Source organism: Miscanthus floridulus, chromosome 8 (genome assembly GCF_019320115.1).
Source record: "Miscanthus floridulus cultivar M001 chromosome 8, ASM1932011v1, whole genome shotgun sequence".
Taxonomy (NCBI): domain Eukaryota; kingdom Viridiplantae; phylum Streptophyta; class Magnoliopsida; order Poales; family Poaceae; genus Miscanthus; species Miscanthus floridulus.
Window position 1 is genome coordinate 94,745,970 of NC_089587.1, and position 137,335 is coordinate 94,883,304.

Consider the following 137,335-nt stretch of genomic DNA (forward strand, 5'->3'; position numbering starts at 1 on the left):
GGTCGACAGACACATTGACGGGTATTCGTTCACCTGGTTGTTGTGGAGATGAATGCTGGCATATCCCATTGGCACGCTCAGCTCTTACTTCCCAACCCGCTTCTTCAACAGGTTGACGACGAAGAGATACCACCACAGGTCAAAGTGGGGACTAATCCCTAGGAACCCCTCACATAGGGCGACGAATGCCGCAAAGTGCTAGACCCCATTGGGAGTAAGGTGCTGCAACTCCACCAGGTAGTAATCTAACAACCCCCAAAGGAACTTGTGAGTAGGTATGACGAATCCCCGCTCATGGAAGTGAGCGAAGGACATGACATACCCTTCGAGCGGTGACAACTCATCCTCATTGCCGGGCAGCCGCCACTCCTCGATGGCGGTCAGCGAGTGAAGGAGGCCACGGTGAACGAGGCCCTCCAGGCATTGAGGGGTGATGTTGGATCTGCACCATGGCTCCATTGAAATGATTGGGAAGGGGGTGGATGCGAGTTTAATGGTGGTTGTGATGCGGATGCGAGCTTGACGTCGGCTGCGATGCAAGTGCGGGAGGCTCAAGCGATTGGTAGTGGAGATTGTCAATGCGAAGGCGAGGATGCAAAGTATGGAACCCTGGGGGCGAACCCCTCGGTTTTATAGGGGCAACGGATGTGAGAAGAGCAACCGCCCGCCTAGGTCTCTGAGCCTGCCACGATACACCACCGCATCACGTCGCAGGATATGCGCTCGCGATCCCTATCCTTTCCCACCAAAATCGTGCTGGACATTTCGCCTTCCCTAGGCAGACCAGGACTCTTTTTCCCACAAAGGGGATATGGGTCAAAAAGCTTTTCTCTAGCCCACCAAGGCCTAGGAGTTCAAGGGCTAGCCCAATAATCTCGATGGCCATCCAACCGAGGGATGGGCCCATGAGCGACCAGAACTTAGGCACACAAGCCTCAAGGAGACCTCGATGAGCAATCAAGTCCCAACCAGGCTAACCCTGGATGAATCCCCACAAACGGGATACTAGGGTTCCCTTTAAACCGTCCAGTTGACAAAAACCAAATCTCATAGCCATACCCGCGAAGGGTCCAAAATTACCCCCTGGGCAATTCTATCTGAATCACCCAGGGGCTCAGGGGCTTCACCCGATGGTTGCGCTCGCGCGCACCCTCTGGCGAATCAAAATATCCCCCGATCGTTTCTGCCTGAATCACCCGGGGGCTCAGGGCTACACCTGTCGGGTGCGCTCGCGCGCACCCTCTAACAAGTCAAAATACCCCCCAGGCGATTCTATCTGAATCACCCGAGGACTACTGTCGGAGACCTAATACCGGAGTACCCAATGAGGTGGAATTAATAATCATAGAACGTTGATGCTTTCGGTCAGACAAGAACGCTACTACACTTCTTGCCCGAACGACGAAAGATTGGTTCCGCCTTGCCTGACCCCCAAGGGCTAAGACTCTGCCTCGCCCGACGTCTGAGGGCTAGCTCTGCCTCGCCCAACGGCTGGGGGCTAGCTCTGCCTCGCCTGATGTCTGAGGGCTAGCTTCACCTCGCCTGATGTTTGAGGGCAAGCTCCGCCTCGCTTGACGTCTAAGGGCAGGCCTCGCCTCGCCCGACGGCTAAGGGTAGGCCTCGCCTCGCCCGATGTCTAAGGGCAGACGTTTGAGGGCAGGCCCGCCTCGCCCGACGGCTAAGGGCAGGCCCCACCTCACCCGACAGCTGAGGGCTAGCTCCGCCTCGCCCGACGACTACACCCTGCTCCTTCATAAAGACAAGCACAGTGTATGATGGGACATTTGAGTCAACCGTAGTACCGAGGGCCATGCCATGCATGCCTGTAGGAAGGTACTATCAGGATATGACGGGACAGGTGCTTTATGCCCTTTCTGACCTGACAGAGCCTGAACAGTGTTGTAGGCATTGAGTTTTGTCCCACAGTGTTGTAGGCGCTGCCTTCAGCCCTCGGACGCCGATACTAACACAAGCATACAACAACCACTACGATCCAAGATAGAACTCACATCATCTATAGTGATAGACGTATGGTCATTTCCCCGTCTACTCCCCAAAGGGTCATAGCTCGGCTCTCTGGCACGTCGCACCGTCCACCAGTGTAGGATGGGACACACCCACTTGCCGAAAGAGGCCAGGGCACGACCCTATAAGGATCAGCAAACACGCCTTCCCTAACATGGTCTGCCATGTTAGCAGGGTAGGCACAAGGGAAAAGGAAGACCCAGCTCCCTCGAAGGACCTTCTCTACCATTGGTTTTTTCCTCTTTCTCCCCGTTTGTAACCCCTGCTCCCCCTTGGTCTATAAAAGGGAGGGCAGTGCACTCCACTAAGGGGACCGATCATTTTGAGATGCAAGATGATGAATCAATTTGACACAACACACAGCCAAGTAGCAACCGAGCTCTTGGTGTCCTTTCGACCTTTCCATCAGAGACTTGGGACATGTCCCTCTCTCGACCATTTGTACCCCCTACTACAAACCTTTCTCTGTACTAATAACATGAGCAGCAGTAAACTAGACGTAGGGACATTCTGCTCAAACCAGTATAAACCTTGTGTCCTTTAGTATACCATCCGAGCCTAACGCGCAATAATTATAAATTTACTAGTTGGTGTTTGTTTGAAACACCGACAAATAGTTATCAATAAAGCATTTGAATGGCACCATTTGAGGCTTTATATGGCAAGAAATGTAGAACACCTCTTAACTAGGTTGAAGTGGGTGATCATGGTTATTTTGGACCAGATTTTATCAAAGAAGCTCGAGAGCAAGTTAGTGTTATTCAGAGGTATTTGAAGGCAACTCAGAATCGTCAGAAAACTTATGCGGACAAGCGGAGAAGGCCCTTGTAGTTTGAAGTTGGTGACCATGTGTACCTAAAGGTATCCCTGATGAGAGGTGTGCATTGCTTTGGTGTCCGAGGAAAGCTAGCTCCTCGCTATGTTGGACCTTACAAGATTTTGGCATGGTGTGGTTTTGTTGCCTACCGTATCTAGCTCCTGTATATTTTGTCAACAGTACATAATGTCTTCCATATTTCCCAGTTAAAGAAATGTTTGTGGGTCCCCGATGAAGCTATGGAAATTTAAGGACTTTCCCTCTAGCCTGACTTGTCTTATATTGAGCATCCCATCAAGATCTTAGATGAAAAAGAAAGAGTGACTAGAAACAATGTGGTGAAGTTTTATAAAGTTCAATGGCAAAATCACTCGGAGGATGAAGCAATGTGGGAGCAAGAAAGCTATATTTTGAAGCATTATCCCCACCTTCTTTCTAGTTCACTGAGGTAATTGTTTAAATTAGAATGTATTCTTATCTCTTTTCCTACACTAGGCACTCACATAAAATCTCAGGGTGAGATTTTGTTTAAGCGGGTAGAATTGTAACACCCTCGGTGTTACATTGTAAATTATCTACTAAAACATGTCATGAGCATCATACTTGTGTGTTAATGGATGTGGTGAAGTGAGTGGATAATGCATTGCAACTAAAACGATCAATAAAAATGCGAAACAAAAGTTGCTCCACGATTTGTACAGTTAACAAGTAGGGGTGTAAACTAATTTTTATTAAACAAAAATGCTATAGAGCATGTATGTGACACTTAAATGAAGTTTGAAATGTGAACTTTGTGCTGTCTAGCACTGTGTGCGTGGTCACCACGCGTGGCTGACCCGCGTCGCAGTGCGGTTGTGCCATGCATGCACGCGTGGCCGTGCACCGGCTGGCCGTGGCCGTCGTGGCCTTACTGCGGCTTGGCTGCTCTGGCTGCATAGCTAGGCCGTCGGTCCACTCTACGTCCGACCACCCTTACCACCACGACTGCCATTGGTGCTGCTGCTGTCTCTGCGCCTGTGCTGTGACGACGCCACTGCTGCCACTGTCGTATCACCACGCTGCACGCCTGCAGCTGCGCTGCATCACTGGCCTACCTTAACGTTGTGCGCACGTGGCCGTATCACCGTCGCCTTGCCATTGATGGCACTACGGCGCGTGGGCCTTATCGATCACAAGCGTGCATGTTTGTTGACTAGTGCCTACCCACGGGCTGCACCGGTCACGCCAACCACGTCTCGCCATGGCACGCCCTTGTTGAGTCGCTGGCAGCCCCTCCCCCACCGCTCCCTCGCTCTCTCTCTCTCTGTTCTCATCTCACTGCTGCCATCGAATTGCACCGGTGCCACAGCTATGAGGGGTCACCTCTCATCAATCCCTCTTGTCCGCGCCTCTGCCTTCATGTCCCATCTCCAGCCCCCCACCCCGCTTTGATTGCGGCTCAGCAGAGCCTCAATTTTGGAGCTTCGCTCCGCCACCACGCTGTTAAGACCCATCACCGCCTGCGCCATGGCCACCCTCCACCACTTCACCCCACACAAATTCTTCTGCACCACTAGCTTGTCTTGACTCCCTCTCCACCGTGTGCACGCTAGTGGGAACACTACCACCTCCCGACCGTTGCTGACACGGCTGTGTCCGTCGTGGCATCGTCGTGGGTAAGGCTGGACGAAAAACTCGAAGCACGTTAGCTCGCTCAGCTCGTGGCTGGCTCGACTCGGCTCGGCTCAGCTCGTTATGATAACGAGCCGAGCCGAGCCAACATTTTAGCTCGTTAGCTATAACGAGCCAACTAGAGCCAACTTGCGAGCCTCTCGCGAGCTAAACGAGCCAAGCTTCTAGAAAAAAAGTATCAAAACTTATATTAGTTTTTGTATTACTTAATGTCTTGCACTTTATAATTGACTGGTAACTGGTCTAGATGCATTTCTTTTATATTATTATTATTCTCAAACTTTAGATAAATGCAAATATTATATTTTGTGTAATTTTTATACCTGCCTCGCGAGCTTAACAAGCCAACTCGAGCTTTTAACGAGCCGAGCCGAGCTGGCTTTCTGGCTCGTTAGGATAACGAGCCGAGCTGAGCTAGTTCGTTATCTTAACAAGCCAGAACGAGCTGAGTCGAGCCGAGCTAGCTCGTTATCCAGCCTTAGTCATGGGTGACCGTGCAGGGTGGCAGCTCGCTCTAGTGCGCCCTATTGCTCCGTATCACCGCTTAGGGTAGGCATTAGGGTCGTAGATGGGGTTCGGCTTGTTAGTTGGGTCGGTGCGAGCCTCGAGTGGCCGGCGTATCGCCTAGTGCCACCGCCCGCCGTGTCGACGAGCGCGGGGCATCTCGGGGACCTCTTCGGTGCGAAGGTGAAAAGATACGAGGGCTTCGTTGCAAAGTCGTTGTCTATAGAAATAGTACATGTAGTGTTCGTGCTATTGTCTGATAACGCGAGGGCATTTTTACAAGAGTGACAGCGCGCACGGGCTCCCCGCCGTGGGCCACCTCCGCACGTGGGCCACGCCCCGCATGGGCCTCGTTGGGCCGAAATCGGTTTATATTTTTTTATGGAAAATAGAAATAGCTTTTCATTTTAATTCTGAGTTGAATTTTGGTAATTAATATAAAATAATGTAGATATCCAAAAATTGTGAAACTAATTTTGTTAGGTTCCCAAAAACATTGTCTACCTATTAGTATAGTTAGTTCATAATATCTGTGTGGTTGCTAAGGAGCATTAAAATAGTTGAGATGCTTAGTATTATTTCGATTAATAATTGTTGGAATTTTTATGGTACATTGGTGATAGCAAAACCCTAAAATTTTGATAGTAGCTTCATTGTATCATTATGTGCTCACTATATTTTTATAGCCCTAGAATAGACTACTTAATATGGTAGCTAAATACCCATTAAGGCTAAAGGAATAATGTCATGATATTGGTTTATAAAAGTTAATCACTTGTAGGGTGAGCTTGAAATCTATTTGGTAGAGATAATGGTTAGCTTAGTATCTTAGTCATTAGAGCTAGCTTAGGAACTTAGCAGGTGTATTCTTATTTTAAGAGTTGCTGTTGCTAAAATACTAAGTGTTGCATCATCATTGCATGTATGTAGAGAACGAGTTGGTGGAGTTCGTGACCGCCGAAGAGCAGGAGTATGAGGAGGTGATCGAGGAGTACAAGGAGGAGGTCCTCGTACAGGAGGAAGCCCCACAGCCACCGACGACTGACGTAGCTGATAATCCGCCTACCTAAGGCAAGCCCCGATGCATAACTCTTATTTTGAATAATCATTGGATATACATATGTGATGTGTATTTATGTTATAGGATTTATATTGAAACTACATGCATAGATAAATCTACCTATGAGTCCTACTAGCATAGGTCGAGTAGCTGCTATGCTTAGGCTATCGGTAGCGTGAGTAACCTACCGTTACTCATAATAGGTGATTATTATTATTACTCTCATGATAAAATAGTGAAAGAAAATAGAGACCGGGTAGGGATATGGTACGGGTATTGGTGGGTGTAATAGGTTCTGTCCCACGGCCAACGAGGCAGAGCTTGGTTACACTATTTTCCCTGTCCGTGTCGATTAAGGACCGTCTGTTGCTGTGGATAGTAGTCAGGTCATAGAATTATTATCATGAGCACATACTTACTTATAGGAGTAGGAAGACTCGTTGCTCTCTTGTTGTGTGTTCTGGCTCTTTTCGGACCGACTGATTGGAGGCGGGGATGGTGAAGGTCTAAGCACCACACTGAGTCTGGGACTCAGGAGTGGGGGCTTGGAGTCCAAGTTTGGATGGGGACCTAGATCCCTTGATAGGAGAGTGGTGGGTTGGTCTTGCTTGTGCCTAGGGTATAAACGAGGCATGTGTTTCGGAGTACCCAGCTAGGATACATTGGTTCATGAATTGCTATGTGATACGGTATGACTTGGCTATAGTCTAGCACCGTAGTAAGAACTATAAGATGAAAGAGGATGAATGGATCTGATTGCTCAACTCTTGCTTTAAAGTAGAACATGTGCTTACATAGAATGATTAGCTAATGAACTAATCATGACTGCTAATAAAACACATACATAAGGATTCAGTACTAGTAATGCTTTTCGTAAAAAGGAAACCCAACAAACCATTAAGCTTATCATATCCTCTGGAGTCAGAAAATTATTCTCACTAGTCGGATAAGTCTTGCGAGTATATTGTGTACTCAGGGTTTATTTACCCCTATTGCAGGTGTAGCTTGAGGAGTGGCTATTGTGTGGAGGATTCTTCTGGTGGGCACAGACAGATCCTTGTATCTTATCGTTAGATGTTTATTTCAATTTCGCTATTTAAATTCCGCACTTTGAACTTGGTATTATAATAATATATTTTTGAGAACTCTTGTTGTATGAAATGGACTAAGTATTATAAACTCGTTCTCATTATTGGATCCTGGATGAAAAACGTGGATTGTTCGAGTTCTCCCTTGGGGTGTGCTCGATAGAACCGTCTTGTGTAGCTTACTTTTGGGGTGCTTAGTGTCTAGTGGAAGACAAGCGCCTCTGAAGGTGTGTTATTTTGGGTGATTCTTTCAAAAGAATGAAAGGAGGCAAAGCGATGGGCCCTGATGGTATCCCAATCAAGGTGTGGAGATATCTTGGGGATATAGCTATAGTATGGCTAACCAAGATGTTCAACAATATCTTTCGATTGAACAAGATGCTTGAGGAGTGGAGAAGAAGCATATTGATACCAATCTACAAGAACAAGGGAGATATCCAAAGTTGTACTAATTATCGAGAAATTAAGTTGATGAGCCACACTATAAAATTATGGGAGAGAGTCATCGAGCAGCGTCTGCGAAGAACGACGTAGATATCAACAAACCAATTTAGTTTCATGCCCGGAAGGTCAACCACAGAAGCAATCTTTTTAATAAGACATGTTATGGAGCGGTTTAGAGAGCAGAAGAAGAACCTCCACTTGGTTTTCATTGACTTAGAGAGGGCTTATGACAAGATACCAAGAAATGTTATGTGGTGGTCTTTGGACAAACATAAAGTCCCATCAAAGTACGTGACCCTCATCAAGGACATGTACAACAATGTTGTGACTAGTGTTCGAACAAACGATGGTAACACAGATTACTTCCTGATTAAAATTAGACTTCATCAAGGGTCGGCCTTAAGCCCGTATCTCTTTGTCTTGGTAATGGATGAGGTTACTAGGAACATATAAGGGGATATCCCTTGGTGTATGTTGTTTGCTGATGATGTAGTATTAGTGGACGAAAGCTAGGCAGGAGTAAATAGGAAACTAGAGTTACGATGACAGACCCTTGAGTCTAAAGGTTTTAGATTGGGCAGAACTAAAACCAAATACATGAGATGCGACTTTGGCGGAGTTATATAGGAGGAGGGAGATGTGAGTTTGAAAGGTCAAGTGGTGCCTAAGAAGGATACCTTTCGGTATCTGGGATCGATGCTACAGAGGGATGGAGATATTGATGCAGACGTTTGCCATAGAATCAAAGTAGGGTGGATCAAGTGGCGACAAGCTTCTGGCATTCTCTGTGACAAGAGGGTACCATAAAAACTAAAAGGCAGGTTCTATAGAACAGCGATTAGACCGGCTATGTTATATGGAGCAGAATGTTAGCCTACAAAGATTCGACATGTTGAACAACTGAGTATTGCAGAAATATATATGTTGTGATGGATTTGCGGTCACACAAGAATGGACCGAGTTCGGAACGATGATATACGTAATCTCCTAGAGGTAGCACCAATTGAAGAAAAGTTTGTCCAACATTGGTTGAGGTGGTTTAGCCATGTCCAAATGAGACCTCCAGAGGCAATAGTGCATTGTGGAGTCCTAAGTCAAGATAATAATAAGAGGAGAGGTAGATGAAGATCGAAATTGACACTAGAAGAGGCAATAAAAAGAGATTTGAAAGCTTGGGTCTAGAGATCTATGTTTGAATAGAAGTACTTGGAAAACAGTTATTGAAGTGCCTAAATCGTGACTTGAGGCTCTTAGTGGGTTTTAACTCTAGCCTACTCTAACTTGTTTGGAAGTGAAAGTTTATGTTGTTATTGTTGCTCTGCTTTATTTACCCACCCTGCCACATTGCCACCTGAATCCCCTGTAACATTCATCATGGAGCTAAGGTTAGTTATATATACACGGACAATCTTGCTAGTTATTATTGATTGAAACATGAGTACATGACTGTCTGTATTCATTCATTATTAAGACTTGGAAGCATAAGGGCAGTCCCAATGGTGTATTGATGATGGTTTCTATCCTCATTAAATGACTTGCCACGTAGGCAAAATATTGACATGGCAACGTAATTAATGAAGAAAGAGAGCAAAAATCCTAGAAATGGTTTCCTCATGAAGAAATCAGGTCTTCTCTTGACACAATGCACCAAGAAACCATAAAATCGCCATTGGGGAGAAACCACCAGTTTCCAGGGGGCTCGTGCCACACTCCCATCGGAGGAGGAAGATAGAGTTGGAAGAGAGAAAGAGAAAATAATTATTACACAAAGACACCTCCACTGTGGAAGATAGTTTCTATAGATGAGTTATTGTGCTATAGAAACCGCATCAGTTTTTTTTCATTGGGACTGCCCTAATTTTACGATTACTACTGCATATAAAATCGTGCCTGATTTTTTTCCCACCATCCCAGCCGTAAGCTTGGAAATCTCAGGATGGGCCGTGTTGGGCTGGTAATTGGGATGGGGCCGTGCTTTCAGAGTCCTCTCACTGCCCGGATTCCGGTGGCTTGTGCTTGTGCCAAGTGCCGAGCAGCGGCATCCAGTTCGGTTCGTCGTCCCCACCTGCGCTGCGCCATCGCGAATCCTCTCCTTCCCATCCGTCTCTTCTCCGGCCGATTCCTCCAGCCTCCACCCACCTTCAACTGCCGGCCCGCCGCAGGTGGTCCCGTCTCACCCCGAACCCCAGTGAAGAATCGAGGCGTCATCTCTCCAGCCCCGCCACCATCACCATGGAGGTACTCCGCTCCATCCTCTCTTGCTTCTCCTCCCGCTCCCGCACCCGCGCCCGCCCCGGCGCCCAATCCGTAAGTGTTGCTCAATCGCTTCAAATCGTCGGCCATGCTTCCCAGATTGCGTAACGATTGCCCTGTTGCGTTCCATCCTGCGACCGATAAGCCCTAACCCGACCTTAGTGACGGTACTTCTATTTCCGGGCAGATGCTTGTGTGGTTGTGTTCGTTCCCATTCCCGACCTCTTGCCAACCGCAATCGACCCGACCACAATTCTGCTGCGTATCTATTACAAGTCGTTCGATAGACATATGATTACACTCCAAAGATTTACGAGTCTGATATGCTGTGATTTTCATAATTCGGTCCACTTGTCCACTATAGAGTCTGTTTTGTTCATCCCATTTATTGCGTTGACGAGAAAGAATGCACAAGAGGGTCAATTTGATTTCGTTCCTCCTGCTACTCCTCTTGATGCAGCATCATGGCCTGTGGTCTAGCGGGGCCAGCGACAAGAACAAGTCCATGGTTGAGCAGCTCCAGAGGTACGGGGTCATCAGGTCGACCAAAGTCGCGGAGGTGATGGAGGCCATCGACAGGGGATTGTTCGTGCCACTTGGGGGCACGCCGTACCATGATAGCCCCATGCCGATTGGGTACAATGCCACCATATCAGCGCCACACATGCACGCGGCTTGCCTAGAGCTCCTGGAGAAGAACCTTCAGCCTGGAATGCGAGCTCTCGATGTTGGGTCAGGTAAATTATTGTGTATTCGTTCTAGTTTGACGACTATACATGGCTGGCTATTGCTGACTCCCGAATCTCAAGGCATTATTTTGTTTTCTTCCATGGCAGCTATGTTAAGACTCCCATAACCGTGGTCGAGACCGACTAGTTTTAGAGAATGCAGTCAATTCTAGTTGTATTTTGGCTCCTCAGCTGAGAGTTTTAATAACTTAGTTGCTCCTTGTTTCAATAAAAAATCCTAGTAATTTATTGGTTTCAGATTGTTACTTGCATCAGTAAATCTGACATCCTCCCTAATCTGGTCCAAAAGGTTCTAGGAAGTTGTCTTTCTACATGTCCTTCACAAATCACAACTTGCACACACTTTGAAGCTGGAAGATGCAGAGCTGTGTCAGCATATATGAGAGGCTATGTTACACGGATACGTCACTGGGAGCGCCTCTGATACGTATCCTCGGAGTATCCAATTTTTTTGTTTTTTTCGCGAATATTGGATACGGCAGTCGATACATATCTGGCTTGTGGATACGACCTGGCCCAATAACAGTCGACTCCCTTATCCCTCTGTCCCCGACGCCCTAGCCTCAGATGCCCGCACTTCCGCACGCCCGCGCCTTGCGCCGCATCCCCGCGCAGTGACGCTGCATCCCCTCTCGCCAGCCACCGGCCACCTGCGACGAGCCTCTGCTCGCCGGCGACGAGGCTTGCTCACCCGCACAGCGCGGTGCCAAGAGGCGGCCACCCGCTGCGCCCTGACGTCGGGAGAGATATACGAAGGGGAGGAGGGTGGGCGGCGTGGAGGCAGCGGCGTGGTGGGGGCGGCGGAGATGTCTAGGGACCTAGGTACGGGAGAAGCGTCTGGATTGGGAGGGAGGACGGGGGAGACGTGCGCTGTCGTTGGGAGGCTGGGAAGAGGATAAGACTGTCTCCAACAAGCCGGACCTAAAAACAAGAGGCATTCGATGGTTTGGGTACCGCACAGTGAAAGAATCCCGGACCCAAAACTACCCTTTTCCAACAGGCGACGCAAATGAGAAGCCGCGCGCCGCTCGCCTCGCCGCGCTCCTCCGCCCGCTCATACGAGCTCCACCAGAAGGGGCACGCCGTCTAGAACTCCGGCGGGTCGGGGGCGGGAGCGCCCGCGGCCGCGCCCGCGGCGGCATACCGGGAGAAGGAAGGGGTACCAGCGGCGCCCGGGTGCGGGTTGCGTTGCCCGAGGAGAAACGCGAGGCGGCGGAAGGCGCGGGAGACGGCGGCGTGGTCGGGGCTGGCCCTGGGCGGCAGCTGGAGGATGGCGAGCGGGTCTGGGTGGCCCGAGGGGCCCATGGACTGGGAGGCGAGGAGGACGTCGGCGACGGCGAGGAGCTCGTCAGCGCCGGGGAGGAGCGGGTCCGCCTCCACCGCCGCGCTTGCAACCGACGAGGTCGCGCGCCGCGAGGAGCTTCTCGGCGATCTCCAGCCAGCGCTCCGCCTACGCCCGAACGTCGCCGGGGCCTCCGCCTCCGCCGCCGCCTCCGCTCCCGCTCCCGCCGGCGGAGAAGTCCATGGTGGTTTGGGGGGAGGAAATGGTGCGTGTGGAGAACAGACGAGCTCCGGCAGCGTGGAGACGCAGAAGGACGGAGAGAAGACGCTTATTTGCGTCCCGTGTCGGCTCCCACTCAAAATGCGTCGCTGGTTTGCCAACTCAGTTGGAGAAGTGTTTTACGCGGATAAAACACTGTAGCCAACCCATTTTGGGTTTGGGTCACACTATGCGTGATCTGTTGGAGTTAGTCTAAGGTCGACGGCAGAGTGGGGCAACCAGGACACTTGTGATTTGAGAATTTGATGTCCTGTGCGGTTGTTCCTGTGGGGTGTGGGCCTGTGGCTGTACCTGCGCTCCTTTGTCCTCTTCCTCTCCTTTCTACTTCAGAGTTCAAGGTGATGTACTGAACTACTACTTGTGCTAATTAGTGGTTACTGAACTACTTCACAATTTTAATATGTGCCATTATTTATTAATTTAAAAAATAGTAAAACGTATCCGCGTATCGGGTTTTTTAGAAAATTGCCGTATCTGCGTATCCGTATCCTTCCGATACCCATGCACGTATCCGTATCCGTGCTGCATAGATGAGAGGAGAACTCCCCATTTTTTATCATTAGCCTCCCGTTTACCTTAACTTTGAATATTTAGATACAATGCATGGTTATATAACATATTCATTTATTCCAAACTGATATGTAGCTATAAGTGATTAATGTTAATGCTGCCAGCTTCATAGTGGATGAAAATACTCTTGGATTCTATGGGGTTGTGGCCTGGGCAGCGCCGGCTAGGCAGCTCCATTTAGCCCCAGGTGTCCAAAATCAGACTCCTGAGAGTGCTGCCTGCACCAGGCAGTTATCCCAGTCCACGAAGCAAGCAGGCCCTATATTATATGTTTGTTGTGTTGTTAATCTCAATGTGTCTGTTTGTTTCTGGTATTTTTTGCAGGCACTGGATACCTAACTGCTTGCTTTGCGCTGATGGTTGGACCAGAAGGGCGAGCAGTTGGTGTTGAACATATCCCAGAATTGGTTGCTACTTCTATTGAAAACATCAAGAAAAGCGCAGCAGCTCCACAGCTAAATGATGGATCCCTCAGTATACACGTTGCTGGTAAATATTAGCTTGTTTTGTGCTACCATAAACTCAGCCATGTTGAAGCAGCAAATTTCCAACAGGTTCAATGCTGACTTAGGTGTACATATAACAACTTAGTTATTGTTGGGCGTACCTAGTGCAGAGAGCTTCAGCTCTGTGCGGGGTCTGGGGAAGGGTGTTAGTGGCAAGCCTTACCCTGGCCTGTGCAATGCGAGGAGACCGCGACTCGAACCCGGGACCTTCCGGTCACAGACGGTAAGACTCTACCGCTTGCACCAGGACCGCTCTGTGAGCTGAGTTATTGTTCAGATGAAAATATCATTTCCATAGCACTTCTCCTTTTTTCTTTTATTGATTGAATAAAAGGACCATGAGGTTTCTGTGTGTCCTACTAGCAAGGTTTTGTTATATTGCTTATCATACCATGAGGATCTCCCCCATTTGTGAGGTTCTTGTCCTTGTATGAGGAATTTTGCAGTGGCTTTAATATTCCTTCGTCTGGCACTCTGGCCTCATGTGCATTCAGCATTGTTGGTTGTTCTATATACCCTTAACACCTGATGCACTAACAGATGTTTAAAATGGATGCAGATGGCAGGGAAGGTTGGCCAGAACTGGCACCCTATGACGCCATCCATGTTGGAGCTGCAGCACCGCAGATCCCAGAGGCGCTGATCCAGCAGCTGAAGCCCGGCGGCAGAATGGTGATCCCTGTTGGGACAGTCTTCCAGGAGCTGAAGGTTGTGGACAAGAAGTTGGATGGCACGGTCGGCCTAAGAGACGAAACGTCTGTGGAATATGTGCCGCTCACTAGCAAGGAATCCCAGTTGCACGCAAGATGATTGCCCTAGCATGTCAAGTGTTATCTTCACCCAGTTAGGGTGAGGCATTCAATCGAATCGCTACCGTTGTAAATATATGCGCTGGCTTGGAAATAATGTAAATGACACATCATGAAACGTTTGTTTCTGTTCAGCTGCACCCGTGCTCGTACTTGTGCAACTTGTTTCTTCAGAGCCACAGCTGCCATCCAAATTTTGTGATCTTAACAATTTGGTTGGAAATTCATCTGGACTCGAGCGACAATAGGTAGGACATTAGGATGCTGATGCTATATGATACAGCAGCCGTGGGGAGATGAATGTAAATGCTACACGCTTGGAACGGTTTTATACGGCTGATATAAATAATAATCTTGGTTTGCTCCTACGGTTTCACCAACAAAACCTTTTGCCACGATGAGATCTGATCAAGGCATATCTGGATAGAACATAGAAGCCTGCTTGGACAATTCAACTCGTGATGTCGACAAGAATAGTAAAACATTAAGTTCAGCTGCCAAGAGAAGCATCAAAAAGCTATGTGGCAAGAACCAAACATCAGGAAGCTAAGGGAGGGATCTAGCAACTTGTGACAGCATCAGCTTCCGCTAATTTGTACCATTGCTCCTCCGTTGTGTCTCCGTGCTCATTACAAACAAGCCGCCATCTCTCTTGTACCACCCGCATCAAAAGCCCCTTTGTGGTCGCTCTGCTGCAACATTGACTCTAAGAGGGCGACCGTCCAATTCCTACGGTGAATTTTAAAAGATAATTAACGTTAGTTCAGTGCTTCCATGTTTACCTTGTGCACTAGTATTTCACTGCTAAGAATTGAAACTATCCTCACCTGTCCATCCAGGGCAGAAATAGCATCATCGAGTTCCTCCTTTGACACCATTGTTACAAAACCGAATCCTCGTGAACGCCCAGATTCTCTATCGTAGACAACAGTAGCATTAACTACTTCTCCATGCTCGCTGAACAATTGCGTCAGCCTAGAGTCATCGACTTGCCATGGCAAGTTGCCAACATAAGCTCTGAAAGCAGGTGCAAATTGTCTTGGAGGTCTCTCCATGCGAGTGCCCCTAGGAGATGCCCTGTTTACATTCAGAAGCCTCCCGCTAATGTCCTATAGAAAAATAAGTTGGTTAGTAATCTATTCAGCACAATTTGTGACATATATGTGCTCTTCTACTAGGTGCAGAAATAGCGCTAAAGGTGTATTTTATTAAGCAGTCGATGATCAAATATGAGGATGCCTATAGTCTACAGGCTTTAAAGTGGTAGATATATGTGCCCCTTTGATCTAAGCCACCAGATAAAATGAGATGAGACTAACAGGACTGCCTCTTCTCCATGAGATGAGATGTATGGTCATCTCAAGTTCTGAACCTCTCAAGGCAGTTCAATTTCCATGTATAATAACAGCATAAGGGCAGACCCAGGGCCGGAGGATCCCACATGGGTGGGGTATGGGGAAAGGAAAAACCGAGGCAAGCCTTTCCCCCGCAAAATCTGCGGAGAGGCTGCTTCGAACTCGCGACCTGGTGACTCAGAACATCAAGGAATGCAGAGGATGAGAGCTTTGAGATTTAGTGGATTACAATTCTGTTTTAACTCTGGAGAAGAACAGAGAAACGAGAGGACAGAAACGAGCTTACATAGCGGTTGAACATCTCAATGGCTTTGTCAGCTTCCTCAATAGTGTTCATGGTAACAAAGCCAAACCCACGGCTCTGGCCAGTCTCTCTGTTGTAAATAACCTAAAATTGCACAAAACATTATCAAGCTTACAACCTCAATGGAAGAAATTTCACTAAAGGAATATTTTCTTAAAAACAAGAGTAGCCTAAAAGAATAATGCAATTTCTAGGAACATTTGACAACAAGTACCATAGACTAAGACGTATGAGTATATGACAGAATCAAACTGGGGAAACACCGCATTCTGCAGGCAACATGAATGTACAGTTGTGCACATAGCAAACAAGTTCATAACGAGTCCATAGACAGAATCAAACGTTTACTGAGCAGTATTTAGTTACAGGAAGCAACTGGAGATCATACTCACAATGAGCAGAGGCTATTACTGTAAATTCTAGGTTTCGTCAAGCACAACATAGCAATTATAACCAACTGAACATCGCACGTCAAAGTCAATAGGAAATTTAGGGGGTGAGGCGCGTCCGGCTCACCTCGGCGACCTCAACGACGCCGGCCTGGTCGAAGAGCTGCGCGAGTCCCTCGCTGTCCATGTCGTAGGGGAGGTTCCCAACGTAGACCTTGGCCTCCTCGGGCGGCTCGACCGCGGCGTACTCCCCCTCACCCTCGTCGCCTGAGGCCAGCACCTCCTCCTCAGCCTCCCCAGCCTCCTCGTCGAAGGCCTCTCCGGCCTCCTCTTCCTCCTCCTCCTCGTCAGCCCACTCGACGCCCGCCTCGACGGCGTCGGAGGAGGCCACGAGGGGCGCGAGCGGCAGGCAGCGGCTGGCGCGGAGGAGGAGCGGCGCGGCGTGGGTGGAGGAGGAGAGGAGCGGGAGGGAGACCGTGGGAAGGAGCTTGTGGGCGGGCGGGAGCGCGGTGTCGGCCATGGCCATGGCGAGGCAGCGGAGGGACATGGTTGCCATGGCGAAGGAAAGGAAGGAAGGGAGAGGACGGGGAGGGGATAAGGAAAGGATGGATTTGAGCTGGTGAGGTTTTTGCGAAGCCGATTTGATGCCGTTGTTGGTCCTCCATTTATATCCGCGTTTGGGCTTCTCATTTGGGCCGGCCTAAATGTTTTTTTTTTCTAGATTAGGTCCCTTGGCACTACATTTTTTTTTCAGTTCTACAAGCAACTTTACCGATAGCGCTAAAGCAGTTTTGTTAAATCGTTTGACAAAAATAATTAGAGTTTATTAAAATTCGGTCTCACGTAATCCTACGTGGAGACTCGCAGAGCGAGTTAAAGCCGGGAGAAGTAGTTATTTTCAACTTCGTCCCTGAGAGCACGCTTTAAAGAGCTTTGCATGTGAAGTTGTTCCAAAAATATCTGTTTGGCACAAAACCGCTTCAAACAACTCATGAGGCCTTAGAGTTATCTTTCAGAAAGAAGTTTTTCTAACCTTCCTGGACTATTAACATCGTCTGAAAAAATGGGTGCTTTAACTTTTGCAAAGATATCCAAGGAGGCTGGTCCGTTCGTCCTATTATGATATTCAGGACCAAGAGGTCCTGGATTCTCTTTCGGATAGGCCCTGAAACGAGAAGAGAAGCTGAAATACCAATGGACCTCTGTCTATTCTCTAATTCACCCGATTCGATAGTAACCGTTTTTGGAACGTCAAGTGCCAAAGTCACTGAATGGGTAAGCCACCAATCCAATCCCAACAATTATCGAAACATATTGTTATTGCTCCTTATGTCTATTTAATATGGTTGGTTTCTAGAAATATCGAGCTCTTCAACCTGGCTTTGCTGGCGTGTCAGGCTTGGCGAGTTCTACAATGATCCACATTCACTCAATGCGAGGGTCCTCAAGTCAATTTATTTATTTTTCCTACGGGGTAATCTATTGGAGACAGAGGTGGTGGGATCATCCCGTCCCGAGTTTTGAGGGCAATAGTCGAAGGCATTGAGGTGTTGCGATAAGGCTTGATATGCAGGACCTGGTCAGGCGCGTCAACTAGGATATGGAGGACACCTTGGCTGCCCAGGGACGACATGTTGCAGCCGTTGTGTGATTGTGCCCGGTGAAGGCCAATCCACCGCAATGGGTTAGTGAGCTTATTGATCAAACTACACGAAGGTGGGATAGGGGGTGTTCTTTGTTTGGTGGAGTTGACTCTTGGAGGCATGCTCTTTTTGGAATGCAACCTGGCCAAGTGCATTTGGGCCCTGGAGCGGGACGAGATCATAGAGTTCATATGCCTAAGTACAGAAGACAAGCAGTAATAGATGTGTCATTTTTGTGTTCATACAAGCAGAAGCAGGTACTCTGTAGGTTCTACGCGGAAGCTAGCTCATTGGAGGAGCTGAGTAGCATCTCCGTGCTGGCCATTCTGTCCGATCCAACGAGCCTCATCAGCCGGTCCGGGTACACCTCGACGTGGCCGAACGCGTCGGTGCCCGGCGGGCACTCGAGCGCGGCCTCCAGCGTGCGGTGGTGCACGCCGCGGTCGTCCACGGCGTACCCGCCCTTGTGGTCGTGCCCAGCGAGGCACGCGACGACGCATCCGCCGTGGCGGCGCACGACGTCCATCACCTCCTCGTAGTTCCACATGAGCCCCGTCGGGGACGCCGCGCCGGGGTGCACCGGCAGGTGGCTGCACACGACGGCCTTCTCCCCGCGCCGCGCCGCGCGGCGGAGGACGCCGTCCAGCCACCGGAGCTGCGCGTCGCCCACGCCGCCGTTGAACATCACGAACCGCCGGTCCGTGCCCGCCAGCCCGGTCGGGCTGTTCTTGTCGTGGTTCGGGTTCCGCTTCTCCAGGAACCGCCGCGCCGCAAAGGACACCGGGTGGTCGCGCGGCCACCCCACGGCGCTGAAGTCGTACGCGTCCAGCACCACGAACCGGTACCCGGGCCACGGCGAGAAGTCGTAGTACGCGCGCCCCGGCGACGCCGACGGCATCCGCAGCACGGACACCAGCTCGCTCCGGGGCAGGTTGTACAGGCAGTGGTTGCCGAGCATGTGGTACGCCGGCCCGCCGCGGAAGCCGTCGAACTCGCGCACCACCGCCTGCACGGCGGCCAGCGACCTGTCCTTGGGGCAGAAGCCGTCGACGATGTCGCCGAAGTTGATGCAGAACCTGACGCTCTTCTCGCCGTTCCACTTCTGGACCGCGCGCCGGAGGACGGCGATGCTGTGGCGGTAGTAGCGCGGCACGCCGAGGAAGGACCGCCCGTCCGGGATGTCGGCGTACTGCACGTCCGCGATGACGCCGAAGGAGAAGAGCGGCTCCTTGGCCGACGGCCGGACCACACCGTTCGGGTGCGCCAGCATGGATCGACCGAGCAACTGCGATTGCGGATTGAGGAGCAGAGGAGGATGGGACTTCGAGGCGCAAAAGAACTATCTGCCGCTCCCTTGCACCGGTGCACGGTGCGCCTCTCGTTTTTGGATTAAAAAAAGCGCCATAACAAGTGGGTGACAGATAGCACGTTCGACGGCTGGGATTAAAGCGCCGATTTTGTTTTCTTAATTAATTAATAATTCATTTATTAAACGAGGAACAATTCTGAAGGGAAATAAATAAACAACCTATTCATTTGGGCCTCTATGACAGCCGATCGTTTTGGGCCTCAAGGGCTAGAAGCAATCGCTTAGCAAGGGCCCACGTGGCCCGTCCGGAAGCCACGCACAAGGCGACCCCACGTGTCAGTGTGACGCCCCCCAAAGACCAGCACCCCGCCGGGTCCGAGGCGCATCGCGGCATCGGCATCGCCACAAACCATCTCACGCTCCCGCACCCTCTCCTCCTACCCCATTCCTTCCGCCTCCCTCCCCGCGCCGCCGCTCGTCGGAGCCCCGCGTCTCCGCCCGCGCCGCGCCCTGCAGGTAGCTGCTCCGTACCCATGATCCCTTTGGTTTCCGCTGGTTCGTCCCTTTCCCAGGCATCTGGGGTCTCTGATCTGGTGATCTGCTCTAGCCTCCGGTAGCTGCGGACGACTCCTGGGTCTGGTATTGGCCTCTTGGGGCCGTAGGAATCGGGCGGCTAGATCTGTGCGAATCATATCGTGGGCATCCGGCACTTCATCTCGCGTGCTTCACTGAAGTCGTCGTTGTCGTCCCTCTGCATTTCACTGGGCTGGAGATCCCTCCATTCCAACCTGAGTCGATTTCTGTTTGTTTCCTTTTGTTTTGCTTGTTACGACGCGCTAGGTTGCTAGTTGTGTTATGCAGAACCATTTCCTCGTTGTCTATGATCCCTAGAGTGCAAAATCTAGCCTTATTAATCTGTTGCGGGTTTGGGTATTATACTGAAGAAATTAGCAACAAAGCCTCCTGATTTTGTTCTCGTAATAATGTGATTCTGTTTCAAGTGAATTCACTAGATTGGTCGACTATTGTCACTTCGTCAGTGGGATTGAAACGTGCTCCTGGTAATTGTTGAATCAAAACCATTTGTTATGTAACTAAGTCATCATACTGGAATTTGCAGAATCCTCGATGGCTGCCGCAAGGGGCATTAACCAGCTTCTGAAGAGAACTCTCCACAACCAGTCTGCTGTAAGTATTTTGGTGAACTCTTTGTTTGTTTGCTAGTTTCTTTAAATTGCATCCATATTCAATCTTCTTATCATGTGATTTTTATTTCCACATATCCATCTTGGGTGCACCATCACAATATGGAATCTGACTGGAATCTATTGCTCATGCTTAAAAACAAATCATAGTAAACATGCTTAGCCTGTTGGAATCTACACTATCTCCATCAAGTGATGCTTAAAAACAAATCATAGTAAACATGCTTAGCCTGTTGGAATCTACACTATCTCCATCAAGTGATGATGATAAATCACTGCTGCATGTGTTTCTTGTATGGCTCTTGTTTCTCAGTTTTGTCTTCTCCTACTGTATAGATTTGAACCTGATAACATACATTATGGTACATTTTAAAGTTCTGTTGGCTGGACTTTGACTATTTATCCTGTTTTTACTGTCGCCCTCCATTCTGAATCAAAATTAGTACTTCCGGAAATCAATTTGTTATCTAGAAGAGCATGTTTTCGAGTTGGTTAGACAAGTACCATTTTTCTGTGGGTCTCGATTGTCTCTACATTGTTATCATGCTCTTCAGGGTTCATCGCTGCTTTCTTCATTTCGAGGAAAGCATGAAGAGTCCTCTGCTGGACTGAGAGCATTGGCTCTTCTTGGAGTTGGTGCCTCTGGTCTTTTTAGTTTTGCTACAATAGCATCTGCTGATGAAGCTGAGCATGGCTTGGCAGCCCCAGATTATCCCTGGCCACATGCTGGCATCATGAGCTCGTATGATCACGCATCGTAAGTCAACCATATCCTCTCCTTTTCATGAATCTTTATGACATGGCTTGGTGTTTACAAATTCGTGCAAGTTTTATTGATGAAATGTGGATTGTTGCACAGTGACAACCTTTTTGTGTACTGTGGTATATATTTCTTAAATGACATGTCATACTAATTTAAGAATAAAAGCTGAAGTCAATATTTAGCTGTCTTGTTTCCAGGAAAAAATCTTACTGAAGTGCTAGTACTTTGTTTTCTTGTATGCTGCTCTAATTTATCTTAAAAATATTATTGTACAGAATTCGGCGCGGGCATCAAGTTTACACGCAAGTTTGTGCCTCTTGTCACTCCATGTCCTTGATTTCGTACCGTGATTTGGTTGGTGTGGCCTATACTGAAGAGGAAACAAAGGCAATGGCTGCTGAGATTGAGGTAGTTGATGGTCCTAATGATGAGGGTGAAATGTTCACCCGCCCTGGTAAACTGAGCGATCGCTTCCCACAGCCTTATGCAAATGAGCAAGCAGCCCGGTTTGCTAATGGTGGTGCATACCCTCCGGACCTTAGTCTCATCACAAAGGTAATTGCAGCAAAATTTCTTGCAGTGATGTGGTGTGATCTTTCATTGCATATGGCTTACTGTTCACAATGCATTCATTCAGGCAAGGCACAATGGTCAGAACTACGTTTTTGCTCTTCTTACTGGATATCATGATCCACCTGCTGGTGTTCAGGTACTTTCCTTGTTTATTTATTGTTTCAATCTGCTTTACAGCTCCGTGATGTGTTCTCCAGTATCTGTTTATAAAATGGTTAATACAATCACTTATATCACATGATACATTTCAAATCCTCCTTGATATACAATCACTTATATCACATGATACATTTCAAATCACTGCATCATACTCATGCACTGTGTTTTCTGTTTTAATGATGTTGTATGTTGAAAGCACGGAACTGCAGATTATGATGTTTTCAGTGCACAATCCTTTATGTTCTATGAGCAATCTAGTCCAACTGTGTGTCCTATAGATATTGAATAAAATATTTCTTGATTCTGACAAAGGATGTATTATCTTTCATACTCTTTTGCATTTTGTATTTGCCTTATACCTCTGTTTCAAAGGTGTCGCCTAGGCCTAGAGTCCAGGCAAGGGATCTAGTTACGCCTTGTCGCCTACGTGATAAGGCATACCCAGCACGCCTTTGTTTGCCTTGTCGCCTTCGAAACCATGCCTTTTACTATCTTGTAATCAACCATAAAAACTTTGGTTGATTTGCATCCTAGATTCGTGAGGGTCTGCACTACAATCCCTACTTCCCTGGTGGTGCCATAGCCATGCCCAAGATGCTTAATGATGGAGCTGTTGAGTATGAGGATGGTACTCCTGCAACTGAAGCCCAGGTAAACTTCTACTGTCATTGTTGATTTCTGTACTTTTGAATTGTGGGGCAGGACTAAAGTTTGATCGCTCATATTTCCCTCACAGATGGGTAAGGATGTCGTATCATTCCTTTCATGGGCAGCTGAGCCTGAGATGGAAGAGAGAAAGCTGGTAACAACCTCGTGACTTAAATCATTCAGGTTGCTCTGTTTCTTTTCAATTTGCTACTCCATATCCTAATCACAACCAACTCAAAATCCATTGTAGATGGGAGTGAAATGGATCTTCCTACTATCACTAGCGCTTCTCCAAGCTGCCTACTACCGCCGCATGAAGTGGTCAGTCTTGAAGTCCCGTAAGCTGGTCTTGGATGTTGTCAACTGAGGACTACCATTACCCTTTTTTATTTGAAATATGTTGAGCCGTTAAGGAGCATTGAAAATAATGAATTTGTGATGTACAATTTTGCCACTGGGGCTAGGTTCTTTGCCTAGAAATTGTTTTGTTTTCTTTACTCTGCTGAGCTGCAAAAGCATTTCGCCAAGGGGTACATTTCACGTTTTTTTCGGTTGGCAATGCCTCAATGTTATCAGCAATCTTCTAACTTAACAGCTATGGGAGTTGATAAATTCTTATGCTATTGAATACTCCTATTGTATGTCTGGTTCTCACTTGCCGTAATATTTTGTGTTTGCTTATTCAGTTATTCTGTGGTGCATGGATATGGATAGATCTATTGCAGGTGAAAAACACGTACTTGGACAGGGCATCTGGGCATGCCACTACAAAACACCTGAAGTTTTGCTGTCCTATGTTTGAACTGCATGGATTGGTCCATGATTTTACAGTTTGCACCGTGAACTGAGCGCCGCTTCGGCGAGCTTCTTCAACTCTGGCCTACCTCTTCGGCCTCTCCCCCTCTTTTTTCTCAACTCTGGCGGGTATACAGAAGGGGTTTTGTGGGAGGTAGGGCGGCTAGGCGGTGAGGACAGGGGCGGGCGGCGGCTTCGTGTTCTGGTGGCGGTGGATGCTGTTGGGGCAGGTCGGGGTGGGGGTGTTTTGCGGCCGACCTCGCAGGAGTTGGAGAAGTGACCGTAACTCATCTATACAAAACTAGCGTATGGGAAAAAAATCTTAGTATTTGTCAGTTTTTTGCGTCTGGATTTTGAGTTGCATGCCGCCAAGATGGGTAAAGTGTGTGTACGTTTACAGTGGTAAATGTGTACACGCATATAAACATCTGTATCTGCTTTAATATTGTGTTAAAAAAACTTCTTTTTGAGAAAAAACTTTGTTCAAGGTACAGTCAGACGTGCGAGTAGAACACCCTTCGCATTTGTCTTCCTCATCAAACTGTTCCTCGTGTACTTGGAAGACATATTCATTATGTTTTTTTTTTCAATCAACGAGGAAATGAAATGAGAGAGGAAAAAGGAAAAACGCTTCGGGTCCGGCCGTCCGGGACCCGACCGCTTGTCTGATTGTTCTCTTGCGGTCGCGGTGCAGCCCGAGAGCGCTGGCCACTCGTTCGCGAGCCTCACACTGCCTGCTGCTCGCGAGCCCACGCCAAGGCGCTGCTGGCCATGCCCGGAGCCGCTGCGCTTGCGCCCACGCTCGCGTCGGCGTCGCCGAGCAGCTCCGCGTCCACGTCCGTGGCCGTGGCCTCCTCCACGTTGGTTCCGAATCCGACAAGCCGAGGCGACCCGCTTTTAACTAGCAGGTCGTGCCGCAATGCTACTCCACTTGTTCCCGTTGCGGCAACCAGTCGTCACGTGCGCGTGAGCGGCTGCCGCGGCGCGCCTCTAGTCGCCAGTCCCCACCACGCTCGAAACCCTCGCCTCCGATTCGCGTCTTCGGCAGCGGCGGCGGCGGAGGGGATGGCTGCGGAGGCGAGCACGGCGGATGCGGCGTCGGCAGCCGAGGCGAAGCCCTTCGCTGTCCTCTTCGTGTGCCTCGGTCAGTCCCCTCAACCCTAGTCTCTGCTCACCTCCGGCTCCGTCTCCGTACATGTGGATGCCAAACAATTCGGGTACCAATTCCCGGTTTTCCCTGCGTCCGTGCGTATTGAACTCACTCGTTGTTGTGTCGTCTGATGGCCTTCGGGTATTCCTTGGAATCTGATCGAAAATAGCCGGTAGCCATAGCCTTGTATTCCCATCTTAGCACCACAGCTACTATTCTCACAATTTATCGGCTGAAGGTTTGGAGATTTGGCTTGTTGATGAAAAATCAATTTACCCTGCAGCGCGATTAAGAATTTCGGATGACTTGATCCTAGCAATCTAATGCTTAGCGATTGTGCGTATTGATTATTGAACTATGTAGGCGCTACAACTATTTTTTGCATATGCTTGGGTAGTTGGGTGCCTGTTCAGTTGTGAATAATCTCATCAGAATGCCTTGTCCTGGATGATTTCCCGTTACAGTGTGGACCGTGGAGGTATCTGAGTTATGGATGCATTTGTATCTGTCTGTTCTCCAGAGATTTGATGTAAATTATGTGTACAGGAAATATTTGCCGGAGTCCTGCGGCTGAAGCTGTGTTCCGGACCCTCGTAAGCAAGCGTGGGCTTGACTCCAAGTTTCTCATAGACTCTGCTGGTACCATTGGGTATCATGAGGTTGTATCATATGTTTACTGTGCTCTTTTGTACATTTATTCAGATCAATGATGGCATCAGTGCTAATGAGTTTTTTCGTGGGTTTAGGGTAATAAGGCAGACTCAAGGATGAGAGCAGCTTCAAAGAAGCGGGGGATTGAGGTCACCTCAATATCCAGGCCTATCAGACCCTCAGATTTTCGTGATTTTGATCTTATCCTTGCAATGGACAGGCAGAACTATGGTTCTCTCTCAGACCCTGTTATTTGTGTTCCAGTATCTCTGTAATTTTATTGTTGTATGCTGCTTGATGCATTGGAGCATTTCTGTTTTGAACAATATGCAGAAGATATATTGAACTCGTTTGAGAGATGGAGACGCAAGGAGCCCCTCCCTGAGAATGCACCCAATAAGGTTAGCGTGTAGATTATTAATCTCAATTTGTCTCGTGCAATCTTGTCCAGCTAGAATTTTTATCCCATATGCATTTTGTCATTTCAATTTTCTAGACATGTCCTTTTCCCTCTATAGCAGAAACAAGAGTGAGCCATGTGAACTGATGTGGATACTAAATTGAACATCTATTTTACTTTCTTTGCTTATGTTTTACTGTCTGTAGACTGGTATAGTGTAGCCTTCTTCATGTATTTTAACATTACAATGGGTGAAAACTATGATACCTGCAAAGAGTAAATTGTGATTGTTTTTTTTTTGTCAGTTGTTCACTTAATTAAAAGAGCATATCTTGTATCTTGTGCTTGACCTTATGTAGCATTTATTCTCGCCGTTAGCCTTTTTATGTAGGGAAATTACTAATCTAATATTGATACTTTTTGTCAACTTAAGGTATGTGATGGCATCAATTTTTTTATATGTTTTCTTCATTCTTGAAAGTTCACACTTACTGAATTGGTACTCATGTGTTTATTAGGTTAAGCTGATGTGCTCCTACTGCAAACGACATACTGAGTATGAAGTCCCAGATCCTTATTATGGAGGCCCTCAGGGATTTGAAAAGGCTAGTAGCATGATGTACTTGTTAGTTGTTAGCACAAAGTTTGCAATCATGTTCTCGATCTTATTAGTTGAGATTTTGTCCCAGTGACCAACGAGTATGAATGCCATGGCCTGTCTCCACTAATCACTCGGTTTTTGTTCCTGTCCAATTAAAATAGCTTGTGCATGAGTGTGGCATACCTTTAACTATATAAATAAACAATTATGTAGACTGTAGTGACTGATGACCTGAGATATGCTCAGTTCCACCAATGCCATGTATTTGTGCACTAGTGTGAACTTTACATGACTTGTATAATCATTACATGCCAGCATTCACTTATATAGTTATCGACTATGATTATACCTCTGAGATTTAAGCAATTTGTCTTCTTCTGATACAAATTGTCAAATCAGGTCTGGGCACAACTACATTATGCCCAGGAGTTTGCATGAGCAACTAACATGAGATACAATAAGTCGGTAACAAACTAGTATGGCACTAACAAACCTCAGAAAATGAAAATGTCCACAACCCTAGATATACATTTGTTGACAAGCTGATACTGGATCACCAATCCACAGCTATGCGGAGGCCTGAGATATAACCTTACTAAGCCCCTTGGATGTAACAATCATTTTGCCATAATATTGGCTATAGTCATGCATTATGTCTACAAATTTGCTGACCATGCTTACACAAGATCTACATGAGATGCGCAGCTGTGTTTGATATCCTTCTTTTAATAAGTGATGTTTTGGGGCTTTCAGGTGTTGGATATATTGGAAGATGCTTGCGAGTCCCTGCTTGATAGTATCGCTGCAGACAATGCAGGCATTTCTGGGTGACCTCGATGTAAATCTCTACATTCAGACATCTTTTTTTCAGACACACCAAAGGCTGCAGCATCCATGCAGAACTGGAGTATTTGGTTGGTATTCATGTACCTAGGTCTTGGTTTGGTTTGTATATACCACTACCACCATCCTTGGTCATGTGATAAGTGACACACAAAAACATGCTCATCATCATTCTGTATGAACATTTTTTTTTTGGCATAAAACTATGAACATTTCTTCCCTTTGTTTGAACTTTGCACTGCTTTTCTTTATACCCACTGCTACACTTAGGCCCTGTTCGCTTCTCTTATACGGCCTGTTCATTGGCTAGTTTCTGGGCTGATAAGCTCGGCTGGTGCTGATTTGTTGTGAGAGAAAAATATTGTTGGCTGGGTGATAAGCCCTGGCTGACCAACAAGCGAACAGACTGATAATCCATACTTTTTAGCTTCTTTTTTCAGCCGAAACAATATTTTTCTCTCATAACAAATCAGTCGGAATATTGTTTTATCTTGTTTTTTTAGCGAAGCGAACGGGACCTTAGATCACCAATCATCATCCATCTAAAGGAGCAAAAGACTGCAAAAGCAACCATCAATCGTCACCGGGCGACTGCGGCCACCATCAATCGTCACCGGCGGTAGCACTGCACATGCAAGAAGAAGCCACCTGGCGATTGCCCCCTGGCCGCCGTGTCGTCGGCCATCCACAGCCTGCCCTCCTTCTCCGCCCTGGCCTTCACCATGAACTGCGCCCCCGAGCCCGCGCTGCCGCCCTGGCCACCGAACCACCAGTCGTGCACGTCCCACATGACGTCGACCACCTCCCCGTTGGCCAGCACGGCGGCGCGGTTGCCGCGGAACCCACAGCCCACCCGCCGCACCTCAGCCACCTTCTCGCCGTCGATGGTGACCCGCAGCTCCCCCTCGCCCCCGGCCCGGCACGCGTGCGCGGCCACCTCGTGCTCGTCCCCGCCCTCCCGGAACCTGAAGCGTGTGACGTGCGCCGCCGCTGCGCACCGCAGCTGCTCGCGCCGGCTGACGAGGAGCGCGGCGCGCGCGCCGCCCGGGGCGAGGCCGAGGCGGCGGGAGAGCTCACGCGCCGCGCCGCCGGAGCCGAGGAGGAGCGCGAGCTCGGCGTCGGCCACGACGGCGAGGCAGTAGTCGCGTTCGGGCTCCGGGGACGACGACCCCGAGGCGTACTTGGCCTCCGCGGTGTCCCAGTGCACGCCGACGGCCGTCCCGGCGCCGGTGACCAGCGACCGGCTCCCTCGCCTCTTGTGCAGCAACAGGACAGGCCTTGTCCTCGCCGGCGGCGGCGGCGGCGACGGCTTCGGCGCGTCGGAGGAGTTGGCGCCGCCATCGTCGAAGGCGACCGCGACGCCGGGCGCTCCGGCCGCGCTCCGGGTCCACGTCACCCGGACGAGCATCTCCTTGCCCGAGGACAGCAACGCCCTGTACACGCTGGTGGTGGCCGCCTGCAGCGCCCGGTCGAGCGCGCCGTGGCCGGAGACGGAGGCGGCCGCGGCCGCGACGCTGACGGAGCCGTCGCCGAAGCAGGACAGCTCCCTCATTGCTCGCCGCCGCCGCCGCCTCTTGATTCGGACAGCAGGACAGCAATGGCGACGCAGAGCAAAGCGATTGACCGCTGCGGCGGGCGGGCGCGAATCTGCTGCGAATGCGAATGCGAATGCGAATGCAGTGGAGGGAGGCGAGGAGAGGAGAAGAGGCCGGCGTTTTAATCGGCGGGTGTGTCGTTGGCTGAGCTTGCAACGAGGTGGCAGTCAGAGGATTAATTAACGGCAGAACCACCCGCCGGTATCTTCAGGTTTAGTCAAATAAGGAATTTGTTAGTTAAAGTGTTCGGCAGTTTGACCAAATTATATTCCATTTTTAGCTGTCGTATCGTAGCCTGCCGCGCTACTAGCAGGCTGGTTCGTTTAGCCCTGATTCAACACAGATGATCAAAGATTGTATAAACTAACATAACATTTCATGTTAGACAGCACGTTCGTTAGGTCGTATTTGATTTATAAGCTATGGCTTATCAGTCAATAAACAATGTTTTTTTTCTCACGTCAAATCAGTTAACAGTACTTTCAGTAATTACTTATAAGCTGACCAGCATAAACGAACAAGGCGAGAATCCATTCACTGGGAACCGAATAAGGCCTAGGTGAATTTTGCACGACGCCATGCATGGTGGCAGCTGACAGAGCAGCCATATCAATATTCCGGCCCAATGTGCTTGACGCCCTAACTCAGTTTTATATTTGATTTCTGTCCCACCATCTCTAATAATAATTGTTTGTCATTATTTTGAGGAAAACGTGTGTTTGGGCGTTCGGCTGGCAAGGAAGATACTGGTCGACCAAATCGACGCCACACGCAATTCGCGATGCACGAACAAATATCTTGTCCACGACACATGATCGTTCCATGAGCTAAGCAATGTTTGGAAACATCAGACATATCTCTGGCTGAAGTAGTTGGTGTCGACACAGAATTTTGTTCCATGCCGAGGACACACGTAGCAAGCCGGAAGAGTCCGCTCGATGGAGCTAGAGATTCGCCTAGCTTCAGCGCAAGGGTGATCGATCCTGCGCACTTCTCCCGAGACGTGCTAGTCAATTTGACCATGCAATTGACAATGAGAGAGCTTATCAGTAATTAAGGGCGAAACTTGCCGGTGTTGCCAGACAGTCCCGAATGTGCGGCTCTAAGAGCCGATATGAAAGGAGATCGACTAAATAGTCGATTTCAGCATATTCATAAGAATAAATCGGTTAAAGCTCATTCGGTTGTACAAGAAGAATCGGTTATCATTCAAGATAAATGTCGTTATTTGAGCAAATATTAATCAATGGCAATAAGATGTCAACAATGATTGGTTTATGCTAAGCCAATGACTGCAAGTAACCGAACTCCTTTATAAAAGAAACAGTTCATCGTCATTCAACCATTTAATAGAAATAAATCTAATGAACATATTAGATCTCATCTATCGCTATGACCAGTGGAGCATGAAGCAGAATCATGCAGGCCGTAGAAACAATAATAGACTCGATGACCCTAACTTATTACTAATATCAGTGGGGAATGAGGCAGAATCATGCAGGCCGTAATACAATAATAAGATCGTGGGGCTAACACATCTTTTAACTTATCGCTACTTCAACGATCTCGTGATACGAACAGTTCGTGAAAGCGCTCGATATCGGCTAAAACAGCCGATTCAAGCATAGCGCCCAGTTAAGGTCATGCCCTCTCAAGAACAGATCTACCAAATAACAATCCCTACTCCACGGTGCTAACATTGGGGTGTGAGACAAAATCACACAGGCCGTGATAACGGGTCATGAAATAGTTTTCGCTAACCAATAGATATACTCAAGATCAAACACGCATTAACCACACGCTATGCACGATCAAGATTGATGTAAAACAACCGATAAAACATAACTCATCGTTTAAAGTACAGATTAGATCAGTTTTAGATTAACAAACGATGGGTTAAAAAGAATATAAGGCCGATCTAGATCAATCCCAATCGGGTGAAGTGATATTGCTTAATTAAATAAATAATGAAAGCAATAAGCAATATCGATAACTTAATGAATCTATCCGAAGGAACGTCACCCTTAGATAGAGCCGATAACTTGACATTAATCTAGTTCGAGCAGTGGAGATCGACCGGATCGATGCAGGCATACTTGAACTAGACAAGAGTCGATAACTAACTCAGACCAGAGTCGCAGTGGGGGTCGACTGGATCGATGCAGCCGTACGAATAGAGGTATGAGCCATGACGGTACTTACAGACAAACAGTGGAGGTCGACCGGATCGATGCAGCCGTACTTGCTGAAGAACTCGCCGAGATCTACTCTACTCCTACTCCTAAGGGGTGGCCGGAGCCGAAAAAAATAAATGACTTGTATTTGATTGATTGTGTGTTTGATACAATAGCCGGGGGTTTATATTTATACCCTGGGCTGATAAGAGTCCTAAACTAACATGACTAGATAAAAAGAAATACCAAAATACATGGACTCTAATTTTCCTTATGTAGAATCCTTGCTGATGAAGCTTCCTTGTTTGATACGTATCATTGTTTCTTTCATCCTAATATGCACCTAGACGTCATGTCTCTCTCAAATTAATTAAATAATATTTCTTGGCCGGTCCATAAATATCCCTTAATTAGGAAACATTCTCGCTTTTGACATCATCGGTCGATCTCTTCCTTTCCAGGATAAGCTTATCAAATTTTGGTGTAAACACAGGCCCTCCTAGTTCGAAGTATGAGTTTTCATGCTTCGAACTATTTTGATCCGATGATCTTCTTTTCCCCAGCCGATGACATTTGATCGCAATCACTGAAAGCTGCATCGGCTCCATCTTCTTTTGATCTTGATAACTTCAAAATTGATCTTTCTCTGCATCTCCGTTCATCTGCTTTAGCCGATTAGGAGCTGGCCCCCCCGAGTTGGATCATAGCAATACAAGTTAACCGGAAGTACAGAAATATGCTGCATAAAAGTTTAGGTATTGTAGCCGATAGTCTTCTTCCAAGGAGCCGAGGAATTTACTGGCAGCGATATTACCTTATTTCAAGCATCACATACACATGTGAACTTTGAAGTGTCTACCATACCATCTTGGGTGGTTGAGGAATGGATTAGAATCCAATCATCATCGCTTCCCCTGCTCAGAAAACTTGGATTTTTGAAAGATTTTCAAATTAAAACATAGCTTTGCTCCTCAAATGATTCTCTCAGATCGCTCAATGTGTATAGTTCCTCGTCAAAGCATTATTTTGTCTCTTCTTATCCTACTTCTAAAAAGCTTATGTGGAGTTTTAGGTAGGGATAAAATATGTAGCGTACTTACCTTGCATATATTGTAAGGTTAAATCCCGGATCCAAGGAGAGAAATATCATACTCTTAGATCAAGATGTGCATGTGCGTGGAATATTTGGTGGCTAACTTAATTCTACTATGCTCTTTGAAATACATTTCTCTCTTATGGAATATTTGTTGGGAGTATGCCCTAGAGATAATCATAGAGATGATTATATTGCCTTGTATCCATGATATATTATGAGTTCATTGAATTTTCATTAAAGACAACCTGTATCTATTAGTAATTATGTGAATTGTTTGTGAAACTCTTTTACTTGTATGGTTATTCTAATGTTGTCCCTAGTCAGAGTTCGTGTGAGGACACACATGAATAATGGATCAGCACATTATTAGTTGATGACTATGTTTCACAAGTCATAGACATGGAGATGTCAAACTAATAATGTGGGCACATGTATGACATGGGGCTGGACTGACCCAACGTGAGATGTTGTTATTATCTTTATTCACATCATGTACGTTATGTCCTTAGACCTGAGATTGTTCTATGTATTCAAGATGTGAAACGACCTACTCAGGGACTATCAAACGCTACTCCGTAACAGGGTAGTCATAAAGGTGTTTTTTTGGGTTTTTTGGGAAACATGCTATGAGACATAGACAATCAAGAAGGAATTTGCCCCTCTCTATATGAGAGAGATATCACTAGATCACTCTAATGATTAGATCAAGAAATGCATGGCCGTGCTTGGGTTAAGTGTTAACCTATGAGTTGGACCAAATATCGTGAGGCAGGGGAATAACAAGTATGTGGTTTTGTTGTGGTTCGTCTAATATGATCTTTGCGTACGCATAGGAGTTGACATGCCTTGCTAGAGGCCGCTATCAACTAATGGCCGAGTAGGAGTACTCAGGCCATGTCTATGTGTGCGTGAATTCATAGGATTGCACGCTTAAGGGGCTGGAAGCCTAATTCGGATTTGATCCGAGTTAGACAAGGCTTAGGGTTACTAATAGGCCTCCAACTCGGGAGCTCATTAGGGATGCCTATAAATAAGTGGGGTGGGCAACGGGGCTAGGGGTCCACACCATTTTTGGCAGCCGCCGCCGCCCATCCTACGCCTGCGCCTGCTGCTCCTCGCGGACCTAGCAGTCCGGAGGCACGACGCTTCCTCCCTGTACGTGTGGATACCTCGGAGTTGCTACATCTGGACCACAAGGACGAACCGCACGAAGGGGACGGACGTACGGACGACCTTGCAACTGCACGGCACTGCTATGACATGTACGACTATATCGAGTCGCTTCCGCTGCACCTGCGCATCTAGTGGTTATCTCGTGATCTATAACTAGCAGTAGATCATGGTTTATGAGGTCGATTTTTTTTGTTTTCCGGCTAGCGTAGCATCCTCATAACCCTACAGTGGTATCAGAGCCAGGTTACTGCATTGTTATAGGTTCGGATGAGTGCGTATGGAGATATGCGTGATTGTAGATGAGTCTCTAATCATGGTTCATGATTTTACCGTGTTGGTCTTGTAACGATCTACTCGTACCGATCGAAATTCTGCCATCCGAGTTAAGTGATACATGTAAATCCAGTCATGGCAAGATGGAGATCAATCAGATTGATCGAATCGAACCTAGGTCAAGTGCCGAGCGCATGTGATGCGCAGCGGTGATAGATTGGATCTACTGCCAGGCGCCGGGGTGCAAGAAAAAGTGTTATTCAGTAAAACAGCCATAACTTTTGCATACGACCTCAGATTGAGACGAACTCTAAACAAAAATTGTAGAGAAAAAAATTTTACATCCGATTCTCACCCCATGTGGTGGTTTCGCTGAAATTAGATTTGCGAAAAACAGCCGGGAAGATGGTGTTTTCAGCGTTTTAAGATTAGACATCGGAATCGGTTAACTCTGTTTTGCAGGAATTTATGACTGTTATAGCCCTTATGTGTATGTGATGCATGTATGTAATTAATTCATGGCTTGCATGTCGTGAGTATGACAATATGGCTGGAGCCACAAAGATATTGTCAATTTGATGTAATGGTCTGCGTGCCAAACTGTGATGATCCTATCCGCGACTATGTAATTTTCTTCACTGCCTTGCGTTAGTGATAGCTAGTCTTGGTGGACTCGTCACTGAAGGATGGCATACATGGATCATGGAGATGGAGATCATCATGAGGAACAATTCGATGGAGATGGAGATCCCCAAAGGAACAATGGGCTATACCATGTCATATCTGTGTTAATGCCGTTCTTACTATGTTCTACTTTCACGTGTGATAATGTTTTTGTCTACATGCGATGGTGAAGTAGAACGATCCCTCGACAATATTTAAGTTAAAATGCTTCCCCAAACCTTGCACTGTCATGTGTCTTGTACAATCGGTGGTGGGTCTATGAAATTATGGTGCCACTGGTTTTTCTTGATTAGACAGGTTCGCATCGGATACTTATAGCAGAAGGGTTGGTTACTTGGACAAGGTCATCCTAATAGTTAGGGACCTTGGAGCATGAGTAGTTGGGCACCAAAGCATAGAGATGCTACCCAACAACAAGAGTCATATATGATATGATTAGCAAAGAGTTGCTTACCAATCTACCATGTCTTCTAGCGGTGATGCTAAAGCTCACTAGTAGACTTGTTAGTTGTGGGTCTTGAATCACTAAGTTTCAAGAGAGGGATTGATTTTAGTGGGAGTAGATTCTATTAAAGGTTTAATATTGTTTACTCTGTCTTGGATACATTGTCTTAGTATTTTGCATTACTTTTGTTGTAGATAAATGGCGCCTAGCAATCAACCATTTACTTTGAGTTCAATTCTTGAGAAAGATAAGTTGAATGGAACAAACTATGCGGATTGGATCCGCAACCTGAGAATTGTTCTCAGGGCTGAGAAAAAGGAAGAAATTCTAGACACCCCATTACTCGAAGAGCCTGCTGATAATGCACCTACTGCAGAGAAAAACGCTTACAAGAGAGCATGTGATGCTGATCTTGAAATGAGTTGCCTTATGCTTGCTTGTATGGAACCAGATCTGCAGTTACAGTTTGACAATAACCATGCAGCGCACGATATGATCGTGGCGCTCAATGATATGTTCTAGACTCAAGCCAGGACTGAAAGGTTCAATGTCTCAAAGGCTTTTGCTGAAACCAAGCTAGCAGAGGGCGCAGCAGTTGGGCCACATGTGATCAAAATGGTTGGTTACACTCAGAGGTTGGAGAAGCTAGGCTTCCCAATTGGCCCTGAATTAGCTACTGATTTTATTCTCACGTCTCTTCCGCACAGCTATGGAAATTTCGTCGCGAACTACCATATGCATGGGGCGGAGAAGGGCTTGAATGAATTATGTGGCATGCTTAAAACAGTAGAGGCTGATATCAAGAAAGGTGCTGGCAGTAGCCATGTGATGGCAGTCCAAAACAAACCTAAGTTTAAGAAAAAGGGCAATTCTTGGAAGAAGAAAAAGGACAAGGCTAAAGATGAGATCTCTAAGCCAAACCCACCTGCGCCCAAGGCTGGACCACCTGCTGATGCTGAGTGCTTTCATTGTCATGGGAAAGGTCACTGGAAGAGGAACTGCAAGCTATACCTAGAATCCATAAAGGATCGCGGCAGTAAAGGTACTCCCGTAGCTTGTACACTTGTTGTTTATGTTACGAACATTTTTCCTTGCTAATTCTTATATTAATTCTTGGGTATTTGATATCGGATCGGTTGCTCATATTTGCAATATGATGCAGGGAATGATAAGAAGTAGAAGCGTGGAAAAGGGAGAAGTTGATTTCCGCGTGGGCAATAATGCAAGAGTTGCTGCGTTGAACGTCGGGACGATGCAACTCCACCTCCCATCAGGATTTATTATGGAGTTGAATAATTGTTATTTTGTTCTTAGTTTAAGTCAAAACATTGTGTCACCTTTATGTTTGATGAAGGATGGTTATTCATTTGTAAGTAAAGACAATGGTTGTGTGATCTCTAAAAATGGCATGTTTGTGGCTTCTGCATCCATTGTGAATGGGTTATTTATTTTAAATCTTGAAGATGCTCATGTCTATAATATAAGTGCTAAAAGGCCTCGGCTTAATGAGTTAAGTCCTACCTATATGTGGCATTGTCGTTTAGGTCATATAAGTGAGAATCGCATGAAGAGGCTCCATTCTGATGGGCTTTTAACTTCGTTTGATTTTGAATCATACGAGACATGTGAGGCTTGCCTGCTGGGCAAGATGACCAAGACGCCCTTCACAGGTTTTCCTGAGAGGGCGGCAGACTTGCTAGAACTCATACATACTGATGTGTGCGGACCAATGAGTATGACAGCAAGAGGTGGATTCCAATACTTCATAACCTTCACTGATGACTTTAGTAGATATGGCTATGTCTACTTAATGAGACATAAGTCTGAGACATTTGAAAAGTTTAAGGAGTTTCAGAATGAAGTAGAGAATCAACATGGCAAGAGAATTAAGGCTTTGCGGTCTGATCGTGGAGGCGAATATTTGAGCCACGAGTTTAGCAATCATCTAAAGAGTTGCGGAATTATTCCACAGCTTACGCCACCTAGAATGCCTCAGAGAAATGGCGTGTCCGAGCGACATAATCGGACTTGTTGGACATGGTTCGGTCTATGATGAGCCAGTCAGACCTACCGTTATCATTTTGGGGATACGCTCTAGAAACAACCGCTTTCACATTGAATAGGGTACCGTCTAAGTCCATAGTTAAGACACCACATGAGATGTGGACTGGTAAGAGTCCCAGTTTGTCTTTTCTAAAAATTTGGGGTTGTGAAGTTTATGTCAAACGACTTATAACAGATAAACTAACACCCAAGTCAGACAAATGCTTTTTCATGGGATATCCGAAGGAAACTTTAGGGTATTACTTCTACAACCGATCAGAGGGCAAAGTGTTTGTTGCTTGAAACGATGTTTTCTTAGAGAAAGAGTTCTCAAAAGAGAGAAAAGTGGACAGAAGGTGTATCTTGAAGAAGTTCAAGATGAGCCAGTTGGGAAGGACTCTACGAGTGATGCTAATGTAGCAGAACAAGTTGAGATACCTGTGGCAATAGAAACACCGCCACAACCACGAAGGTCAGCAAGAATCCGTGAGTTGCGTGGGGATTTGTTATTGTTAGACGATGATGAACCTATGACTTATGCGGAAGCAATGATGGACCCAGATTCCGAGAAATGACAAAGTGCCATGAGATCCGAGATAGATTCCATGGGAAACAATCAAGTTTGGAACTTGGTTGACCCGCCTGATGGGGTTAGACCCATAGAGTGCAAATGGATCTATAAAAAGAAAAAGGATATGAATGGAAACGTTCACGTCTATAAAGCTCGACTTGTTGCAAAGGGTTTTTGGCAAGTTCAAGGAATTGACTACGACGAGACTTTCTCATCGGTAGCGATGCTTAAATCTATCCGGATCATTCTAGCAATAGCTGCTTATTTCGATTATGAGATATGGCAGATGGATGTTAAAACAGCCTTTCTAAATGGAAATTTGGATGAGGACGTGTATATGATACAACCCGAAGGTTTTGTTGATCCAAACAATGCTAGAAAAATTTGCAAGCTTCAGAAATCCATTTATGGATTAAAGCAAGCATCTCAGAGTTGGAACATTCGTTTTGATGAAGTGGTCAAAGGGTTTGGCTTCCATCAGAATGAAGAAGAACCTTGTGTTTACAAGAAGGAAAGTGGGAGCGCTGTTGTATTTCTGATCTTGTATGTGGATGACATATTATTGATTGGGAATGACATTCCTATATTGCAATCCATAAAGACTTCACTGAATAATATTTTTTCTATGAAGGATTTAGGAGAAGCAGCATACATTTTGGGCATCAAGATCTATAGAGATAGATCAAAGAGGCTTATAGGATTAAGCCAAGATACGTACATTGATAAGGTGTTGAAACGATTCAACATGGAACAGTCCAAGAAAGGGTTCTTGCCTATGTCACATGGTATGCGCTTTAGCGATAAACAGTGTCCTTCGATAGCTGATGAGCGGAAGCGCATGAGTAAGGTTCCATACGCCTCGACAGTTGGTTCCATCATGTACGCCATGATATGTACTCGCCCAGATGTCTCATTTGCTCTAAGTGTTGCGAGCATGTACCAAGCTGATCCAGGAGAGAGTCACTGGACACTTGTTAAAAACATTATTAAGTACTTGAGAAGGACTAAAGATGTGTTCCTAATCTATGGAGGTGAGGAGGAGCTTGTTGTAAATGGTTACACCGATGCTAGCTTCCAAACTGACACGGATGATTCACAGTCTCAATCAGGTTTTGTGTTCACAATAAATGGTGGTGCTGTAAGTTGGAAAAGTTCCAAGCAGGAGACGATGACCGATTCTACAGCAGAGGCCGAGTACATTGCAGCTTCTGGAGCTGCGAAGGAAGGTGTTTGGATGAGGAGGTTCCTCATTGAACTTGGTGTGTTTCCGAATGCGTCCAGCCCATTGAATCTACATTGTGACAACAATGGGGCAATTGCGCAGGTTAAGGAGCCAAGGAATCACCAAAAGAACAAACATGTACTGCGGAAATTTCACCTCATTCGAGAGTTCGTTAGACGAGATGAGATCAAGATGTGCAAGATACACACATATTTGAATGTTGCAGATCCTTTGACAAAGACTCTTCCATAGCCTAAGAATGAGGCGCACATGAGAGCTATGGGTATTAGATATCTTCGAGATTAACTCTAGTGCAAGTGGGAGATTGTTGGGAGTATGCCCTAGAGATAATCATAGAGATGATTATATTGCCTTGTATCCATGATATATTATGAGTTCATTGAATTTCCATTAAAGACAACATGTATCGATTAGTAATTATGTGAATTGTTTGTGAAACTCTTTTACTTGTATGGTTATTCTAATGTTGTTCCTGGTCAGAGTTCATGTGAGGACACACATGAATAATGGATCAGCACATTATTAGTTGATGACTATGTTTCACAAGTCATAGACATGGAGATGTCAAACTAATAATGTGGGCACATGTATGACATGGGGCTGGACTGACCCAACATGAGATGTTGTTATTATCTCTATTCACATCATGTACGTTATGTCCTTAGACCTGAGATTGTTGTATGTATTCAAGATGTGAAACGACCTACTCAGGGACTATCAAACGCTACTCCGTAATAGGGTAGTTATAAATGTGTTATTTCGGGTTTGTCGGGAAACATGCTATGAGACATAGACAATCAAGAAGGAATTTGCCTCTCTCTATATGAGAGAGATATCACTGGATCACTCTAATGATTAGATCAAGAAATGCATGGCCGTGCTTGGGTTAAGTGTTAACCTATGAGTTGGACCAAATATCGTGAGGCAAGGGAATAACAAGTATGTGGTTTTGTTGTGGTTCGTCTGATATGATCTTTGCGTGCGCATAGGAGTTGACATGCCTTGCTAGAGGCCGCTAGCAACTAATGGCCGAGTAGGAGTACTCGGGGCATGTCTATGTGTGCGTGAACCCATAGGGTCGCACGCTTAAGGGGCTGGAAGCCTAATTCGGATTGGATCCGAGTTAGACAAGGCTTAGGGTTACTAATGGGCCTTCAACTCGGGAGCTCATTAGGGACGCCTATAAATAAGTGAGGTGGGCAACGGGGCTAGGGATCCATGCCATTTTTGGCAGCCACCGCCGCCCATCCTACGCCCGCGCCTGCTGCTCCTCGCGGACCTAGCAGATAGGAGGCACGACGCTTCCTCCCTGTACGTGTGGATACCTCGGAGTTGCTGCATTTGGAGCACAAGGACAAACCGCACAAAGGGGATGGACGTACGGACGACCTTGCAACTGCACGGCACTGCTACGATGCGTACGACTACATCGAGTCGCTTCTGCTGCACCTGCGCGTCTAGTGGTAATCCCGTGATCTATAACTAGCAGTAGATCATGGTTTATGAGGTCGATTTTTTTTTGTTTTCCGGCTAGCGTAGCATCCTCATAACCCTACAATATTTTTGCGAGAACATGGGCTATCTTTTCTCATCTTTTTCATTTTCCCCTTATTTATTTATTTATTTTGGACTTCTTTTGTATCCATCTTTTATATATTTTTGCATAATCCATGTCTCTCTTTATAACAATTTTTTTGAGAGAAATATTATCAAAAACTTAGAGCATTTATTTTAATAAAACCTAACATTTTTTTAGTGTAGGAGCAGAACATTTTGAGGTGGATGAAGAACATGTTTTTGCGTACTTCCAGTATAGAAGCAGCACATATATGTGGCGTGTACATGATCTTGATCTTGGGAACATGATAAATCTCTCAACAAGGGTCAACAAAACTTGACAAAACTCAACATAGAGCAAGCAGCTTATGTGGAAGGTTTTCAATGAGACTAATATATGGCTCTAGTAGGAAATTCAACATCATTGAGGAGACAAGCTATTGATTTTGAATTTTTGTAAGAAAATTTCTCAAGTACTTTGCAAAAAGAAGTAAGGTTTCTTTCATCATACCATATCTCATTCATCAACTACTTAGATGGCATGTTTTCCCTATTATAGATTGTTCACAAGTGATAGGAAAAACATGAAATAGAGAATATACGTACCTCCGCTTTGAACCAATGAATGCCTTTGCTCAAACTTTCTCCCAGTATGTACATATCAGCTAGACTTCGTCGGCCTTATGATCTCTGCGTTCTCAATCAAACATATGATATGGCATGACCGCACGTACTTCCAAGATCCGACTCATCTTTTTTGTGCCCACATACATTGTGTATATATATGCATGGAAATCTGACTTGCATGCACTACATAAAGGGCTCTATCGGCTTGATGTCTTGATCTTCCAATCCTGAGCCGATTGTGAGCAGTCTTTCATTTATTGCTTCTGACTTTTAATTAGGCGATTGTCAGTTTCAGAAGTCCCACAATCAAATCAAGTTGAGAACACAGAAAGAGCAATGTGAAAAATTCGCTTGCTGAAGCCACAAACTGCAACAAAGGTCAGGGCTGGCCAAGAGGCTTCCTATGTTGGCCGCTGAGCGCGCTGTAGGTACATCATGGTAGTGCAGGCGCCATTGTTGTTGTCATAACTGTCTTTATTTTTGTTTTTGCTCTATAGGCGATACGTATCGTATCGGCTTTTTCACATCTTCAGGCTTATTCTTTGAACTAGAGGCGATACCCTTTTGGTACCGGCTATTAGAGCCGATGACTAAATGAATCGGCTATTAAGTGTTGATCAAATGCTAGTATAATATTCCTTCAAATATGTTTCATCGATTGCTATTAATAGGTTGCACCAGAACTCTTCAAACCAAAGGTTAAACGATCGATCGATTCAGAGCAAGCACCTCATCAAGTGCAACAAAACTTCGTTTAAGAAATCCATCGATTCTGATCCGCACTTAGGATTCCATTTAGCATTCATACGTCGGCCTAAACCCATACTCAAAACTAATGCTTATTTTTCCTTAATCCAATGGCCGACGTGAATCCGTGACTATTCACCAAAACAAACTCTCAGAGCCGATCGCTTGCATTAGCTGTTGGCTTTCATTGCTGATTTTAATGAAGCCTCCTTCCCATAACTTGCCAGAAAAGCACTCAAAGTCTCCTAGTTCCTAAAAGAGTGGATCGGCTGTTGCAGTGCTCACAGATTCATCAGCGCGAACCACCTCGACATCATCTCCATGCCACTGATGCATGTTCGATGGTACACAACAGTTCGCATGAATCCAATCATGATCAAGGAGCAAACTGTACGTCCATTTTCCATCGATGATGAAGAATGTGGTGAGCAGAGTCGTACTCCCGATTGTTAGTTCGACGTTTATCGCCCCCCGGGTCTTAGACGTATTACCTCCGAAGTCCTTAAGCATCATGTCAGTCTCTATCAGATCTCCTGGTCTTTTGCCAAGCTTACAAAAAGTGGTGTAAGGCATAAGATTGACAGAAGCACCTCTGTCCACCAACATCTTGTTCATCGACTTTCCATCAACAAGACCTTTCAAATATAAAGCTTTTAAGTGTCGATGTTTGACTGGTTTGTCAAATATTGCTTGCTGTACAACCGTTAACTTGACAACTATCTCCTCATACTTCGATTCATCAAAATCTGAATAAACTTCTTGATCTGTCGGAGCTCTAAATTCTGATGGCAACAGAAAAGCCATTTAGATATTAGCCGATGGTTGTTTTGTATCAGTTGTTTGCTTAGTACGCCATACTTGAGGTTTATCGGATGCCTGAGCCTATTCCATCTCTTTATTCTTTAGGCGTTGCACCCTTCTCTTATGGCTTCTTGTTAAACCTCCTGGACACCATTGGCCTTCCTGCCAAATATATTTTCTTTCGTTGCCTTCCTCTTCATAATCAGCCTAGTCCTGTTCAACAACTCTTTTTCCCAGCCGATTATGAACGCTTCCATTTTTTAAGTGTCGATCTATGTTATTATGATGATATGCATCTTTAGTATGGATAAACCGGCGGTTTGTTTGAGATTGCCTAAACTCCCAATACTGATTGCTGCATTTTGGACAATCATGTCTGGTAGGCAACTTCAAACCTTTATTCTAGTAATGTCTAAAGAAAGGACAATTCCAATATAATTCGGCTTATTTCCTTTCATACCTCTCTTCTTTCAGTTGATGCTGGTATTCTTGATCCTTTAACCAACGCTGATAATCCTTTTCCTTCTGCCGCTGCCACTTATTCAACAGAATCTGAGATGTAACTCGCGGCTTTGTCGTCCCTGCTTTTGACGTCTCCCCTGCTTGTATCGGCTCTTTTGCTCGGCACGACATCTTCTAATCTCTCTATACTCGTCAGCCGATATTTGCATCTTGGGATCGACTGTTCCAACTTCTTTTGATTTGGTTGATGTTAGGACCTTAGTCTTTCCTTTGAGTAGCCTAGCATCAACCATGCTTTGATCTCCTAGGAAAGGATTATCATCAACTTTCATTTTCCGAGGCGTATCAAATTTGAGCCTCCCCTGCTGAATAGCCCTATGTATATGCTGCCGAAATTTTTTGCATTCATTGGTGGAATGAGAAATAGCATTATGAAACTTGTAGAACTTCTTATTCTTCAACTGATCAGGTGAAAGGTCCTTGTTGGTTTTGGTAATTGAGTGACAACCTAGGTGGACTAATTGTGTTTATGTGAGATACACAGGTGATTAGTCCATAGGTACATGTGTGTGAGCAACATATGCTATGAAGGTGAAAATGGCTTGGAGATGTTGCAAAGCTCACACATGTGATGATGAAGGAGCTTAAATGCACATGAGACATGACATTGAGTCATGTGATCAAGGTGGAGAAGATCAAGACAAAGACTTGGCTTCATGGACCGGTTGCAAGCGTGAAGGGCAAGTCGAAGGCTTTGGAATGATGGACCGCGTGGCGGTGAAGCTTGAGCAAGACTTGGCACCGATGGACGATGGCAACGGTGAAGAGCAAGTAGAGTCAAGATCGATGAACCAATATGATCATGTGATGATATGAAGTGGATCATATCATTGTTGATCGTGTTGGTGCATGTGTTGCATCGACATTGGAGATGGAATGGAATGCGCAAGGCAAAGGTATAACCTAGGGCATTTCATTTCATCGGTCATAGGTGTGTAGAGAAGTTTATGACCGGGTTTAGGATAGATGGCCGTACTATCAAGAGGGGCAAACTTGTTTGCATATCGGTCATCTAGTGCCACTCGAGTGATCTAACTTTGCATTGTCGCTAGGATCGAGTGGCGTGGCAAGTTGAGTGGCTAACATCCTTTGGGAAATGGTTGTGAAAATGCTAACACACATACACATGATGGTGTACACTTGGTGGTGTTGGCACATTTACAAAGGAGGTGGTGTTTGCAGGGGTGAGATGGGTTTTGGGTCCCTCTCGGCGCTTTCGGGAAAATGGGATGCCTATTTTCTATTGCGCCGGATGCAAATTCTTGTGGTTAGCACACTTGAGCAAGGGTGAAGAAGTTAGAAGTGAAAACATGTTGGTCGCGAAGATGCCGGCGTCGGTCAACTGACCGGACGCTGGATCTGAATGCACCGGACGCTGGAAGGCTGCGTCCGGTCAGGCTGACGTACGGTGACGCAGTAGCTGGAGTGTGACCGGACGCTGGCTGCGTCCGATCGCGTTCGACCGGACGCGTCCGGTCATGCTCGGGAGCTTACTGGAAACGACCGGACGCTGAGGGTCCAGCGTCCGGTCAGTTGAGTGCTGCTGCGTCCGGTCAGGTCAAGTGACCGTTGGAATCGGGACACGTGGTCGTCTGTGGGCGACCGGACGCTGAGGTCCAGCGTCCGGTCAACACGACCGGAGCGTCCGGTCGGCCCGACCGTTGCCCAGTGAAGGGGTAACGGCTAGTTTAGCCCTTGGGGCTATAAATAGAAGTGGCCTTCGGCCATGGCTGGTGGTAAGCACCTCAAGGGACTTAGTGTCCATGCTTGTGAGTGCTTGGGAGCCCTCCATCACACATATACTTGATAGTGATCATTCGATTGTGTGAGTGAGTGATTCTAGTGCGATTGCATCGTGAGGTTGCATCAAGTGGCACTAGGTGATCGAGTTGCAAGCCGGTGGTGCTTGTTACTCTTGGAGGTTGCCACCTCCTAGACGGCTTGGTGGTGGTCTCCGTCGAAGCCCGCAAGAAGTTTGTGCGGTGCTCCGGAGAAGAGCTTTGTGAGGGGCATTATGCTCGCCCCGCGGGAGCCGCGAAGAGCAACTCTAGTAAAGCGAGACGCGAAGGGCGACAAGTGGTCCGGCCGGGTCAAGTGCTAGAGCTTGTGGTAAGCACTCCACGTGGGAGAGTGTGACTTGCGAGTCACCACTAGCAAGAGGACCGGCGGCAACCTTGAAGCTTGTCTCAACGGGGACTAGCGTGTTGGCAAACACGTGAACCTCGGGAGAAAAATCATCGTGTCAACTTTGTTCTTCCCGTTGGTTTGCAACCCCCTTACACAAGCTTGTAATTACTTTCACATACATTGTGCTTGTGTAGTTGCTCTTGTAATTAGTTAGCTTATGTAGCTTACTAGTTACCTTCTAGCTTGTGTAGCGTAGAAGTAGCTCCCTTGAGTGACTAATTTGGTTTTAGTAACCTTGTTAGTCACATTGCTTAGTTTGTGTAGCTAAGTATTTGCGCTCTCTAATTAGGCATTGGTTGCCTTGTTATTGAGCTTTGCTAGTGAGCTTAGTTGGCTTTGTGCTTTTGCTTACTAGCATGTGTAGGAGCTCCCTTATTGCTTAAAGTACTAGTGGCATAGGTTTGTATGACCTTGCTCCTAGAATTGTTTAGGAGAGCTCTAGCTAGCCCGGCACCTTAGTTGCATAATTAGTATCTTTGCAAGGTGCTAGTAAACATATATAGAGGGGTGTAGTCTTGGCTAGACCGATTATTTTTATTCCGCATTTATATCGGTTAGCCGACGCGATTAATTTTAGAAAAGACTATTCACCCCCCCTCTAGTCCGCCATCTCGACCCTTCATCAGGGGGCAACATGACATGACCATCGGGCAACTTGATCTGCCCTTTCTCAAGCAAGAAATCAAAGAGCTTATCTGATTTGGTGACATCAAAGTCATAGCTCTCCTCGACTCCTCTTCCCCAAGGATTTGGCACCATTACTGTCTTCTTGCCCCAATTCCATTCAGCCGCAGCAACATCTTCTTCTTCACCTTCATAGCCGTCATCGACTGAGTATGGATCATAAGCTTCAGGTACTGTGGTACTCTTCTGAAATCGGGTATCTCTGTGCATACTCTAGAATTGGCTATTGAGCACTGCCACTCGTTGAGCCAATTGACCCAAGTTGTCAAATTCTTATCGCAGTATCTTTTCTTTTCACATTGATAGCATTCCTTAAATAGCTAAAGCAGCTAGTTGATCATCAGCCAAGTTTAAGGAGAAGCACAAATTACTAGTCTCTCAGAACCTCTGAAGAAACTCAGTGCCCGATTCATTAGTCTTCTGTCTTATAGTTGTCAGATCGGTAATCTTCTTTTCTTCAGTCCTATTGTAAAAATATGTATGAAATTTCTTCTCTAGGTTAGCCCAATTGGCAATGGAATTGACTGGTTGTGATGAAAACCAAGTGAAGGCTGGCCCTGATAAGGACCAGGAGAAGAAACAAACTCGATGGACATCCTCAACTGATGCTTCGCCCAATTGTGTAAGATACCGACTGACATGTTCTATTGTGCTTTTGCTGTCTTGGCCAGTGAACTTAGCAAACTCTGAAAGCCTGTAATTTATGGGAAGAGCGACCAAATCATACCATTCTGGATATGGGTGTTTATATGAAAAGGTCAGCCCTTTTGGCTTCAGACCGAACTGATTCTTTATCATCTCGGTCACCCTCAGCAGTAACTCGTCAGCATTTGAATTTAGATTTCTCTGCACCTGCTGACTTATCTGTGGATTGAAATCTCGTGTACCTTGATATCCTGAATTTGGCATCATGAGAAGGGTGTTATAATACGTGCCATAGTGATACCCTTGTGGAATTTCGATCTGCTGGGTTCTTTGTTGGCTCGCTGCTTGAAGTCTCTGATTGTAGACATAATGATCTATATCTCTACGGATCCTATGCATTGATGGTGCTATTTTTTGAGCTGACGATGGTATGTGGCCTGATGTGCCAAAATTGATCATCTGGTTCTGACTTTGCTCCGACGACTGTTGCACATGCTGTATTGATGGTCCAGGATTGTACTGTGTCTGATTTGTAGTAGTTCCTTGAGTTTGTTCAGATGAACCCTGAACTATCTAGACATCACCACTACCAGTTGGTGTTGCTTCTTGATGGTTGATACCGACTTGACTAGTCCCTTGGGTCGACGGATCTAGAATGTTGTAATAAGCCGACCCACCTTGACCAACTGAAAACCCATGAATCGTCTCTTTCATGGCATTGTGGAATATGTCCAAGAAAGCTTCGTTATGACTGATATGGCATCACGAATAGATTTGTCTACAAGTTCCTTAAAAAACACCTGTCTTCATCTTCAGTTGTATCCGTCTGCCCGTATAATAGAACTCTTGGTAGTGGAAATTTCTAAACAATTGTGTTGTCACGTGTTTTGGTGTAGGATAACAAACACTTGTTCTGAAACTCTTCTATAGCTTTGCTGATAATACGCTTATCCCCATCAGGTAGATCTTCATAATGCAGCATAAGGATGTCGTTGTTGTTGTGAACCGCCATGACGATTGTGGGGTCCCACCGAGCGTGCCAGAAACGTGTGTCGACATAGAATTTTGTCCCGTGCGAAGAACACACGTAGCAAGCCGGAAGGATCCGATGGAGCTAGAGATCCGCCTAGCTTCAGCGCAAAGGTGGTCGATCCTGCGCACTCCTCCTGAGACGTGCTAGTCAATTTGACGATGCAATTGACAAGGAGAGAAAGCTTATCAGTAATTAAGGGCGGAACTTGCCAGTGTTGCCAGACAGTCCTGAATGTGCGGCTCTAAGAGCCGATATGAAAGGAGATCGACTAAATATTCGATTTTAGCATATTCATAAGAATAAATCGGTTAAAGCTCATTGGGTTGTACAAGAAGAATCGGTTATCATTCAAGATAAATGTCGTTATTTGAGCAAATATTAATCAATAGCAATAAGATGTCAACAATGATTGATTTATGCTAAGCTAATGACTGCAAGTAACCGAACTCCTTTATAAAAGAAACAGTTCATCATCATTCAACTATTTAATAGAAATAAATCTAATGAACATATTAGATCTCATCTATCGCTATAACTAGTGGGGCATGAGGTAGAATCATACAGGCCATAGAAACAACAATAGACTCGACGACCCTAACTTATTACTAATATCAATAGTACATGAGGCAGAATCATGTAGGCCGTAATACAATAATAAGATCATGGGGCTAACACATCTTTCAACTTATTGCTACTTCAACGATCTCGTGATGCGAACTGTTCGTGAAAGCGCTCAATATCGGCTAAAACAGCCGATTCAGACATAGCGCACAGTTAAGTTCATGCCCTCTCAAGAACAGATCTACCAAATAACAATTCCTACTCCACGGTGCTAATAGTGGGGTGTGAGGCAGAATCACATAGGCCGTGATAACGGGCCATGGAATAGTTTTCACTAACCAATAGATCTACTCAGGATCAAACACGTCTTAACCACACGCTATGCACGATCAAGATTGATGTAAAACAGCCGATAAAACATAACTTATCGTTTAAAGTACAGATTAGATCAGTTTTAGATTAATAAACGATGGGTTAAAAAGGATATAAGGCCGATCTAGATCAATCCCAATCGGACGAAGTGATATTGCTATAATTAAATAAATAATGGAAGCAATAAGCAATATCGGTAACTTAATGAATCTATCCGAAGGAACGCCACCCTTAGATAGAGCAGATAACTTGACCTTAATCTAGTTCGAGCAGTGGAGGTCGACCGAATCGATACAGCCATACTTGAACTAGACAAGAGTCAATAACTAACTCATATCAGAGTCGCAGTGGAGGTCGACCGGATCGATGCAGCTGTACGAACAGAGGTATGAGCCATGACGGTACTTACAGACAAACAGTGGAGGTCGACCGGATCGATGCAGCCATACTTGCTGAAGAACTCGCTGAGATCTACTCTACTCCTACTCCTAAGGGGTGGCCGAAGCCGAAAAAGTAAATGACTTGTATTTGATTGATTGTGTGTTTGATACAATAGTCGAGGGTTTATATTTATACACTGGGCTGATAAGAGTCCTAAACTAACATGACTAGATAAAAAGAAATACCAAGATACATGGACTCTAATTTCCCTTATGTAGAATCCTTGCTGATGAAGCTTCCTTGTTTGATACATGTCATTGTTTCTTTCATCCTAATATGCACCTAGACGTCATGTCTCTCTCAAATTAATTAAATAATATTTCTTGGCTGGTCCATAAATATCCCTTAATTAGGAAACTTTCTCGCTTTTTACATCATCAGCCGATCTCTTCCTTTCCAGGATAAGCTTACCAAATTTTGGTGTAAACAGTTGGAAATAAATAATGTCGTGCTAGCATTTTTAACGAAAATGCTCTAACCCGAGCGTCCAATATCCGCATGCTCCACCCACTCTCTGCGCCACCCGCCCCCTTTGCCACCGCCGCCCCCACCTGGCCCTCTGTATGTTGCCGCCGAGATCCGTGTTGCCGGCGAGCTCCACGCCGTCGGCGAGCAAAGTAGTGACCTTCATGTGCCACCCACCCGTCCTCTACGCGCATCGCCACCCGTGTCGCCCCCACACCCGCCCTCTGCACCGTCGCCTAGCTCTGCGTTGCCAGTGAGCACACCGATGACCTCCACACGCCGATGAGCCTCCATTCACCGAAGCAGCAAGGGGATGTTTGCGCTGAAAGAGCATGTTGCAAATGTATGTTTCAAGAGTTGTTGCAAGTGTGTTTATATCGATGTTACAAAAGTAGATTGAGATGTTGCACATGTTACAATGGCTATACACATATGTTTCAAGTGTATGTTCCCAACGTTTCATCTATATCAGATGTATGTTGCAAGTGTTTTCATCTGGATGTTGCATATACATGCATGTTGCAAGCGTATGTTTCAAGTGTTTTCAAGTGTTTCATACGTCCGTTACAAGTATTTCATCAGGATGTTGCATATGTTTGTAATGGCTTTTCAAGTGTTTCAAACATGTTACAAGTGTTTTAGTTGTTTTCGAACGTATGTTGCAAGTGTTTCACTTTGGTATTGCAAAAGTAGATATGGTGTTGCACATGTTGTAATAAGACCCACGCGTCGTGGCCACCTACTGCAACCGCTGGGTGACGTACGGGCAACACGGGCCCACTGCTAGGGCGCCGCCGAGCGAGCACAGAGAAATTGAGCGCATGCATAGGGGGCCCACGTGGTGAGGCACGCAAAAAAATAGGCGGCGCGGGCACGTGGGGCACCGGCTGACGCTAGCGCCCAGGACGTCCGGGCGCTAGCAAGTTTGTTTTTTTAAAAGATGTAGCAGATATTTAATGGAAAACTCTAAACTACATGACCTGCTTCAACCATCAATTAACCAAATACTTTGTTGCTTACAACTATGAAATGTTCGCTGGGAATGGCGGCCTTAGGCACACCAAAATGTTCTGAAAGCTCGTACATGGTTGGGTCACGCTAGACTAGGCCTTTTCCGCAACATAATATCACATCTTCAGTGCAACCCAGCCGCCATCGTTTTGTGTAGCAACAACTCCTACACGTTAGGAGAACCGAGCTGGGCTTGAGTGGCTAGCTGAGCCAAGTGTGCTCGCTGCCGGTGTGAGTTGGAATCTTGAATTCGACTCATGTCTCTCATCGGGATTTATTTTCAGAAATTATCTACATCCTCTATCGCGTGGAGCCACAAAGGGATTGCGACGCGCCCGTCGCCTACGGAGCCATTGGTGGTTCCGGTGATCTCAAGAAGGACGCGGTCTTCCTATCTACGTGTAGTTGTAGACCTGGTTGTGTACACGTGGGGTGTGTGTGGTGTGTGTTCGTGCATGAACAGATTCTACAACTGTACCCAGATGAGAGGCTATAAAAAAACTCCTACACGTAAGTGTTTTCACAATGTCACCCTCCCAGGCTTCGATCGCGATTATTCTCCACGACCCTAAACTGGGTTTCCACACTGACTGCTGGATGGAGAACTCATGACCACGACCGAGAACGAGTCATGTCATGAAGGTAGTCGCCGGTGGGCGTAGTCTTTCTGTCGAGAAGATGCTTTGTAAGGATGCATTCGGTTTGGGATAAGGAGAGACTGAACGGATTCATTTTTTCTGATGAAATGATCTCATCTTCCTTATTCTGTATTTGAGTTCTTCCTCGGCCCATGCACCACCGTCCCTAGCCCTAGCCGCCTCGTGTGTCGTCATTCTCGTTCGGTAGCTTGCAGCCACCCGTCGCAACCATCCGCCCGCCAGGTCCAAGGTCAAGGCAGGGTGGAGCTCACCGGATCGTGCTAGGGCAGAGCTCGTGCCGGGGGCTAAGGCCATCCACCCCACTAGAGCGCTCACAGCCAAAAGAAAGAAGACAAAGGCGTGGCCGAAGGAAGCAGCATCATTTGGAGAGGACGAGCACATCCCTCTGATTTCTATGGATGGGGTTGTCCTTCTCGATCTTCTTGAGAGCATGCTTATAACATATCTGAGGATATGTAATCGACAACAAGAAAGAAATGAATAAACTGATCTTAACATTTTGATTGATTTGGTTTAAGTACAATCTAAAAGGACGTGAAGGCGTCGGTTCAGGAACTCGGTGTTTTTACATGTTGAACAATAACTATAGGATTAGATCTATGGTTAAAAACTAATCCTAGTCACTAATCCATGGGTAGGATCCATGGCTTCGATGGGTGTGGATGTGATCACCATTCTCCATTGGTCCATTCCCTTCTTAACAGATTTCTTCTTAACAAGAACGATTCAGATTCATAGCATTCATTTTTGTGACCGCGAAGAGGATGGAGTGATTTTAAACATGGAACCTGATGCCCAGAAAACTGCACAAGGTTATGCATGTCATGTCATTGCCTGGGGACAAGTTTAAGTGCATAGCTAATAGGTGGAAATGTAATCCGTGATGAAGAAGTAAGGTGTCAACTTTATGTGCTTTAGCTGATAGGTGAGCCAACCAACTATGAGATCTAGGTGGAAGATCAGATGGTATGTCGTCCCAAAAGTCAGAAAGGCAACCGTCCCTAGGTTGACCTCACCAGCAGCCACGGGTGTGACAAAGTTACTAAAACTGAGCAAACATCCTTGGCTAGATGTGACTCGGAGCAGGAAGTCCCTAACCATTACCCACTCCATATCAAATTGTAATTCGTTTTGGCTTTCCTAGATACACACAGTTTTTTTGTTAGTTGATCTCCACCAGCCAATTGGGCTCTTGGATCCATGTCCTAATCGGGGGCGTCCAACCCTAATATGGTCGGTGGGCCCCCATCGCACAGCGTCATAAATAGGAGGTGGGGGCTGGGGGCGCCAAGCACGAGGTTTGCCTGAGCCGCCTAGCACCCCACCTATAGTCCTAAACCCTAACTGATCACAGAGGGGGCGATGCCAGTGACGGGAAGCGCCGCCACCGCCTCTACATCACGCCAGAGGGCTGCTACGACACCGGGCTGCCCTACGACGTCTACACCGACCCCTGGATGACACCGCTATGGTTTGCACCCCCTTCACCCCTCTCTCTCACTCTTTCTCTTGTCCTGTACTAGTAGATGTTCGAGCGCTCACTGTTTATTCCAAAAGCAAGTAGACTCGCTAGATCTGTGGCTAGTGATCATGTTTTAGGTCTATCAATGGTATCAGAGCCTAACTAGGTGTAGATCTAGCCTATCAGATAAGAAAACCGAGTAGCAGCATTTAGAAGGAGATGATAGATTCGGTTTTAGATCTAAATAGAGGGTTCATCGAACCCTAAACCCAAATTGGATGAAGAAAAATAGTAAGAAAGGGTTTTGTTTCTGAACAACAACTCAAACCCTAACCCTAACCCATGTGAACCGCTCGGGGAAGATGAACAGTAAGGAAACCCTAACCCTAACTCGATCCAAACCCCATCCCCAACCCTAAATCGGATAGATCCGAGAAGAAAACAAAGAAAGATCCACATCAGAGAAGAAAAGGGGAAGGGTAAGAGGCCAACTTCACCGCTGCACCGCGCTGCCGCCTCGTCGATGCGCAAGAAGGGTCAAGCCACCGCCACATGTTGAGCGAGCGCGTGCTCTGGCCAAGGGCGCCGCGGCCAGACCGTTCGACGAGGGCACGCTCACCCGCTGGGGACCGCGTGCGCTGGCGAGGGGGCCGATGACGGCGCCGTCATCGCCTCGCCTCACTCGGTGTAGTCGTGGGGCTGAGAGAGAGGAGAAGCGGTCAGGTCAAATCTAGGGTTTAGGAAGCTCCTCACTACAGCGCGTGTGGGGATCAGGGCACCACCGCCCAGACCGCTCGACGGCGGCGCGCTCACCCGCTGTGGAGCGTGCACGGCTGCGAGAGGACCGATGACGGCGCCATCTTCGCTCTCGTCTTCGCTCGGTCGTGAGTTGTTGCTGCATTGAGGAGAGAAAGGGGTGAGGCGAAGAGAGAGAAAGAGCAAAAGCGAATGGCTAGGGTTTTCCCAGGGTCACCGCAGCGTCGACTTTTATATAACCGATCCACGCGCGCAGCTGTTGGATGTGATCCGACGGTCACCATTCGCTGGACCGAAATTAGCCCAGGCGGGCGAGCGCAGCGGGCGACTTTGCCGGCCCAGGCCCAGGTTGCGGCCTGGGCGCGAGGGAGGTGCCTCGAGCGCGAGCTGCTGTAGGCCGGGTGAAAGGTCCTTGTGTGGTTTTGGTAATTGAGTGACAACCTAGGTGGACTAATTGTGTTTATATGAGATACATAGGTAATTAGTCCACAGGTACATGTGTGTGAGCAACATATGCCCACAAGGAAGGAAGAAGACCTAGTCTAATTAGGATTCTTCTCCTGTAATCTTAGTAGTAGTATTACTCTGTAATCCTACTAGGAACTCTTATTGTAAACCGACTAGGATTCTGGCCTCCTGACTATATAAAGGATGGCAGGGCACCTTGGATCGAGAGTTCAACAGAACAATTGTACGACACAACGCTTCATAATCAATCCAACGCAAAGGCTAACACCGACTGGACGTAGGGCTATTACTCGATCTACGATCGAGGGCCTGAACCAGGATAAATCGAGTGTCTCTTGCGTTAACCATCGAGTTCTGCATACACTGAAGCCCGAACATACTGCCCTGGGTACTCCCGTGGTAGGCTATCGGTGGTCAAACATCAACAGCTGGCGCGCCAGGTAGGGGCCTTCGACAGCTTTGCCTCCGAGAGCTTGATGGACCTCGACAACATGATCTTCTCAAAGGGATCAACCTTCATCTTCGGTTCATGGATCTGCAAGGCAGGCGACGACGGCAAGCTCCAAGGCCGTCTCCTTGAAGATTCCGATCATCATCAGGACCATCCTATTTCGACGATAACGACAGATCAGCTTGCCGGAAGTTTCGCACAGCTCAATCCGACTCAGTTCTCGCAAATTCACGTGTCCGATTCAAACTCAAGTTCCACTTCCGAAACGAAGTCTTATCCGAGTTCTTTCAGAAAACCGAGTTCTTTTCTAACAAAGCTCCGAGACATAACGCCAACCTGTCAAGAATACTACTCGGAGTACACCCAGAATACTTCAAAGAAGTCGGGTCTTTTTTCGTTCGGACTCCACAACATGGCAACGTCCTATCAGATATGGCACGAAAGATCCACTTATCCCATGCTTAGAATGCCACTGAAGGGAGCCCAGGAAGGTCTCGTTTTAACCATAACATCTCAAGACTGCATCATTCACTGGCCAGATACCATTCCTGAGGATAACGACGCCCAACTAGTCGATGACACGACAACAGCAATTCTACCCTACCAAGAAGGAGATTCCATCTATGACTTTGAGACCTCTACTGAAGTCATCAACAGCTCTGCCAGTACGGAAATCAACGACGATGACAGAACAACTCACGCTAGAGAAGTACTCATGATTCGCCGTCCTCGATCACCATTGATCCCCCTAGAAGCACCCGACGTAAGATCTTCAGACGAATCCGAGTCCAATATATCACCATTTATCCAAGGATACGATGGTGAGACTGAGAGCCAGAGGCAAGCAAGAGAAAGAAAGAACAAATTGAAACAAGGACGACAACGCCGTGCGAAACAGCGGAAAGACACATGGATCAAATATGAATCAGACCTAGTCGAGTACAATAGAAGAAAATCAAAACGAGAAATCGAAGAAGGACGAGCAGCGAATACTCCCTACGATAAGATCCGAGAAGCACTAGAAGAACTCAGGGCGACCTCACATCCCAATGAGAAACAAGAACAGCTCCGAGATTTCCTCCGATCAATAGTCTTTAAAACGAACGATGGAAAGGCAACATCTCATGAACAGGAAGATCAAAATCAAAGGAAGTCTACTTTCGATAGACTAGGACCAAGTGGAAGTCACAACGGAGGGAGTTGAAGAAATCACAGTCAAAGTAACCGAGTAGAGCAACCAAGAAAGGACAGAAGCAGAGCACCTACTTGAACAGCCACACAAAACTACTCTCGCCAAGACGACAGTTGACAAGAAGGGGGCGCAGAATCAGAATATACAGAAGCCAGAACGCACGATAGATTTCCCTATTTTGCAAACAGACTCGCTTCGATTCGACTACCTCACAAGTTCAAACCGTCCAACCACTCCAAGTATGACGGCAAGACCGAACCAAAGCAATGGCTCAGGATCTACTCACAATTGATTGAATTAGCTGGAGGAGACGACGACATCAAAACCTTGTTCTTCCACATGGCCCTAGAAACCATGCCGCTTCAATGGTTCGACAAATTAAATCCTGGATCAATCAGAAATTGGGAAGACTTACAAAGAGCTTTCTGTGAAAATTTTGCGAGAATTATTACACATCCAATCACCCACGCAGAATTAAAAGGACTCAAGGAGAAAGGAGGTGAAAGTCTCAGAAATTACTATCGACGATTTGGCGAACTATGAGCTCAAGTACATGACATCACACAACGAGAAGTAATCGAAGCTTTCTCTCACGGAATCGTGGCTAGGTGGCAATTCCAAGACTTCTGCAAAGAAAACCCAAGAAATAACGAAGAATTCAGAAGAACAGTAGAAAAGATGATTACTGCAGAAGAAAAAACGAAAGAAAGATTCCCAGAAAGGAACAACAGAGACAACCCGGACAGGCAAAATCCTCGAAACAACAGACATCAGGAGAGAAAGCGAGGTCCAGACAACACGGTAGCGATGGCTGACAAATCAAAGAAATTTACCAAGCCCAGAAGATATGATGACATCGAGAACATGCGTTGCCCTTTGCACCCCAACGGGAGGCACACCATCGGAAATTGCTACACCTTCAATGAAAGGTACACTAGAAAAGATAGCAAGAGAAACAATAAAGAAGACAATCAGAAAAAAGGAGACAACCATGATGACAAGGGATTCCAAAAATCCAGAGGGACAGTAGCAGTAATCTTTGCCAGGATTCCAGACTCCAGAAGCAAACATCAAGAAAAGCTCGCGCTACGAACAATTATGGCCGCAGAACCCGCTACACCAAGATATCTCAACTGGTCAGAATACCCAATCCAATTCTCAAGAGAAGACCAGTGGACCAGCGTAGGAAACGCAGGCCATTACCCGTTGGTTCTAGATCCAACCATTGCCGGCATGACTGTCACGAAAGTACTAATTGACGGAGGAGCAGGACTCAACATCATCTTTTCAGAAACTCTAAGGAAGATGGGACTACAACTCGCCGGGATGATCACACCAACAAGCACACCTTTTTATGGCATAGTACCCGGCAAGGCAGCAATGCCACTTGGACAAATCACTCTACCGGTTACCTTTGGGACTCACTCGAACTACCGCACAGAGTTCTTCAAATTTGAAGTCACAGATTTCGATTCCTCATATCATGCAATTCTTGGGCGCCCGGCACTAGCAAAATTCATGGCAATACTGCATTATCCGTACCTGTTGCTCAAGATGCCAGGGCCTAACGGAGTTCTTTCTCTTCGGAGCGACTTAAAGCGCGCGTTTGACTGCGACGTACAGGCGATCCAAATTGCAGCAAAGGCACAGGCAAACGATGGAAGAAAAGAAATAGCCACTATCGCCACAGAAACAAGCCAAGAAGAACTAGAGATACCGGCTAAGAGACCAAGCATCCTAGCACCACCAAAAGAAGCCAACGTGAAGCAAATCGACCTAGGCACCGATGATCCTACAAAAACAGCAACCATCAGTGCCCACCTATCGGCAAAATATGAACTCGCGCTCACCAACTTTCTTCGGGACAATAAGGACATCTTCGCTTGGAAGCCGGCCGACATGCCAGAGGTCCCAAGAGAGTTGGCTGAGCACGGAATTGATATCAATGAAGGCTCCAAGCCTGTAAAGCAACGACTACGACGATTCTCTCCCGACAAGAAGACAGCAATTAAAAAGGAAATTACAAAACTAATGACAGCTGGATTCATCAGGGAAATTCTCCATCCGGATTGGCTAGCAAATCCAGTTCTGGTACAAAAAAAGAACACAGACGAGTGGCGCATGTGTGTTGACTACACATATCTCAACAAACACTGGCCAAAAGATCCGTTCGGGCTACCACGCATTGATCAGATAGTTGATTCAACAGCAGGATCTACCCTATTATCTTTTCTTGATTGATATTCTGGGTATCACCAGATCGCATTAAAAGAACAGAACCAAAGCAAGACATCTTTCATCACTCCGTTCGGCGCCTACTGCTACAAGACAATGTCGTTTGGACTTAAGAATGCTGGAGCCACTTACCAAAGAGCCATCCAAACATGCCTCGGTGATCAGATCGGCGAAAACGTAGAAGCATACGTGGACGACGTGGTTGTAAAAACAAAGAACCCGGATACACTGATTGAAGACTTAAAACAAACCTTCGAGAATCTAAAGAGGTGGAGGTAGAAATTGAACCCAAACAAGTGCGTATTTGGAGTTCCCTCAGGACAACTACTCGGATTCTTGGTCAATCATCGCGGAATCGAAGCAAGCACCAAGCAAATTCGAGCAATAACAGAGATGGGCCCTCCTAGAAGCATCAAAGACGTACAAAAACTAACAGACTACATGGCGGCACTCAACCGTTTCATATCAAGACTCAGCGAAAAAGGGTTGCCTTTCTTTAAATTACTAAAGAAGACAGACAAGTTCGAGTGGATGGAAGAAGCCAATGAAGCTTTCAAGAAACTTAAAGCATACCTCACCTCCTCACCAGTCCTCACACCTCCAAAGAAAGACGAAGACATGATGCTATACATTGCAGCAACTACTACTGTAGTCAGCACGACAATAGTAGTGGAAAGGGAAGAAGAAGGGCGCATATATAAAGTACAATACCTAGTATACTATATCAGCGAAGTGCTATCAGAATCAAAAATCCGGTATCCGCATGTGCAAAAACTACTCTACGCCCTACTGATCACTTCATGCAAGCTTCGTCACTATTTTGAAAGCCACAAGATGGTGACAGATTTCCTACTAGGAGACATCTTACACAACAAAGACACAACAGGACGCATATCCAAGTGGGCGGTTGAACTCGATGCTCTCAACATCGATTTCACCCCGCGGAAAGCAATTAAATCTCAAGCCCTTGCTGATTTTGTTGGCAAATGGACAAAAATTCAACAACCCGTATCAAGCGCCATCCTTGATCATTGGAAGATGTACTTTGATGGATCACTTAAGTTAGGCGGAGCTGGTGCAGGCGTCCTCCTAATTTCTCCAGACGGAAGACAACTAAAGTATGTCCTTCAGATATTATGGCAAGCCACCAACAATGAAACAGAATATGAAGCTCTCATACACGGGCTAAGAGTGGCTATTACCCTCGGAATCAAGCAACTACTCGTATACGGCGATTTAGCAGTAGTCATCAACCAAGTCAACAAAGATTGGGATTGCACCAAAGAAAACATGGGTGCTTACTGTGCTGAAATCCGAAAACTCAAAAAACACTTCCAAGGACTAGAAATTCTACATGTCCTGCGGGATTCCAACATTGCAGCAGATGTTCTTGCCAAGCTTAGATTCGACAGGGCAAAGGTCCCACCCGGCGTATTCATAGAAGAGTTATCAGCTCCTTCTATCAAACAACCCGGTGAGACAACCACAGAACTCACAGCCAAAGACATCCAGATTCTAGTGATCAACACTTCATGGACACAGGTTTTTATTGATTACATCAAAGAGAATAAGTTGCCGACAGAAAAACAGCAAGCCACACAAGTCATCCGCAGAAGCAAGAATTACGTCCTAGTAGGAGACAAGCTATACAGAAGAGCCGCATCATCAGGAGTACTCCTAAAATGCGTCTCATTTGAAGAAGGCAAACAAATCCTAGACGAAATACACTCAGACTGCTGTGGAAATCACGCCGCTTCAAGAACACTAGTCGGCAAAGCATTCCGCACTGGTTTCTACTGGCCAACCGCTTTGAAAGACGCAGAAGAACTCGTTAGAAGATGCAAAAGTTGTCAGATGTTCGCAAGACAAGCTCATGTGCTAGCCCACAACCTCATCTGCATTCCACCCGCTTGGCCTTTCTCCTGCTGGGGGCTGGATCAAGTGGGACCTCTCAAGAAAGCAAAGGGCGGCTTCGCGTACATCTTTGTAGCAATCGACAAGTTCACCAAGTGGATCGAATACAAACCACTCGCAAAATACAGCGCAGCCAAAGCGGTCGAGTTCATCCAAGATATTATGCACCGCTTCGACATGCCCAATCGAATCATCACAGATTTGGGTTCTTCCTTCACAGCTACAGAATTCAAAAGTTGGGCACAGGATTGTGGCTTCAGTATAGATTACGCATCAGTCGCACATCCAGAAGCCAACGGACAGGTAGAAAGGGCTAATGGACTCATACTAGCCGGATTAAAACCAAGATTGTATGAAGAACTAGTAGACTATGGGTCAAAATGGATCGAGGAATTACCCAAAGTTGTATGGGGACTGCGGACTCAAATAAGCAGAGCCACTGGATACTCACCTTTCTTCCTAGTATACAGATCAGAAGCCGTACTACCCGCAGATCTGATCTGGACGTCACCAAGGATAAAACAATACGACGAAGGAGAAGCAGAACACACCCGAAGATTAGAACTCGACAGCACAGAAGAAGTCAGAGTAAACGCTACCCTGCAATCAGCAAAATACCTCCAAGGACTAAGGCTCCACTACAACAAGAATACTCAGTCTCGATCATTACAAGTCGGAGACTTAGCACTAAGAAGAATACAAAAAACCGACGGGCGCCACAAACTACTCAGTCAATGGGAAGGTCCTTTTATCGTCGCAAAAGTCATCGAACCAGGCACATACAAGCTCATAACTAAAGATGGAAAAGAAGTCAACAATACATGGCACATCAGTCAGCTACGGAGATTCTACGCATAAAAACAACTCAAGGAAAAATATGTATACAAGACACAAGAGATCAACGTTCATGATCAACAGAGATACCGCAATGTATCATTGTAACACATCAATATTCATGATCAATAAAGATGATTATCTCTCGACAAACATATGTCTCATGGCTCTATCCGAGTTATTTCTTAAATGCAAAATGGCTGAAAATACGCCTGAGCATCCCGACCGAGAGCAAAATAGTTGAAGAGACACTTGAGCCCGCCGATGAGGGTAGCTAACAAGCTAACACCCGAAATAAAATGCAAAATGGCTGAAAAGACGCCTGAGCATCCCGGCCGAGAGCAAAATAGTTGAAAAGACACTTGAGCCCGCCGATGAGGGTAGCTAACAAGCTAACACCCGAAATAAAATGCAAAATGGCTGAAAAGACGCCTGAGCATCCCGGCCGAGAGCAAAATAGTTGAAGACACTTGAGCCCGCCGATGAGGGTAGCTAACAAGCTAACACCCAAAATAAAATGCAAAATGGCTAAAAAGACGCCTGAGCATCCCGACCAAGAGCAAAATAGTTAAAAAGACACTTGAGTCCGCCGATGAGGGTAGCTAACAAGCTAACACCCGAAATAAAATGCAAAATGGCTGAAAAGACGCCTGAGCATCCCGGCCGAGAGCAAAATAGTTGAAAAGACACTTGAACCCGCTGATGAGGGTAGCTAACAAGCTAACACCCGAAATAAAGCAAGACCCTCCAGCTACTTGTACCAAATAGCAAGAGGCTCGGGCATAAAAAAAAGAACGCAAAGATCTACATATAACGAGTAGCTACTTCATTCAAAAAAGAAGTATAATGTCATATTACAAGGCACGGGCATAAAAGTCAAGTACATCAAGCCTCATCATCAGGAGAAGGGAGAACGATATTAAGATTATCTACTATCCTACTAGCTAAATCTTCAACTTCAGGCTCCATCCTCTCAACAGCATCGATGTATTCTTGACTATTAGTTTCCTCTGCTATCTTGGACAAAGGAGCCGCTGGAGCAAGAACCCGAACTTGGGCCAGAACATTCTTGGTACACAGTTGAGCGCACCTCTTCACAAACTCTTAGAAATGAGTCGGAATTCGAGGAATCAACTGAGCCCAAGATTGCCCGTCATCTGCTAGAGTTCGAAGAACGTCGGCTACTGAACGAAAGGATTTCCACAAAGCCTTCCAATTTTCAGTAGCCGTCGCCAACCTGCCAGACAAGTCTTCAATGGTTTTCTAGGCCTGCACAAGATCTCTATCAGCTCCACGCCTAATCAACTTAGCAAGCGCAAGTTCCTCTTCAGCATGAGTAATTACCTCCTCAGCCTTGTTGTGACTTGTACGAACAAGAGTCTTCATTTCTTCAACGCCCTCCGAGAGCTTCTGCTTTTCAACCCAGAGAGCTGGACGAAGCAGCAGACAACAAGTCAGCAGAAAGGAAAGTTTGAATACAAAAAGAAACAAAAATAACCCTCAATACCGTTGCACTCCTTCTTCAAGGCCTCCAAGTCCTTCACGGCCTCCGAGTTCTTTCGAGCCTCCTGAAGAGCGGCATCCCTCTGCTTCTCGATTTCAATAGCCCGGGCACGAAGAAATTTTTATTCATCCTGATGCGTTTGACGCTCAACCTCCATCTCGGCCCGGAGGAGATCAAGATTAGCTTTCTGGGTGCTCACTTCTGAAGACAACTTTTTCTTGTTTTCAGACGAGAAAAAGAAACCAGTATGATCATGAGAGAAGGACTGAGCAAAAAGATACAAAGAAAAACAAAGAATAAGGACCAAAGAAAAGCGAACATCCAAAGAAGGAACGATAAAAAAAAGCTTACCTGGAGCTTTTCTCCAAAAGAAGTCGCGAGGGACAAGTTTCCCCAGGCAGCAGTTAATTCCGATAGCTGATGAGTGGCATCGAACTGCTGCACCACATCATCAGCAAAAGGCGGATCACCGAAGGCAAGAGAAGGAGAAGAAGAGGCCGGCCGAGGCGAAGAAGGAACGACCAGAGCGACATCCCGGGAAGCCGAGGCCAATCCCTCAGAAGGACCCGACGCAATGGCCACGGTCACCTCCGGGGCGGCCAAGTCTGCAGCGGCACCGTCGCTAGACAGCTTCGTAGCCCCCACAGCCACTTCACCAACAGTACATTGCGAGTCCTGAGGCTCGGTACTCGGTGGCACGACGGAGGGCTGAGAAAAAGTCGACAAAGAAGCGAGAGAAGACGAAGGACTAAAAATTGATAAAAGAAACCGCTGATGAGAACCAGAAAAAAGGAGAACAGAAGCAAAAAGATGAAGCCAGAATCTACTCACCCAGCCACCTTCTTCCTCGCAAAACCAAAAGAAGACCTCGCAGGGGGGACCACGGCGGCAAAAACGTCCCCGCCACTTGGCGACAGGAGCGGTATAGCCGATACCGGAGCCCCGGAAGAAGCCGAAGCTGGAGCCGCGGAAGAACTCGGTACCGAAGCTGCGAAAGAACTCGGTACCAAAGCTACCAGAGAACTTAACACCGGAGCTTCAGAAGAAGCCGGCGCAGGAGCCTCAGAAGAACCCATACCCGATGTCCGGTTACTTAAAAAAGATCAAGACTAAAAGTCAAGACAAAGAGGAGATTCATTGGAAGGGGAATATGAAAACTCACCGCCGCATGATGAGGGGTACTTCATCATCCTCTTCCCCCTCGGTCTCAACCAAGGCCACCAGATCACCCGCTGAAAAAAGAATAGAAGTACTCGGTTAAAGATAAAAACAAGAAAACAAAGGGACAGAGAGTATAAAATATGCTCACCTAAGAGCATGCTAGCTACAACTGGAGTACCTGGAAGAATACTTGGCTTGCGAGACTTCTTGGAAGCAGGCAGGCCAGATGAAGACCCATCCGTTCACCCCCTCTTCGAGACACTACGAGGACCGCGGGGGACTAGACGAGGAACATATTCTTCATATACATCAAGAACTCCGGAAAAAACCCCAGGAAGCGCTGTGGAGATTGGGAACTTACTGGTTGCGGAAGCTCCAGCAAGTTTCTCACCAGTTTTCGCCACGGCAGGGAGAACATCAAGAGGGATCGGGTCAATAAAGTTGCGCCCAAACTCCTACGAAAAAGAATAAAACAAGACAGGGAAAAGTTAAACAAAAATAGATACAACAAGAATACATAAAGTACCCAAACAAAGAGAAAAAACAACTTACGGCTGGAGGCGGGTTGTTGGTAGAGAACTCGGAGACAGTAAGCGGGACAACGCTTGCTCCTTTCAGCATCTTCTGGAGACGCTCGAGTACCTCCTCATCGGTCAGCTCAAGAGCTGGGACCATGCGTGAAGGATCCTCAGCCCTAGAGTACTCGAAGCCGAGGTGTTCTCGCTCCTTCAAAGGCTGAACTCGGCGACGAAGAAAACTCGAGACAATACCAAAACCGGTTAAACCCTGCTGTTTCAGCGTACTAATCCTATCAAGGAATGGCTGGATTGCCTGAACCTCAGCGAGCGACACATGGTTCTTATCCCATCGGTCATTAACCACGGGACCAGATCCAGAGTGGACAGCAAGGGAAGGGATCAGATTGGCGGCATAAAACCAGTTGGCACGCCAATCTCTTACAGAATCGACCAGGTCATAGTCAAAGAACTTGCTCTTAAGACCCTAGCGAAATTGAATCCCACAACACCAAGAACACTGGTTTCTTCACGACGGGGTTGGGGTTTCAGGCGAAAGAAATAACGAAACAGAGAAAGAGAAGGGGGAATTCCAAGGAAAGCTTCGCAAAGATGAACAAAGACAGAAAGATGAAGAACTGCATTAGGAGCAAGATGGTTCAAGCAAATCCCAAAATAGCTGAGAAATTGATGAAGAAAGGCAGAGGCGGGAAGGCAGAGTCCAGCATGAATGAAAGAGACAAAAAGAACGATCTCACCAGGACCTGGAGCAAGGACCCGATGCTCGCCTGGAACTCTCCATTCAGCAAAAGCCTTGCTCTGGATCAAGCCGTCGCTGACAAGCTCGCGGAGCTGCTCTTTGGTGGTTGTCGGAGCCGGCCAAGACTTCTGGGCGGCCCTCATGGCAACAAACTCCTGATTCTCGATCACGGAGAGTGAAGACTCCTCGTCCACGAAAGAAGACTGGGACTTACTTGCGGTCTTCTTCTTACCCATGTACTAACAGAGGCAAAAAGCAATTAGGGGAAAAAAAGCCTAGACAGCGGCGCTAAAGACGACGGCGACAATGGCGACGGTGGATGACTGAGAGCTAGGGTTTGAAAGCAAGAGAAAGACAGTAAAAAAAAGAAGATGAAGGGTCTTTAAATAGATTTTACAACGTTAAAAACGGCCCACCAGACCCGTTAAAGCACCGTGTGAGAACGCAACGGTCCATTTACCGACACAGTTAAAATGACGGAGGGCACAAATCCACACAACGGTACAATTCAACAGGCAGATTTCAGACTTATCCATCCAGCACTACTGCGGAGCTATCAGATAACTGCAAGAACAACCCGTCAACAAAGAAGAAAAGAAGGGCAACTTCACAAGGAACATAAGAACTCAGTTCTTACGAAAAGAACTCGAGAATATCATGAGCAACCGGAACTACAGCAGAAAAGTAAATAACAACTCAGAAGACAAAGATTCTTTTCATTACAAGCGACTTCAAAAATAGAAGATTACAAATCTTACAAGACCCAACGTTCTCGGTACCACGAAAAGCAAAGTAGCAAAGAAGAACACGGACACGGCTGGGCTCTGGAACGACTACGTGTCCCAAATTGCTACTCGGAAGGACAAACCGCCATCGGCTACACTGTTTTCTTCAAAGGATGGACGCAGTGCATCCAAGGCAGAAATCAGCAGAAAGGCATGACAACATGGAGCAGAGAAGGCCGACAGGCATCTGTCTACCCAAGACCGATGTGATGCTGGATATGGTGTTGATCTGCACCGGACAGTCTCAAGACAGGCGACGAGGATCAACCCAGAACTGCCAGATGAAGGAACGAAGTCCACATCACAAGACTTCCTCCAACTACCGCCACGTACATCCTGGTACATTGCTGCCGCGGAATTAGCCAACCTCTAATCCCTATCACAAGACTTCCTCCAACTACGATAAGACACACAGGAACTACGAAACACGCCCGGGGGCTGCTCTACTTCACAAACTACCATGTTAGTGATCACAAAGGTTTCAACAGAATGCTCAATGGATGAAAGCAAGCACTCCGGGAGGGTATTTATAGATCAAAGGAGCGGTGCACATGGACTAGGAGTACCAACAAAATAAGACTAACAAAGGACACAGTGAAAAGATAGGACTCAATAATGGAAAACTCAGGCGAGAGAGAACAGTACTCGAAGACGGACATATTCGGAAGAATATACCGACACAGTACAACCCGTGAACAAAAGACATTCAAACTCAACCACCACCATACAACTACATCTGACAACAGCAGACTACCAGAGAATATGCCAAAACTCTGCTTCCGAGTTCTTCCTGAACAAAACAACTCGGATATATGCTCGGGGGCTGCAAAAGGAGAGGTATACAGTTCTATCAAACAACTCAGATTCAAGACCCTCCAACTTTTTGTTCCAAATAGCAAGAGGCTCGGGGGCTACACTCAGTGAGTGCACTTTTTTCTCCAAAAAAGCACACACCACTCAGAATGTTTCTTCAAGACAGACGGCGTCAGGGCCACAAGACAAAAAAACCCAAACACAGCATCAGAGCTCTTTTCAACAAGGAAGTCGGGGAGCCTTTCAACGAAGAATCAGAAAGATTTTAAGAAAAGACCCTCAAGCTGCTTGTGCCAAACAGCAAGAGGCTCGGGGGCTACATCCAAATGGGAGTACTTTTTTCTCCAAAAAAGTACACACCACGTAAAGATCTCACGAAGCGCTACACGGTTTCGCTCAAGAAAGCACTCGGACGACGCTTGTTCCTGCTCAACGAGACTTGAAGGAACAAGACGAGACTTCCAGAACTCAACTATGAAGTGCTCGAGGGCTTGTCGGTACGGGACCCACAGGATACCCCGCAAGGAAGGAAAAAGACCTAGTCTAATTAGAATTCTTCTCCTGTAATCTTAGTAGTAGTATTACTCTGTAATCCTACTAGGAGCTCTCATTGTAAACCGACTAGGATTCTGGCCTCCTGACTATATAAAGGAGGGCAGGTCACCTTGGATCAAGAGTTCAACAGAACAATTGTACGACACAACGCTTCATAATCAATCCAACGCAAAGGCTAACACCGACTGGACGTAGGGCTATTACTCGATCTGCGACCGAGGGCTTGAACCAGGACAAATCAACTGTCTCTTGCGTTAACCATCGAGTTCTGCATACGCTGAAGCCCAAATATACTGCCCCGGGTACTCTCGTGGCAGGCTATCGGTGGTCAAACATCGACAGTGGATCATATCATTGTTGATCGTGTTGGTGCATGTGTTGCATCGACATTGGAGGAGATGGAATGGAATGCGCAAGGCAAAGGTATAACCTAGGGCATTTCATTTCACCGGTCATAGGTGTGTAGAGAAGTTTATGACCGGGTTTAGGATAGATGGTCGTACTATCAAGAGGGGCAAACTTGTTTGCATATCGGTCATCTAGTGCCACTCGAGTGATCTAACTTTGCATTGTCGCTAGGATCGAGTGGCGTGGCAAGTTGAGTGGCTAACACCCTTGAAAATGTTTGTGAAAATATGCTAACACATATGCACAAGGTGATACACTTGGTGGTTGGCACATTTGAGCAAGGGTGAAGAAGATAGAGTTGAAAAGAAGTTAGTCGCGCGGGTTACAGAGTGACCGGACACGTCCGGTATGGTGACCGGACATATCCGGTATTTGGCGACGTACTCAGCGACCAGACGCGTCCGGTGTGAATCAGCAAAAACGGTGTTCGGTAGATCTGTTGATCGGACGCTAGCAGCGTTCGGTCCGGAGTGACCGGACGCGTCCGATCGGCCCTGAAGGCTTACTGGACTCGACCGGACACAGCGGCTGAGCGTCCGGTCGTTTCGTGCTGAGCGTCCGATCGTCTTGTCAGAGAGCCGTTGGAGGCAACGGTAGGACACGTGGCGGTCAGACAGCTACCGGACACGTCCGGTATAGCGACCGGACACGTCCGGTATTCACGATCGGTGCGTCCGGTCGACCCAAAAAACACCCAGTGAAGGGGTAACGGCTAGTTTAGCCCTTGGGGCTATAAATAGAAGTGGCCTTCGGCCATGGCTGGTGCTGAGCACCTTGGGAGACTTTGTGTCCATGCTTGAGAGTGCTTAGGAGCCCTCCATCTCACACATACTTGATAGTGATCATCCGATTATGTGAGTGAGCGATTCTAATACAATTGCATCGTGAGGTTGCATCGAGTGGCACTAGGTGATCGAGTTGCAAGCCGATGGTGCTTGTTACTCTTAGAGGTTGCCACCTCCTAGACGGCTTGGTGGTGGTCTCCGTCGAAGCCCGCAAGAAGTTTGTGCGGCGCTCCGGAGAAGAGCTTGTGAGGGGCATTGTGCTCGCCCCGCGGGAGTCGTGAAGAGCAACTTTAGTAAAGCGTGTCATTGAGCTACCCTCACCTTCGGGGTAGATTCTTGCGGCGCCCGACGTGCGGGGTTGGCGAGTGATGCCAATTAGCCGCCGAACCAACAAGTGAGCGGTCGACACAACGGGGACTAGCGTGTTGGCAAACACGTGAACATCGGGAGAAAAATCATCGTGTCAACCTTGTTCTTCCCGTTGGTTTGCATCCCCGTTACACAAGCTTGCGATTACTTTCATATACATTGAGCTTGTGTTGTTGCTTTTATAATTAGTTAGCTTGTGTAGCTTGCTAGTTACCTTCTTACTTGTGTAGCATAGAAGTAGCTCCTTTGCGTGACTAATTTGGTTTGTGTAACATTGTTAGTCATATTGCTTAGTTTGTGTAGCTAAGTAATTGCGCTCTCTAATTTGGCATTGGTTGCCTTGTTATTGAGCATTGCTAGTGAGCTTAGGTGGCTTTATGCTTTTGCTTACTAGCATGTGTAGGAGCTCCCTTGTTGCTTAAAGTACTAATGGCATATGTTTGTGTGACCTTGCTTCTAGAATTGGTTAGGTGAGCTCTTGCTAGCCCGGCATCTTTGTTGCTTAATTAATATCTTTGGAAGGTGCTAGAGAATATAGATAGAGGGGTGTAGTCTTTGCTAGACCGATAGTTCTTAATTCCGCACTTGTTTCGATTAGCCGACGCGATTAATTTTAAAAAGGACTATTCACCCCCCCTCTAGTTGCCATCTCGACCCTTTCACCGGGCCGCGCACTGTTGCTACTGGGCCGTTTACTATTGCTGTAGGCCAGGCTAGAATGAACAGCAAGAAATGATTTTAAGTTTATTTAATTTTTAGAAGCAGATTTAAATGAATTTTGATGAATTTCGAAGGTTTAAATTTCTTGTAAAATTACACCAACGTGTTACTTGTTTCCAGAAAGTAGATATGAACGAGAAAATGCTTCTGAAAAGTAGATAATTATTATTTATTCATGTTTCTGCTGCAATAATAAAGTTTATAATCTTCTAATTAAATTCGAACCAACGAGAGTTTAATTTCAAGAGTAGTCAATTTTAATCAGTAAATTATAATATTGTTATTTTTCTTACCAACGTTGATAATAGCAATATTATAATGTTTAATTATAAGTTTTCCCTGCATTAATTCTATTTCTGCCCAACGGTGATGTAGAATTAGTGTATAAGAATATTGTATGTTTTAATTTTGACCAACGTTAAATTAAAGCATGCAATTATAATGTCATATTTTATCACTATCTCTGACGGTGTTTTTTAGGACTCAACCCAATGGCATTCATCTCGCACATACCACCTCTAGAAGGGGGCAATTACAGAGTATGCTGAGAGAAGTATGAGCTCACACTTGCGCTGTCCGAGAATAACTTAGCGCTTACCTTCCCGTGACCTACTGAGCCAGTGGACCCAATGAGGGCAGAAAACGAAACTGATGCGGATTTCACTGCTCGGCAGTGAGATCATGCGGAAGTTAGAATGAAATACGATCTTGATCGGAAGAAGTGGGACATCTCGAACCGCAAGTGCTTGATGGTGGCCAAGTCCACTATTTCAGATGCTATAAGGGGGTCTATCCCAGACTGTGATACCGCCACGGAGTACCTAAAGAAGGTGGAGAGTCAGTTCACTGGCTCCTCAAAGGCTTATGCTAGTATATTGATCAAGAAATTATTCAATAAAAAATATACTGGTGGCGGTATCAGAGAACACATATTGAAGATGAGCAACACGGCTTCGAAGCTGAAGCCAATGGATTTGGGGCTCAAGGATGAGTTCCTGATTCATCTGGTTTTTGCTTCCTTGCCAAAGAAATATGAAACCTTCGTTGTTAACTACAACACGCAGCCCGACAAGTAGGGCATAGAGAAGCTCATCGCAATGTATGTTCAAGAAGAGGAAAGGCTGAAGTCCTGACAGGGTGACTCTTCTAACCTTGTGAAGGACAAGAAAAAGAACTTCAATAAGAATGTCAAACCTTAAGGGAAAGCCCTTCAGACTGAGCACAATCAGAAGAACAACAATGCTCAAGTTGAAAAGAATCAGTGCAAATGATGCAAAAAGCATGGACACTCCCAGAGGGACTGTCCAGACTTCCTGAAGAACCTTCTAAAAATAGGTGAGGATTTCATTACATTCATAGATGAATCCCTGTATTTAAGTTATGCAAAATCTACTTGGTGGATTGATTTAAGTGCAACTGTTCATGTTGCAAATTCATTACAGGGATTCCGTACAAGGACCCTACAAAGAGGAGAAAGAAGAATTAAAGTAGCAAATAGAGTTGAAACCATTGGAGATCTTTATCTAGAATTAGTTGATGGTTTTCTACTTAAGCTTTCAGATGTTCTATTTGTACCCTGTTTACGAAGAAACTTAATAAGTGTTTCACGTTTAGATGACGATGGATATGATTGCCATTTTGGTAATGGCAAATGTCAGATTGTTTATAATAATAAATGTGTTGGTCTTGCATTCCGACAAGACAAGCTTGATTTATTATCACTTTCTGAGAATGTGAATAATGTAAGTACTGAGAATGAAAATGCTTCCTCGTTTATGAACGCAACAAATAAGCGAAAGAGAGTGCATGATGTATCTTTGAAATTATGGCACTGTCGTTTAGGCCATATTTCGAGGGGGAGAATAGAGCGATTGATTAAGAAATCAATTCTTCCACCTTTAGAATTTTCAGATTTAGAACAATGCATAGATTACATAAAAGGAAAGTATGTTAAGAAAATAAAGAAAGATGCCAAACGAAGCGTAGGAATTTTAGAAATAGTTCACGCAGACATCTGTGGTCCTTTTCCTGTGAAGAGTGTGGATGGTTATGATTCATTCATAACATTCACAGATGACTATTCTTGTTTTGGCTATATTTATCCAGTTAAAGAAAGATCAGAAGCATTGAATAAATTTAAAATATTCAAGGCTGAAGTAGAGAATCGGCACAACTTAAAGATTAAGGTAGTAAGGTCCGACCGTGGGAGAGAGTACTACGGTCGACACACCCCATATGGCCAAGTTCCTGGACCTTTTACAAGGTACTTACAGGAAAATGGCATAGTAGCCCAGTATTCTACACCGAGCGAGCCTCAGTAGAATGGAGTAGCTGAAAGACGCAACTGTACCTTAATGGATATGGTGAGAAGCATGATAAGTTACTCTACCTTACCGATAAGTTTATGGATGAAGGCGTTAAAAACTGCCATTCATATTCTTAATCGAGTGTCAAGTAAGTCGGTGCCCAAGACACCGTATGAGTTGTGAACAGAAAAGGAACCCTCACTAAACTATTTACGTGTGTGGGATTGTCCAGCTGAGGTAAAAGTATTTAATCCAAACATAGGGAAGCTGGACTCCACGACAGTCAGCTGCCATTTCATTGGCTATCTAGAAAAGTCAAAAGGTTATGGCTTCTATTGTCCTGACAGACAAACAAAGTTTGTAGAAAGATGACATGCTGTCTTCTTGAAGGATGATATAATCAGGAGAAGCATGGTAGCGTGAGAAATAAGTTTTGAAGAGAAACGGGTATATGTGCCCACTCCTATGGTTCATGAGCCATTCTTCACGCTACTTGTTGTTGTTGTACCAACAGTGCAAGACACTGTAGTAACAGCACCTGTTGTTAGTTCTCCTGTGGCACCAATAAATGAGCATGAGGAACCTGTCCTTCAGGATCCCCAAGAACCCGTTGTCACACATGAGGGAGAGCAACAACAGCCTCATGTAGAAAAAGCGTCATCTAACGAGGCCCCTAAAAGGTCTCAAAGAGTCAGAAGATCAGCCATTCCTGATGATTATGAAGTTTATGAATGTGATGAATTTCAAATGGAGGGTGATCCCACCTCATTTTAAGAAACCATGAGAAGCGCTCACTCATCCAAGTGGCTTGAAGCCATGGAAGATGAAATAAAATCAATTAAAACCAACGAAGTTTGGAAATTAGAAACAATTCCTAAAGGAGCCAAGACAGTAGGATGTAAATGGGTCTACAAAACTAAACATGACTCCAAGGGAAATATAGAAAGATTTAAAGCGCGACTTGTGACAAAAGGTTTCACACAAAGAGAAGACATAGATTACAATGAGACATTTTCTCCAGTCTCATGTAATGATTCTTTTAGAATCATAATGGCGCTTGTAGCACATAACGACTTAGAATTACATCAGATGGATGTAAAGACGGCGTTCCTAAACGGAGATTTGGAGGAAAACGTTTACATGGCACAACCGAAATATTTTGTTGTTGAAGAAAAAGAACGCATGGGATGCCGCCTGAAGAAATCTATTTACGAATTAAAACAAGCTTCAAGACAGTGATATTTGAAGTTTGATAGTACAATAAGAAAGTTTGGGTTCAAAAAAATGTAGAGGACAATTGCGTTTATGCAAAGTTCAAGAATGGACAATACATTTTTCTAGTCTTGTATGTGGATGACATCTTGCTCGCTAGCAGTGATGTTAATCTACTACTAGAAACAAAGAAGTTCTTGTCCTCAAAGTTTGATATAAAGGATCTCGGTGAAGCTTCGTTCGTCCTATGAATAGAGATTCATCGAGATAGAGAAAAGGGGGTTTTAGGATTATCACAAAAGGCATACTTAGAAAAAGTTCTAAAAAAATACAGTATGCAAAATTGTAAGTCATCACCTGCTCCCATAGTCAAGGGCGATAGATATAGGAAATTTCAATGTCCCAGGAACTAATATGAGATCGATCAAATGAAAGTGGTTCCATATAGTTCAGCTGTCGAAAGTTTACAGTATGCTCAAGTGTGTACTCGCCCTGACTTAGCATATGTTACCGGGTTGCTTGACAGATATCACAGTCATCCAGAAATAGAACACTAGAAATTAGTAAAGAAAGTTTTGCATTACCTACAAGGTACGAAAGGTCTCATGCTAACGTGCAGAAGATCTGATTCCCTGCACATAGAGGGGTACACAGATTCTGATTATACGGAAGATGAAAGAAAGTCCATGCCAGGATACATATTCACTCTTGCAGGAGGAGCTATATCGTGGAAAAGCTCAAAGCAAACCGTCACTACATCGTCCACAATATATACCGAGTTTGTAGCATGTTATGAGGCCACAGGGCAGGTGAATTGGCTAAAGAAATTCATGCTCGGGTTGAAAGTGGTAGACGACATACATAAACCACTCAAGTTATACTGCGATAATAATCCAGCAGTATGTTATGGTCACAACAATAAGTCAAGTGGTGCTGCCAAACACATTGATATAAAATATTATGTTGTGAAAGATAAAGTCTGAGATCATATAATTAATCTTGAGCATATAAGAACAGAAAAGATGAATGTGGATCCGCTCACAAAAGGCTTACCACCCAGCGTGTTCAGAGAACACTTAGCCAGCATGGGGTTAAGGGAAAGTCTATGATTCCTGGACATAAAGGGCTAGTTAATAATCTGTTTTAAAACAGAGAGGTGCATTATAGCTGTTTAATCTAATGGCAAGAGACCGTGACAATGAAGCACGCTCTATGCACTGATCTGTGATGGAATGAGAACAAGAGAAAGTAAGTTAAGTTTAAGTTATAAGTGAGATCAAGGGAGAGAATGTTAGTTGATCTCTACCAATTTACCCACCGATCAATTGGGCCTTGGATCCGCGCCCTGATCGAGGACCCCCAACCCTAATATGGTTGGTGGGCCCCCGTCGCACAGCGCCATAAATAGGAGGTGGGGGCCGAGGGCGCCAAGCACGAGGTTTGTCTGAGCCGCCTAGCACCCCACCTACAGTCCTAAACCCTAACCGATCATAGATGGGGCGCTGCCAGCGACGAAAAGTGCCGCCACCGCCTCTGCATCACGCCAGAGGGCTGCTACGACACCAGGCTGCCCTACGATGTCTACACTGACCCCTGGACAACACCGCTACTGCACCGTCGCCTTTCACCACCGAGCACCGCGATGGCGAGCCCGTCTTCCTCCAAGGCGACCGATGGTTTGCACCCCCTTCACCCCTCTCTCTCACTCTCTCTTATCCTGTACTAGTAGATGTTCTAGCGCTCACTGTTTATTCCAAAAGCAAGTAGACTCGCTAGATCTATGGTTAGTGATCCTGTTTTAGGTCTATCATTTTTTACTATGATCTAGAGATAGTGTATATGATGGTGCATAGTAAAATCTATGTACTATCAATTTGGGACTTGAGCGGGTACTTTTTCTACCATTGAAGCTGCCAATCCAAAACTACAAGTGACTAACACGAAAATTGGTACATTGGGAAGGGTACATTGGAAAAGTAGCCTAATTCGCATTGGAATTGACCTTGCAAATTGGTACATAAGCACTCATCTGACGCCAGCATGGATCTCATCTCATGTTCCCTTCTCTCAAGACATCAATCATGTCATACAATTTCTTGCTCGCCCCCGATTTTATCTGCGATAGCATGGAAAGTCAACTTCTACCAGCCTCCAGTAAAAACCTCGGACCATCGTGAAACAACAAAGCGTTGAAGATCTTCACCTTTGTGTAGAGAAACATAGCAGCATCAACAGTTCCTTCTGCGTATATTGAACGGCCACATACATTGTGCTGAAACTCAAACGAAACTCTGCAATGCAAGGGTGATTAGCTGCTCATAGCCCTATGCAAGGCCTTAAAAACAGAAATTGCCTAGAAAAGGGTTAAGAAAACCTACGTCCCATCAGGTGATGTGAGATGGTACATGTGGAAGGCATGACCCCCAAGATGTTCTTCTGGGACACCTACCAAGGTTACCTGCTCCTCAGGATCCCTAACTTGCTTTACCTACAACAACAGGCAGACAAGTGTGAGAAAAGTACACTTGCTAAAGCAACATAAATTTCTTCACTGTAAGCGAAGCTTGGTATGCTGCATTAGAAAGAACAAATGAACATCTTCACATAGTACTGTCTGTTTATGAATTGATGCATTCAAAACCTGAAGACCAAAACAATACGAAGTCAGAGAAGCTCACTCAACAAAGGTCTGGTACAGGTAATTTGGAGGATGGGGGTGATACTCAACCTAAGCCTACTAGATTAACAAGATGGATTAAATTTAAATCGTAATGGCCCTGTTTATTTCCGCTTATAATTGACCCACTTCGCTTATAATCGCTGTACCGTGGGGATTTTTTTCGAGTCCCAATTCTCGGTTTTGCTAGTTCAAAGTTCTGAAGCACCAGTCAGCAAAAGCAGGGATAAATGAGGCGTTTGATTTCTCGCATTTTTTCACGAAGAATCCGTTTATAAGCAGAAACAAACTAGGCTTGCTGCGAGTGCTGCGAGTATTGTTTCCTAGGAGATTCATGTAACTTGAAAAGCCTACGTAGAAAAGCAAGATTAAGACATTGGCACGAGTATTGTTTCCTAGAGAAGCATCACAAGTATTGTTAGGAAAAAAAAACATGATAATTTATTGACTGTAAATATTTTTTAAGCAATACCTCGTTCATGTCAAACGATACACCCAACTTCTGAAAGAAAGAGATAACAGCCTTGGCAGTCCCAGAAATGTCCAATTTTGTTGCTTGATGAGACTCCATGACCTGTGGAGGTGTGCCAATTCAACATAAAATAATTTTCTGAAGACTGAGATAATATGATGCTTTTGGGACAATAATCATCATTATTCAAGGAGACAAGGAAGGGGTTTAATTCACTAATTATCATTGTGGCTTGGGAAATTTGGAAGCATCGGAACGATTGTCTTCAATGGCAAAACCAAATGTCACAATGGTGCTGCAAGCAGTCACTAAAGAGTGTATCCTATGGTGTGCTGTTAGAGCAAAAGGTCTCCAGCAGATGTTTGCCAGGTCGTTTCAAGCAGGCTAGAGCCGCTGGCTTGTGGTTGATGGCTGCTTTTCAACTGGAATAGGCTTGCTGCTTGGTTTTCTTCCTTAAATAAATTGCGTTAGGGGTGTGTGTCTTAGGTGCGCGTTTTTTTTTTTTTGTGGGGTGGGGGGGGGGGGGGGGTCTACTCCCCTTTGTATTCTCTTCTTTCTTGATGAAATGATATGTAATTCTCTTGTGTGTTAGCAAAAACTTACTGTGCCCATAATGAAGAAAAAAACATTTTCAAGCTTTAGTATTAGAACTAAGGAAAAATAGCAACATTAATTTTTCTATGGCAGAGATCAAACTATACCTCCAGTTTGTAACCTGAAAATGCACCAGGAAATTGCTCTGACATAATTTCCATGGCAGCAAGAAAAGCAACAACCTAAAAAGATCAAGAAGTTATACAATCAAGAAAGGTTCAAATGTTATCCACGTGATGATAATAAGTGCTGACCACGTGATGATAATAATTGTACCTGCTTCCCCATCTGTGGGGATATCACAGCATAGATATTCGCATCATGCACAGTTTTGTGCAACAGTTGCCTATTTCCACCAGTTGTGCCCATTACAAATGGCAAACCCAATTTGCAATAGAGTTCAGCATTGGCTGCATACCAAATAAACCATCAAAAGCACCAAGAATGGTGAATAATAATATGAAAATAAAGAACATTGAGGCATAATTTTTTTTTGTTTTCATGGTCATAACAAATAAGTATATATGTATACTCCTAAATTTGAGCAGCCTGAGATAAGATGAAAGAAAACGAGATTTTGTTTTCTAGCAAGGTGCTTATTTTATGTAGTATCACTAAAGGAAAACATTTTTTTAACTTGATAATCACGTTCTCTATTACACAATGGCAATATAATATAGGCAATAACAACAGAACAATAATAAGATCCCTGGATCCTCATTCATTTTCAAAAATCATTTAACAAACTACTTAATTAGTACAAATTAGACTTCTCATGGATATTCATTCACAAAATCAGAAATGGGCAGGAAATATCAGATTGAGTGAACCAGTTCCCTTTTTCTAATGGTAATGTAATAAGCATAAGTAATCCAGAATTGACTATGGAAGAAAAAAATTTCTTCAGAGCATGTTAACAAAGAAGAAAAGACACATAAATTTCAATGGGAATTACTAATACACTTACCATTAACAGCATCAGGCACAGTGTAATCGACAACTATGAGATCTGGGTACTCCTTAACAATGGAAGGAAGAATTTTTTCACTTTCAGATGGGTCATGAATACAAATTTCTCTATCACATACTTCAATCTTTCCATCAGGGACCTCCATGGCACTGAATGATACAGGAACTAACTGAAGACCAGCCGAGACAGCTGCTTCAGCAACAGCCTTTCCCATTTTTCCAGTGCAACTATTCACCTGCACAAATAAATGGAGCTGTAGTAAGTGAAATATAATTCCGACAACATAGTAACACACATGCATCAACGCAAAGCAATTTATTAGCATTTAGAGGGTGCAAATCCACCTCTTCAAAAGTGTAAAAACAGTGATTATGATCAAAATTCCACCATGTATGCACCCACAAGGGAAGCACAATCCCCTTCAATTTGCTTTACCACTGTGCATCAATGCACTAGCAATTCATCTGTGCTTTACTCAATGTACTAGTTCTATGTAAAACTAAACTGACTGCAATGAACAACTACAACTAGCGCAAGAAACAATAAGCACATCAAAGTAGACTGGGCAAATCAATAACCGGTGGCAGATTAGTATACTTGTGAGTTGCGATCCACTCAGCATGTGCGGCTGCTAGCAAGTGCAGGATAACGAGGTTGCATGAGCGTCTGCTACTGCTAGCTATTATTATTGCGTGCCGTGTAGCCTTGTCTGTGAGGGAGACAAGCAAACAACTTCAACATGAGATGATGCGTGGCAAGTGTGCGTATAGTACTTGTTTGAACAAAGAGAGCCATAAAGAGTTCATAGGCTATATGGGACAGCGAGGAGTGGATTTCAGCATGCATGCAGGCATGCAGCGCCATGCAGACTTTCAGCAGGCGTATATTCAGGCAAAGGGGAGCAAGAGCCCAGGATGGCCCTAACGTAGCTATGCCAGTAGCAACATTTTGGAATGGAGAAAGTATCATCCAAGTATGACCTTTTTTTCTTCTCGAATGACGCGAGAGGTGCATGTCATTTCATTAAGGGAGAAAAGAGGTACAAACAGGGTGAGACTAAAACAGCCCCACCCAAACACACACCACACACACATTTAGGTTTCAATGACCCAGGCGCGACAAGGGAAAAATTAGAAAGACGACCAGACTAGCACCCAATGCTAAGCATCTGGGGCAAGCCACCTAAGTAGGAGTTCATGGAACTTAGAAGCACCAGCCACGATACACAAACAAAGGACGAACCTTTTTGCTCAATTTTTCTTTAATATTTCAGAAATTGACAGACTCACCGCCAATGGCTAGACTGAAAAAATTATGGAAGATACTTACCAATGGGCAAATAACCGAGGCTACGGAAATAATCAAATTTCTTATATAAATAGTAATCCATCTGTTTCAGTAAGTCATTTTAGGTTTGTCCTAAGTCAAACTTGCCTAACTTTGGCAAAGTTTAAGGAAAATATATTAACATCTGCAATATCGAATAAGTGCACTATCAAAATATATTTCATTGTGTACCTAATGAATCAATGTTGTAGATGTTTGTGTATTTTTCTATAAACTTGATCAAAACTAGAGAAGTTTGACTAAGGACAAAGCTAAAACAACCTAGAATTTGGAACAGATGAAGTACCAATCATCTGAAGAGTTCCACATGCAACTAATTTCCATGAAGCAAAGTACGCATGGTTCATTATAAAAGTATAGTATATTTGCCTAATTGCTCTAAACAGACTTCAATCACCTATGTACAGCTAATATTGCTTATAACAGTTCATAGTGTATGGTGCTGAAATGCTGAAAGCTCAATAGACACCTAAAATTTGATTCATATCAAGTCCACATACAAAAAATCAAACTACCATTGCCTCTCTGCTACTCCATCAGTATGCTGAAATACATGAAGCTTTTTTTTTATCTGAACAGGCAGTTAGTATGTCTTATATTGCCTTAATAAAGCAAATCGTCCACTATTTTTTTGAAGAATAAATCATCCCCTAATAATGCAATGAAAAACACCAACAGTCATCACTTGTTCATCCATTTTACCATTTGTCCTCCTCTCCAATCCCAACACCAGATTGGTATACTTAAACAGTTAAACTTAACATAATAGAAACCTCAATACACAACCGACGTAGAGCCAAGCCAAACTTCCTTACCAGTATCGGGAACGAGAGCTTGGGAGGCGCCGCGGGAGCGCTCTCAACGGATAGGTTAGCGAGCGCGTTTGTGACCGAGAGCCTCGCCGTCGCCATCCACTGCCTCTTCGCCGCCGTGCCCATTGGAGCGCAGAGTGGCTGGCGAGGGCGAAGCGGGTACCTTCGCCGCAGCGCTGTGGCGGCGGCGGGGTGCGCGGCGATGGTGGCGGAGAGCATTTGGTTGCGCTTAGGTGATGTGCTGATTGCTGAAGAGGGAGGCAGGGATTGAGGTCGCCGCAGTGGGGGAAGCGTACGAGAATAGCTCCGAGGCGTGGCACAACGGGGAGGATGGCGATGGGTTTGTGCGTAAACGCTAGGGTTTTAACTAGTTCGTGTTTGGTCTTGGGCCGCGATAAGATGGGCCTGATGGGCTTTCGCTAACAAAATGCCAGAGAGATCAATGCATGGAGGCTTTTTTTTTTATTTTTAACACTTTTTTAAACTAATTTTAAATCTGTTTTATTTTTTTTCAAAACTAACACTTTTGCATGCGCCTATTTTCTTGGCGCGGTGAAACGCATGTGCCACGCCATGCATGGTGGCGCGGCGAGAGGGATGGCGTGGCGACGACCGGGACGCTGACCGGTGACGTGGCAGGGTCTGTCGCGCCACCGATCTTGGCGCGGCAGTGACGCACCCTGATCGGTGGCGCAGCAGAGCCGGCTAAAGGCCCGCAGCCCAGTCCCGCCGCGCCTTCGTGCCCGCCCACCGCACGCACGCCGCGCGCGCCCGCCCGCCTGTCGGCTGCCGCGCCTGGCCACCTGCCTGCCGCGCTTGCCGCCGGCCACGCCACGCACGTCGGCGCGCCACCCCCTCCGGCCAACCGCCGCGCCCTCTGGCCACGCACGGCGACTATCCGCCACGCCTACCATCGCCCTCACTGCAGCGCCCACGACTATCGCCGACGCCCTCACTGTCGCGTTGTACACCGCTCCCAACTGTCGCACGCCCTTCTCTTTATCCCGTGTCCACCCGCCGCCACCGCCGAGGCCAGCGCCCGCGCCTCCTGGCCCTGTCTAGCACGTCGCCACCGTGAGGACGAGCGCTGCGGCCGTGAGGGACTCCCCTAGTGTATTTGTTGATTGAATCAACATTGTTAGTATAGTAATTTTGTAAAATAAATAAAGTTAGTATAATTAGTAAAGTATAGTTAGTAAAGTTAGTTAAGTTAGTTAGTTTGGTTAGTATAGGCAATATAGTAAGTTAGTATAGATAGTAAAGTTAGTTAGTTTAGTTAGTACAGTTAGTGAGTCTAGTTATACATTGTATTTAGTATAATTAGTTATTGTAGTTAGCCTTGTATAGATGTTAATATTAGATTAGTTAGTATAGTTATAGTTAGAATAGGTATTAATATTACTATGGGCATTACGTACGATGATTTCGACGACTTGATGAAGTTTCTTGAAATGCTTTTGTAGATGGATTGTTGTGTTAGAGTTTTTTTACAGAGGAAGTGTTAGGAGAGAAGATGATATATTTGAGGATATGGAAGAAGAATTGGAATGGTTTGATGAACCCCCTAGCTTCAACGACCTTTGTATCCGTTTGAATGCAAAGTTTGGCGGTGATTTCACACTGAAGGGGGGGTTTGATACTGGAAAGACTAGGGCACACTATGTCCTCATACCCTTACGCGATCCTGCTCACTGGTCCCGCTACACTAGGGTGCTCTAAGGTTCCGATGTGCCCATGACTAAGGTGGTGGTGGAGAATGGGTACAAGATGCAGGGTATTCTGGACGGGCCGTCCATTGACGGTGTTGGAGGCAATGAGCAAGAATTGGGGGTCAAAGGGGAAATAGCTCAGGGTAACATGGATTTGGACGGTCAGTTAATGCAGGAGCAGTTTCATTTAGGTCAAGTAGGCTGTATAAGCAATGATTTCGATGTGAATGAGTTCAAACTAGAAGAGGAGGAGCAAGAGGAGGACAAGATCGGTGATGTAGTTAGCAGTGATTCAGACGATTCAAATGGTGACCAGGGAGATAGACATGCTATGCCCACACCAATTGATGCCATGCTAGTACCTGTTCATGGTATGCCATTACCAATACCAACTAAGGTTTTGCATGCTATCCAGGCTTAGGATAGACTAGTCACAGATTTGCCAGCAGATGATACCCTCTATGATTCATGGGGCAGAATTAGCGAAGCGCAGCAGTATATTCCACCACCACCTTACACAGTGACTGAGCTTGAGCAACTAAGGTCTATGAACATACCTTTTAGGGGCGTTCCAAACTATAGGGATGTCAGCATGACGGATGTGGCAGTTTGTGACACCGGTCTCCAGATGTGTAGGAAATCATTGTATGACCATGAGAAAGAAACCCTTAGGAAGGGGATGATATTCAATACAATGTCAGAGATGAAGCTCTTCCTTCAGGACTATGCTATGTATCACCATAGGCCATACAGCGTCACTCATTTGGATCAGGAGTTGAGGTACCATATGATATGCAAAAACGGTTGTATGTGGAGGTTAAATGCACGAAAGACACATAGTGATGGCAAGTAGAGGATAAGTAAAATTGTCGAACCCCACACTTGCCTAACAAATAGGGGAAAAGAAAATCATCAGCAGCTCACTACATGTTACCTTGCCCATTGTATATTAGGGCTCATTAATGATAATAACGACATTTCGGTGTCTTCTTTACAACAGTCCATATCTGGATTCATTAAGTACGATGTGAAGTATGAAAAGGCTTGGCATGCTAAGCAAATTGCCCTGGCGATTTGATGGGGTAGTTGGGAGGAAGCATACAACAGGGTGCCCCACATCTTATGTGCAATGCAATACTACAACCATGCCTTGAAATGGTTTATGGACACCGGAGGGATGTATTTTCAGGACCCGTTGAGGCATGTCCTCTATCGTGTGTTCTGGTCATTCGCACAAACGGAACATGCATTCCAGTTTTGTTGGCCAGTCGTACTTGTTGATGGCACTTTCCTAACAAGAAAGTATAGGGGCACCTTGATGATGGCTGCTGCTGTTGATCCTGAGGACTAGATAGTACCCATGGCTTTTGCTTTGGCAGAGGGAGAGAACAATGAATCGTGATCATGGTTTATGCGGCTTCTACGTGTATAAGCGCTTGGCCCATCTCGCACTATATGTTTGATCTTGGACTGTCACCCAGGGCTTCTTAATGCTACAGCTGAGCATATAGATGGGTTCCTACCTCTAGTGCATAGATGGTGTATGAGACACTTTACCGCTAATTTCTGGCGGTGTTAGAGGAAGCAGGAGGTATGTGACAAGCTAAAGGCTCTATGTTGTGTACGTACAGAGCACCAGTTCAAGGAGACAAAGAGAGAACTAGACAAGATGCTAAATGAAGTGAAAAATGCTTGGTTAGAGGCGTAGATGGAACAGAAGGCTTAGTAGGCATTAACATATGATGAGAGGGGTTTTAGGTATGGCATCATGACCACTAACTCCTCAAAGTCCTTCAACCGTGTATTCACCGGAGTTCGATCGTTGCCTATGTCTGGAATTATTGAGTTCTCCTTTTATAAGTGCAACGAATATTTTGTCAAGAGGGGAGAACCTACGCAGAGGAATATAGCTGAGCAGGGGCATTTTGAAAACGCCAGAGCAAAACATTTGAAGGAGGCCAAGGAATTTGCCAAGCAGCACACCGTCGAGCCATATGGACCCCGCCGCCATATCTTCAGTGTATGGGACAAGGGTGGCACAAGCTTGGGCTGTGAATGTTATGGTGGACAAAACTACCAAGTTGATCTTAAAAAGGTAGAGTGCAGTTGCAACGCCCCTCAGATCATGCATGCCCCTTGCTCTCATATGATCACGGCCTGTAGGGTTCGTGGGTACAACTATGAGGATCTGTCATATATGTCACCCTTGTATCTCTGTTCGAACACCATTAGTATTTTGGAGATGAGCTTTGTGGGGGTATTAACCCCTATACCCTTATGGCTAGGCTTGGGCCGGCCTGGATTAGGAGGTCCAGTCCACTAGAAGACGACGCGTGGCCCGGCCAACCTGTTCAGAGTCCCGCGCAAGGAGTCAAGACAGATTTGGAGATCAAGCAAGATCCTGGTCGGTTAGAATAGGAATCCTTATCCGGCCACCTATGGCAATTGTAACTGGCTAGGATTAGTTTCCAGATCTGTAACCCTACCCCCTGGACTATATAAGGCAGGTAGGGGACCCCCCTAAAAACATCTCTCATTGACATACAGCAATACAATCAGACGCAGGACGTAGGTATTACGCCTTCTTGGCGGCTAAACCTGGATAAAACCTCATGTCTGTCTTGCGTCACCATCTTGTTTGTGGCTTGCACATCTGTCTGCCGACAATCTACTACCTTGGGCATACCCCTAGGTAGACTGCCGACCATATTTCGTCGACAGTGGCGCGCCAGGTAGGGGGTGTGCGTACTGCTCTCCAAGCGAACAAGATGGTCATCACCTCCAGCTCCATGGCTACGCCAAACGGCCTCACATTCACCGTCGGCCAGATCACCTGGACCACCGGCTCCGACGACTTTATCGCCATGACCATAGAGGAGGCGCGGATTCAATCTGCGTCGACCACTACTTCACCTGCATCGGCTATGGCTCTGACCACGGTGGACACGGCTCCGACCACGGTGCATCTGGCTCCGACCACGGTACATCTGGCTCCGACCATGCCCGCATCGTCTTCAGCCACGTCGACAACTCATCGTCCGCTTCCTCGCTACAAAGGGAAGCAGATCGACAACACCGACCTGCTCGACTCCATCGATCGGGTCGGCACCAAACTTGCTGAAACCCTAGCTCTGGTAAGTGCAATTCAAAGTCAACCTAATGAGCAGGTAACCGCTCCCCACAATAGATCTACCCGACCATCTCGGGCCAGTCATCCTGCACGACTTGGTACAGATCTCGTGGTCATATCTACTCCTGAAGGGCGCTCCACTCGTCGCCGGCCAGCCTCCACGACGGGTCTCTAGCTCTCCGAGTACGAAGCCTCAATGGAGAACTACCAGGCCCAGCCCTATGGCCTGCGAAACGCTGCCTCCAACTACGCGTATAATATACAACGCTGCTCGGATCTGTGTTTTATACATCGACCTCAGCCGAAGCCACGCAACTTCGTCAACATGATCCGGATTGAGGATTATCAAGAAGGATTCGTCCACACAGTCCAAGAGGGCGACTCCAGCTCCTCGTCTGGCATCACATCTAATGCCTCTGTCCACACCGAGCTTTAGCATCACGAAGATGAAGGCGTCGAATACGATCTGGATATCCCAGACCACGCCCCGGGTTTCCCACAATTCCCGTCTTTCCCACCAAGGCAAGGGGATTTGATCAATGTTGTCAGTAATGATGAACCACCAGCAGTTGGCGAAACAGAACAAGAAAGGCTCGCACGTGAGGCACGCAATATTGACCGGTTTAATCGCCGACAAATCGAAGCTGAAGCAGAAGAGGAGGCACGACGCATAAGGGTCCAGCCACATGACCTCAACAATGCCTTCGACAGGGTGGGGGACAAATAGGTCTTCAGGACTCCAAGCACCAATGTAGCCATCGCTATGGCGACAATGCAACGGCTACCCAATACCCCGGAAACCCAGGCGGTTCACGATGATATACAAGCTTATCTGACGGCTACTATGGCTTAGACCGCAGGGATTGTAAATCAAGCCCGGGCTCCATCCATCTCAGTCGAGTCAAGCCATAGCCGCCAGTACTCGAGTCGCTCATAGCCACTCAACCAATGTGGCTCGCGCAACGATGACCCCTTAGACAACCGTCAAGGCGGAAATGGTGGCCATGATGGTGGTCGGGACGACAACCGCCACGACAACCGTCGAGACAACCGTGATAATCGCCGTGATATCCACGGTCGCAGGGCTAACCAGGGGGGCATCCGGGATCGCCGTGATGGCAATAATGATCTCCGCCGTTACCTCGGAGAACGCGATCTGTGCGATCGCATCAACCAGAGAGCCCACGATCGTGCATCCCATGAAAGTCATCGCCGTATGGAGTACGATACTACCCATGGCCCTCCGGGCTTGAAGCAGTTTACTTCTCACCTTCGCCAAGTCATATGGCCTAAGAACTTCAAGCTCGAGAAGCTTCAAAAGTATGACGGCAAGGAGAACCCCGAATTATGGGTTATGCTCTACGAAACCGCGTGCTGATCAGCCATGGCTGACGAGCATGTCATGTCCAATTACTTTCCAGTCGCCGTCGGCCATGCAGGCCACCAATGGCTAGTCAGTTTGCCGGTGAACTACTTCGATTCTTGGTAGGAGCTCAAGCAGGCTTTCATTGACAACTTCATTGCGACTTGCGAGCAACCGGGAAACAAATACGATCTGCAACGGATTCGAGATCGGAAAGATGAGCCACTACGCGAGTACGTCCGGCGTTTCTCGGAGATGCGCATCAAGGTCCCGTCAATCTCCGACAGCGAGGCAATCAAGGCTTTCATCACTGGCCTCCGCTTCCACGATGCCCTAAGGGACAAGCTCCTCCGCAAGAGACCTGAATCGGTCACAGCGCTCCTGGCCACCACAAAGAAATATGAGGACGCCGACGACGCTAAAAAGATAATTATCTAAGAAGCAGCAAGGGTTCCACGCTCCGACCACCCCCACACTGTGACGACTACCGCGGCAACCGTGGTCGGAATGACAATTTTGACCGCCGCAACCAGCGCAATGACTCCCGTGACCACCGCGACCAATGTAATCAGCGGCGTAACCGCTATGACGATTATAGGGGCAAGCGTGCTCGGGAAGACGACAGTGAGGTCAACACTGTCAAAAAGGGTGGCGGACGTTGTAACTACGAAGAAGACTACGCCAAAGCATTGAAAGGGCCCTGCCAGCTCCATCCCAAGTCAAACCATACCATGGAGAATTGCCACATTCTCAAGTCTATCTACATGCATCAACAGGCTCCGGATACGTCCGACAAGCCTAACGACGTAGGGGAACAGCGCAACGAGGACAACGACGATGAAGACGCTGATCCCTGTCATAAGTATGTCAAGCCAACCGATCGCGTGCACACCATCATTGGAGGCAAAGTGTCCATCGAGACCAAACGAGAACGCAAGCTGCTCGCTCGCGCTTGCTTGAACGTGGTCAACACCGACAACCTCATCACCGATCCACGGCTCCCTCCTTGGTCTCACCACGAGATCTTCTTCAGCAGAAAGGACCAATGGGCCACAATACCTGAGCCAAGACATTTTCCTTTGGTCCTCGATCCTTGTATCAACAAGGTTCAGTTCGACAGGGTGCTGATTGATGGTGGCAGCTCCATCGATATACTGTTCAAGAACAGTCTGCCAGCCCTGAAGATAACCCAGGCGGATCTCAAGCCATACGAGGCATAGTTCTGGGGTGTTCTCCCCGGACAGAGCTCTACACCTCTCGGGCAGATCACGCTTCCTGTGTAATTTGGGACACCGGACCACTTCCGCACCGACTACGTCAACTTCGTGGTCGCTGACTTCGACGGCACCTACCATGCTATCCTAGGACGACCATCGCTCACCAAGTTCATGGCCATACCTCATCAGGTATCTAGTGCTCAAGATGCCTACTGAGAAAGGAGTTCTAACCCTCAGGGGCAACATATACGTAGCTTATACCTGCGAGGACAATAGCTTCAAAATAGCAGAGGCTCACGACCTCTCTATTCGCATGGCCAAGACCATGCTCGACGCCAAGAAGACCTCAGCCGACCACCTGGAGATCCCAGAGCTCGAGGCTCCACGCAAGAACATTAAGTCCAAGGAACACAAGGTGATCCAGCTGGTCGATGGCGATCCCAGCAAAACGGCCCTTATCGGGGCCAACCTGGATCCCAAATAGGAAGACGCGCTCGTCAGGTTCTTGAGGAGCAACGTGGATGTGTTCGCATGGAAACCTGCCGACATGCCCGGTGTACCTCGGAACTTGATTGAGCACTCCTTGAATGTCAACAGCAAGGCCAAACCTATCAAGCAGAAGCTACGATGGTTCGCTCGCGATAAGAAGGAGGCTATTAGGGTAGAAGTTACACAGCTTTTGGCAGCCGGATTTATCAAAGAAGTGTATCATCCGGAGTGGTTAGCCAACCCGGTTCTTGTACGCAAAAAGAATAATGAATGGAGAATGTGCGTTGATTACACTGATCTCAACAAACACTGCTCTAAGGACCCCTTCGGCTTACCTCGCATAAACGAGGTCATAGATTCAACCGCCGGTTGCGAGCTACTTTCCTTTCTCAATTGCTACTCTGGTTATCACCAGATCGCTCTCAAAAAGGACGATTAGATCAAGACATCTTTCATCACGCCTTTCGGCGCCTACTGCTACACGACTATGTCGTTCGGGCTCAAGAACGCCGAGGCTACCTACCAATGCGCCATACAGGCCTGCCTCATAGACGAGATAAAAGACAACCTTGTAGAGGCTTATGTTGATGATGTAGTTGTCAAAACCAAGGAAGCACATACCCTTGTTGATAACCTAGAATGCACCTTCGCAGCCCTCAATACATTCCAATGGAAATTAAACCCAAAGAAGTGCATCTTTGGTATTCCTTCTGGTATACTGCTTGGCAACATCGTCAGTTACAACGGCATACGCCCTAACCCGGAGAAAGTCAAAGGTGTCTTAGACATGAAGCCCCCCAAAATGGTGAAGGATGTCCAGAAGCTTACCGGATGCATGGCTGCTCTTAGTTGTTTCATATCAAGATTAGGAGAAAAAGGACTACCGTTTTTGAAACTGCTCAAAGCATCCGAGAAGTTTGAGTGGTCGGAGGAAGCAGACGCTGCCTTCACACAGCTAAAACAATACCTTACATCATCTCCGGTCCTCACTGCTCCCAGAGAAGATGAAACTCTCCTACTTTACATTGCGGCAACTAATCGGGTGGTCTCCACTACCATGGTGGTCGAGCACGACAAGCCTGGCCACGCCTACAAGGTACAGCGACCAATTTATTTCATCAGTGAGGTACTCAATGAATCTAAGACCAGGTACCCATAGATTCAGAAACTGCTCTACGCCATACTGATAACATCCCGAAAGTTGAGACATTACTTTGACGGATATCGTGTGGTGGTCATGACCGAGTACCCTCTGGGAGACATCATTCGCAACAAGGATGCAAACGGGCGCATCGTCAAATGGGCAATGGAGCTATGCCCTTTCTCCTTGGAATTTGCAAGCCATACTACAATCAAGTCTCAGGCACTTGTCGATTTTATTGTCGAGTGGACAGACTTAAGCACGCCTGCCTCTTAGGGGCCCAATGAGTATTGGAAGATGTACTTCGACAGCTCTCTCAACATCGATGGCGCAGGAGCAGGAGTTCTTTTCGTGTCACCATCCAAGGAGCAGCTCTGGTACGTCCTCAGGATTTATTTCCTAGCATCTAATAACGCCGCCGAATATGAAGCATGCCTACATGGTTTGCGCATTGCGGTCGAGCTCGGTGTTAAACATCTCTATGTCTATGGAGACTCGGCTCTGGTCATCAACCAACTCAATAAGGACTGGGACACGACCAGCAAAAAGATGGATACATACTACAAATTGATTAGAAAGCTGGAAGGCAAGTTCTATGGCATCGAGTACACACACATGGTCCAGGACAAAAATCAAGCAGCAGATGCGCTGTCAAAGTTAGGATCATCCCGAGCCAAAGTCCCACATGGCGTATTCGTTCAAGACCTGCTCACACCTTCCATTGAAGAGAAAGATTCCACGGTCGACAAGCCTCTAGACCAGCAATTGGTGGCTACAGTTCCAGCGTCAAGCACCACCGAGCCACCTCCGACCACTCATGAGCCCGACTGGAGAGTACCTTTCATCAAGTACCTGACAGATGGCAGTAGTTACACTGATCGGATAGAAAACGAGCGCCTGATGCGTCGCAGTAAGCAGTATCTGCTCGTCGATGGCAAGTTATGGCGCAAGAACGCAAAGGAGGAAATCTTGATGAAGTGTATAACCCAGGAGGATGGCGAACATCTCCTAGACCAAATCCACTCTAGCTCCTGCGGCAACCACGCGGCCTCGAGAACGCTGGTCGGTAAGGCTTTCCGAGCAGGGTTCTATTGGCCGTCAGCGGTAGCCAATGCAGAGAAGCTAGTCCGCCACTGTGAGGGTTGTTAGTTCTTCGCCAAGAGAATCCATGTACCAGCACATGAGATCCAGACAATACCAGCCTCTTGGCCCTTTGCATGCTGGGGACTGGATATGATCGGGCCCTTCAAACTGGCTCCTGGGAAATTTACATGTGTCTTTGTGCTGATCGACAAATTTTCTAAGTAGATAGAGTACATGCCTCTAGTACAGGCATCCTCAGAAAAGGTTGTCACGTTCCTCGACCAGGTCATCCACCGCTTCGGCATACCCAACAGCATCATCACTGATCTGGGTACCTAGTTCACCGGAAACGCTTTTTGGGACTTCTGCGATGAAAGGAGCATAGTAGTAAAATACATCTCGGTGGCGCACCCTAGAGCTAATGGATAGGTCGAGCAGGCAAACGGTATGATTTTGGACGCATTGAAGAAGAGGATGTACAGAGAAAATGACAAAACTCTCGGAAGATAGCTCAAAGAGTTACCAGCCGTGGTCTGGGGCCTCAGAACTCAGCCCAGTCGTAACACCGGCGTCTCACCATACTTTATGGTTTACGGCGCTAAGGCAGTCCTCCCAGCAGATATAGCTTTTAGATCAGCATGGGTAGAGAACTTCGACGAAGGCAAGGTCAATGAAGTGCGGGAGCTAGAAGTGAATAGTGCAGAAGAGAAGCGGCTCGATTCTTGCGTACGTACAGCCAAATACCTTGTTGTTTTGCGCAGGTACTACAACAAGAACGTTAAAGAGCGGTTCTTCATGGTCGGGGACCTGGTCCTGAAGTGGAAGACGAATCAGGCTGGTGTCCATAAACTCGCAACTCCATGGGAAGGGCCCTTCATGATCAAGGAAGTCACATGACCTATGTCTTACAGGTTAGCTCACCTAGACGGTACGGACGTACCCAATTCATGGCACATCGACAAGCTTAGGCATTTCTATGCTTAACTACTAAGATATGTACTCTTCTTGTACTTTCGATTTAATTCAATAAAGCTATTATGATTTCTCCGACCACTCTGATGTGTCACTTTGAATTTTACGGTTATTCTAACTTAGCCAGTCAAAGCCGACCACCATTCCTTCCCAGGTTTTCAGAGCAGGCCCTATCTTCGGTTCCTCCCAATGCATGCACGGGATCCGCTCTCTATGCTATGGGTGATTGGCAGGTCCCCCCTGGTTTGACTTGTTCGCATCTACATGTGCACAGGTCACACACCTCACACTCCGACCACATGGCAAATCAGGGTCGTACAAACTTTTCAGGATGACGTGTCGAGTAAACTGGTACAACTAAACAGAATGCTAACATGTTCTCACTTAGTTACACCAACACGAGTTTCAAGCTTAAATACGTTTTATACAAAACAAACAAGCTTATGATGATATACAGTTACGTTATTACAAGCTTGCCTAAAGAGGCCCAAGTTTATAATAACACAACTACGTCCTTCTTCTACAGCTCTAGCCTATCCTGTTGGCTGGTCAGGGCATGCGGCACCTGCTGCTCGCTGCTTCCGACATCCTGCTCAAGTCTCGGGGACTCTTGTACTGGTCGAGCTAAAGAGGATGGCCCCGCCAATGCCTGGCTGGTCGAGACCACAGGCTTCGCCGGTTGGCTCGCAACTGATGGCGTTTGTAGCTGACTTGTTGATGGCGTACCCTGTACAGGTGCTGTCCCACCTCCACACAGGTTAATGTCGCCAATTATCTTTGAAGACAGGTCCAGCTAGGTCATCCGAAGCTCCTCAGCCTTGTCAGGATCTACCTCCTTTGGGTACCCAGCCTCCAGGTGCTTGAGATCGATCAGGGGGTAGTGGGCACGCACCATGCTTAGCACATGTGCGCCTGTGTACTCACCCGCCTCCTTCACGAACTCTTAGAACCATCCCCATGCCTTTCGGCATCTCTCGACCAGTCCGAGCTGCGGCGTCCTTGGCACTTCCTCTGAAAGCGCTGGGTCGATAAGGTTGAGGACAGGGAAAATGCCAGTTGCCACTTCCTGGCACCGGTTCTTCCATGTGTCCCGATCCTCAGTGATCTCTAGGCATCGCGCCTTCCAGCCATCATGATCTTTCATCACGGTTTCCAGATGCTTCTTGGCATTGACTTTTAAAACTGCAAACTGCACAAGACATTAAAATGTCATGCCACGACAAGATAAGGCGGGCAACAGAGTGAGCAAGGTGGTCTGGAACACTTACTTTTTAGTTCCTCCTTCATCTTGGTTGTGCGGTCCTAGAGTTGCGACTGGTCGTGCGCCAGTTTCTTGTTGTCCTCCTTCAGGTGACCACACTCTATGGCCACATGGCTATTCTCCTCTTGGAGACGGACTACTTCGGCTTCTAAGCCTGCACTACAGCTGTTACTACCAACAATGCAACAACACGTGTCATGCACTTGTTGTGATAAAGTGACAACTTACTTGTTTTTTCTTGCTCTTTGTTACTGAGCTGGACGACCAGGTTCTAGTTCTGTGCCTCTTGCTCCATCCTCTCCTAGTTGGCGGCTTCAAGTTGGTGGCGCAAGCGTTCCACCTCGGCCACTAGTTCTTTATTGCTTGCTGTGATCCCCTCAATCTGGTCGAAGCACTTCTTTCGGTACCTTGCGGTCTTCATTAAGTCCTGCATGTAAAAAAGTTAAGTCAGACAGTTTGACTAGATAGCAGGATCAAGTGGTCAAGCAAAACATACCTGGACTTCCATCACCAGATGTTTTGCCGCTCGTTCAACTTTCATGGTCTCTTCGACCTCTGGGATTTCCTCATGCATAACCCATTGGTCGTTCCGCCAGCGCGACACATATACATGTTATCGCTTGTCCTGGGGACGGCCTAGGACCTCCTCTACTTCGTCCTCTTTGGCCTCTTCTTTGGGTAGCGGTGCTGGTCTGGAGTTTGCAGCTTCTGCGATCACTATGGCCTTCCCACGGGCCATAGCATCGGCAAACGTGCTCTGTGCCACCTCCGGCTGCTACTCCTCGGTTTGGTCTGTTACCCTTGGTGCTGAAGTGTCCCCCTCAGCAGGGTTAGTGCTCGGAGCACCTGTACTTGGCTTGGCTCTCCCCTCAACCACCTGCTCGGGGACTATTGTCTGGCCGCTTGTCTGCTGGGGTTCCGGCGGACTTTCTGCTATAGGTTCCTCCATAGCTGGCTGCTGGGCAGTTTTCTCTAACACTGCTGGCGGAGCCACGCCGCTCCCGGTTAGTTGGTCGAGATTTTCGGTGGACGCCGACCTAATATATCCGAGATAAGTTCAGAAGACAATAGTTTTCGATATAAATTGTAAGCTTACATCAAGGTTACAAATACTTATAGCTTGGAAGCGTGGAATGATGTGGCGAAGGCGCGTCTCTTCGGCCGCGCCTGCTCCACATGCTATGCAAATGCCACCTGGTCTCCCTCTACGACCAGCACCGGCACCAGGGCTTGATGCTCGACCCCTTTGCCGCTTGTCCTCTGCACTGCAGTGGTCGGCGATGCGGGTTTATTTGGCACAGAGGAGCCACCTTGCTCCATCGACTCTAGTTGCCTCCTCCTCTTTCGAGGGATGAGTCGAAAGATGTCTGCATCCTCTGTTTCATCGTCCGACAATGTAAAGATCGCTTGACGACGCTTGCTGGCCACCGGCTGTTTCCCAGCAGCTCTGGTCGCTGCCTCCTCCCCAATTTCGAGCACGGTCCAGTCGATGTCTTCAATCCGGCCCTGGTCTGGGCGGTTGGGCCTGGTACTTGCGGCCAATCTACACCGGGGGGTGGAGACACGTACACCGTTGCTCTATCATGACCATTAATCTGGGAAACACAAAGGAGATAACACAGTAAGTTTCTATTAAACATAAAACTATGGGTACAAGGCAGAATGATTTACCTTCGAGGGAGGTTGGGCGAGCTTGAAAGCGTGCTCGATGTCGCTCAATCTGACATAATTTGGATCAGCTAAGTTAAATAGCTCTCCAATTCTGGCTTTGACTTCAACCATGTCAAGCGCCTCTTGCCTGGTCCTCATTGGATCTGCGCTACCCTGGTACTCGTAGCCAGGATGTACCCTCCTCTGGCAGGGCTGGATTCTTCGGCTGATGAAGTTTCCGACCACGCTCGGTCCATCCAGTTTTCTCCATGGGATCATCCCAAGTAGTTCTTGGATCTATTCCAGGTGCTTGGGCTTTTCCGACCAGCTATTCTTCTTCTCCGGAATGAATCCCACGTTGCATAGTGTGATTGTGTTCGGCTCTTCGCGGATGTAGAACCACTTCTTGTACTAGTCGTCCAGCGATGTGTTCCAAGGGTAGTGCAAGTACTGGGCCTTCATCCCGTCACACAGATTGAGGTACGCACCTTCGGCTATCTTCGAGCCGCCGCTACCTTTCTTCCGCAGATAGAAAAGATGGCGAAAGAAGTCGAAATGGGACTGGAAGCCACCATATGCTTTGCAAAGATGAATGAAGGTGGAGACAAGAAGAATCGAGTTGGGATGTAGATTGCAAATCCCAATCTCGTAATACAAATAGAGCCCCTGAAGGAAAGGGTGCACTGGAACCCTAAAACCCTGCTTGAAGAAATCTTCGAAAACCACAATCTCACCTGGTTGTGGATCGGGGTACCCTTCTCCTTCTAGCGCGCGCCATCCTATGAGTGCCTTGTTGTGGAGTACTCCCATGATGACGAGGTCTTCGATGGTCTACTCGTTGCTTCTTGACTTCCACCACTCCTTCGCCATGACTCTGGCTTTCTTCTAGGCGTCACTCTTCGCCATGAATCCGCCCTTGCTGATGGAGGTGGATGCGGTGGAGGGCTGATTGGTGATGATTTCGGAGGTATTAGGGTTGGCAAGAGGAAGAAGAAGGCTACGGCGGCGAATGGTAATGGGGATCGGTAAAAAGTAATTTACCAGTTCTATATTATAAATAACCAAGAGTTCCGTCATTTCGTCTGCCCGAGATTCTTGGGAGACGTGTGCACGTGCCGTAGATGGTTGTTTTCACAACCTTGAGATCTATGCCACTATATGCGCCCCTTCGTTATCAGTATATGCGCCTCTTCGTTGCTAGTGTGAGAGAGCCCACACTGACGCACCTCCTTACAGGTGCCAAGCAACTGTTTGCTTGAAAGGACAAGAAGGCAGTATGACGTGCTATACCCGTCTACTTTTTTTTGACCAGACGTGTCAGATTGGACTTGACAGAGTAAGAAGATAAATAAATACACCAAATAATAGTACAAGCGGCATTCGTTTCTTCGCTGCATGTCTCGTGCTCAAGGATGGTCCAGACCACTGTTGTGCTCGGGGACTGCCTAGACCACTACCGTCCTCGGGGACTGCTCCGACCACTACCGTGCTCGGGGACTGCCCAGACCACTACTGTGCTCGGGGACTGCTACGACCACTACCGTGCTCGAGGACTGCTCCGACCACTACCGTGCTCGGGGACTGCCTAGACCACTACCGTGCTTGGGGACTGCTACGACCACTACCGTGCTCGGGGACTGCTCTGATCACTACCATGCTCAGGGACAGTTCCGAAGAGTGCTTGGCGACTGCTCTCCTCGGCTACATGTGACGTGTACTCACATACAGTCGAGAGGCATTTATTTGGACCTTGCTACAAGGCTTATACTTTTCCTTCCAGCAAGCTCGGGGACTACATCGGTACGATGCACCTGCCGGTACATCTCGTATTGATTGTACGACGACTGGATTCTTAACTTCAGTGGAAATTCTTTTTTGACCCTGGCACCATGTGCCTACGTCACCTACTACCAGGCTCGGGGACTAAGTGGGCACACTTCACCTTGCGGTGAATGTGTTTATTTTATCGACCCCTACGCTTTGACTGATTGCCAGAGCTACTACTGTTCAAGGTCACTTACATTTCTTATCAGAAATACAAGTGGGCACACTTTATAAGGAAAGAGATCTTTTTCTTTTTTGTTTAAGAGCACCATGCATTCTTCGGACAACCAGAATCTTCGGCTATAATCGTGGTCTACTACTCTCTGTTCTGATTAGAATGCTAATGCATTTGATTGGTCAATGTTTCAATTAGTTAGAGATGACATGAAGACGGATCGCATTAGTCAAAGGAGATCGAACGGCGTGTCGCAGCATAATACATAGTGCTCGGGGACTAGCTGTGGGGGTATTAACCCCTATACCCTTACGGCTAGGCTTGGGCCAGCCTGGATCAGGAGGTCTGGTCCACTAGAAGACGACGCGCGGCCCGGCCAACCTGTTCGGAGTCCCGCGCAAGGAGTCAAGATAGATTTGGAGATCAAGCAAGATCCTGGTCGGTTAGAATAGGAATCCTTATCTAGCCACCTATGGCAATTGTAACTGGCTAGGATTAGTTTCCAGATCTGTAACCCTGCCCCCCGGACTATATAAGGCAGGCAGGGGACCCCCCTAAAAACATCTCTCATTAACATACAACAATACAATCAGACGCATGACATAGGTATTATGCCTTCTTAGCGGCCGAACCTGGATAAAACCTCGTGTCTGTCTTACGTCACCATCTTGTTTGTGGCTTGCGCATCTGTCTGCCAACAATCTACTACCTTGGGCATACCCCTAGGTAGACTGCCGACCATATTTCGTCGACAAGCTTCGAGCCATACCTTGACCCGACACAGTGGCCACCTTATAATGGTTATGACTACGTGCCGTATCTGGATCTAATGAAGGTAGGGAAGGGTAGGAGGAAGAAGAAGTGACTCAAGGGGGACATGGACGCTATGAGAGGGTACGACGAAGACATGTACAGAGAGGGAGACTTCAACAAGACCCGTGGCAGAAATCTTTGCTCCATTTGCAAAGACCTTGGTCACAAGGCTAGCAGGCATAGAACACGAGGGCAATAGGTCCATACATAGAAGTTGCTTATTTTTCTAGTGAAGTTGTTTAATATGTCTATTAATGTTACTTTGAATATATACATGTGCTTTCATATTGTGTTCGTATTGCATAACAAGTAGTTCAAATTTTGCAATGGTACATAATGCTAATTTGAATATTGTTAATTTGAATACTCTAACCCTTTGTTTATCAATTTGTAACAGGATGGCCCCTCCCACGCAGCACTAGTTGTACCCCCTTCTTGAGGTGGAGTTCAACCACACCAACATTAGCTACACTCCCAATGTGTTGCCTATAAATTCAAAGAGATAGAGGCGTCCGAGGGATCCTTACACTCCTGGGACTTAGTTGGTTATGTCGAACTTATGTCGAACGAATATTGTCGTCCGAAACTTGCAAACTCATGAACCAATGAAAATATTTTGTGGCAACTTATCAACTTACGCATGGACTCTATTTATTTGCTTCATATTCATTTTAATGTATTGTGGCAACACTCGTAGTTGTTTATAGCACTGATAGTAGCTCCCGTTCAATTCCAATTGAGGCTGGTCGACTTTTGTTCTGTGTCTAAGTCCTGCCGCACCATGGGCCTTGGTACATCAGTGCCGCACCGTGGGCTATGGTGTGGCAGAACCTGGGCTTAGGGTTGTGTCTCCATGAAAATGTGTCAACACACAGCAAGCCAAAAGGGTCTGCTCAATGGAGCTAGAGATCCGTCTGGCTTCAATGTAGGGATAATCGATCCTACGTATTCCTCTCGAGACATACCAGTCAATTTGACCCTGCAATTGAAAAGGAGAGAAAGTTTATCAGTAATTTAAGGTGGAACGTGCAGGTATGTGCCTAGACAGTTCTAAGTATGCCGCTTCGGGAGCAGCCATACGGGGAGAACAATTAAATAGCCGATATGCACAGAAATCGGCTGTTTCAGACTGTAAAGTGGGTAGCGATTAATTTCATATTGATAGGTACAGTACTAGTATATGTAAATAAGATCATCAGTTAGATAGATATTGTCAGTGTAAAGCATTAAGCCGATGAATATAATTAGGAAAAGATATAGCACGCGAACGAATCGACTATCTGATATGAATGGATCTACAAATGCTCTGAATCTAATCCGTTACCATCAACAGTGAGGTTCGACTGAATCGATGGTAGCTATGATGATAATAACAAACTAAAATCAAAGAGTCCGTAAAAACATCCATACTTCAACAGGCTTTTCGAAAGACATACTATACAAGAGGGCTTGAATGAATCGGCTAAAATAGTCGATTTAGGTGAAGAGAACTACAGCGTGTGAATAATCAACTATTTCACATGAACAAACCTATGAACTTCTCAGACTCAACCTGCTATCTCTAATAGTGGGGTTCGACCAGATCGATGCAGCCATGAAAAGACAATAAATCAAACCCTTAAAGTACATAGATCTATTCACGCTTAACAGAAGCATGGACACACACCGTAGGCGTTAACGCACAGGCGATGGCTATTTAGCCGATGCAGGCATGCAAACAGCTAAGGTCACGCCTAATCAGGAACAAATCTACTAACTAGCATCCTCCAATCTACGGTGCCATTAGTGAGGATTGATCGGATCATTACAGCCATAATGGTGAACTATAAACAAGATTTGACTAGCCAGCAAACCTCTTCAAGATTATTTATGCCTTAACCGTGTACTACGCACGATCAAGATCGAAGTAAAAATAGCCGATGAAACATAAATCGTCGCTCAAGGTAAACAATATCGTGTTGTAACAAAATGAACGATGGACCCAAAGGATATCAGGCCGATCTAAATCGATCTTGACCGGGCAGATTGATGTTGCTGCAAACTAATGACAATGAAAACATCAGCAAGATCGGTAACTTAATGAATCTACCAAAGATTGTCACTCTTAGGTAGAGCCGATAACTTAACCTTAATCTAATTCGAGTAGTGGAGGTCAACCAGATCGATGTAGCCATACTTGAACTAGACAAGAGTCGATAACTAGCTTATACCAGAGTCGTAGTGGAGGTAGACCGGATCTATGCAGCCGTACGAATAGAAGTATAAGCCATGATGGTACTTACAGACAAGCCGGAGGTCGACCGGACTGATGCAGCCCTGCTCGCTGAAGAACTCATCAAGATCTACTCTACTCCTACTCCTAAGGGTTGGTCGAAGCTGAAAAAGTAAGTAACTTGTATTTGATTGATTGTGTGTCCTTTACAATAGCCGGGGTCCAATATTTATACCCGAAGCCTAAACATGAATCCAACTCAAGTATGACTCATTACCATCTTTGGTATAAAAAGAAAACATTTCTATCTTAAGATAACTTGGACCCTATTTTTTTCCCTTTTGTAGAGTCCGATATGTAGTTTCCCAACGACAAGTAGCTCATCATCATTATCTGCTGACATCATTCAAAGAGAGCCAATTCCAGTGTCGCATCCGAATCAGCTAATATCGATCCTCATGCAATCGATTCCTTAATTGACACAATCTTGGAAGCCTTCGAGTTTCCGCGTTCTTCTCCCAAATTTTGGTGTAAACACATGCCCCCTAATTTTGGGATAAAAATGATTTTATTCCAAAATTCCTGTTTATCTGTTTACCACACCGCAACCATTCTATTCTGAGATATACACATGACTCCTGACTTCCCAGCTCGAGTCTTATATAATATCCCAATAGTATCTTTTCCAACTTACTCAGCCTGTTTGCTGTCCTTTTCTTTCTCGAGCAAATTCTAACAGCCGACGCCGCCATCGCCAAAGCCTTAACCCTAGCAAATCTTCTGCCCCATCTTTTATTCGAGTGACCTCCCTCAGATTCAAATCCATTTCGGCTACAATGGCGACCAGTGACCACGTCCCTGAGGTATGCTTCCAAGTCTTCATCTTCCAAGCATCGGTCGCTACCATGTATTTCCTTTTTTTCTCAAATTTATTTCATTCGATTTCTAGGAAATGAGGAACAAAATCTTGATTCCATCAACCATTGCTCCCAATGTTTATTTTCTTGGGCCCATGGGTGACTCTGATCCATCTGATTTTATCCATCAAGAAACCAACCAAATCCCCTTCAAAAAATTTGTAGTGGATTCATCCTCCTGGAGCACCAAAACTCTCTTTAGAAACTAGCCCAAGATGCCTAAGGGATGGAGAAATTGGTTTCGCAGGGTGTCCGAGAAAAAGGGTGAAGATTGGGAGCTTTATGATCTGAATCAATGCTTGACACTTTCATTGTCCGGAATGGAGAGGAATGATCCATCCTGATCTTTGCATCTTATTTCTAGTCTAACACCCTAAATGCCTTCATTTTTTGTCACGGCCCGATGACCATCACTTTTGTCGGTGTTTATATGCTGACCGGCCTCAGAATAACAGGATCAATGCAGCCTTATGACTTCTTAAGTGTTGGATCCAAGATATTAGACTGCACAGGATAGGCAAGTTACATTCTGAACCACATTGGAGATGAATAAACTGTTAGTAAAAAGGAATATGTGGCCTTTCTGAACATGTGGTTAGAAAGATTCATCTTCTGTGGGTCATCTTGTGGTCCGACTTACAATCATAAACTCATGGCAGAGCATCTAGCAGTAGGCAAGGATATCCCTCTTGGAAAGTATTTGCTAGGAGCTGCTTATCATCTGATGTACTAGGTAGCTGCCCAATTACCGAAGAATGAACCAGTGCATACTATCAGCGGCCCTTAGTGGTTGATACAACTGTGGCTCAACCTATATATGCACAAGATTGTAAGGCTTGATCTCAGAAGCATGAGTTTCCCTTCCTCCAACTTTGATGAGGAATATAGAGGGGAAGGAGGAAGAACCTGTCAGTGCATGAGCTATGGTGAGGCTGCATCGGCCATAACAATTGATATCGATATTGACCATCTCTTCAAAAAGTTTTATAGAGGGTTTGATGCAGACATCCTGATTTGGCTACCATACAATGAGGATGAGAATAATGAGCTGATCTTCCCATTCAAATTTTGATTTGAATCAGACTGTTTGGACGAGACGACGGCTGCAATCTTTAATTCCTTCATCAAGCCCTGCGTTCTTCCAGCCGAATTTCATCATGGTCATGGCAAGATGGCTACAAGCTCCTTCCTTCCAGGCAACCTTCCAACTTATGAGTTTTACAATCCGTCCTTCGTAGCCTTTTAGTTTGGTTTTGGTCAACTCCCCCCTCAATTGTTCTTCAAAAACACATTGAAGCCAAGAGATGGTATCAGTGAGGTGATGGAAGCCTCCAGAGTCTTTCAATTAGGATCAGATCTTCCTTCCCTTTGTGTGCACGACTGGATCAAAGTCAGTTTCTCTTCCACTCTCTTTGACTCTTGGTGGCAAGAATGGCACTACCATCTTTTCTGTGGGTTGGTCCACCCTTTGTGTATAGCTTTGGATGGAGAATTTGCTTCTGATAGAGAGGTAACTTACCATCTCTTTTTTCAGAAAATTATTCAATGAATTTTCTTGCTAACTGTTCTAGACGATCCTTTCAGGACACTGAATTCAATCTAATCCTCTAGGTTTGGATAGGAAGGGACATTCTATAGATTATCAGCCACCATGTCTAGTTTTAAGAATAGGATCAGCCGCACCTTCATTGAAGAAATTGATGAAAACTCATGCTGCCCCCATGATCATGACGTATCAATCTTCAAAGTGCAAGGCGGTCCAAGGGGCAACCCAGAAAGCCGTTACTAGGAAAAGACTTCGTAGAACAAGACCATCAGCTGCTCAGGTAAACAATCCATATTCTTCCCAGACTGATGTTTAACTTCTGATCCCCTTTTTCATAGTTATCAGCCATTGCATCCCAATCAGTTCTAGGTACGAAGTTGTTGTCCTAGGCGTTCGATTCGGCATCAACTAGACCTTCATCAGCCGATCCCTGAGAAGAGCCAATTTTGGTTGAAACAACAGATGCTTCTAAAACGACAGAAGATGTGAGTCCTTCTATTTTATCCTTGATGCTGCCGAAGTGTTTTCTAAAAAATTATTGATTCTATTCAGCTTTTATTCTTCGTCCGACTTCTTACCATGCCAGATCCTTCCTGAGGAAACACCTATGCAAGAATAGGAGTCTGACAGTCTCCTTATCGAAAATGATCCTGCTGTTGCTAACATTCAAACTGTTGATCCCCCAGTCCAGCACACAACTGATGGTAAGAAAGTCATATGCTTAGTTTAATTTCTCTACAACAAACATGAACTAAAAATCTTCCCTGATGTTTGCAGATGTTAATGTTGAGAGTTTAGAGCTGATTCAACCAAATATCATTGGTGTGTCATCAGCTATTCCTCCTCTTCAAACAGAGGATACCATAGAAAAGCTATTGTCTCCACTTCAATTCATTTTGTTATAAACTGATCCAAACCTCATAATCACGATTCTCTTATACATAGGCACTCAATCTTCTAGCTTTGAGCTATTCTTTTGATCTTGGGGAATATCTAGATGAAGATGAAATCAGCTCGTCAGCCACCTCCTTTAAGGAAGCTTTGTCAGAAGAGACCAGAAATCGGTTAAGAGATATATTGCCAATGTTTGAGAAGAATATAGCCGATTTGGCCCAAGACACTAATTCAATATAGAGAGTCTTCTTGGCTATTAAGGGTAATCCATCCCTAGTTCTCTTCAGAGTCTTGTCACCTTTATCTATTTTTGAAGATCAGGCCCTGAAGGTGAAAAAGGCTTAGAGGAATCTGTCCGACCGTGAAACTTTATTGGCCAAGAGGAACTCCAACAAGCAAGAGGCTAAAGAGCTGACATAGCTGATTGATAATTTGAAGAACTCCTCCCTCAGGATCGACCCAGAATTGTCTCAATTGGAAACCAAAGATGGAGAACTTGAGAAGGAGCTGGAGAATGTGAAGGCTATCATTGATCGCCACAAGTCCAACCTGGCTCAAATACCCGATGCCATCAAGCAAAAGAAATAAGCACTACTGGCCAAAGTCAGAGAAGGCAGGGCCATCCGCAGTAGCCTCGAGGACATTCCTAGATCAGCCAAAGAAGTCAAGCAATAGATTGCAAAAGTTGATGCTATCCGGCTAGAAGTACTGAAAGCAATCCAAGATGTTCTAGACTTGTAATCTGTATGTTAACATGTATCTTGTGTAGAATCAATGATAACCATACTTTCCGTCGTCTCGCTGTATTTCTTGTTTTGGCTAAAGAGCCGATTTGAAAATAGCCGATTCTAGACTTCCAACCTTAATTCAATTAAGTCTGAAAACATAGCCTTTATTAAGAGAACCCCTCGATCTTCTGTCCTTAGTCACCCAGCATCGTATTCTCTTTGGCATTAGTGAAGTGGCGCTTTACCTTCTATTAATTGCAGTTGCCTTTTTCACATCCCGAGGCGTCCACCTCCTCGCTCTGTGGCTTCAAATACCAGCCGAGGGTTCTAGCCTCGAACACATCTATACTCACAACCGCTGCTATTCCTTTGCACTTCTCCACCCTCGCAAAACTCTGTAGCATCTTTTTTTCCTTTTTCTTGTAGATTCAATGGCTGACAAGGATAGCCGAGGCAAGCGTGCAGCGGAGGAGATTCCGCAGGAGAATATGCCGGTTGAAAGGTCCTAATGGCTAGAGGGGGGTAAATAGACTATTAAAAATTTCTACAACAACACTTAACAAACTGGTTAGACAATTATGAGGCGAAGCGAGTGTAGCTCTAGCCTACTAAAAATGTAAGCCACCTACCACAATTCTAGTTTATGTAGTTACAATCTACACAATAACTATGTCACTACACTAAGTTAGTGTGCTCTCAAAGGCTAACTAAAGAGCCACACTAATCAAACTAACAAGCTCTCACAACTAGCTACACTAAAGAGCTTGACAACTAGTTTGTGGTAATATAGAGAGAGAGCAAGATAGTTATACCGCCGTGTCAAGGAATAAACTAATCAATCACAAGAATGAATAACAATGAAGACCAATCACCTCGGAATCAAATGATGACACAATGATTTTTTATCGAGGTTCACTTGCTTGCTGGCAAGCTAGTTCTCGTTGTGGCGATTCACTCATTTGGAGGTTCACGCGCTAATTGGCATCACATGCCAAACCCTCAATAGGGTGCCACACAACCAACACAAGATGAGGATCACACAAGCCATGAGCAATCCACTAGAGTATCTTTTGGCTCTCCACCGGGGAAAGGTCAAGAACCCATCACAATCACCACGATCGGAGCCGGAGACAATCACCAACCTCTGCTCGATGATCCTCGCTGCTCCAAGCCATCTAGGTGGCGGTAACCACTAAGAGTAACAAACGAATCCCGCAGTGAAAGACGAACACCAAGTGCCTCTAGATGCAAACACTCAAGCAATGCACTTGGATTCTCTCCAAATCTCACAAAGAAGATGAATCAATTATTGAGATGAGTGGGAGGGCTTTAGCTATGCTCATAAGGTTGCTATGTCAATGCAAATAGCCAAGAGAGAGAGGTTGAGCCGGCCATAGGGCTTAAATAGAAGCCCCCATAAAATAGAGCCATTGTACCCCTTCACTAGGCACAACACGGGGTGATCGGACGCTCCGGTCATATCAACCGAACGCAGGACCCCAACATCTGGTCGCCCGATGCATGCCACGTGTCATCGGCTTCAAATGTTGATCACCCGATTTCAACGGTCATCTATACATTTAAGTAGTGACCGGACGCGCTGCTCAAACTGATCGAACGTTGGACCTTAGCATTCAGTCGTTTCCAGTAAGCATCCAGAAGCGAGAAATCACGACCGGATGCGTTCGGTCATGCTCGACCGGACACACCCAGGTCCGGTCACTCTATGTCATCATACGTCAGACTGACAGGACTTAGGCCCTGAGCGTCCGATCAGTTTTCGTGCTAGCGTCTGGTCATGAGATAGAAACTACGCTCCCTCAGCTATCACTGACCGGATGCACTGGTCCTTCAGAGACCAGCGTCCGATCACTTACACTGACCACGTTCACCTGAGTTTAGGGCGCCGGTGAAGTTTCTAACCCATGCTCAAGTGTGCCAACCACCAAGTGTATCACCTTGTGCACATGTGTTAGCATATTTTCACAAACATTTTCAAGGGTGTTAGCACTCCACGAGATCCTAAATGCATATGCAATGAGTTAGAGCATCTAGTGGCACTTTGATAACCGCATTTTGATACGAGTTTCACCCCTCTTAATAGTACGGCTATCAATCCTAAATGTGATCACACTCGCTAAGTGTCTTGATCACCAAAACAAAATGGCTCCTATCATTTATACCTTTGCCTTGAGCCTTTTGTTTTTCTCTTTCTTCTTTATAAGTCCAAGCACTTGATCATCACCATGGCATCACCATCGTCATATCATGATCTTCATTTGCTTCACCACTTGGAATGTGCTACCTATCTCATGATCACTTGATAAAGTAGGTTAGCACTTAGGGTTTCATCAATTCACCAAAACCAAACTTAGAGCTTTCAATCTCCCCCTTTTTGGTAATTGATGACAACCCTTTCACAAAGATATGAATTGAAATTCAATTGAATCCATGTTGCTTGTCCAAGCCTATTTACTATGTGTAAAAGGATATGGACAAGTTTCATGAACCCCAAATGGTAGCAATTGCTCCCCCTACATATGTGCTAAGAGTTTGGATAGTAGCTTGCACATATGCTTAGATAGGAAATATAGGAGACAATGTCTACCAAATGATGCTAAGGTATAAAAGATGGACCTTTGAAGCGTGATACCAATTAGAGTGTGCCATTATACCATCCTTAGCACCATGGTTAGCTAGATACCACTTGAAAACACTTGGAAATGAAATCACTAGATAACCTATGCATGCTAGATTTTTATTTCATCATTCAAACCTACAACTAGCATACACCACACAAGCATGGATATTGAAATTTAAAACTTGTGTCATGCAAGCAAACATATGAAATTCACATTCAAATGCACCATATAAGTTCATGAGCTTGCTCCCCCTACTTGTGTGCTCAAAATTTTAATTGATCCCTTTCCTTTGTCATATCTTTCCCCCTATTTCAAATTCTCCCCTTTTGTTGTCTTTTCACTATCTTAGTACACTAATATATCTTTTGCTTTTCTCCCCATGTACTAATATTACTAATATCACTGATATCTTTGTTTTTTCCCCTTTGTCATCAATGACCACAAAGATTCAAAATATAGATAGGTTAAGATTATCAACGTCAATCAATGAGGTGAGGATCATATTCCTAAATTTGGTTCAAACTAGAATATTTGCCAAAGATATTTAACTCAGTTTGATCTAAGGACAAGCTTATTCACACCTCCAAATAAGGGTTGTCTTATACCATGTTGAGTTAAACATTTAGAGCTCATTTTCTAGATCAAACACTAGGTTTACAAGCCCACAAACATGTCATATGCTACCACTAGATCAAAATAAGCATAAAAGCAATAGTGGTACCATACAATCATCAAATTTATTTGATTTTCATGAATGAGCCTATTAAATGTGAAAGATGTCTAGATGCACAAAACATGTCCTTAGCAAGGATGTATGCCATGCCAATCAACTTTTACCTTGGATTGCTCGAAGGAGAGGCATGTCATATAAGTGGGGAATGCATCAACACATATTTGAGAAATCCAATATGTTCAACTCATTCCTTAGCTTGCAAAACCTTTTCTCATCCAATGGCTTGGTGAATATATCAGCAAGTTGATCTTCGGTGCCTACACTCTCAATGCAAATATCCTCTTTTTGTTGGTGATCTCTTATGAAATGGTGGCGGATATCAATGTGATTTGTTCTTGCATGTTGGACCGGATTGTTGGTCAATTTGATTGCACTCTCATTGTCACAAAGCAATGGCACTTTCTTGAACTTGATTCCAAAGTCACTCAAAGTGGCCTTCATCCAAAGTACTTGTGCACAACAACTACCGACGGATATGTATTTGGCTTCGGCGGTTGATAATGCAATACTATTTTGCTTCTTTGATGACCATGAAACAAGTGATCTTCCCAACAATTGACATGTGTCCGAGGTGCTCTTCCTTTCAACCTTGTATCCCGCATAATCCGAGTTGGAGTAACCAACTAGCTCAAACTTTGCTCCTTTGGGAGACCACAAACCAACATTTTGTGTATGCTTCAAGTACCTCAATATTCTCTTTGTAGCCTTCAAATGACTTTCTCTTGGTGAGGATTGAAATCTTGCACACATGCACACGCTAAACATGACATCTGGCCTTGATGCGGTCACATAGAGTAGGCTTCCAATCATAGACCGATACAATTTTTGATCCACCGTATTACCACTTGCATCACTATCCAAGTTGCCATTTGTGCCCATTGGTGTGCTAATGGCTTTACTATCACTCATGCCAAACTTCTTGATCATGTCCTTGATATACTTGCCTTGACTCACAAATGTACCATTCTTTAATTTCTTGATTTGAAGACCAAGGAAGTAACTTAACTCTCCAATCATGGACATCTCAAACTCATTAGCCATCATCTTTCCAAATTCTTCACAAAAATCTTGATTGGTTGATCCAAATATGATGTGATCAACATAGATTTGCAACACAAATAAGTCTTTGCCAATCTTTTTGATGAAAAGAGTGGTGTCAATCTTGCCCATCGTGAACCCTTTAGAGAGTAGGAAGTCCCTCAATCTCTAATACCATGCTCTAGGTGCTTGTTTCAAGCCATACAATGCCTTCTTCAACTTGTACACATGGTCGGGCTTCTTGTCATCTTCAAAACTGGGAGGTTGCTCAACATATACTTCTTCATTGATGTAACCATTGAGAAATGTACTCTTTACATCCATTTGATAGAGCTTGATATTGTGGGCATAAGCATAGGCTAGTAAGATTCTAATTGCTTCCAATCTAGCAACGGGGGCATATGTTTCTCCAAAGTCAAGACCTTCAACTTGTGTATAGCCTTGTGCTACCAATCTTGCTTTGTTTCTTACTACTATCCCATCTTGATCTTGCTTGTTTCTAAAAACCCATTTGGTTTCAATCACATTGTGTCCCTTTGGTCTTTCCACTAATTCCCATACTTGATTTCTTGTGAAATTATTCAATTCTTCATGCATAGCATTCACCCAATCAACATACTTCAATGCTTCATCTATCTTCTTTGGTTCAATGGATGACACAAATGAGAAATGCTCACAAAATGAAGCTAATCTTGATCTTGTTTGTACATCTCTAGAAATATCACCAATTATAGTGTCCAATGGATGATCCCTTGCAATATTGGTTGGTTGGAGGATTAGAACTTGATTGCTTACACTTGCTTGATTATTGGGTTGAGATGATGTACTAGCCACTTGATCTTGTTCATTGTCATGAGAGCCACTTGTACTAGCTTGAGTTGTATCATCTTGCATATTTGAGTTAGAGAGCACTTGTACTTGATCATCTTCATCATCATTCACTTGCCTAGGCCTTAATTCACCAACATCCATGTTCTTCATGTCATTTGAAAGTTGAATGCCTCTAACATCTTCCAAGTTATCATTCTCTTCTTGTGAACCCTTGGTTTCATCAAATTCAACATCATGAACTTCCTCAAGAGTACCACTATCCAAATTCCAAACTCTATATGCTTTGCTTGTAGTGGAGTAACCAAGTAGGAATCCTTCATCACATTTCTTGTCAAACTTGCCCAATCTAGTGCCTTTCTTCAAGATATAGCATTTGCAACCAAAGACCCAAAAATATGCAATGTTGGACTTTCTACCATTCAAGAGCTCATATGGTGTCTTCTCTTTCAATGGGTGACAATAGAGGCGGTTGCTACAATAGCAAGCCGTGTTGATAGCTTCGGCCCAAAAGAATTGACTCACATTGTACTCACTAAGCATAGACCTTGCCATATCAATAAGTGTTCTATTTTTCCTCTCAACAAGGCCATTTGATTGTAGAGTGTACTTGACCAAGAATTGATGTCTAATTCTAAATTCATCACACAACTCATCAATTCTAGTATTCTTGAACTCACTACCATTGTCACTTCTAGCTCTCTTGATGGTTGTTTCAAACTCATTGTGAATGCCCTTGACAAATGATTTGAATGTTGCAAACACATCACTCTTGTTCACTAGAAAGAATACCCATGTGTATCTAGTGTAATCATCCACTATCACAAAGCTATATTTGTTTTCACCAATGCTAGTGTATTGAGTTGGCCCAAACAAATCCATGTGCAATAACTCAAATGCTTTACTAGTGCTCATCATGCTTTTCTTAGGATGGGTGTTTCCAACTTGTTTGTCGGCTTGACAAGAGCTACAAAGCTTATCCTTCTCAAACACAACATCTTTCAAGCCTCTAACCAAGTCATGCTTAACCAATCTATTCAATTGTTTCATTCCAACATGACCAAGCCTTCTATGCCATAACCAACCCATGCTAGACTTAGTGAACAAACATGTAGATAATTTAGCTTCACTAGCATTGAAATCAACCAAGTATAGATTCTCATATCTAAAGCTTTTGAAGATCAAGTTAGAGCCATCTACACTTATGATCTCTACATCATCTACCCCAAATATGCATTTGAATCCAAGATCACACAATTGAGCCACGGATAGCAAGTTGAAGTTCAAGCTCTCTACTAGCAACAAATTGGAAATGCTCATGTCATTGGATATTGCAATCTTAGCAAGCCCTTTGACCTTGCCTTTTCCATTGTCACCAAATGTGATACTATCATAACCATCATTGCCATTGGTGTTGATTGAGTTGAACATTCTTGCATCACCGGTCATGTGTTGAGTGCACCCACTATCTAGAACCCAATGCCTTCCTCTAGCTTTGTAATTGACCTACAAAAGAAGATCAATTCTTTTTAGGTACCCAAACTTACTTGGGTTCTTGAAGGTTAGTTACTAAGCTCTTTGGTACCCAAATGGCTTTCTTCTTTGAGCCCATCCATGATTTACCAATGAACTTAGCCTTCACACCATTTGCTCCCTTAGTAAGCACATAGAAAGAATCAAGCTTAATGGAGGATACATTAGCGTTTGTGCTCGTGTTTTTGCATTCATGCTCTTTATGACCAACTAGCTTGTAACTAGTGCAAAACCGACCCTTGTTCTTCACAAAACTAGTCTTGTGAGGAGCAAAAGCCACCTTGCCTTTTTTGGGGGTATAGCCCAATCCCTCTTTGTAGAGAGAAGCTCTTTGGATACCCAAGCACATAAGCAAGCGGTCTTCACCACCATAGGCCTTAGCCATGGCGTGAGTGAGCTTATTGACCTCCTTCTTGAGGTTCTTATTCTCAACCATTAATGAGGCATCACAAGTGAAACCATCACTACTAGATGAGGTGGAAGTAGAAGTACTACAAGAAGGGTTAGCGGGAGCAACAATGATAGGCATAGATAATGATTCATCAATTATATCACAAGTTAAGCCTACATCACAAGTCTCAACATGCTTCTTTTTATTTTGTTCATTAAGCAAAGAGGAATAAGCCTTTTCAAACTTTTTGTGAGCCTTGCCAAGCTTCTCATGGGCTTCCTCTAGCCTCTCATGAGATGCATTGAGCTCATCAAAGGCTTGCTTAAGGGCTTTTAGTTCCTTACGCAAGCTTTTGCATTCCCTTCTCTTAATGCCAAAGTGTTTTTAGCATCTTCTAGCATGTCAAATAGTTCATCCTTAGTAGGTTCATCATCATCACTATCACTATCTTTTTCATTTTCATTTTCATTATCATGTTCTTCATCACTTTCATCATATTAAATTTGACCTTAGTGGCCTTAGCCATGAAGCATGATGGAGTGTTAAAGAGAGAAGGCTTCTCATTGATAGCAATGCTTGCAAGTGCCTTCTTCTTGGTGGTCTTGTCATCATCACTTGAGGAAGCATCACTATCCCAAGTGACCACATATGAACCACCCTTCTTCTTCTTGAAGGTCATCTTATCCTTCTTCTCTTTCTTTTCCTTCTTGTCCTTCTTCTTGTTCTTCTTGTCATCATCTTTATCGCTATTGTATGGGCATTGAGCAACAAGATGATGTTTGCTTCCACAATTGAAGCACCTTCTTGACTCTTCTTTGTTCTTGGATGAAGACTTCTTTCTTCTAGCATGGTAGCCCTTCTTCATCATGAACTTGCCAAATCTCTTGACAAAGAGAGCCATCTTCTCATCATCATCATCCCATGAGCCATCATCTTTACTTGATGTTTCTTGCTTTGCCTTGCCCTTAGATGATGTGGCCTTGAATGCCACACTCTTCTTCTTCTCATCTTTCTTCTCATCTTTCTTCTCCTTCTTTTCTTCCTTCTCATCATCATCTCTATATGTATCATCGGTCATAATATCTCCCAACACTTGGTTTGGTGTCATGGTGTCCAAACCACTCCTCACTAGAATAGTGACCAATGTGCCAAATCTTGAAGGCAAACATCTTAAGAACTTATGGGAGAAGTCCTTGTCCTTCACCTCTTCTCCAAGTGCTTTGAGATCATTGACAAGCACTTGAAGCCTATGGAACATCTCAGGCACACTCTTATCTTCCTTCATCTTGAAGCTTGCAAACTTCTCTTTGAGAATATATGCCTTTGCACCCTTCATGGCTTGAGTGCCCTCAAATGATTCCTCCAATTTCTTTCATACCTCATGAGCTCTCTCAATGTTCTTGATTTGCTCAAAAGTTCTCTCATCCAACGCATCATGGATGTCACTAAGAGCAATGTCATTATTTTGGAGTAGCGTTTCTTTAGCGGCGATGGGAGCCTCTTCATCTTCAATCTCAATCTTTGTCTCTACCACCTTCCAAACATTCCTATTGATTGACTTGATATAAGTTGTCATCTTAGCTTTCCAATAGGGATAATTTGAGCCATCAAATTGGGATGGCTTCTTGGTGTTGTTGATTTGAGCTATTTTTACACCGAAGGTTGTTAAGCCTCAAATCACGGTGACCTCGGCTCTGATACCACTTAAAAGGTGCTAATGGCTAGAGGGGGATTGAATAGCATATTAAAAATTTCTACAATAACACCTAACAAACCTGTTAGACAATTATGAGGCGAAGCAAATGTAGCGCTAGCCTACTAAAAATGCAAGCCACCTACCACAATTCTAGTTTATATAGTTACTATCCACACAATAACTATGTCACTACACTAAGTTAGTGTGCTCTCAAAGGCTAACTAAAGAGCCACACTAACCAAACCAACAAGCTCTCACAACAAGCTACACTAAAGAGCTTGACAACTAGTTTGCGGTAATGTAGAGAGAGAGAGCAAGATAGTTATACCACCATGTCGAGGAATAAACCAATCAATCACAAGAATGAATAACAATGAAGACCAATCACCTTGGTATCAAATGATGACACAATATTTTTTACCGAGGTTCACTTGCTTGCTGGCAAGCTAGTCCTCGTTGTGGCGATTCACTCAGTTGGAGGTTCACACGCTAATTGGCATCACACACCAAACCCTCAATAGGGTGCCACACAACCAACACAAGATGAGGATCACACAAGCCATGAGCAATCCACTAGAGTACCTTTTGGCTCTCCACTAAGAAAAGGTCAAGAACCCCTCACAATCACCACGATCGAAGCCGGAGACAATCACCAACCTCTGCTCGACGATCCTCGCTGCTCCAAGGCATCTAGGTGGCGGCTACCACCAAGAGTAATAAGCGAATCCCGCAGCGAAACACGAACACCAAGTGCCTCTAGATGCAAACACTCAAGCAATACACTTGGATTCTCTCCCAATCTTTCAAAGATGATGAATCAATGATGGAGATGAGTGGGAGGGCTTTGGCTAAGCTCACAAGGTTGCTATGTCAATGCAAATGGCCAAGTGAGAGAGCTTGAGCCAGCCATGGAGCTTAAATAGAAGCCCCCATGAAATAGAGCCATTGTACCCCTTTACTGGGCACAACACGAGGTGACCGGACGCAAGACCCCAGCGTCCGGTAGCCCGATGCATGCTACACATCATTGGCTTCAAATGCTGATCGCCCAATTTCAACGGTCATCTGTACATTTAAGTAGTGACCGGACGTGCTGCTCAAAGTGACCGAACGTTGGACCTTAGCGTTCGGTCATTTCTAGTAAGCATCGAGAAGCGAGAAATCACGACCGGACGTGTCCGGTCATGCTCGACCGGACACACCCAATGTCTGGTCACTCTACATCATCATACATCAGACTGACCAGACTCAGGATCTAAGCGTCCGGTCAGTTTTCGCACCAACGTCCGGTCATAAGACCGAAACTACGTGCCCTCAGCTATCACTGACCGAATGCGCTGGTCCTTCAGAGACCAGCGTCTAGTCACTTACAGTGACCACGTTCACCTAAGTTTAGGGCGCCGGTGGCACCGTCAGACTGTCCACACTCAGCGGGCAGACACTCCGCTAGTGAAGTTTCTAACCCTTGCTCAAGTGTGCCAACCACCAAGTGTATCACCTTGTGCACATGTGTTAGCATATTTTCACAAACATTTTCAAGGGTGTTAGCACTCCACTAGATCCTAAATGCATATGTAATGAGTTAGAGCATCTAGTGGCACTTTGATAATCGCATTTCGATATGAGTTTCACCCCTCTTAATAATACGACTATCAATCCTAAATGTGATCACACTCGCTAAGTGTCTTTATCACCAAAACAAAATGGCTCCTATCATTTATACCTTTGCCTTGAGCCTTTTATTTTTCTCTTTCTTCTTTTCAAGTCCAAGCACTTGATCATCACCATGGCATCACCATCGTCATATCATGATCTTCATTTGCTTCACCACTTCGAATGTGCTACCTATCTCATGATCACTTGATAAACTAGGTTAGCACTTAGGGTTTCATCAAATCACCAAAACCAAACTTAGAGCTTTCATCGGTGAACCAGCGCCTTCGACGCATGAGGTGAGATCGACATCTTCTGTTCATGATGATGAATTGTTTTGACTTGTCCATAGGTTCATTTTGAATGACAGTCTTCGTCCTCTTCCTAGGTCCGATGAGCCCTCTGATGTTGCATCTTCTACGCTGGCCTCATTGTCAGATTCTTCCGACTCCTACGACGGCGACGACGCCCGGCATTTCCTCCGAGAGTGGAGGGTGGCCCAAGACCGTTATTCTAAGGCGACTCGGGAAAACGGCCAGCTTGAGATCCGCTTGGGGTCTCCCAAGCTGCCCTTCATGCTACCGAAGAAGATGCCAGTGTCGTTCGGGTGTGGCTGGCCGAGTCTGATGTCATGGTGGTGGGTAGGATGAATTCCAAGAACGCTTTATGCCAATTTCCATTGTCTTTTATGTTGATAACTCTGCTATTTCCATGATCACCAGCCCTGATGGTGTAGTTGGAGTCCCTTCAACTAGCGGTGAATGCGGCCATGGATGCCGTCAATGCTCGGGGGCCCCTCATCAACGTCCACCTCCACGACATCATGGCCCACGTTCAGGAGATCGCTCTCCATGGCGTTCGTCATGGAGCATCGATGGCGCTGGCCATGGCACAAGTCCAGACTAGGTACGAGCTCCATGCCATGGAGACTGGCTTCCCAATGGGCGATGGTCCCGAGGAGCATGAGGATCTGATCGATGAATTCGTCGTCGTAGCGGAGGCCATTGTGGACATCACATCCGCTCAGGATGTGGTGAACAAGGTCTTCGATTAGTTTGTATTTAGGGCAAACAAATGAATGAAATCTTTTGCTCTTCCATGACCGTGTCTTAGTGCAATGTCCTTGTATATGTCATGATTATCTTTGTTTTCGCTTTTGCTCTAGAGGCGATACATATCGTATCGACTTTTACATCTTCGAAGATTTTTATTTTTTGAACTAGAGGCGATACCCTTCCGGTATCGGCTGTTATAGCTAAACCTATTAGCTGTCAAGCATCGATCTTAAATGCTAGGATAATATCTCTTCAAATATTTTTTGTCGATCGCTATTGATAGGTTGCACTAGAACTTTTCAGACCAAAGATTAAATAATCAATCGATCTGGGCCAAGCGTCTCATTAAGCAGAACAACCTCTTAATAAATTTACCAACTCTGGCTTGTTCTTAGGATTCGATTTAACGCTTACATACATCGGTCTAGGCTTATCTTCTTGACCAATATTTATCTCCCTTAATCCAACGACTGACGCGAAGCTATGATTATCCATCAAAATAAACTCTCAGAGCCAATTGCTTGAATCGGCTGTTGGCTTTCATTACTTTTCTTAATGAAGCCTCCTTCCCACAGCTTGCTAGAAAAACACTCGAAGTCTTCTAGCTTCCAATATACTAGATCGGTTGTTGTGATACTCATAGATTCATCAGCGCGAACTAGCTCAACATCATCTGCATGCCATTGAATCAAACATTGATGCATGGTTGAAGGCACACAACAATTCACATGAATCCAGTCACGACCGAGGAGTAAACTGTATGATCCTTTTCCATCGATGACAAAGAACGTGGTGAGCAGAGTCTTACTCCCGATTGTCAATTCAACATTCATTGCCCCCCGAGTCTTAGATGCATTACCCTCAAAATCCCTAAGCATCATGTCTGTCTTAATCAAATCTCTTGGTCCCTTGCCAAGTTTACAAAAAGTGGTGTAAGGCATAAGATTGACAGAAGCACCTCCATTATCCAACATCTTGTTCATCAGCTTCCCATCAACAAAACCTTTTACATATAAAGCCTTTAAGTGCCAATGCTTGACTAGCTTATCGAATATAGCCTGCTATATAACCGTCAACTTGGCAACTATTTCTTCATACCCTGATTCATCAAAATCTGAATAAACTTCTTGGTTCGCTGGAGCTCTGAATTTTGATGGCAACACAAAAGCCATTTGAATATTAGCCGATGGTTGCCTTTTATCAACTGTTTGCTTAGCACGCCTGAAAGGTCCTAATGGCTAGAGATGGGGTGAATAGCCTAATAAAATTTCTACAACAACACTTAACAAAGTAGTTAGACAATTATGAGGCAAAGCAAGTGTTGCGCTAGCCTACTCAAAAAGCAAGCCACCTACCACAATTCTAGATTGGATAGTATCTATTCACACAATAGCTATGATGCTACTCTATGTTAGTGTGCTCTCAAAAGCTAACTAAAGAGCCACACCCACCAAGCAAGCAAGCTCTCACAACTAGGTACACTAAAGAGCTTGACAACTAGTTTGTGATAATATAATAAGAGTGATCAAGAAGGTTATACTGCTGTGTAGATGAAGGAACCAATCAATCACAAGGATGAATAACAATGAAGACCAATCACCTCAGAATTAAATGATGAACACAATGATTTTTACCAAGGTTCACTTGCTTGCCGGCAAGCTAGTCCTCGTTGTGGCGATTCACTCACTTGGAGGTTCATGCGCTAATTGGCTTCATACGCCAAACCCTTGATAGGGTGCCGCACAACCAACACAAGTTGAGGATCACACAAGCCACAAGCAATCCACTAGAGTACCTTTTGGCTCTCCACCGAGGAAAGGTCAAGAACCCCTCACAATCACCATGATCAGAGCCAGAGACAATCACCACTCTCTACTCAACGATCCTCGCTGCTCCAAGCCATCTAGGTGGCGGCAACCACCAAGAGTAACAAGTGAAATCCACAGCGAAACACGAACACCAAGTGCCTCTAGATGCAATCACTCAAGCAATGCACTTGGATTCTCTCCCAATCTCACAAAGATGATGAATCAATGATGGAGATGAGTGGGAGGGCTTTGGCTAAGCTCACAAGGTTGCTATGTCAATGAAAATGGCCAAAGATGTGAGCTTCAACCGGCCATGGGGCTTAAATAGAAGCCCCCATGAAAGAGCCATTGTACCCCTTCACTGGGCACAACGTGGGCTGACCGGACGCTCCGGTCAGTTGACCGGACACTGAGCCCCCAGTGTCCGGTCGCTCACAGTTAGCCACGTGTCCTAACTTCAACGGTCATCAGTCTCAACCGGACACTGCGCTTGAGTTGACCGGACGCTGAACACCAGCGTCCGGTCATTTACAGTAAGGTTCCAAAATCAACTTTTGCTGACCGGACGTGTCCGGTCATGCTCGACCAGACCCTGCCAGTGTCCGGTCACACTGTGACTTCTTACTATGCTGACCGACAACATGATCGGACACAACCCTTCAGTGTCCGGTCGCTGAGCGACCCAGCATCGGGTCCTTTGACCGATGCCAGCATCATTGCGATCAGCTCCATTTCACCTCTCACTTCTTCACCCTTGCTCAAATGTGCCAACCACAAAGTGTATCACCATGTGCACATGTGTTAGCATATTTTCACAAACATTTTCAAGGGTGTTAGCATTCCAATGGATCCTAAATGCATATGCAATGAGTTAAAGCATCTAGTGGCACTTTGATAACCGCATTCCGACACGAGTTTCACCCCTCTTAATAGTATGGCTATCAAACCTAAATGTGATCACACTCTCTAAGTGTCTTGATCACCAAAACAAAATAGCTCCTATGGTTTATACCTTTGCCTTGAGCTTTTTATTTTTTTCTTTCTTCTATCCAAGTCCAAGCACTTGATCATTACCATGGCATCATCTTTATCATGCTATGATCTTTGTTTGCTTTGCAACTTGGAGTGTGCTACCTATCTCATGATCACTTGATAAACTAGGTTAGCACTTAGGGTTTCATCAATTCACCAAAACCAAACTAGAGCTTCCAATCTCCCCCTTTTTGGTAATTGATGACAACCCTTATACAAAGATATGAATTAAAATTCAATTGAATCCATGTTGCTTGTCGAAGCATATTTACCATGTGTAAAGAATATGGACAAGTTTCATGAACCCTAAATGGTAGCAATTGCTCCCCCTACATATGTGCTAAGAGTTCGGATAATAGCTTGCACATATGCTTAGATAGGAAATATAGGAGTCATTGTCTACCAAATGATACTAAGGTATAAAAGATGGACCTTTGAAGCGTGATACCAATTGGAGTGCACCATTATACCTTCCTTAGCACCATGATTAGCTTGATACCATTTGAAAATATACCACATGGAAATATTTGGAATAGATACCACTTGATAATACTAGAGAATGAAATCACTAGATAATCTATTCATGCTAGTTTTTCATATTATCATTCAAACTTACAACTAGCATACATCACACAAGCATGGATGTTTAAATTTAATACTTGTGCCATGCAAGCAAACATATGAAATGCACATTCAAATGCATCATCCAAGTTCATGAGCTTGCTCCCCCTACTTGTGTGCTCAATATTTTAATTGATCCCTTTCCTTTTTCACTTCTCTCCCCCTATGTCATATATATCAAGTATATATCTTTATGTTTCTCTCCCTTTTTCACTATATCTTTGTTTCTCTCCCTCTTTGTCATTAATGACCACAAAGGTTCAAAATATAAATAGTATTACTTGTAGGGTCGAGATAATCAATGTCAATCAATGGGGTGAGGATCAAAATTCCAAATTTGGTTCAAACTAGAATATATGCAAAAGATATTTAACTCGGTTTGATCCAAGGACAAGCTTCTTCACACCTCCAAATAAGGGTTATCTTGTACCATGTTGAGTTTAACATTTATAGCTCATGTTCTAGATTAAACACTAGGTTTACAAGCCCATAAACATGTCATATGCTATCACTAGATTAAGTCAAGCATAGAAGCAATAGTGATACCATATAAACATCAAATTCATTTGATTTTCATGAATGAGCCTAATAAAATGGAACCACTTGAAGGGTCCTAATGGAAGTAAGAAATGACTAGATGCACTAAAACATGTCCTTAGCAAGGATGTATGTCATGCCAATCAATTTTTACCTTAGATTGCTTGAAGGAGAGGCATGTCATATAATGGGGGTGCATCAACACATATTTGAGAAATCCAATATGTTCAACTCGTTCCTTAGCTTGCAAAACCTTTTCTCATCCAATGGCTTGGTGAATATATCGGCAAGTTGATCTTCGGTGCCAACACTCTCAATGCAAATGTCCCCTTTTAGTTGGTGATCTCTTATGAAATGGTGGCGGACATCTATATGCTTTGTTCTTGCATGTTGAACCGGATTGTTGGTTAGCTTGATTGCACTCTCATTTTCACATAGCAATGGCACTTTCTTGAATTTGATTCCAAAGTCACTCAAAGTGGCCTTCATCCAAAGTACTTGTGCACAACAACTACCGGCGGATATGTATTCGGCTTCGGCGGTTGATAATGCAACACTATTTTGCTTCTTTGATGACCATGAGACAAGTGATCTTCCCAACAATTGACATGTGCCCGATGTGCTCTTTCTTTCAACCTTGCATCCCGCATAATCCGAGTCGGAGTAACCAACTAGCTCAAACTTAGCTCCTTTGGGATACCACAAACCAACATTTGATGTATGCTTCAAGTACCTCAAAATTCTCTTTGTAACCTTCAAATGACTTTCTCTTGGTGAGGCTTGAAATCTTGCACACATGCATACACTAAACATGACATCCGGCCTTGATGCGGTCACATAGAGTAGGCTTCCAATCATAGACCGATACAATTTTTGATCCACCATATTTCCACCAGCATCACTATCCAAGTTGCCATTGGTTCCCATTGGTGTGCTAATGACTTTGCTATCAATCATTCCAAACTTCTTGATCATGACCTTGATGTATTTGCCTTGACTTAAAAATGTACCATTCTTCAATTGTTTGATTTGAAGACCAAGGAAGTAACTCAACTCTCCAATCATGGACATCTCAAACTCATTAGCCATCATCTTTCCAAACTCATCACAAAAATCTTGATTGGTTGATCTAAATATGATATCATCAACATAGATTTGCAATACAAATAGATCTTTTCCAATCCAAGATGTTCTAGACTTGTAATCTGTATGTTAACATGTATCTTGTGTAGAATCAATGATAACCATACTTTCCGTCGTCTCGCTGTATTTCTTGTTTCGGCTAAAGAGCCGATTTGAAAATAGCCGATTCTAGACTTCCAACCTTAATTCAATTAAGTCTGAAAACATAGCCTTTATTAAGAGAACCCCTCGATTTTCTGTCCAAGGGGCAACCCAGAAAGCCGTTACTAGGAAAAGACTTCGTAGAACAAGACCATCAGCTGCTCAGGTAAACAATCCATATTCTTCCCAGACTGATGTTCAACTTCTGATCCCCTTTTTCATAGTTATCAACCATTGCATCCCAATCAGTTCTAGGTATGAAGTTGTTGTCCTAGGCGTTCGATTCGGCATCAACTAGACCTTCATCAGCCGATCCCCGAGAAGAGCCAATTTTGGTTGAAACAACAGATGCTTCTAAAACGACAGAAGATGTGAGTCCTTCTATTTTATCCTTGATGCTGCCGAAGTGTTTTCTCAAAAATTATTGATTCTATTCAGCTTTTATTCTTCGTCTGACTTCTTACCATGCCAGATCCTTCTTGAGGAAACACCTATGCAAGAACAGGAGTCTGACAGTCTCCTTATCGAAAATGATCCTGCTGTTGCTAACATTCAAACTGTTGATCCCCCAGTCCAGCACACAACTGATGGTAAGAAAGTCATATGCTTAGTTTAATTTCTCTACAACAAACATGAACTAAAAATCTTCCCTGATGTTTGCAGATGTTAATGTTGAGAGTTTAGAGCTGATTCAACCAAATATCATTGGTGTGTCATCAGCTATTCCTCCTCTTCAAACAGAGGATACCATAGAAAAGCTATTGTCTCCACTTCAATTCATTTTGTTATAAACTGATCCAAACCTCATAATCACGATTCTCTTATATATAGGCACTCAATCTTCTAGCTTTGAGCTATTCTTTTGATCTTGGGGAATATCTAGATGAAGATGAAATCAGCTCGTCAGCCACCTCCTTTAAGGAAGCTTTGTCAGAAGAGACCAGAAATCGGTTAAGAGATATATTACCAATGTTTGAGAAGAATATAGCCGATTTGGCCCAAGACACTGATTCAATATAGAGAGTCTTCTTGGCTATTAAGGGTAATCCATCCCTAGTTCTCTTCAGAGTCTTGTCACCTTTATCTATTTTTGAAGATCAGGCCCTGAAGGTGAAAAAGGCTTAGAGGAATCTGTCCGACCGTGAAACTTTATTGGCCAAGAGGAACTCCAACAAGCAAGAGGCTAAAGAGCTGACATAGCTGATTGATAATTTGAAGAACTCCTCCCTCAGGATCGACCCAGAATTGTCTCAATTGGAAACCAAAGATGGAGAACTTGAGAAGGAGCTGGAGAATGTGAAGGCTATCATTGATCGCCACAAGTCCAACCTGGCTCAAATACCCGATGCCATCAAGCAAAAGAAATAAGCACTACTGGCCAAAGTCAGAGAAGGCAGGGCCATCCGCAGTAGCCTCGAGGACATTCCTAGATCAGCCAAAGAAGTCAAGCAATAGATTGCAAAAGTTGATGCTATCCGGCTAGAAGTACTGAAAGCAATCCAAGATGTTCTAGACTTGTAATCTGTATGTTAACATGTATCTTGTGTAGAATCAATGATAACCATACTTTCCGTCGTCTCGCTGTATTTCTTGTTTCGGCTAAAGAGCCGATTTGAAAATAGCCAATTCTAGACTTCCAACCTTAATTCAATTAAGTCTGAAAACATAGCCTTTATTAAGAGAACCCCTCGATCTTCTGTCCTTAGTCACCTAGCATCGTATTCTCTTTGGCATTAGTGAAGTGGCGCTTTACCTTCTATTAATTGCAGTTGCCTTTTTCACATCCCGAGGCGTCCACCTCCTCGCTCTGTGGCTTCAAATACCAGCCGAGGGTTCTAGCCTCGAACACATCTATACTCACAACCGCTGCTATTCCTTTGCACTTCTCCACCCTCGCAAAACTCTGTAGCATCTTTTTTTCCTTTTTCTTGTAGATTCAATGGCTGACAAGGATAGCCAAGGCAAGCGTGCAGCGGAGGAGATTCCGCAGGAGAATATGCCGGTTGAAAGGTCCTAATGGCTAGAGGGGGGTAAATAGACTATTAAAAATTTCTACAACAACACTTAACAAACTGGTTAGACAATTATGAGGCGAAGCGAGTGTAGCTCTAGCCTACTAAAAATGTAAGCCACCTACCACAATTCTAGTTTATGTAGTTACAATCTACACAATAACTATGTCACTACACTAAGTTAGTGTGCTCTCAAAGGCTAACTAAAGAGCCACACTAATCAAACTAACAAGCTCTCACAACTAGCTACACTAAAGAGCTTGACAACTAGTTTGTGGTAATATAGAGAGAGAGCAAGATAGTTATACCGCCGTGTCAAGGAATAAACTAATCAATCACAAGAATGAATAACAATGAAGACCAATCACCTCGGAATCAAATGATGACACAATGATTTTTTATCGAGGTTCACTTGCTTGCTGGCAAGCTAGTTCTCGTTGTGGTGATTCACTCATTTGGAGGTTCACGCGCTAATTGGCATCACATGCCAAACCCTCAATAGGGTGCCACACAACCAACACAAGATGAGGATCACACAAGCCATGAGCAATCCACTAGAGTATCTTTTGGCTCTCCACCGGGGAAAGGTCAAGAACCCATCACAATCACCACGATCGGAGCCGGAGACAATCACCAACCTCCGCTCGATGATCCTCACTGCTCCAAGCCATCTAGGTGGCGGTAACCACTAAGAGTAACAAACGAATCCCGCAGTGAAAGACGAACACCAAGTGCCTCTAGATGCAAACACTCAAGCAATGCACTTGGATTCTCTCCAAATCTCACAAAGAAGATGAATCAATTATTGAGATGAGTGGGAGGGCTTTAGCTATGCTCATAAGGTTGCTATGTCAATGCAAATAGCCAAGAGAGAGAGGTTGAGCCGGCCATAGGGCTTAAATAGAAGCCCCCATAAAATAGAGCCATTGTACCCCTTCACTAGGCACAACACGGGGTGATCGGACGCTCTGGTCATATCAACCGAACGCAGGACCCCAACATCTGGTCGCCCGATGCATGCCACGTGTCATCGGCTTCAAATGTTGATCACCCGATTTCAACGGTCATCTATACATTTAAGTAGTGACCGGACGCGCTGCTCAAACTGATCGAACGTTGGACCTTAGCATTCGGTCGTTTCCAGTAAGCATCCAGAAGCGAGAAATCACGACCGGATGCGTTCGGTCATGCTTGACCGGACACACCCAGGTCCGGTCACTCTATGTCATCATACGTCAGACTGACAGGACTTAGGCCCTGAGCATCCGATCAGTTTTCGTGCTAGCGTCTGGTCATGAGATAGAAACTACGCTCCCTCAGCTATCACTGACCGGATGCGCTGGTCCTTCAGAGACCAGCGTCCGGTCACTTACACTGACCACGTTCACCTGAGTTTAGGGCGCCGGTGAAGTTTCTAACCCATGCTCAAGTGTGCCAACCACCAAGTGTATCACCTTGTGCACATGTGTTAGCATATTTTCACAAACATTTTCAAGGGTGTTAGCACTCCACGAGATCCTAAATGCATATGCAATGAGTTAGAGCATCTAGTGGCACTTTGATAACCGCATTTTGATACGAGTTTCACCCCTCTTAATAGTACGGCTATCAATCCTAAATGTGATCACACTCGCTAAGTGTCTTGATCACCAAAACAAAATGGCTCCTATCATTTATACCTTTGCCTTGAGCCTTTTGTTTTTCTCTTTCTTCTTTATAAGTCCAAGCACTTGATCATCACCATGGCATCACCATCGTCATATCATGATCTTCATTTGCTTCACCACTTGGAATGTGCTACCTATCTCATGATCACTTGATAAAGTAGGTTAGCACTTAGGGTTTCATCAATTCACCAAAACCAAACTTAGAGCTTTCAATCTCCCCCTTTTTGGTAATTGATGACAACCCTTTCACAAAGATATGAATTGAAATTCAATTGAATCCATGTTGCTTGTCCAAGCCTATTTACTATGTGTAAAAGGATATGGACAAGTTTCATGAACCCCAAATGGTAGCAATTGCTCCCCCTACATATGTGCTAAGAGTTTGGATAGTAGCTTGCACATATGCTTAGATAGGAAATATAGGAGACAATGTCTACCAAATGATGCTAAGGTATAAAAGATGGACCTTTGAAGCGTGATACCAATTAGAGTGTGCCATTATATCATCCTTAGCACCATGGTTAGCTAGATACCACTTGAAAACACTTGGAAATGAAATCACTAGATAACCTATGCATGCTAGATTTTTATTTCATCATTCAAACCTACAACTAGCATACACCACACAAGCATGGATATTGAAATTTAAAACTTGTGTCATGCAAGCAAACATATGAAATTCACATTCAAATGCACCATATAAGTTCATGAGCTTGCTCCCCCTACTTGTGTGCTCAAAATTTTAATTGATCCCTTTCCTTTGTCATATCTTTCCCCCTATTTCAAATTCTCCCCTTTTGTTGTCTTTTCACTATCTTAGTACACTAATATATCTTTTGCTTTTCTCCCCATGTACTAATATTACTAATATCACTGATATCTTTGTTTTTCCCCCTTTGTCATCAATGACCACAAAGATTCAAAATATAGATAGGTTAAGATTATCAACGTCAATCAATGAGGTGAGGATCATATTCCTAAATTTGGTTCAAACTAGAATATTTGCCAAAGATATTTAACTCAGTTTGATCTAAGGACAAGCTTATTCACACCTCCAAATAAGGGTTGTCTTATACCATGTTGAGTTAAACATTTAGAGCTCATTTTCTAGATCAAACACTAGGTTTACAAGCCCACAAACATGTCATATGCTACCACTAGATCAAAATAAGCATAAAAGCAATAGTGGTACCATACAATCATCAAATTTATTTGATTTTCATGAATGAGCCTATTAAATGTGAAAGATGTCTAGATGCACAAAACATGTCCTTAGCAAGGATGTATGCCATGCCAATCAACTTTTACCTTGGATTGCTCGAAGGAGAGGCATGTCATATAAGTGGGGAATGCATCAACACATATTTGAGAAATCCAATATGTTCAACTCATTCCTTAGCTTGCAAAACCTTTTCTCATCCAATGGCTTGGTGAATATATCAGCAAGTTGATCTTCGGTGCCTACACTCTCAATGCAAATATCCTCTTTTTGTTGGTGATCTCTTATGAAATGGTGGCGGATATCAATGTGATTTGTTCTTGCATGTTGGACCGGATTGTTGGTCAATTTGATTGCACTCTCATTGTCACAAAGCAATGGCACTTTCTTGAACTTGATTCCAAAGTCACTCAAAGTGGCCTTCATCCAAAGTACTTGTGCACAACAACTACCGACGGATATGTATTTGGCTTCGGCGGTTGATAATGCAATACTATTTTGCTTCTTTGATGACCATGAAACAAGTGATCTTCCCAACAATTGACATGTGTCCGAGGTGCTCTTCCTTTCAACCTTGTATCCCGCATAATCCGAGTTGGAGTAACCAACTAGCTCAAACTTTGCTCCTTTGGGAGACCACAAACCAACATTTTGTGTATGCTTCAAGTACCTCAATATTCTCTTTGTAGCCTTCAAATGACTTTCTCTTGGTGAGGATTGAAATCTTGCACACATGCACACGCTAAACATGACATCTGGCCTTGATGCGGTCACATAGAGTAGGCTTCCAATCATAGACCGATACAATTTTTGATCCACCGTATTACCACTTGCATCACTATCCAAGTTGCCATTTGTGCCCATTGGTGTGCTAATGGCTTTACTATCACTCATGCCAAACTTCTTGATCATGTCCTTGATATACTTGCCTTGACTCACAAATGTACCATTCTTTAATTTCTTGATTTGAAGACCAAGGAAGTAACTTAACTCTCCAATCATGGACATCTCAAACTCATTAGCCATCATCTTTCCAAATTCTTCACAAAAATCTTGATTGGTTGATCCAAATATGATGTCATCAACATAGATTTGCAACACAAACAAGTCTTTGCCAATCTTTTTGATGAAAAGAGTGGTGTCAATCTTGCCCATCGTGAACCCTTTAGAGAGTAGGAAGTCCCTCAATCTCTAATACCATGCTCTAGGTGCTTGTTTCAAGCCATACAATGCCTTCTTCAACTTGTACACATGGTCGGGCTTCTTGTCATCTTCAAAACTGGGAGGTTGCTCAACATATACTTCTTCATTGATGTAACCATTGAGAAATGTACTCTTTACATCCATTTGATAGAGCTTGATATTATGGGCATAAGCATAGGCTAGTAAGATTCTAATTGCTTCCAATCTAGCAACGGGGGCATATGTTTCTCCAAAGTCAAGACCTTCAACTTGTGTATAGCCTTGTGCTACCAATCTTGCTTTGTTTCTTACTACTATCCCATCTTGATCTTGCTTGTTTCTAAAAACCCATTTGGTTTCAATCACATTGTGTCCCTTTGGTCTTTCCACTAATTCCCATACTTGATTTCTTGTGAAATTATTCAATTCTTCATGCATAGCATTCACCCAATCAACATCCTTCAATGCTTCATCTATCTTCTTTGGTTCAGTGGATGACACAAATGAGAAATGCTCACAAAATGAAGCTAATCTTGATCTTGTTTGTACACCTCTAGAAATATCACCAATTATAGTGTCCAATGGATGATCCCTTGCAATATTGGTTGGTTGGAGGATTAGAACTTGATTGCTTACACTTGCTTGATTATTGGGTTGAGATGATGTACTAGCCACTTGATCTTGTTCATTGTCATGAGAGCCACTTGTACTAGCTTGAGTTGTATCATCTTGCATATTTGAGTTAGAGAGCACTTGTACTTGATCATCTTCATCATCATTCACTTGCCTAGGCCTTAATTCACCAACATCCATGTTCTTCATGTCATTTGAAAGTTGAATGCCTCTAACATCTTCCAAGTTATCATTCTCTTCTTGTGAACCCTTGGTTTCATCAAATTCAACATCATGAACTTCCTCAAGAGTACCACTATCCAAATTCCAAACTCTATATGCTTTGCTTGTAGTGGAGTAACCAAGTAGGAATCCTTCATCACATTTCTTGTCAAACTTGCCCAATCTAGTGCCTTTCTTCAAGATATAGCATTTGCAACCAAAGACCCAAAAATATGCAATGTTGGACTTTCTACCATTCAAGAGCTCATATGGTGTCTTCTCTTTCAATGGGTGACAATAGAGGCGGTTGCTACAATAGCAAGCCGTGTTGATAGCTTCGGCCCAAAAGAATTGACTCACATTGTACTCACTAAGCATAGACCTTGCCATATCAATAAGTGTTCTATTTTTCCTCTCAACAAGGCCATTTGATTGTAGAGTGTACTTGACCAAGAATTGATGTCTAATTCTAAATTCATCACACAACTCATCAATTCTAGTATTCTTGAACTCACTACCATTGTCACTTCTAGCTCTCTTGATGGTTGTTTCAAACTCATTGTGAATGCCCTTGACAAATGATTTGAATGTTGCAAACACATCACTCTTGTTCACTAGAAAGAATACCCATGTGTATCTAGTGTAATCATCCACTATCACAAAGCTATATTTGTTTTCACCAATGCTAGTGTATTGAGTTGGCCCAAACAAATCCATGTGCAATAACTCAAATGCTTTACTAGTACTCATCATGCTTTTCTTAGGATGGGTGTTTCCAACTTGTTTGTCGGCTTGACAAGAGCTACAAAGCTTATCCTTCTCAAACACAACATCTTTCAAGCCTCTAACCAAGTCATGCTTAACCAATCTATTCAATTGTTTCATTCCAACATGACCAAGCCTTCTATGCCATAACCAACCCATGCTAGACTTAGTGAACAAACATGTAGATAATTTAGCTTCACTAGCATTGAAATCAACCAAGTATAGATTCTCATATCTAAAGCTTTTGAAGATCAAGTTAGAGCCATCTACACTTATGATCTCTACATCATCTACCCCAAATATGCATTTGAATCCAAGATCACACAATTGAGCCACGGATAGCAAGTTGAAGTTCAAGCTCTCTACTAGCAACAAATTGGAAATGCTCATGTCATTGGATATTGCAATCTTAGCAAGCCCTTTGACCTTGCCTTTTCCATTGTCACCAAATGTGATACTATCATAACCATCATTGCCATTGGTGTTGATTGAGTTGAACATTCTTGCATCACCGGTCATGTGTTGAGTGCACCCACTATCTAGAACCCAATGCCTTCCTCTAGCTTTGTAATTGACCTACAAAAGAAGATCAATTCTTTTTAGGTACCCAAACTTACTTGGGTTCTTGAAGGTTAGTTACTAAGCTCTTTGGTACCCAAATGGCTTTCTTCTTTGAGCCCATCCATGATTTACCAATGAACTTAGCCTTCACACCATTTGCTCCCTTAGTAAGCACATAGAAAGAATCAAGCTTAATGGAGGATACATTAGCGTTTGTGCTCGTGTTTTTGCATTTATGCTCTTTATGACCAACTAGCTTGTAACTAGTGCAAAACCGACCCTTGTTCTTCACAAAACTAGTCTTGTGAGGAGCAAAAGCCACCTTGCCTTTTTTGGGGGTATAGCCCAATCCCTCTTTGTAGAGAGAAGCTCTTTGGATACCCAAGCACATAAGCAAGCGGTCTTCACCACCATAGGCCTTAGCCATGGCGTGAGTGAGCTTATTGACCTCCTTCTTGAGGTTCTTATTCTCAACCATTAATGAGGCATCACAAGTGAAACCATCACTACTAGATGAGGTGGAAGTAGAAGTACTACAAGAAGGGTTAGCGGGAGCAACAATGATAGGCATAGATAATGATTCATCAATTATATCACAAGTTAAGCCTACATCACAAGTCTCAACATGCTTCTTTTTATTTTGTTCATTAAGCAAAGAGGAATAAGCCTTTTCAAACTTTTTGTGAGCCTTGCCAAGCTTCTCATGGGCTTCCTCTAGCCTCTCATGAGATGCATTGAGCTCATCAAAGGCTTGCTTAAGGGCTTTTAGTTCCTTACGCAAGCTTTTGCATTCCCTTCTCTTAATGCCAAAGTGTTTTTTAGCATCTTCTAGCATGTCAAATAGTTCATCCTTAGTAGGTTCATCATCATCACTATCACTATCTTTTTCATTTTCATTTTTATTATCATGTTCTTCATCACTTCCATCATCACAAATTTGACCTTAGTGGCCTTAGCCATGAAGCATGATGGAGTGTCAAAGAGAGAAGGCTTCTCATTGATAGCAATGCTTGCAAGTGCCTTCTTCTTGGTGGTCTTGTCATCATCACTTGAGGAAGCATCACTATCCCAAGTGACCAAATATGAACCACCCTTCTTCTTCTTGAAGGTCATCTTATCCTTCTTCTCTTTCTTTTCCTTCTTGTCCTTCTTCTTGTTCTTCTTGTCATCATCTTTATCGCTATTATATGGGCATTGAGCAACAAGATGATGTTTGCTTCCACAATTGAAGCACCTTCTTGACTCTTCTTTGTTCTTGGATGAAGACTTCTTTCTTCTAGCACGGTAGCCCTTCTTCATCATGAACTTGCCAAATCTCTTGACAAATAGAGCCATCTTCTCATCATCATCATCCCATGCTTCTTTTCATTTTGGTCATCAAGCAAAGATGAATGAGCCTTTTCAAGCTTTTTGTGAGCTTTGCCAAGCTTCTCATGGGCTTCCTCTAGCCTCTCATGAGATGCATTGAGCTCATCAAAGGCTTGCTTAAGGTCTTTTAGTTCCTTACGCAAGCTTTTGCATTCCCTTCTCTTGATGTCAAAGTGTTCTCTAGCATCCTCTAGCATGTCAAATAGTTCATCTTTAGTGGGTTCATCATTATCACTATCACTATCATTTTCATTTTTATGTTCATTTTCATCATCATGTTCTTCATCACTTTCATCATCACAAGATTGTACCTTAGTGGCCTTAGCTATGAAGCATGATGAAGATTCAAAGAGAGAAGGCTTCTCATTAATAGCAATGCTTGCAAGAACCTTCTTCTTGGTGGTCTTGTGATCATCACTATCATCATCATCATCACTTGAGGAAGCATCACTATCCCAAGTGACTACATATGAACCACCCTTCTTTTTCTTGAAGGCCATCTTGTCCTTCTTCTCTTTCTTTTCCTTCTTGTCCTTCTTCTTGTTCTTCTTGTTGTCATCATCATTGTCGCTATTGTATGGACATTGAGCAACAAGATGATCTTTGCTTCCACACTTGAAGCACCTTCTTGACTCTTCTTTGTTCTTCGATGAAGACTTCTTTCTTCTAGCACAGTAGCCCTTCTTCACCATGAACTTACCAAATCTCTTGACAAATAGAGCCATCTTCTCATCATCATCATCATCACAAGATTCATCTTCTTCACTTGATGTTTCTTGCTTAGCTTTGCCCTTAGATGATGCGGCCTTGAATGCCACACTCTTCTTCTTCTCATCTTTCTTCTCCTTCTTTTCTTCCTTCTCATCTTCATCTCTATATGTATCATCGGTCATGATGTCTCCCAACACTTGGTTTGGTGTCATGGTGTCCAAACCACTCCTTACTAGAATAGTGACCAATGTGCCAAATCTTGAAGGTAAGCATCTCAAGAACTTGTGGGAGAAGTCCTTATCCTTCACCTCTTCTCCGAGTGCTTTGAGATCATTGATAAGCACTTGAAGCCTATGAAACATCTTCAGCACACTCTCATCCTCCTTCATCTTGAAGCTTGCAAACTTCTCCTTGAGAATGTAAGCCTTTGCACCCTTCACGGCTTGAGTGCCCTCGAATGATTCTTCCAACTTCTTCCATGCCTCATGAGCCATCTCGATATTCTTGATTTGCTCAAATGTTCTTTCATCAATTGCATCATGAATAGCACTTAGAGCAATGTCATTGTTTTGGAGAAGCACTTCTTTGGCCGCGGTGGGATTCTCTGGATCTTCAATCTCAATTTTGGTTTCTACCACCTTCCACACTCTTCTATTGATTGACTTGATATGTGTGGTCATCTTTGACTTCCAATATGGATACTTTGATCCATCAAATTGGGGTGGCTTCTTGGTGTTGTTGATTTGAGCCATTTTTACACCAAAGGTTGTTAAGCCTCAAATCATGGTGACCTCGGCTCTGATACCAATTGAAAGGTCCTAATGGCTAGAGGGGGGGTGAATAGCCTAATAAAATTTCTACAACAACACTTAACAAAGTAGTTAGACAATTATGAGGCGAAGCAAGTGTTGCGCTAGCCTACTCAAAAAGCAAGCCACCTACCACAATTCTAGGTTGGATAGTATCTATTCACACAATAGCTATGATGCTACTCTATGTTAGTGTGCTCTCAAAAGCTAACTAAAGAGCCACACCCACCAAGCAAGCAAGCTCTCACAACTAGGTACACTAAAGAGCTTGACAACTAGTTTGTGGTAATGTAATGAGAGTGATCAAGAAGGTTATACCGCTATGTAGATGAAGGAACCAATCAATCACAAGGATGAATAACAATGAAGACCAATCACCTCGAAATCAAATGATGAACACAATGATTTTTATCGAGGTTCACTTGCTTGCTGTCAAGCTAGTCCTCGTTGTGGTGATTCACTTACTTGGAGGTTCACGTGCTAATTGGCTTCACATGCCAAACCCTCGATAGGGTGCCGCACAACCAACACAAGATGAGGATCACACAAGCCATGAACAATCCACTAGAGTACCTTTTGGCTCTCCACTGGGGAAAGGTCAAGAACCCCTCACAATCACCATGATCGGAGCCGGAGACAATCACCACTCTCCGCTCAACGATCCTCACTGCTCCAAGCCGTCTAGGTGGCGGCAACCACCAAGAGTATCAAGCGAAATCCATAGCGAAATACGAACATCAAGTGCCTCTATATGCAATCACTCAAGCAATGCACTTGGATTCTCTCCCAATCTCACAAAGATGATGAATCAATGATGGAGATGAGTGGAAGGGCTTTGGCGAAGCTCACAAGGTTGCTATGTCAATGAAAATGGCCAAAGATGTGAGCTTCAACCGGCCATGGGGCTTAAATAGAAGCCCCCACGAAATAGAGCCGTTGTACCCCTTCACTGGGCACAACGCGGGCTGACCGGACGCTCCGGTCAGTTGACCGGATGCTGAGCCCCCAGCGTCCGGTCGCTCGTAGTCAGCCACGTGTCCTAACTTCAACAGTCATCAGTCTTGACCGGACACTGCGCTTGAGTTGACCAGACGCTGAACACCAGCGTCCGATCGTTTACAGTAAGGTTCCAAAACCAACTTTTGCCGACCAGACGCGTTCAGTCATGCTCGACTGGACCCTGCCAATGTCTGGTCACACTATGACTTCTTACTGTGCTGATCGACAACATGACTGGACGCAGCCCTTCAGTGTCCGGTCACTGAGCGACCCAGCGTCCGGCCCTTTGACCGACACCAGCATCATTGTGACCAGCTCCATTTCACCTCTAACTTCTTCACCCTTGCTCAAATGTGCCAACCACAAAGTGTATCACCTTGTGCACAAGTGTTAGCATATTTTCACAAACATTTTCAAGGGTGTTAGCATTCCACTAGATCCTAAATGCATATGCAATGAGTTAAAGCATCTAGTGGTACTTTGATAACCGCATTCCGACATGAGTTTTACCCCTCTTAATAGTACGGCTATCAAACCTAAATGTGATCACACTCTCTAAGTGTCTTGATCACTATAAGGAAAATGGACCCTTGGCCCATTTACTTTGGATTTTGGTGTTTGATGACCAACACAACCAAATTGGACTAATGAATTTGCAAGTGTTTGTTTTGTAGTTCAATAGGGTGCAAAACATAACTTGGACGAAGGCGACGTGATGATCCGATGATCAACACCTCAAGCAAGAACTTAGGAGCACAAGAGAAGACCCAAAAGATCAAGCAAAGTCCAAGCATGAAGATTGGAACCAAGCCGTATGCAAGATCGCGAAGAAATGAGCTCACTGTGGTGACCGGATGCAGGACCGGACGCAGCGACCGGATGCTGGGCAAGTGGCTCGGCAGACAGGCGACCGAACATTGGACCGGACGCTGGCGGCAACCGACCAGACGTAGGACAGCAGCGTCTGATCAAGTATAGAGAGGTTCCAGAGCGGCAAATCTGCGACCGGACGCTGGCCAGCGTCCGATCAGTATATTGCCGACTCAACGGTCGGGATGACCAAACACGTCCGGTCAAGACGATTCAGCGTCCGGTCAGTAGCAGTTTCGTGGGAGTTCGACCCCAACAGCTACTTTCTCAGTGGGGCTTATAAATACAACCCCCAACCGGCCATTTGAGTATAGTGGAGTTGAGGAAACATACCAAGGGTGTTGATACACTATTTTAGTGATCTCCACATGCATAGTGCTTAGTGTTTTATTAGGTGATTAGCATAAGTGCTTTGCGAAGTGCTTAGGTTGATTAGACCACCACTTATGCGCTTGCTCTAGGTTTATGTCTAGTGTTTAGTGAGGTTTGCATACCTCTTGCCACCCCGTGCTTGCGAGCACAAGTGTTGTACATCGGAGGGGCTTGAAGTCTTGCGAGATCACACCAACCATATTTGTGGTGTGGCCGCCACCGTGTACCAGAGGGAACAAGGCCCGTGGCGTTTCGGCTAGAAGCTTGATAGTGAAGACGGCGGGGAGCATCCGGGAGAGGCTTGCTGAGAGGCACATCGGAGACCCACTTGTGCGTGGAGAAGGCCCAAGGCTATCCATGGAGTTATCTAACCGGGAGCTTGGCCCTTGCAAGGGATTCCTTACGAGGGGCTCCAACGAGGACTAGGGGGAAGCTTGCGCACTTCTTGATACCTCGGTAAAAATACTAGAGTCGTCGATGGGAGTTTGCATATCTCTACCTTGCTCTTTAGCTTCCGCATTTACATTGATTACTTTACTACATTTGCGGTAGAGATAGCAACACACTAGCAAAACCGTAGTTGCACATTTAGATAGTTTATCTTTTGCATAGGTTTTGCTAAGGTTAGAAAAAGAGGCCATAGTTTAGAGTTAGAATTTTAAGTTTCCTAATTCACCCCCCCTCTTTAGCGTCACGGTCCCTTCAATTGGTATCAGAGCCAGTTGGCTCATATTTGGACCTTTGGCTTAATCGCCGTTGAGCCGACGCTATTGTAGAGTGGTTGGGATGGATACCGCTAGGCCTCCACAATTTGGTGGCACTAACTTCCTCTACTATAAAGCTAGAATGGCTAGCCACCTTGAGGCGGTTGATTTAGGTGTATGGAGAGTCACTTGTGATGGGATGAAACCCATTAAGAATCCCGAAAAGCCCACAAAGAGTGACGAAAAAGAAATGCATTTTAATGCTAGAGCTAAGAATTGCTTGTTTGAATCATTTAGCATGGATGTGTTTAACCAAGTATTCACCTTAAATACGGCACATGAAATTTGGTTAAAACTCCAAGAGCTCCATGACGGCACAAGTAATATCCGTGAGCAAAAACATTGTCTAGCTAAGCAAAATTATGATTCCTTTGCTATGAATGATGATGAGCTTGTTCGTGATATATATTCTTGATTGAATCTAATTATCAATGAGCTCCATTCAATAGGATTATTAAAGCTAGATGATGCAGACATCATGAGGAAGATCATCTCTGTTCTACCACAAAAGAAATATGCAAGCATCATCACCATCCTTCACAACATGGAGAACTTGAGCACCATGACCCCGGGCATTGTCACTGGCAAGCTAGTGGCATTTGAAATGTCACGTAAGATGGGTCAAGGAGAAGCATCTTCATCAAGCAAAGGCAAAGCTCTCGCTTGTAGCGAGAAGAAAAAGATGAAGGGCAAGAAAGTTGAGTCAAGCTCAAGCTCAAGCTCCTCAAGTGAAGAAGAAGATGAGGATGATGATGATGATGATGAACAAGATTCAAGTAATGATCAATCTTCCTCCTCCACCTCCGATCTTGATGAAGAATCAATCAAAGTAATCAACAAGGTGGAGAAGATGATCCAAAGGCTTAATGTCAAGGGTGTGCCCTCCAAATTCAAGATTTCATTTTCACAAATCAAAGAAAAGAGCAAAGAAAGAGAGGATGCTATGGATGCGGCGAGTTAGGGCACTTTGTGGAAGTTTGTCCAAACAAGCCCACACCCAAGACAAAGAAGAAGGCATGCAAGAACCAAGCTCTCACATCAATAAGATCATGGGATGATTCTTCAAGTGAAGAAGAACCCCATCACAAGAGGCGAGGCCGCAAGCACTCATCATCAAGCTCCTCTCGTGTGTGCCTTATGGCACGAGGTAATGAAAGCTCTTCCTCTAGTGAGAGTGATAGTGATGATGATATGCCTTCTTACCATGAAATTGTGCAAGAAAATCTTAAATTTGCTAAAGCTTGCACTAGTCAACAAAAGAAGCTCAAAAGCTTAAAAGAAAAGCTAGATAGTTCACAAAAAGCATACAAAACCTTGCTTGAACAATATGAGAACTTTGGTAATCTCAATGTTGAACTATCTACTAAAATTGAGAAACTTGAGGCTAGTGCAACAACAAATGCATGCACAATAAATGATGAGCAACTCTTAAAGAAAAATGAAAAATTAAAAGAAAAGTTAGCTAGCTCACAAGAAGCATATAATAGTTTGCTTGCTAAAATGGAAACCATGTGCAAACATTGTGATGAGCTAGCTAATAAAGTTGCTAATCTTGAAGCCGTTAGCACAATCCCCACCAAGGCATCTAAAAGGAAAAGTTCTATCTTTAACATGTCTAAAAAGGATGCCTCTACTTCTTGTAATGATTTATGTTTAGACTCACCTTTGTGCAACCAAGTTTGTGTTGAGAAAGTTGTTGTAGATACATGCACACAAGAGGTTGCAAAGGAGAATGAGCAACTCAAGCAAGAAGTAGATCGCCTCACCAAGGACTTGACTCAAGTGAAAGGCAAGGCAAAGCAAACCCAACTTCATCAAGATAACACCGTCAAGGGAGTGAAGAAGCTTGATGAAGGACAAACCGTGGTTTGTTACATGTGCCACAAGGAAGGTCACAAGTCCTATGAGTGCAAGGTGAAGAATGGGGGAGGAGCAAAGAAGAAGGAGAAAAAGCAAACAAGCAAGCTCTCCATCACCTACACCAACAAGGTGGACAAGAAGACCTCCACACCTTATCTCTTGAAGAAGAAGAAAAATGACAAGGTGGTGGCCATCAAGGTGAAGAAGCAAGCCAACAATGGGGTCAAATGCTTTTGGGTGCCAAAGGAAATCATTTCCAACATGAAGAGCACCAAGAAGGTTTGGATCCCGAAAGGGAAGTAAGAAGTCCGTCGGACATCGGGGAATTTGGAGACTTGGCAAAGTATGGGTGCATTTCATGGGGTGCATCATGATGGACAAAGTTATTACCAAGTGGGTTAGTGAATACTATGGACCCAAATTCCCTTTCCCATGTTAGGTAACTAGATGTCATTACTTTCAAATAGTATTCATTTTAATTAGCATTGTCTTTCAATTGATATACTCTTAAAGCATCTAGTTATTTTTTATGCCTATGTTTGCATTTACATGCTTAAATCTTTTGTCATGCATTCAATAGGTAAATCATATGGTAGGCTTGCTCGATTTCATTATCAACCCTTGGAGCAAACCTACATGGTTTAAAATTATTTAGAAGCACGGCACATAGCTTGTTTTACATTTATTTATCTAATATGTGTCAAAGTCCAAATTGTAGATAATCTCTCCCAAATATCATCCTTCAAATGGTATTATGATACTTAAATCAATGTGCACAAATGTTACAAGTATTCAACACTTGTGTGCACAAATTTAGGGGGAGCTTAATCTACAAGTTGGATGCCTTGAGACTAACACTTGTTCAAATGATATCATTTTTTGAAACCTATCACATATGTAGTAGTCTCATTGTAAGGAAATTGGAGTCCCCGGAGTTAAGCATCATTCTTCATTTAGCATCATCATGTTGATCTAATTTCATATTTATATGCTTTCTCCATGCATTATATAGATTAAACTCGCTTGTACAATAAATTGCTAACTATGCATATGCTTTGCTTTCTACCATATGTATGCATATATTTAGGGGGAGCTTAGTCTATATAATGTGAGAGTCAAAATTTGTGATCCATTTCACCCTTTACACAAAGGATCATGAAATTTGATCCTCCCTTGTGCTACCAATGTCTTCCTTTTCGGTGTTTGATGCCAAAGGGGGAGAATTTGAAGGACCAAAGACAAGCATTTAGTTACAAGTAGTAATGGTCCGAGAAAGGGAGAAAAATGAATTATAGGTTAGTCTAAGTAATGGGAGATTTTTTTTAGAAAGCTAGGCTTTAATCCATAATATCACATGGGGACATTTGCAAGGGCAAGGCAAGCTTTTAAGTAAAGTTTTAATTGGTATCTATCAATTAGTATCATATAACCTTGCCCTTTACATTGCATCCTAGCAAGTAGGTAGCCTTTAAATTCCAAATTCTAATTATTTGCTTGCTTTGGTCGTGTTGGCATCAATCACCAAAAAGGGGGAGATTGTAAGGAAAATGGACCCTTGGCCCATTTACTTTGGATTTTGGTGTTTGATGACCAACACAACCAAAATAGACTAATAAATTTGCAAGTGTTTGTTTTGTAGTTCAATAGGGTGCAAAACGTAACTTGGACGAAGGCGACATGATGATCCGATGATCAACACCTCAAGCAAGACCTTAGGAGCATAAGAGAAGACCCAAAAGGTCAAGCAAAGTCTAAGCATGAAGATTGGAACCAAGCCGTATGCAAGATCACGAAGAAATGAGCTCACTGTGGTGACCAGATGCAGGACCGGACGCTGGACAAGCGACCGGACGGTGTGACCGGACGCTGGGCAAGTGGCTCGGCAGACAGACCACCGGACACTGGACCGGACGCTGGCGGCAACTGACCAGACACAGGACAGCAGCGTCTGATCAAGTACAGAGAGGTTCCAGAGCGGCAAATCTGTGACCGGACGCGTCCGGTGGCAGGCGACCAGACGCTGGCCAGCGTCCGATCAGTATATTGCCGGCTCAACGGTCGGGACGACCGGACGTGTCTGGTCAAGACGATTCAGTGTCCGGTCAGTAGCAGTTTCACGGGAGTTCGACCCTAATGGCTACTTTCTTAGTGGAGCTTATAAATACAACCCCCAACCGGCTATTTGAGTACAGTGGAGCTGAGGAAACATACCAAGGGTGTTAATACACTATTTTAGTGATCTCCACATGCATAGTGCTTAGTGTTTTATTAGGTGATTAGCATAAGTGCTTTGCGAAGTGCTTAGGTTGATTAGACCACCGCTTATGCGCTTGCTCTAGGTTTATGCCTAGTGTTTAGTGAGGTTTTCATACCTCTTGTCACCCCGTGCTTGCGAGCACAAGTGTTGTACATCGGAGGGGCTTGAAGTCTTGCGAGATCACACCAACCGCGTTTGTGGTGTGGCCGCCACCGTGTACTGGAGGGAACAAGGCCCACGGCGTTTTGGCCGGAAGCTTGATAGTGAAGACAGCGGGGAGCATCCGAGAGAGGCTTACCGAGAGGCACATCGGAGACCCACTTGCGCGTGGGGAAGGCCCGAGGCTATCCACGGAGTTACCCGACTAGGAGCTTGGCCCTTGCGAGGGATTCCTTGCGAGGGGCTCCAACGAGGACTAGGGGGAAGCTTGTGCGCTTCTCGATACCTCAATAAAAATACCGGAGTCGTCGATGGGAGTTTGAATATCTCTACCTTGCTCTTTAGCTTCCGCATTTACATTGATTACTTTACTACATTTGCGGTAGAGATAGCAACACACTAGCAAAACCGTAGTTGCAC

General features: G+C 45.0%; 7 protein-coding genes, 1 long non-coding RNA gene and 1 pseudogene across 14 annotated transcripts; 3 read left to right on the forward strand and 6 right to left on the reverse strand.

Annotated features, from left to right (window-relative positions):
* The first annotated feature begins 9,518 nt into the window (after nt 1-9,518).
* On the forward strand, nt 9,519-14,422 carry LOC136477020 (protein-L-isoaspartate O-methyltransferase 1-like). 4 transcript variants are annotated; one of them, XM_066475027.1, is made up of 5 exons: nt 9,519-9,916; nt 10,323-10,599; nt 13,067-13,231; nt 13,359-13,471; nt 13,808-14,033. In XM_066475027.1, exons 1-5 carry the CDS (start codon nt 9,842-9,844, stop codon nt 13,889-13,891), a joined length of 714 nt encoding a protein of 237 aa, XP_066331124.1. In that variant the 5' UTR covers nt 9,519-9,841; the 3' UTR covers nt 13,892-14,033. The 4 variants fall into 4 exon arrangements, with proteins under 4 accessions (XP_066331124.1, XP_066331126.1, XP_066331123.1 ...); XM_066475029.1 differs by having other exon boundaries at nt 13,354-13,471; nt 13,808-13,989; XM_066475026.1 differs by lacking the exon at nt 13,359-13,471 and having other exon boundaries at nt 9,531-9,916; nt 13,808-14,422.
* On the reverse strand, nt 10,630-12,722 carry LOC136475422 (uncharacterized; annotated as a pseudogene).
* A 38-nt stretch (nt 14,423-14,460) lies between the features above and the next one.
* Nucleotides 14,461-16,779, reverse strand: LOC136477019 (28 kDa ribonucleoprotein, chloroplastic-like). Its single transcript, XM_066475025.1, has 4 exons — nt 16,233-16,779; nt 15,699-15,800; nt 14,885-15,166; nt 14,461-14,786 (listed from the first exon to the last, which is right to left on the reverse strand). Exons 1-4 carry the CDS (start codon nt 16,659-16,661, stop codon nt 14,724-14,726), a joined length of 876 nt encoding a protein of 291 aa, XP_066331122.1. The 5' UTR covers nt 16,662-16,779; the 3' UTR covers nt 14,461-14,723.
* Nucleotides 16,780-16,870: 91 nt separating this feature from the next.
* Nucleotides 16,871-19,098, reverse strand: LOC136477018 (manganese-dependent ADP-ribose/CDP-alcohol diphosphatase-like). The gene has a single exon (XM_066475024.1). The coding sequence runs from the start codon at nt 19,016-19,018 to the stop codon at nt 18,020-18,022; it is 999 nt and encodes a 332-aa protein (XP_066331121.1). The 5' UTR covers nt 19,019-19,098; the 3' UTR covers nt 16,871-18,019.
* A 324-nt stretch (nt 19,099-19,422) lies between these two features.
* LOC136472980 (cytochrome c1-2, heme protein, mitochondrial) lies at nt 19,423-23,050 on the forward strand. The gene is made up of 8 exons (XM_066470682.1): nt 19,423-19,573; nt 20,178-20,245; nt 20,817-21,019; nt 21,301-21,580; nt 21,663-21,734; nt 22,292-22,408; nt 22,494-22,559; nt 22,656-23,050. Exons 2-8 carry the CDS (start codon nt 20,186-20,188, stop codon nt 22,770-22,772), a joined length of 915 nt encoding a protein of 304 aa, XP_066326779.1. The 5' UTR covers nt 19,423-19,573; nt 20,178-20,185; the 3' UTR covers nt 22,773-23,050.
* An 854-nt stretch (nt 23,051-23,904) lies between these two features.
* Nucleotides 23,905-27,023, forward strand: LOC136477023 (uncharacterized). The gene is made up of 6 exons (XM_066475031.1): nt 23,905-24,344; nt 24,897-25,009; nt 25,097-25,232; nt 25,335-25,402; nt 25,920-26,006; nt 26,756-27,023. Exons 1-6 carry the CDS (start codon nt 23,972-23,974, stop codon nt 26,831-26,833), a joined length of 855 nt encoding a protein of 284 aa, XP_066331128.1. The 5' UTR covers nt 23,905-23,971; the 3' UTR covers nt 26,834-27,023.
* Nucleotides 27,024-27,214: 191 nt separating this feature from the next.
* On the reverse strand, nt 27,215-28,649 carry LOC136477022 (uncharacterized). The gene has a single exon (XM_066475030.1). It carries the CDS (start codon nt 28,395-28,397, stop codon nt 27,456-27,458), a length of 942 nt encoding a protein of 313 aa, XP_066331127.1. The 5' UTR covers nt 28,398-28,649; the 3' UTR covers nt 27,215-27,455.
* Nucleotides 28,650-60,904: 32,255 nt separating this feature from the next.
* Nucleotides 60,905-61,362, reverse strand: LOC136472981 (uncharacterized). The gene is made up of 3 exons (XR_010762456.1): nt 61,274-61,362; nt 61,111-61,196; nt 60,905-61,035 (listed from the first exon to the last, which is right to left on the reverse strand). It is a non-coding gene; the product is annotated as an uncharacterized lncRNA (long non-coding RNA).
* A 7,854-nt stretch (nt 61,363-69,216) lies between these two features.
* On the reverse strand, nt 69,217-78,852 carry LOC136472982 (probable 4-hydroxy-tetrahydrodipicolinate reductase 1, chloroplastic). 4 transcript variants are annotated; one of them, XM_066470686.1, is made up of 9 exons: nt 78,535-78,852; nt 76,370-76,607; nt 75,679-75,812; nt 75,510-75,584; nt 74,809-74,910; nt 74,038-74,147; nt 73,863-73,950; nt 73,662-73,775; nt 69,217-69,287 (listed from the first exon to the last, which is right to left on the reverse strand). In XM_066470686.1, exons 1-8 carry the CDS (start codon nt 78,748-78,750, stop codon nt 73,707-73,709), a joined length of 1,032 nt encoding a protein of 343 aa, XP_066326783.1. In that variant the 5' UTR covers nt 78,751-78,852; the 3' UTR covers nt 69,217-69,287; nt 73,662-73,706. The 4 variants fall into 4 exon arrangements, with proteins under 4 accessions (XP_066326783.1, XP_066326781.1, XP_066326782.1 ...); XM_066470684.1 differs by lacking the exon at nt 69,217-69,287 and adding an exon at nt 71,767-71,904; XM_066470685.1 differs by lacking the exon at nt 69,217-69,287 and adding an exon at nt 72,270-72,291.
* Nucleotides 78,853-137,335: the final 58,483 nt, after the last annotated feature.

Bases quoted from the DNA above. Each gene is read 5' to 3' on its own strand.
- LOC136472982 (XM_066470686.1), bottom strand. From the start codon at position 78,750: ATGCTCTCCGCCACCATCGCCGCGCACCCCGCCGCCGCCACAGCGCTG. The intron at 74,148-74,808 runs GTATTGCTTAAA...CTGTTGTTGTAG, and splicing joins TATCGTTTGACATGAACGAG to GTAAAGCAAGTTAGGGATCC. The intron at 73,776-73,862 runs GTGAAGATCTTC...ATGCTATCGCAG, and splicing joins CTATGTTTCTCTACACAAAG to ATAAAATCGGGGGCGAGCAA.
- LOC136477022 (XM_066475030.1), bottom strand. From the start codon at position 28,397: ATGAGGGAGCTGTCCTGCTTCGGCGACGGCTCCGTCAGCGTCGCGGCC.
- LOC136477018 (XM_066475024.1), bottom strand. From the start codon at position 19,018: ATGCTGGCGCACCCGAACGGTGTGGTCCGGCCGTCGGCCAAGGAGCCG.
- LOC136477023 (XM_066475031.1), top strand. From the start codon at position 23,972: ATGCCCGGAGCCGCTGCGCTTGCGCCCACGCTCGCGTCGGCGTCGCCG. The intron at 25,233-25,334 runs GTTCTCTCTCAG...AACAATATGCAG, and splicing joins AATGGACAGGCAGAACTATG to AAGATATATTGAACTCGTTT. The intron at 25,403-25,919 runs GTTAGCGTGTAG...TGTGTTTATTAG, and splicing joins CTGAGAATGCACCCAATAAG to GTTAAGCTGATGTGCTCCTA.
- LOC136477019 (XM_066475025.1), bottom strand. From the start codon at position 16,661: ATGGCAACCATGTCCCTCCGCTGCCTCGCCATGGCCATGGCCGACACC. The intron at 15,801-16,232 runs GTGAGCCGGACG...GTGCAATTTTAG, and splicing joins GCGTCGTTGAGGTCGCCGAG to GTTATTTACAACAGAGAGAC. The intron at 14,787-14,884 runs GTGAGGATAGTT...AATTCACCGTAG, and splicing joins TTTCTGCCCTGGATGGACAG to GAATTGGACGGTCGCCCTCT.
- LOC136477020 (XM_066475026.1), top strand. From the start codon at position 9,842: ATGGAGGTACTCCGCTCCATCCTCTCTTGCTTCTCCTCCCGCTCCCGC. The intron at 10,600-13,066 runs GTAAATTATTGT...TATTTTTTGCAG, and splicing joins AGCTCTCGATGTTGGGTCAG to GCACTGGATACCTAACTGCT. The intron at 13,232-13,807 runs GTAAATATTAGC...AAATGGATGCAG, and splicing joins CCTCAGTATACACGTTGCTG to ATGGCAGGGAAGGTTGGCCA.
- LOC136472980 (XM_066470682.1), top strand. From the start codon at position 20,186: ATGGCTGCCGCAAGGGGCATTAACCAGCTTCTGAAGAGAACTCTCCAC. The intron at 21,020-21,300 runs GTAAGTCAACCA...ATTATTGTACAG, and splicing joins AGCTCGTATGATCACGCATC to AATTCGGCGCGGGCATCAAG. The intron at 22,409-22,493 runs GTAAACTTCTAC...TTTCCCTCACAG, and splicing joins CTCCTGCAACTGAAGCCCAG to ATGGGTAAGGATGTCGTATC.